The sequence below is a fragment of the Emys orbicularis genome, chromosome 2 (assembly GCF_028017835.1).
Source record: "Emys orbicularis isolate rEmyOrb1 chromosome 2, rEmyOrb1.hap1, whole genome shotgun sequence".
In the NCBI taxonomy this organism is placed as follows: domain Eukaryota; kingdom Metazoa; phylum Chordata; order Testudines; family Emydidae; genus Emys; species Emys orbicularis.
Window position 1 is genome coordinate 131,195,303 of NC_088684.1, and position 142,709 is coordinate 131,338,011.

Sequence of the window (142,709 nt, forward strand, 5' to 3'; positions counted from 1 at the left end):
TATTCTGCATTTATAAGGATGACGTAGTAAATATTAGAACATAATCTGAAATGCAAACTGCTATTAATCCACTAAACAAATTTACCAGCTAGTGTCCAAACAAATGGTTTAAAAAATAGAGGTAAGAAGAAAGTACCTTAGTTTAGCCACTAGAGGTCTCTTTATGTCTGTGTTTATTCTCTCAACTGGTAAAGACATGCCTGCGAAGGCCAGTTCTCCAGACATCTTAGATTAAAAAATATCGATCCATGTCTTACTCCTCTCCCCACAAAAATTCTTGAAGCATTATGTTGGTATAGGCCTTTTAATACTAAAGCTTTACATTAAAACCTTCTGTAGTAGAACAAATCTTGATGGAATAAAGAAGGAAGTGACTAAGCATTCTTCCTGTCTCACATAGAGGAAGGTGTTTTTGCTGGAAGAGATATTCTGCTGAATTAATGTACAATAGTTATTGTACAAAGTACAACAACAATATGATACTGAGACTGACTGAGCAGCCAAACATAAATAATCCTTCACTCTGAAGTGATCAGATAGGCGTCCCTTGTTCGCTACACCATCAGAATAGTGGATTTTAATCTGCTATACTAGCTCTGAAGGTTCAGAGAAGTGAAAACACCCATCATGCCTTTCATTGCACAGGGTTTTCAGTATGGAGTTGTGGGTGGATATGTGCATGAATTCCTTCATGATTTCACTACTCCTATCTAAGGACAAAGTCTGTCCTCAGACATGCATGTGTAGCTGAAATCAGTGGAAACTGGTCTTAAAAATCTGAGAGCCTGAACCAAAGCCCATTTAAATCAATGTGAATTTTCCATTTACTTAATGGGACTTCAGATCAGGCCCTGAAAGCAGAAATTTGCTCTGCTCTGTATGCTAAGATGCAGATATTGTTAGTTACAATTATCAGGTCGTTTAAAATATCTAAATACAGCCTTTGGATTGCAGGAGCACGTCTGTCCCAACAAACCCAGCAATATGGCTTTGCTTGCTTGGTCACCCAGCCGGTGGGCTGTAATTTTTAGGTCCTTGCAGTTCTTCAGGGATTGACTGGAAAGGAAAGCCCCTTTCAGTCCAGTATATGGAGCCACCACAAGAATAGAAAAGAATCAGCAATGCTAAGTAAGACTCTTACATTTGGATTGGTTGTGCCCATTTAAGGACTGACTAGAAAGAAATGTTCTGAGTTTCCAGCCTGTTGTTCAGAGTCCCCATAGCACTGAAAGATTCACAGCCTTGGCTGTGTCACTCCTTCCTGTAAGAACTAAAAGGTAACAAGAATCCCATGTGGGACAGGGACTGTTATTTGCTATAAATTTAGCCAGTGACTAGCACAGTGGCGCATCAAGCTTTATGCCTCTAGGCAATACTGTACAAATATTAAATAATCCTTACAATCCACTGTACTTCTATGAAGAATAAAGATGTGATGCTACAGCACCTTCATCAGTGGAGTTCAAGTATGTTACAACATTAAGTCTCACAGTTCCCCTGTGAGTTAGGCCTATATTATCTGCATTTTATAGAGAGGCAAAGTGATTTGCCCAAGAACCAATAGAAAGTCACTGGCAGAGAGAGTTACAGAAAGTAGGAATCCTATCTGCTAGTCACCTGTTCTAACCACTAGACAGTACTGCCTCACAACACAAACTACTCAGTAGACAATCTTGCCTATGGAGAAAAACAGGTACATTTCTGTAAGTGTGCTTACCTGGTCTGGATTTCAGTCCCTTGGTCTGTAAGCATTTTCCTGAACAACAAATGGTGTTAAAGGCCTTTGCTGGATTAATGCAAGCATATCAACAACAATAAGAAAACACTGTATTAGGAGATAGAGGAAAACAAGATTTCCTGTAAGTGTGCTGGTTAGTTGCCTAAAAAGCACTTACTACTAAATTAAAAAAAAAAAAAAAAAAAGAGTAAATTCTCATCCTTTTCACTGACTAATTCAGCTGTGAGTCCATCAACCTAGTGCTGCAGAATTTACAGAAGGGAAGGGGAGGAAGGAAGTCTTTTCTAGGTCAACTCCATTTTTGATGGCTGATTGTATTAGGTTGGAGGAGAATCATTTGTAAACGTGCCTTATTACTGTGTATTTTTTTCCAAAAGCCTAGACTTGAGAACTCATTTTTGTGGGCTGGAGCCTGCAGCCTTTGGGCAATAGGAAATGCAGTCAATTTTGAGACCATTACTCAGCCTTTGTTCAGTGACTCGTAAAACCCACATCACTTCAGTTTCCTCTTTCTTGTTAGATCATGTGTCTCTTTTTCCAGTTCATTCATCTTGCTTCACTGTCTGATTTTTCTGGTAACAGGCATTGCATTACCTTTCCATCTTGTATCTTTCTCATTCTCTCAGATGGTTTTCTTGCTTTCCATGCCCCCCCCCCTCCTTTTTTTTTTTTTTTTTTTTTTTTTGCGCCTGTGAGGTGAAACTTAAATTTGTTAGTTGCAGGACAGAGATTTATTATGAGTGGATCAGTTTTGTATTTTCTTTGAACAGAAGTCAGTTTGGATTTGTGGAGGAGGGGAATTAATTGCAAACATTTTAATGCATATATTTTCAGCGAAAATGAGACTAGAAACTACTGCATATGACAGCATTCTCGCTCTCTATTCATTTAACCTAGATGCCAAACCTCAGCAGCTAAAACTAGATTCCAAGGGAGAGACCCTGTAATCGCTCCAGCAGAATTTTCTTTTTCCCAGGCCTTATGCAATACATCAGTAATTAAATGCATCCAGCACATCTCAGCCAATGCTACGCTGGTTGCATAACAAACATGCAAATGAATTGCACAGCTTGGCCAATCTGAGCACCTAACAGTTGCCCCCCTCCCCATTCCAATAGAGTTGCATGTTCAAGATTGGCAACAAAATGCATCAATACCTATCAGTGTGTGCATGTGTGTGTGCCCTATACATTTCATTTAAGCCTTTTGCATTAAAAATGGCATTCTATTCAGTACCTAGCAGTGGGTGCTATCCTAAATATATAACCAGCATACATTTCCACTGCTTATTAAATACAAGACAGATCTGGACCATTAGTACCCACCATCTCCTCTGCCCATTGTAGCTTGTGTAGTTTCAAGCCTGATACATTGTATTTAAATCTTTTTGTATTAAAACGCAGCCAACACATCTCCTTGGACATCCGTCTAATTAGCTCCTTATACTGCACTGAAAACAATAGTATCAGAGCACCTCATGTTCCCAGACCTATGAATTAAATGTGAATTCCTTCAATTTGCAAAGCATTTAATTCCAATTGGATTAAATGTGTTAGCATATCTCAGTGTTTGCATGTCATGAGACCATGTGCATTTAATTTAAATCCATCTTTATATCTGAGGCATTTCTGTAATGCCCATTACTGTAGCATGGAAATACTCCTGTAGAATCATGCTTTGATGCACAGATTAACCACGCATCCGCCAGCTCTGTGTCTCTGTGTTGTCAGACCTTGAGTATTGCATCTACAATCGTTTAATCAAATATGTATTCAGCACCTTGCAGTGTTTGCATGCTCCAAGATCCAGTGAATTCCACTTAAATCCCTGTATCTAACATATATGGCATTTAGAACCCTATTAATAGGTCTTCAGTGAAAACCATAGGCATCCAATATCTCTCAAGATTTGTATGTTCCGAAGACACAGAAAGATTTAAATGCAATGCCTGGTTAGGCATTTTTATAGCACCCATTACTAGAGTAGTTTCAGAGTAGCAGCCATGTTAGTCTGTATCCGCAAAAAGAACAGGAGTACTTGTGGCACCTTAGAGACTAACAAATTTATTAGAGCATAAGCTTTCGTGGGCTACAGCCGAAGAAGTGGGCTGTAGCCCACGAAAGCTTATGCTCTAATAAATTTGTTAGTCTCTAAGGTGCCACAAGTACTCCTGTTCTTATTACTAGAGTATGCAAACATCGTGGTATTAAAAATGCTGGTTAAACATGTCCAGCATCCTCTGTGCATGTTTCCCGGCCTTGTGCAGCGTATCTAAAGCCTAGTGCATTACAGTTGCATCCAGGTCCCTCTGAGACCGTGTATGGTCGTAGGCTTTGTGCAGTGTATCTAGATCCCTGCCTCCGGCATGCCTGGCCTTCCAACCCCCTTGCATTAAACGTGCCCCAGCCGCGGCTCCCTCGAGGCCCGCGTCCGTTCAGAACTACAGTCCCCAGCATGCTTCGCGCCTGGCGCAGAGCCGGCAGCCAATGGGGGCGCGTCTCTTTTGGCGGTGGCTGCCGCGGCCTGTGGAGCCGAGTTTTGTGTGCGTGGGGAGGAGGGGGAGGGAGAGAGAGAGGGAGCGGGGCCGGCCCGAGACCGGGACACAGAGAGACCCAGCGCCCCCCTCCCCCGCCGCCAGCGGCCGCCCTCGCCGCCCCCCCTAGCGCCTCTCTCTGGTCTCCCCGCGGCGCTGCGGCTCCCCCAGTGCCCGGGGCACGGGCGGCTCCTGGAGCGGAGCCCGTGGAACTGGGACCCGGTGGCGCGGAAATCGAGGCCGGGGATCCAGCGCGGCCTGCTGCGGGGTCCTGTTTCTCCCCCCGCTCCGAGCCCGGCCCGGCTCCTGCTCTTTGTGTCTCTGCTGGGCTCGGTCGGACACGGCGGGGGGAGTTAGAATGGAACAGACTGACGGTGAGCGGGGGCGGGGGGCTGTGGGGCAGTGACGGGCTACGGGTGGGAGCGGGGGGATGAGGGGTGGGGGTTAGGAAAGTATGGGGGTGAGGGGGTGGGGTTTAGGGGACATGGGATGGGGGTGCCAGGGTCTAGGGGACTAGTGGTACAGAGGGCTGGAAGGTAAGGTGGACTGGGGTGGTATTTCTACATGGTGAATAATGGGTTGGGGGATCTGGGACGTGTGTGAGAAGCGCCGGGGTTGGGGTTATTGCATGGGGTTTCGGGTGGTTCTTGAGTATGGGAAATGGGGATGATGAATGAGTCTTTAGAGACATACGCTGATTTGTAGTGGGGAAGAGGCTGGTGTTTTTTTTGGGGGGGGAGGTATGGGAAATGGTGAGAGGGAACCTATTGTTTCTCTGTAGAATATGTCTGTATTCCATGCATTAGGACTGGAAGCTGGTTATTGCAGTGATATTCTCTTCTTGTTGGAGAGGGAGGTTGTCTTTATGTTGTGTAGGTGGGAAGTAGGGGCAATAAAGAGAGACATGGGGATAATTTGATGTTTTGGTGGTGGTAGAGATAGAGGAGGTCCGCTTGGATTTAAAGGGGCAGAGGCAGCCATGTTTGCTGCTAGACACTGCAGTGTAAATAAATTCCCCCCTCCAAAACCTGCTTTGGATCCCCTTCCTGGTGGCTCAGCCCCCCCATTCCTGGCGTTATACTCTCTTCCTTATCTTCTCTTCTTATCTCTCTGAAATCTACCCTAGCCAGCAAAGTGGGGAAAGCGACATTTTCCTTCCCTCCTCCTCCCGGTTGCAAACAGGACATGCCGGGGGACTGCGGTGCAGAAATTAACCCTTTTCAACTCAAATCTGCAGAGAGATTATACTGCCTGACATTTCCTCTAATGTTCTAGAAGAATTAAAAACAGAAATATGTGGAAAGTTGCATTTATTTTATAAACCGCAGATGTAACTGAAATATCTTTTGCCGTTTCTTGAAATAAACAAGGAAATTGCATTGGCCATTTTATTTGATCTAGGGCTGTTGGTAGAAGGCATTGTGGAATGCATTTAAAGGTATTTGATACTGTATCCATTGACTACATTTTAAATCTAGCAAATAGGGAGTATTTTTTGCTGTAAATGTGAAAAATGTGGATTGGAGGAGTGTGTTCTTAGACAAATAACTAGGCCTCCCCTTTTTTATCCACTTAAAATGTAGATACTTGCTTTTATGTATAGCAGACAACTCATTAGGTTATCCAGATTTGAGCCCAGGGATCAAATGAGTGTGAAGCAGGCATGTTTTGTATTTGTAATCTTATCAAAGCACCAAATATGAGTAAAGAGACTTTAGGTCACTGTGCTGTAATTAGGGGCTCTATCACAGTAATCTCAATTTAAGTAATCTTATTTTTATCCTTTTAAAAAAAATTGTAGGTTGAACCACATACTTGCCAATTTAGTTTAGACAGCAAGAGATCTTTACAAGGAGTTTTCAGGTACTGCACATTAGTAAATAGCTAGCCATTTTATGTAGGATTTATGGATATCTTTTAAAGTAACACATTACAGCCTTCCTCTTCTCATTCTGTAACTGGCTGTGGATTCAGTGTAACATCAATCTCTTTACTGGTGTTTTTCTCAACACATTTGACTGTTGCACAGTTTTAGGATCTTAAATTATGTCGGTTAGAATTTTATTATTGTTAGATTTTAAGAGTGAATAATTCCAGGGGACTAAAACTCTCACACCTTGCATGTTGGACCAAACAATGACATAGTAAGTGATATAACTTCCTAGTTATTGTTTACATCTTCAAATGGCTCATAGTGCAGATGTGCAATAAATGTTTCAATAATTAAATGTGGGTGTCTTTTGGACCACTTCAAAAGGTGATATTGGCTTCAAAGGAGAACAGACACCAAATGAAAATATGGACTGAGAGGAGGAGGGGTTGTGCATCTAAATGACAAGGTGCTTTTCATTAATATAGTATGGAATAATTTTGCACTCCTTTGTATGTTGAGTTACTTTTGAGCTCTGCTGCAGTGTGTGCTTTTAAAGTTCAAAGCAGTACTTTGTATAGTTTGTATGCATTAATGTTATCCAAGCATTTCCAACTCTTGCAGACTTATTGTGAGTCATATGATATCTGGTGTTTTATTAAAGCCCTAGCTCCTGGATTCATGTGATTATGTAAAAATCCCACTTTAAAAAAAAATCAAAGCCAAGAATTTTGCTCTTGTGGTTTCAGAGAAAAGCTTGAAAACGTGACCTAATGGAACCCTAAAGTCGCCAAAACTAGAGAGCAAATAAAGAGCACTCCAAATTTATTTTTTTTAACTAATCTCTTGATTTTTAAATCACTATCTTGATTTGTGGTGCCTCGCTCATGAGTTTTGAATGCTTGAGATTTTCAGTATTGTTATCCTAGAGATTACTTTCTGTAACAGTGGGAAACATCTTCCCCCTCGACAAAACAAAAAACAAACCTCAGCAGCCCATGAAAAGGTGCACAGGGAGGATAATCAAACTCACTAGGTATGTTAAAAGGATGAAAAGGAATCAAGTCACTAAGGCCCCATCCTACATCAGCTCCTTGCTATCAGAGACCCTTGCATTTGTGCATAGTCCCACTGCAGTCTGTGGGAGTCCTCACAGGAACAGAGGTCTGCTAGTGTATCCCAGTGCAGGATTGAAGACTGTTTTATCATTTCATTTATCAAGTGCATCTTTGTTCTGTTTTTATTACTTCGTTTACAATGACTAGTTTTGCTGTGAGCCAAAATGACTTGTTTTATATTATTTTAAAAGGATGTTTTATTATGTACACTGGCTTTATTCTTCCTTTCAAAATGTTAAAATTGCATTGAAAATTTGTTTGAAGTTAAATGAATTATTTTTTAGATAAAATTCAGTACATACATATGGTATTGACGCTTCTGTGAAAACTGTCAGTGTTTTTCTGACATGAAAATTGTAGACTATGGAGGTATGTCAGGAACCAGTTGAAAAAAATTGTCTGTTGGAATTTAGTATTCTTTTATGGAGTTGAGGCTATCTGCAGTTCAGATACAAACACCATAATTAATTTTTGTTACTGGATTCAGTATTCAGATTTAAAACACTCAGCTTTATGTTGTCTTGTTCTGGACATCCTAGCAGACTTTGTATAAAAATTAGTGATTATTTACATAAATTATTACACTGGCCAGTTGCTGTTGAATTGTTTGATGTTCACACTGGTGTGGCGCCCCTAAGAGTCTCTTCACACCTAGGAGAAGTGCCTGCAGTATAAATACAAAATCCGCTCTGCAGTGGTCAGAAGTTTCTTTGAAGTTCAAGGATTAGTGCATTAATTTCCTATTCACCATACCAAAGTAGTTGTACATTTTCAAACAATAGCAACCTAGTTACTGTGGTTTGGATGCTTTAAGATTTCTCTGGGTTGCAACAAATTGGCAAAATAGCCTGCCACAGCAATGCAATCTCTTTGTTTATAAAACACATACAACAAACAAACAAGAGTTGAAATTGGCAGCTTCATGGGTTAAGCTTTTGGATATGACCAGGACTGCCTAAATAAAGTGTTGTCATATGTAAGGAAAAAACAGATTGCTCCATGTTTTAGAAACAAATATGCACAAAAGATAAAAGTAAGTAATGAAGTCTTTGTGCATAACTTTGAAAGTTTTTTCAGGGTTTAGAAAATAAACAGAACCTTGAATCTCTGTGGGTTAGTGAAAACAACAAGGAGTCCGGTGGCACCTTAAAGACTAACAGATTTATTTGAGCATAAGCTTTTGTGGGTAAAAACCTCACTTCTTCAGATGTGGGTTAGTGCTGCAACTCCTGCTTGTGTTAATGGGGCCTGCTTAGCTAATGTGCTACCATTATTTTGAGGCTATATCCCAGAACTTTGGTTTTCCAGGCAATTGCTATAATTGGAAAGTCCAGCCTTGCCAAGCAGTGGCTGGCTCTGTTCACTAAACTCACGTTTAACTATAATTAATGTAAAAATTTGATTTCAATTAGTTTCTCGTTTCTCTCTTTACCTTTACTGATGAGCCAATAGTAAAGTATCAGTTCTTAAAGTAGTTTCTTTACATCTCTGTGGAATGCCCTACAGCCAACAGTGTGTGAACCTTCACAAACTGTATAACATACAATTTAGATAGTCCCACAGTAGTACGTTGCAACAGTGGACAGTAAAAATTATAAGTCAATCAAATGTATTATGGAAATTAATTTTAAACTTTTTGCTGCTAACACCTTCAACAAAAGTGGTGGTATTCTCAACTCAGGCACTGCATGGTGATAAAGTGTCAGGTGCAAATTAATGGGCTTATGCTTCATTCTCAGTCAGGAGCTCCTCTGACTGGTCATTATTGCCAGGGAAATGCACTGAGTCTCAGTCACTCTTGTTAACATTCTGAATTTGTATTTGAACAAATATTAAGTGTAACAGTTTTTTTGTGAACGTTGAGTTGGCTTCTGCAGTTTCCCTGTGGATAGGTAAACCCAATTTACTCATAATACCTGTAGCTGTGGAATTCCGGTTTCAGCATATCATGTTGATTGGTCCTTTCTGCTCAGATTTTGGGGACTTTACTCTGTACTCCTGTGATATGGTAAGTGTGTGATGGTGAGGGAAAGAGGAGGGGCACTACTGACATTGGGAGATCTCATCTAGAAAATGAGATCTTGTCTTCCCTAATGCTGCTGAATCTTTCCTGGCTGCTTGATAACTGCAGTCTTCCTAGGTCATACTTGGAGAGCTGTGAATGCTTGTTTGTATTTGTATATTTTTTTAATAAATATTCTGTTGGCATATTTATCTATTTCATGCACCAGTCTAGAGAAGCCAATCAAGTTGTAATGCAGATTCCTGACTTGGTTGTGGTTTCACTATATTCTATTTTTGTTTAGCTCAGTATTGTCAGAAATCCAGATAGCATTTACAGCAATATGGTTTACAATTATACACACTCAGATTAAAATGTTGTAAACACATTTTGTTGTTATTGTCACTGTAATGTACTAAAAGTGACATTTAAAAAAATCTGATTTACCTTTAATTAGTTGTTAACCATATATTTACCTTGAGCATTTCCCTTTCTAAACAATTTCATTTTTGGCTGTCTTATCTCAGCAGGATGCTGGAGTAATATGGGTTGCAGGAGAATGTTGTCGTCCCCCCCCCCCCCTTTAAAGCTAGTTTCAATAGAAAATTTGAACATTTAAAGCTACATGTTGTCTTATATTGTTAATTTTCAGCCCTTTGACCACTAGGTCACCTATTCTAATTCATCCTATATCACTAGTGTTCAAAAGTGAAAGCTTGAATATAACAATAAAAAGTCTCTACACTTCAGGGAAGCTGTATTTTACGGTCATCTATCAAAGATATCGTTAATGGATTTTTAGTATAGTGGAAGGTAAGAAGAGAATGTAACTTTGTGGTGGTGCTCAGATGCAGTGATTGTCATCTTCATATATGTCTGTAATAAATAATGCTGCTCTTTCTCAAGATATTTCAAAGCATGTTAGAATGTAATAAGGTACCCTTACTAACCTGGTCAATTCCCAGGTGAACATTCTTTTGAGACTAGCTAATATCCATGGTTTTAATGAGGCTACGTGGGATATTAGTAAATTATATAGCCCAAGCCTGACATTCTCAAAGAAGCCACAAAGGCTCTCCTTTTTGCAAAAGTCTTTCAGTAATTATCAAAGACAGGAAATTGGATCAGCAACATCCACTACTGAGTCTAGTGACATCTCTGTGGCGATCTTAGAGATACAATAATTATGTAGCTTATTATACTGCATGTCACTAGTATCTGAGCAACAAACAGGTATGTCGTAGTCTGAGACTTGTGATTTAGGTCCTAAAAATACCTTAGATAAATGTAATAGTGATTCAGTTAGAAAAGCTTTCTTCCCAAAAGATTCCAAAGCACTTTATAAACTTATCTATGTATGAATCACTTCACCCATTGCTGAAATTGCAGCCACTTCTTGCTGCCACAATAATACTATATAAGAGTTTAGGGTAGGAAGTTAAGCATATTTGCCATTAAATTAGGGTAACATTTCTCATGAGATCTAGCCTAATCCATTTTAGATTATACTGTTTTCCTAGTATATAGTTTTCATTTTCCAAAGGGGAAAAACTCATTTATTTTGTTTAAATACTGTTCCTATTTGGACATTATTGTAGTTTGAAAATTTTGTCTCTAGTTTCAGCATCACTGACAAGTTCTGTTTACATTGCCTTAGGCCCCAGAAAGGTAGTGCAGGGAAAAGACAGTGCAGAATATAGTACATAATTCTGGAGAACAATCTCTCCCCCTCCTCCCCCCCATAGGCAATGAAAAACTATAAACTATTCCTGTTGCAGTTTTGCAGATGTCACGATCTTTGTTCAAACTATTTTTTTTTCAATAGCGCCAAAAAGTCTTTCCTGTTAAGAAGTCTTAAATAATTTAGCTACATTCTTCTTGATCCTTTGGCTGAGATCCAGTGTAGTATCAGTTTACTGTTTATTACATCCTTTATCTGGATATTGAATCCTGTACTTGCAGGAGGTGGACTCTGAGTTAATACAACAGCAGCAGTTGGAGATCCAAGAGACCTATCTTGCATAAAATAAATACTTATAAGCTTCACTCAGACTGCTGAACATCCTCACTTCCAGCTCTTTTAGAGATTGTTCTTCTATTTGGGTGAGTTACGTCCAACCTCCTTTTTAGCCTTTCAGTGCCACTTCTGTGGCAGCCAGAGGGCTGCTGAGGAGAAATACGGTACTCTTTGCATCAGGGATGGAATCTAATCTCTCAAGAGTAATCCTATTTTAGGGTTTAAGATTTGAGATGGAGTCCTCCATTTATGGTCTCATATTATTCTAGCATTTGACTAGCCCCAGGGGTTATTATTTCAGTGTAATATAATCCAGATGCTACTTTATATTACTATATTCATTTTGAAAGCACCCACTAAAGTTTTGCAAAGGAGAGGGGATAGGAAAGTGTGTGGGTATTAACTATAGTGATGATGAATTCAAGGACTCTGGAGGAGGGAGCTACTGATGTGTAAGCTCTGTGGGAGGAGAAGAGTTGTTGGGCATAGAAGACCATTGCGTGTAGTCTTTCTGTTAAGCAAAAGTCCCTACTTCTGCACTCTGTACTGGAAGGTAATACACCAGATGAACAAGTTGTCCCAAATAGCCAGAGTGCATAATAAAATCAAGGTCTATTTCATGTAGATGAACCCACAAAAAGGGATTATTTGAAAGCTTTTGAAAAACTTAAGACTTCTACCAGTAGCTTCTAAATTAGCAGATGTAATTGTAGGTTAATGTATCCAAACAAAAAAACCCCAATACTCCACATCCTGTTATGCTGTCTTTAAAAAACACTTTTTCTTTGAAATTTAATTATTGTGAAATCTGCTCTGTTGGCTGCTCTGGGGACTGAATCCTGTTTAACCATGGAGCTGATACAGTAGTAAATCAAGTAGCAAGGTTTCCCCTGCCAAAGTGTATGAGCTCTGACTTGGAGGGGCCACGTGTGAGGATTCAGTATCCATTGTCCATGCTGTTCTTGGATTCTGCTGAGAGTGGTAACAGGACTCTAATTAATGCCAACTACTCACTAAATGATTTCATTTAAATCACTAAAAGCCATCAGTTTGTAATTTTCAAAATATGCTGATACTTGTATAGGCTGGTTTAAAATTGGTGACCTCATGATCAAAGAGACTTGTGCAATCTAAATGTACCATTGGCCTAATGAAATGAGTTTAATCAGTTGGACACAATCTGAATGGCATAATCTTGCAGTGTTCCCATAGATTAAATATTAGTTGGTTTTTCTGCTTTCTAGTACTAGAAAGATTATACTACTAAAATACTATGCAGAATATAGATGCCTTTAAATCCCAATTTCTAAACGTCAAATGTTCTTGTAAGAGAGAGATGAAAAATTGCCTGCCTCATGTTTTTTATTCATACAAGTATGTTGCAGTCTGTAGTGTAAACCTCTCTCCAGTGTTTTACATCCCTATTTCTGCTCTGATTTCCTAGCATTGAAAGTTAGTATAATGCTTTTTAAGGGAGAAAAGACCTTTTATTCATGTTAATGTAGTTCTTAGTGACTCCTGAACCAAGTGAGTTGACTGGTTGTGAATTATGTATAGTTATTTACTGATATGTCTTATACACGTGTCAAGCTGATGCTGTAGCTTAATTTTACTGAGATCCTTAGGTAGGATTAAAATGTGGCCAAAATGTCAGAGTGAGGCTCAAAATTCCTATTGGATGCTCCAGAGCAGGTATTTTCTTAGATCACTGTCTAGAGAATACTATGGCTAGCCAATCATGTAATTTACAAGACATTGTGTCATCAAAGAGAGATTTCAATCTCTATTCCTGACCGAAGTCTTCATCTAAAAATTCTTGGTCTTTATTACTATTAGAGGTAATTGAAGAAAAGTCTCTTTAAAAAGCCCGTTGCTTCACTAGAGGAAAATTAAGGGATGAACAGAAGCAAGGTAATTTTCTAAATATAAATCACCTTTAATGTGGTCATTGCTGATTTAAAGAGTAGAGATAATAGTCTTTGAGGGCTATAAATCAAAATGGGGTAGTATTAGCTGGATAAGTTTTCTTTGTTTTAGTAACAGTGGTATACACTTTGCTTCTTCCCTTGCAGTGTGAGTCACTTGCTCGTTACAGAAATTGTTCAGTATGGTGAAGAAAATGAGTAGCTGGCCTCCTTGCTTGACTGTAAAACATAAGATTTGGTAGCTGTTGGGATGGAGTCAACATTGCATGGCTGAACTTTTCTTCTTTGGCATAGAAACTTAAAAGAATATTTTGCACCTTTATGCCTTCAAGCTAAGGATCTCAAAACACTTTATGAACATCAGTGAATTACTGCAAGTCTCGCAGCACCCACTTTACAGATGGAGAAACTGAGGAACAGAGGTTAAATGATTTGCCCAATGTCAGTGAAGCCTTTAAAGAGCAGTTGGTGCCGCATAGAAAAATGTGGTAAGCATTTTTGTAAATTTCCATTGTGGTAATGCCTAAGGACCCAATCAGGGCTGAAGGTACCATTGTTCTAGGCACTGTATAAACAAAGAAATTATTTCGAAATTAGTTTGGATGAAAAAGCTGATGAACTTCAAACAAATATTCTGCGTTAAAGTTAATCGGCTTTTTCCTCACCCAAAGTTACACAGCTATTGGAATATAATAATTTCCACAGAAACCACTTGTGATGTTACAGAAGGGGAATCTAGGGACACACAGATACCTATTAGCTGGTGCATTTACATCTTTAGGGCAAAATCTACAGGGTGATGCTCCATCTCTGGAGGATGATAGGTTCATGGTTGCTAAAGATTTGTTACTGAATTTAATTATATCATCAGCCGCTCTTAAACCAGTTTCAGAGGTCCACACAAGGAGACTGCGCAATTTAGAAATAGGTTTAGTTAAATCAGTGCAATTTCTTTTGTGGCCTAGGTCTTAAATGCCTCTACCACGGTTAGCAATCTCTGCCTAGGACTAAATGAGCATGGCCTGCCAGCCTGACTCCTTTAGCAGTAAAAATCAAAAAGAAAACTAAGCATATTTTAATTTAGCTATCCTCAAATTTTTTCATAGTGTACATCATATTTGAATACAGTGTTTTATGGATCAGCTTTCCTTCCTAATCAATCATGTAATATCTATGTGATACTTTTCCATGTAAGCAATTGCTGAAGTTAATATTAATAAAGTATTTAACGTATTATTAGTTGACTTTTAATGCCATTTAGCTCTTGGAAATGAGGAGCCAGCATCTGCTTTAGTTGCTTGCTGCCGCTAGACCACACTAAGGCTATGGCTACACTATGCAGCTTTTAGCGACACGGCTGTGCCGCTGCAGCTGGGCCGTGTAGCTGCTGTTTGTCGGCAGGAGAGAGCTCTCCTGCCGACAAAAAACTTCCACCCCCCACGAGTGGCAGCGGCTTTCCTGCTGACAAAGCGCTGTTCACACCGGCGCTTTTCGTCTATAAAACTTTTGTTGTTTGTGTGTGTATGTGTTTTTAATATCCATGAAGGACAAAAGTTTTGCCGACGAAGTGCCAGTGTAGACATACCCTAAGAGGAAGTTGGTGAATCAGTGTCAGGTAAGGAAAAATGTTAATGAGTATGTTTTTAGCAGGTAGTTAATCTTTCTAGAACCCTAACTGGAAGCTACCCCAGAAGGTAATTTTTGTGAAAGTGGGTGTGAACATAGGCATGAAAGTGAGTGTGATTTTAGATGTATTAGGGACACAGGAATTACCACAGGTCCCAGCTAGTCTAGGAAAATAGAAATTCCTTAGTGGATGATTAAAGACCTGCCCATAAGGGAAGTTTCTTCCTAATCCTCATCAGTTAGTGATTGGCTCAAGCTTTGAACAAAAAGGGTGTATCATCTCTTATCTGTTGTAACTGCAACCCTTGTGAACTAAGATTATGCATGTGTACAAACGTCACAGGATAAACTAGCAACTCTCTCCACTCATCGCTAGAACATCTTCACAAACCCCAGTATAGGAACATTTGACTTAACTTTCCATAAGAATGTTAACCGAATTTGTATAGTGAACAGTTTCATAGATTCATAGACTATTCATAGACCTGCATAACACAGGCCATAGAAGTTCTCCCAGTTATTCCAGCATCACACCTATAATTTCTGGTTGAGCTAGAGCAGCATCTCCAAACTGTGCGTCGTGACCCTCAGATTGTGAGACGTGCGTGATGCACAGTGATAGATGGCTGTGCGCACCACCCCTGCCGGCCCCTGCTGCCTTGACATGCTGCATAGTGAGAGGCAGTTGAGTCATCAGCATGCTCATTTTTACTCCTGAGGGAATTCTGCACTAAAAAATGAAATATTCTGCGCACAATACTTTAAAATTTGCAAAATTCTGCATATTTGTCAAAATAACACAATATAATCACATTTTCAATTATTTGCTGACAAGTATTTTGAAATAAATTACCAAAATAATTGAAAATGGTGTGATTATATTGTTGTTGTGTTTCTGTGTTATTTTGACAATTAAAATATGCGGAATTTTTAATTTTTCGCGGCAGAATTCCCTCTGAATTTCTGGGTTCTGTGTGGCGCAATCTAGGTGTGCGGGTTCTGGGTGCGGGGCGGGGGGGGGGGGATCTGGGTGCACAGGGGCGCGGGTCGGGGTTCTGGGTGCAGGGGGAATGGGACTCTGCAAGGGGGGGGTGAGGTGATGGTAGTTAGGGCTCAGTGTTGAGGGGAAGTGGGGTTTGGTGGGGTGGAGGGTCAGGGTGCAGCTGTTTGGGACTCAGTGGTGTGGGGTTCTGGGCCCTGATTCGGATGGAGCTTGGAGGGGCGGTGTTCCAGGTGTGCAGATGGAGGGAGGGGTCACTGTACATGGAGCTGCTCCCCATGTCCTCCCAACCCCGTGCATCCGGATCCACCCTGCACCAACCCTCCCCCCCCCGCACCTTGAAAAACAAAACAAACCCCACACACGGTGCAGTTTCCTGCAGCCAGGGGATGTTTCTGGAGCTTGATCTGACCCAGACCCAGCTGCTCCATGCAGGGAAGAGGGAAGGGGAACTCTGTCTCTGTCCTCCTCTGCGCTCCCCCCCCCCCCCCCAGCTGGGACTAACGTCCCTGGGTGGCCAGGGCATCCCCAGCCCCCTCTCCCCCCCCCCCCCCAGTGATTTACCTCTTCCCCTGGCTGCCTGAAGAGATGCATCTGAGCTGTGGGGAGGGGTGAGTGAGCACTGGTGCAGCTTCTCTTTGCTTCCCCACGTAAACCATTTTCTGCAAGGAAGTCAGGGCTGGCTCCAGGCACCAGCGGAGGAAGCAAGTGCCTGGGGCGGCAGATGCTAAGGGGCGGCATTCCGTCCGTTCTTGGGGTGGCACAATCCGACTGTTTTTTTTTGTTTTTTGTTTTGTTTTGTTGCTTGAGGCGGCCAGAATGGTAGAGCTGGCCCTGAAGGAAGTCAAGAGATTCTGCGGGATGGATTTTTCTGATGCGCTGCAGTTGCGCACAGTTTCCCCAGGAATATCATGCTGCAGCACATGCAGGACAATTAGGTGGTGGCGGCTGGCAGGATTGGGACTTGCAGTCGCCATGCTGACCCCATGGGCAAGGGGTGGGGGAGCTGACCTGACCCTGAGGGGGTTGAATTGTCTTGAGACCTGAGTCTGACATGGAAAATATTGAATAAGATATCTGGATATGTTGCTTTGGTAGGATGAGAATGAAACTCAGGCAAGGAAATGGGCAGATCCTTATTGTGAAATGTATGTCATGGGATCTTTAATGTAACTACAGATCAGAAAAAAATCTTGTATGAAAGAGCATTCAGGACCTCCATCCTCACAACACAAAAATGCACATATTGTGATACTCCATTTATTTATCTTGAAAGGACTAAAATGACCTTACTGGGTAGCAAGCCAATATTTCAAACATGAGGTGTAACCCATTAAGCCATTCCCTCCAACTAAGCATTAAAATGGTTTAAATTTAAATTTCTTTTCTTAAATAGGTAAGAAGGCTAATTTGTGAGCATGTAATATTTCATTGAACTTGTTTCCCTCTGAGTTTGAAGTGGCTATAAAACTGTCTCAAGTCTTATGAGATACAGTAAAAAATTCCAGGACCTCAGATACTGTGGAGGTAAAGGTAGCATTATTACTACCATATGATGGACCTGGGCAGGTCGATGTAGGTACTCCAAAGGAAGCTCTTTGGTTTTCTCACCATCTGGAGTGGAATAATTAGTATCTATTTGCTATAATTGTGCTACTGTGTATTTAAAAAAAGCCAACAGCCAGGGCCTGGTAACTTCAAGGGATGTATCAGTGCTCATCTGTTTTCCCAGGCTTTGCTGGGGAGAGGGAAAGTTTGAATAAGGTTTTTAAGGAGAAGGAAGAGAAGAAACGTACATTGGTGGATTTGGGAGGTCTTTCTATGACTTATAATGGCTGTATGGTACCTGGAGCCTTGGATAGGCCCTTCTGCAAAGTTGAATAAGCATCACAGTTTCAGCCTTCTAATGATTTGTGTTCGCTTTTTCTGGTCTGATGCACTATTTAGAACTATTATTCTAACACTGAATTAGTTCAGACCCACAGTTTGACCTGTGTTTAAAACTCCTGCAGCTGACAATTTCTTCTGTTTCAAATATCTTGAGAAACGACCATTACTGAAAAGTACATGTAACTCTTGGAAAAAATTAGTCATTCTCCTCTGCTGGCTGAAGAGAAACAGTTAAGTCAAAAAGCCTGTGCACAGAAATGTGTGGACAGTGTCGTGGAAGTTGGTATACAAAGGACTGTTCTTATTTTAGTTCCACTACAAATGTTTGGTGAGAGATAATTTCCATTTTCAAACTTCTAGGTGGATATTACAAATAATGGGATTAAATTATTTATTTATTGTTTTACTGAAAATAGGTGTCTGAGGCTTGTTTGCAAAGTAGCTTTTCATCTTTGAAACCCTATCTGGGTATTATACATTATTGATCACCCTGATCATCTGTGTGCATGAGTTCTGAATTTGATTACAATTTGAATGTAAATAAATTGGGCAAACCCATACAAATCCCTAGTAGATTATTGTTAACATTAGAAAACTACCACATAATTTGGCACACTTTAGTCTTGATTTTCCCATGCAGAGAACAGAATGGTCAGGGTGTTACATAGCTGGTGAAGAGTCGGGTGCATTGGGGGTACTCTGTGTGTAGGGTAATGTTGACTGTATAAGAGGGTGTCTAGTGAAACTGGAGGTCTGAAAGTTGTTCATATTCTTGGTAGCTCTATTTCTTCTTAATTGTTTCAATTGTTTAATTCTTTTCCTTTGATTTACACTGATTACTTTTTTTTTCTCCCTTTACTTTTAGGCCCTATGAGAGAAAGGGAAAGCTAAGGATGCTGGAGCAGAACAATGGATTTCTCTTTCTCTTTCATGCAAGGGATCATGGGAAACACAATTCAGCAACCACCTCAGCTCATTGACTCAGCCAACATCCGCCAGGAGGATGCCTTTGATGCCAGCAGTGACATCGCTGAAGATGGTGGTCAGACACCATATGAAACTGCCCTGCAGCAAGGCTTTCAGTACCCTACTCCAACGACAGAGGATCTTCCACCGATCACTAATGGCTATCCACCAACAATCAATATGTATGAACCTCAAGCCAAATACCAGACATACAGTCAGTATCCCAATGGTTCAGCCAATGGCTTTGGTGCAGTTAGAAACTTTAGTCCCCCAGAGTATTACCAAATGGAAAACTCTAACGTGAGGCCGCATGAAGTTCTGGAAAAACCTTCCCCGCCACAACCCCCACCGCCACCACCTCCTTCAGTACCACAAACGGTGATTCCAAAGAAGACTGGTTCACCAGAAATCAAATTAAAAATAACCAAAACTATCCAGAATGGCAGGGAATTGTTCGAGTCCTCTCTGTGTGGGGACCTTTTGAATGAAGTACAGGCAAGTGAGTATGCTAAGATGAAACATGAAGGGAGAAAGGAGAAAAGGAAAAAAAGTAGCAAGCATGACTCTTCCCGATCAGAAGAACGCAAGTCATACAAAATTCCAAAACTAGAACCAGAGGAACAAAATGTAAGTGGAATAACAGTTTCATCTTTTTGTGATTATTAATAGGGAATTCCTTTTTTGCAGCTTTATATTTCTTATTAGTTGTTTATGTACTTAAAAGGCATTGTGAGGCTGTAGTTCACTGTCTGACGCACTATGCAGTGATCAGAATTGTTTAGCAAGTGTCCACTACAGCTCAGATGCAAAGCTTATGTATCAGAGAGGACTAGTGGAAAGAATTATGAGTAGTAGTATTTAGATTGCAGTAGTGCTCAAACTTGGGTGCTTTCCAAACACAGAGGAAGACACAGTCCCTGCCCATAAAGGTGTACTATCAAAAGATTCATGAATTCTCTTTTTTTCAAAATGTGATTTACTGGGGTTTTGTGGTATTTGAAGTATTCATCGTTAGCATTCATAGAAACTTAGTGGAAATGTTACTTATTTCTAAGAGGCACCTAAAAACATGTTATAACTATCTAAGTATACTGCTTTCTATACAACACTTAAACCACATGCTTTAACTGACAGTTGCCATTGAAATCAATTTTAATAAATATGGTGGATTGTCTGATACTAAATAAGTGAAGAGGTGGCTGTATCTTGTGCACGTACTAGCAAAAATTAGTGTACCAGTGTGGCATGCAAATTAGAAATGTCAGTTGACTGTCAGCCTACACTGATTGAGAGAATTCTGTATCAGTGTCCATAATGCTTTTTGCTAGGTGCAGGAGATGCCAAGATTTCATTTTGCAATATGTATGTGTACACTGCACAGAAATAATAGTATTGTAAGTTAACCCCTAGTACACTGAGGACAAGTGTGCTGGTTTTCAGTACCTGCAGCCTTTCTCTGCCTCCACGCTCAATAAAATGAGCCTCCCCACGAACACTTGGACTTCTACCTCCACCCTTAAGAGCACACAGTGTGCATGACAACATGACCACTTTCCAGCTAATTTTCCTGCCGGCCATGTGCTGCTGTTGTCCTTTTCTTATTTTTTCCTAGTTTGAGAGTAGCTGTCAGAAGAGAGAAGGTGAGACATGTCAGGAATATGGGAATTGTCAAACTGCAGGTTTTTTTTTTTTTTTTTTTTTTTTTTTTTTTTTTTGCACCTTCCTATGAAGCATCTGGTACTGGCAGCTGTTGAAGACAGGATACTATGCTATATGGTCAGTGCTCTGGTCTAGTATGGCAATTTCCATGTCCTTGACATGTCCCCTCCTCTCTTTCCATCATCGTAAGCAGGCTGGTTTGGCCCCATCATATCACGTTCATTTCTGTGTTTTATAATAGTTTTATGTAGCTGCAGGTTGCGTAGGATGGGGACTTCTGAAGAAGTGGAGTCAGAGGCAGTCAGGGCCTCTCAGCAGCCAGAAAGCCTTCCTTTTCAATACAGTCCCCCACAAGACTCCAGTCCTCAAGTAACTCCTGTATCTAGTCTAAAGGGCACTGTTTTAACACTTTCGGTTGTGTTTCAGTAGTGCATTTTCAGTGACTGTTTCCTTTCTACAACAGAAAAGATGGCTTTAGACCCTCGAATGTGGGCTTTTCCCAAAGACAGGTCTCCCATGCAGTGGTTCATAGGCTTAACCATCAACCCAGAGCCTTGAGTGTTACCTTATGTTTGCACTTCTGGCAAATGAGAACTGCAGTAGGTCCATTTTGACTAAATTTAAAAACAGTGTTTAGTCCTGTAAAGTCTTGTGTGTGAAATGTTTTTAGCTGCCAATGTAAACTATATTTCAAAGCTTATATTTATTTGTCTTTCTTTTCTTATTTGTTGTTGATTATATCTTCTGGAGGTTACTTATCAATTAAGGTTTTGAACTTCTGCCAGCTTTGATCCATGTAGTTGTCACTAATGAAGCTCAGTATGACTTTAATGAGTGACTAATGCTAGTGTGAACTTGGAACAAGCTGTCTAACAGAATACAGTTACTTGGATTGTTTGTGTGTGTTTCTCTTGCTTTTGGAGATCTGTTGTATTTAAGACAGTTTTGGTGCTGGTGGAAGGTGTCTGGCTGACAAACCATTAGCCAAAAAATAGCATGGGCAGCAGCAGTGCAAGTTCCCCCTACACATCATCCCTTGCCAGTGTGCCTCACACCTGCCCTCCCTGGCCCACGTGAAGGGGAAAAGTTAGTCTTCATGGCAGTTTCTTTAATCCTTGGTGCCTTTGCTGAAACTGCCAGTTTGGGTGGTTTCACACAGTTGCTGTACCGGCTCTGCCTCTGCATGCTGCTGTGCCTCAGTTTCCCTTCTTAGATCAAATGCTGCACAACTGTGTTTTAAATGAAATCAAACCACCTTTAATCTGGTTTGTTAATATAATTCAGCAAAGTATTCACCCTTGTATCTGGGCTTCCTTTCTTGCCCTTTCCTTAACATTGACAGTCACCTTCGCATCAGGCCTCAATCAATGTTGTATCCTAGGTTTGCCGTGCTTCCATAGCAGGGCCTCTCTTGAATCTTGCTTCTGTCCCAGTTTTCTCTGTGTGGGGAACTTTGTTGATCCAGGCCTGCTGCCTGGCAACCATGAAGAGCATCTTCCCAGGTATCCCCCAGACTGAACCAAAATCTTTGCCTTATATAATCCCACAGGCAGTCCCAGTTCGCAATCACTTGATCCTCCTTCAGTCATGTGCTCTATCTGGCAGCTAAAATTCACCAAACTCTTGGAGTCTGGTTTTAAAGGTGCTATATCCCTATAATGGGTATATGGGGTTGCACCTGCACTCAAAGGATTATTGACCTGCAAGAGGTGGTAACTAGTGTAGTATAGAACTTTGTCTACCAGGAACTGGAATTATTTTAAATTTGTCCCCTTTCTATCTTATGCTTCCTTTTCAAGGGCAGGGCCGGCTCCAGGCACCAGCTTGTCAAGCAGGTGCTTGAGGCGGCCACTCCGAAGAGGGGCGGCACGTGCGGCAATTCGGCGGACGGTCCCTCACTCTGGCTCGGAGCGAAGGACCTCCCGTCGAATTGCTGCCGCAGATCGCGATCGCGGCTTTTTTTTTTTTTTTTTTTTTTTTTTTTTTGCTGCTTGGGGCGGCCAAAACCCTGGAGCTGGCCCTGTTCAAGGGACACTGTCAAGCTAAAGTTTTTAAAAAGTTAATACCCGTGTTTCAAATAACACCTCCAAATACTGAAAATTTGAATTAATTTTTAAAAGTTTACTTTTTGCTTTTTATTCAGTATGGGCAGTGAAACAAGAGTGATTTGTAGTCATTTACTTCCTGCTTCTAATGTAGAAATCCATTGCAACCCAAACTCTTCAGGGGAATGTTTACGTTTAAAATAAAATTAATATGGAATTAAAACTTTATCAAAATGAAAACATTGAACTTTATGGTTTAAGTTTTGTTTAAAATCAAAAATTTTGAGTCTAAAGTCAATCAATTGGTTAGAATTTGCTTCTAGGAAATTAAGTGAGAAGTATGTAATCTTTTGTTCGGACTATCTTTTGTGTGACTAGCTCAATTGTTTGGGCAGAAATAATTTGTCAGCTCATTGTAGTAGAAATCACAGGCAGAAGATGTAGGTATATTTGCCATTAACAGGTTGGTGTAGCAAGGAAGAATTTGTAGATTATGGGTATTTATTTGGTTGAGGTTAGACAATCTGTAGAGAATAACACTTGTGTGCCACTTTAAAACTAAGTACCAACATTTCTATATATCTAAAGTAACACATGTTGAGAGCTCTAATTGGCGTGTACTAGATAGTGTGTTTTAAGTGAACATTTTTTAAACGTTTCAGTGTGAAGCACGCATTTATGATTATCATGGGGCTAATGTGTAATTTCAAGGGAACAGATCTTCATTTTAAGTGGACTAATTATAATCTAGCTGAATGGTACATTAGAGTTTCTGACTGAATGCTTTGTCACGCGCACCCTTCCCACGTATGTCCACTGCCTTTCCCTTTGAGTGTCTCCATTGACTGCTGCTTTTCCACCATATTAAACACAAGCTTCGGGTCCTTACACTTAGCAGCTAGGTTGTGAAGGGCCTTATCTACTTACCTGTTGTTACATCATGTGCCTTATCGTATCTACTCCTCTGGCAATGCTAGTTCCTATTGAACCTTTATCTCCTTTTCCCACAAGCACATAATACTTTCCTCCATGCTATTCCTTAAGCATGGAATGCCTGTCCTCCTCATATTAACCTGTAAAGCCACTACCCTGTTCTCTTTCAGATCCTTCCTACAAACCTGCCTATGCTATAATGTCTAAAGTGAACTGCCAACTAATGTCATTCATGTTTCTTGAGGTTTTTTAAACCAATAAATAACTCTAATACTGCAGTTTATTCATATAACCAATTCACAGTGTGTAACTGTATGTTGCTCTGTTTCCTTTCCTCCCTTCCTTATTTCCTCTGAGTTGTATCTCAGTTTAGATTGTAGGCTCTGTGGGACAATGACTTCTTTATTGTAAATTGTACAGCACCTGGCACAATGAGACCCTGATCTGGTTGGGTGCTGCTATAATGAAAATATATTAAGTAGTGTGGGAGAGATGAGTATTTTAAAACTGAACATAGGTCAGTCATAAGGAGTTTGTCATGTTTTCTGATTTTATGATGGTGTTTTTTTCCTCTCTGCTAATTATTTTCTCCTGCTCCTATTCTCTTTGGTGTGTTCTTCTGTTTTACCATCCCCCTTATCCTGTTTACTTTTATTTTCCTGTTCTCTCCTTATTGTTACCCTTTTCTTAGAGACCAAATGAGAGACTTAGTGTGCTATCAGAAAGACCAAGAGAAGATATACTGTTGGAGGAAACCCCGGTTAGTACTTATATAAATTAACAAATCTTGGACTCTTAGTATTATAGAAATTGTCTTGCTGTCTCATTACAGTATGAACATTGATTTATCTGATAATAAGCTATACAATCATTGTTATTGGAAATGGCTATATAATAATTATTGTGGCCAGTGCTCACCCTAGTTGTATATGATGACAGAATAAAGCAACACCAAAATGACATTTGTAATTGGTTTACTAAGTAGAAACTTTCTGTGGGGATATCTCCCCTTTAGAATGTCTTGATTATCATCATTGCTCATCCTCATTGAACCATGCAATTGGAGTCTGAGTGTCCCCTGTTGTCATGGTTGCATTTGACCATCAGTGCCAGCTGAAAGAAGAAAGAGAGGAAAAACTAAATTGATGAAGAAATAATTTTTAAAAAAAAATCCAAACCAAAACACCTTATGAATCATTGTGCATTAGTGAGTTGTATTCAATTGTTTTCTTCTGCAGCTGATATGACCGTTATCTTCTTTATAGGTCCAGCAGTTCTCACCTTCTCTTCCAATGCAAGTTACAACAGACGTCAAGTTTCAGGTTGGCGATCTAGTCTGGTCCAAGGTGGGAACTTATCCTTGGTGGCCTTGCATGGTTTCAAGTGATCCACAGCTTGAGGTTCATACCAAAATTAATACAAGAGGTAAAGAAGGAGAACCATTGAGCGGACATGTTAGATACTATATCAGTAATTGCTCCTTAATTAAAGATATTGCTATAAAATACAACTGACAACGTATGCCAATTGGGAGAGGGCTCCCAGAGTGAAGTTAGCAATGATGACCAAAAAACTAACTTTATTTAACTCTCTCAATGTGACACAAACAGATCACTTCTGTTGTGGTTCACCTAGTGCAATTAAGAAATGCAGAATTCTCTTGATTTTTGTTTATAAATATATTCAACTGTTCATTTAAAAAAAACCATCAGAGGAAAGTACGCAACTGAGTAAATGATTAATTTTGATTTATCTTTTATTCCTAATATTTGTGTTAGAACAAATATACATGTGCTCATATAAAAACAATAACCGATGAAGATATTTTGGAGTCAATTTAAAGAAAAACAAGTTGTCCACTAAGTGGCATTTTTTGGGGGTAATTGACATCTGGATATTTTGAGAATTAAATTTTGAATGATTAGAAAAAAAAAAAACAAGATTGCCATAGCTACTTCATTGATCTGGCTTAGCTTCCCCTGGTCCCATCTGGAAGATCTGGCCCTTATGGACTTCCAAATGGGGATAAGCATTCAGCCTGTTAAATAGGAAAACTTCAGTCGCACATAACATTGCATGATTCATAGGTTAGCAATATGAATAAACAAATGCATGTATGCTCTCAGACCGTGTGTGTTTACTTAGTTTAGAGAGAGATTCTGCCACTTTAACTCTTGTTGAGTTAGTATCCTTACAAGTAGTCCTACTGATATCAGTGATACTGCTCAGTGTGAGGACCAGGTGCTGCCACCCTTAGACTGTAATCTGAAGGCAGGGACAATGCCTCTTTACTTTCTAAAGTGTTCTGCAAAGTTGTTACAATACATAAATTTGCAACTTCAATTTCTCATAGAAAGTTAGTTTTGTTGAATGTTTCTATTTAACAGAGATGAGTTCCAAGCAAATTCAAAAACTAGATGGCTAGGATGTCAGAGTAGGCCCCCCACAAATGGACTTAGTAGCGCTTGTTTAGCTTCTAGTCTAACTGCATAATCTTATTTAGGCACTTTTATAAAACCATATCCGATGTATAAGAAATGGAGCTGCATGCATTTTACTTTCTAGCTTCTATAGAGCTAAGGAGAACTTTTGTCTGCAAGAATTGAATGAGTGGAGTGGAGTAAGAATGTTAGGCTAATATATCCAAGTAAACATATGAACTGACTTCTGTTGATAGTACTGCTTACTAGAGTGTGTTTTAATTTCAGGTGCCCGTGAATACCATGTTCAGTTTTTTAGCAACCAGCCTGAGAGGGCATGGGTGCATGAGAAGCGGGTTCGAGAGTATAAAGGACATAAACAGTATGAACAATTATTGGCAGAAGCTACTAAGCAAGCCAGCAATCACTCTGAGAAACAGAAGGTATGTTCAGCACTAAATTCAGAATATGTTATCCACAATGTCTATCGAAGTAAAACCTAAACTTACAAAGGGGACCCATCCTGAAACCTATTGTAGACTGGTGCATATTCGAATGTTGGAAAAATAAAGTACTGTGTGCGTTCCACCTGTGACTAAGTAATCATTCTTTACAAAGATAGTTAAATGTTTCCACATGTCCTTTTGTCCTCCTTATGGATAAGCTGTTATCTGAGCTTGTTTTATCCCCTTTCTCTCAGTAACTTTCATGGCTGTAGTGCTTTTCTGGACTGTGTGTGTGTGTGTGTGTGTGTGTAACTTCAGAATAAATATTAGATCACTAATTTTCAGTGTTTCCGTTATTAATATATTCCTTAGAAAGCAGTGCACATTTTAAATAGCAATGTTTATGTTCTCATCAGTATCCCATACATTTCTGATGTTATGTAGATTCTGCTTATTAGCAGTCCCTCAGTTGCCAGCAAAAAGTTGCTATTATCTGATAATTGCTAATAAGTGGAAGGCAGGTTTGCAAGGCAGCAGCCAGGGAAGGAAATGCTGGGAGGTGACTTCCCCGACTGCACCCGGCAAACCTGCCTGCAGGGAGAATAGCATCAGTGAAAGGGGCTGCAGCCCTGATGCTGGAGCTTTCTGCAGAGAGTGGGGGTGTTGGGGCCCAGGAAGCTGCACAGTACCTCTTCCTGTGCTCTTCCCTGGGTTGGGTCTCAGAACGTACCAGCGCAGCCCCCTGGCAGGGATCCTGGAGAAGGCAGGGAGAGGTACCGTGCAGCTCCGGCATCTGGGCTGCAGCCCCCTCGCTGCTATTGCCATGCCCACAGCCTCTCCTCTCTGTCTGCTGCCCCTTCCTATGTGGTCCTTGTGTGCATTCAGTTTTGCTGGGCTGCAGCCCCAGAAGGAAACACTGGGACATGCTGAGCACTGGCTGCAGGCAGGTTTGTGAGGAGGCATGTACTAGCACTTCCTCTCCCGGCTGCAGCCTCACAAACGTGCCAGCAGAGGGTGCTCCACACATCCTGGTGTTTCCTTGTAGGGGTGTAGCCTTACAAACATGCCTGCAGATGGTTCCTTTCTTCCAAAATTTTTTGCTAATAAGCGGCATGTTGTTGCTAATATCCAAATCCTATCAACATTGATGTTAATGAGATGGGATTTGGTTCCCAGCCATATGTTGCCATTAACCGGAAGTTGCCAATACCAGAATTGCCCTTAAGCAAAATCTACTGTATTTGTTTAATTGAGAAGGGAACTATTGGCCAGACCACCAGACTTATCACTGTATTTTGGTGGGCTTCTTAAGTAGATATTTAAGTTAATTAAAAGTAGTAATGAACAGGGAATGAGAGGTTTAGAGGAAGAAACAGGATTAAAATAAGTGGGTGAATTGGATTATTTTCTGGTTCACGTATCTACAGAATTGTGGATTAAACTTTGCCTTCCGTTGTCTTTAGTGGGGTTACTCAGAGCAGAATCTAATTCACAACTTTCATTGGTGAAGTATGGCCTAGTAAGAATCCAGTTTGACTGTCAATTCCAGTGTGAGTTTACAGGCCTGGTGGTGGTCCCCAGAATTATCTTGTAAACTGAAAAAACAGTCACCTTCAATCTGAGATAAATCAGATACTTTGGAATGGCTTACATAGGGTCATTTTGAAGAGCAGGACCACATTTTAAACTAGTTTATTTTAATTGAACGTTTATTTTAATGTAGCCAGGAACCTAAATAAATAAATGTAATAGAGTTCTCTTTTTGTCTTTGTTTTAAAGATTCGTAAGCCAAGGCCACAAAGAGAGCGTGCTCAGTGGGATATTGGTATTGCCCATGCCGAGAAAGCATTGAAAATGACTCGGGAAGAAAGGATAGAACAGTATACCTTCATTTATATAGACAAGGAGCCAGAGGAGGCTTTGTCCAAAGCCAAAAAGACTGCTGCCCCTAAATCAGAGGCTAAAAAGAACCGTCGGCCTAAGCCAGCATTGAACGCTCAGCCAGAACAGACCAATGTGGTATCGGCATCCCCCTCATTATCAAATACTGAGGTGCGAAGGCAAAGTCAAAGGAGGCAGTCAAGTGTGGAAGAAGAGGAGCCACCGCCTGTGAAAATAGCCTGGAAAACAGCTGCAGCCAGAAAATCCTTACCAGCTTCAATAACCATGCATAAAGGGAGTTTGGATCTTCAGAAATGTAACATGTCTCCAGTTGTTAAAATTGAACAAGTTTTTGCCCTACAGAATGCTGCTGGGGATGGAAAATTCATCGATCAGTTTGTTTACTCTACCAAGGTACACACTTATTTGTTACCAACTCCTTTGTCTGTAAATAACACACACCCACGATATTTAGTATGGGGCTCAAACTTAAGTGTCCACCAACTTTCAAAATGTGATGGTCCATGCAGGTGCTTTTATTGGATACTACATTAAATCTTTCAGGCCCTGCTTTCTATCAGCAGCCCCTATAAATAGAAACCTCTTAAAACTTTAGTAGCTACAAGGGCTAGTACAACCAACAGTCTGTGGTTTTTGTTGTTTGTTTTTCGTTGTTTTTAAGAAAGGGGGGATGGAGGGTTATTCTTTGGTTTTAGTGACAGAAGTTTCTACAAAACCATCAAGCTATTGCTGAGAACTTTTGAAATCAATAGCTACAACAAGCCACTTGTTTAATTCTAGTTTCCCACTTTAAATCAGAATTGAGCTGCTCAGCCCTTCTGGGTTAAATTGGATCTACAACTTTGGCGCCTGTTTGCAACAGGTGAGATTACAAGATGGTGCGTAAATAGTGAGTTAAAAGCAAAAAGATAAAAATCCTGTGTGGTAAAGACATTTTTAAAAATAGCTTTTACCTTTTTAGTCTCATGCAGATTATCAGCAACCCTTCAGTCAGTGTAAGTAGCAGTACTGGGGCTAATTGGCTGCCTTACTCTTTTGCCCTGTCTTCCTTGAGGATATTTATGTACTTTTAAATTTATATAATGGAGCCCTTATACATTAGGAATACCTACAACAACAAAAAACCCACTAGTGCTGTTTAGTGAGAGACTGGTGCATGTAGTATATTTATGTGAGGGGGAAAAATTGGAGACTGTCTTTGGCAGTTTCCTTCACTGTTTCTAAATTGCTCTCCCTCATGGTAATGCTCAACATTGTGGCTTGCATTCTTGAATTCCAAGTTGTAAGTGATTTCCTAATAGACTTTGTGGTTATTGAATTAATTTGCATGGTAGTCTGATCAGGTAATCACTAACTTTATTCGTGTTCTTTAAAAGGGAGTTGGTAACAAAACTGAAATAAGTGTCAAGGGACAAGACAAGCTTATTTCTACATCAAACCAGAAAAATGAGAGAGCCACTGCGCAAAATGCATCCTCACCTGAAACAACTTCTGGGTCAACAGGTAGGCAAAGGTTGGGACTCCTTGACTAAATCTTAACAAATGAGCATTTAAACAGGCTGCAAAAGTCAGGGTTCCCTCAGGAATTAGAAAATCATTATAAACATATTTCTCTTTACATAATTATTGCAGCGAGTGTGGCACATGTAATCCACAATGGGTGCAGTTACTTGGAGGGGTGATCTTTATGGCTGTAAGAATTTAAGTGATGGGTGAACTGCCCTTAGCTAAGCCAGTTAGAATCTTGGACTTGAGGGAAGGATGCTTGGCCAGTCTGAAACAAGTCAGTGTATCTATAGGATGGCTATGATGGAGAAAAGATAGGGAACAATGGGTAATGTAATAGTTCACTGAGTTGGGAGGCAGTAAAATGGTTCTGTGTTAGCAAACCATTACAATGGCTTTTGGCATCAAATTTCAAAAGTAGCAATTAGGACCAAAGCAAATGAGACCAAAATCAGCATAGTCTTGTAGTTAGAGCCAGGCTTTATGAATCAGGAGTAAATTCTATTCCCAACTTTACTGTTTTCTTGTGTGACCTTGTACAAGATAATTAATGTCTCAGTGCTTCAATTAATCCCCTTGGTAAAATGGGATAATGCTTACCTTTCTGAAGCACTTTGAGCACTATCTTATTAGGCACTGTGTACGTGTAAAGTATTGTGTCTTTAAGAGAGAAGAGTGTGAAGCAATCAAGAGTATCTAGAGGCTTAGAATAGGAAAGAGAAGGCCTAAGGCAAATTCTCTGAAGAAACTGAACTTAATAACATGCAGGGAGAGAAGAGTGAGAATTTAAATTGAATGAGTAAGTTTTACCTTGGAGAAGAAAAGCAATGATTATTGATGCTATGGGTTTGGCTCTTCTTTAAGTGGGGATAGGCTAATCCCAGCAGAAAGTTTCTGGGAGCAAATTGATAAGACATACTCTAGAAAGAGGTAGGGTGGAAGATGATGGGGGAGAGAAACAACTTCAGTCGTTCTAAACTGAACTCCATTTTTAAGTCCTTCCTCCTATCGTAGTGGTTTTAGTATTTCAGCCAAACGGTCTTTATCTTCGATGTGGAAAACACATCGGAGATATTATGTGTTTGGACATGTGTTTGTAATCATATTCTAGATATTGTAGACTGTGGAGAACACCTAGTTTAATAATGAATATGTAAAAAGTAAGTTTGGGGTGGGATCAGAGTGCATTCATTTTAATACTCAACAGAAGGATGAACAGTTGTCTTCAGTCTGGAACCAGAAAAGGGGGGTATTTGATTCAGCTTAGGTGCCATAAAACTGACCACTCTTTCTAATAGATTTTTTTTATCTTGTAACATTATTCAATGTCACCCTCGCTTTAGTTACGTAGCCGTGCAAAGGACCTGGTCCTAGTGTAGTTAGCTCTTTTTTCAAAACAAAAAAATAAAACTAAAGACATCAAAACAAAAAAAAACTCACATCATTCTGCATATATTGGAACACTCTCCCCAGCCCACACAGTTCAGCTCCTCGGCATATATAATTCTTGTTATGTAGTGTTACTTTAAATCTGCTATCCCCCCTGGGTTTTCACAGCAGACTGTGCCTGAGGACTTTCAAATGCAAGATGAGCACTTTGGATTTTTTTGACCCTGGTGTGAGCAAGATGGGGTTTCATCTGCTGTTGACGACAGAGTCATTGTCTCTCCAGTTTATAATTGCTATGATTCTGGCAGCTTTTTCCAAACTGTTGCTACTTTGTTAATTGCCCAACAACAGAGGAGGTGCTCTCTGTTTTGTTTCCCTCCCCTGGAAACGAAGGGCATCACCTCCACAATTCGCAGTGGCTCTTAGGGCATAGGGAGGGTGAGAATTCTGAGCCTCTTTTTTTTCGTTTTCTCAGGTTTTTTGGATACGTAAAACATCACCTGATAACACCCCATACAGTGCATGAGCATTACTTCAGTATACACTCCAAACAGTCACTTTCAAAGCCATTTCCAAAGTCCAGACAATTATTGGTCCCCTCTCATGGAACATAACTGGAAGTCCTTTTTTCAAATTTAAGGTCACCGGAACTTCAGAATACCTTTACGGTAAAGTATTTTACAGAATGACTCTGGGAGCCCTGATGGATAAGCCACAGTGAGATGTGCAGAATTCCATAATACTGGGGAAAATCTATTTCTGTAACCTGGAATCTGATAAGAGAACTACCTTGAGAATTCTGTTTAAAGGGGAGACTGGAGGTATAAATGGAAACAAAACTGACCCAATGACTTGGTAGCTAGTGAGGTGCACTGCTGGTTATAAACCAGCCTGAACCTAGCTCTTGTTCATAAATTGCACAGAAGTGGGATAAGAGTATTGTGGAGGTGATGCGCTGAACCTTTGGGGAATGGGGAACAAGGAGTGCATATTGCACTACTTGAGCATACCACTAGCATCCAATACGAAGTGGCATTGGTCTCCAACGGCACTATCTTCTCTGATACAGGTCTTCCATCACAACATAACTCCTTCTGCTGTGTTGAGCATAGAGAAGAAAGAAGAAAACTGATTAGTTGAACTTTCCTAGTCAGACTTGTCCAAAATTAGTGAACCCTTTCCATGGATAGTACAAGGCATGCCTGCTGAACATAGAGGTGACACAGGAGGGGCTGCAGATCAGGTGCCTTGGGCCAATCAGAGCAACTTTAATACACAGTAAAATTTGAGGTATACTCTTGCCTTCTAAATCCCTATATGGGAACATTCTCTAGGACCCAAAAGTTAAATTACTCCAAACCTGAGGGGCACGAAGATTCTCCACCAAAACATGTAACGTTCTAAAATGTGTCCCTTTAAAAATAAAATCTTTAAAATCATTTGTATTTGCCATTTGTTCCTATCAACTTCCATTGCACCAATTTAAATGCACAATTTTCTAAATAACGAGAAAGCAAGATTAACAATAGATAATCCTGAGTAATTGCACATCACATGAAACCTCACTAAATAAATATTATTCTAAGTGCATAAGGGAAAGGTGAAGTTCCATGCTTCTAGAGTCCTCTGGAACAATTTCCAGCCTTTGGTTACAGCCTACCTCTTTTTCTAGATATATACCATAATATCAATGGAAGCAACACACACTTATGGCCTCCAACATGAATCCTCTTAACAGAATACAAAAAATTCCAGATCGGCATTTTTTATTCTTCTAAATAATAATCATTTTTAAAAATTTTAAAAATATATTTAATTTCTATCCTGTTAGGTCGAAAACACCTGATGCTGAAGAACAAGACTGTAACTCATGCTAAAATAGAATTTTTGAACTTTGGACTTTTCTGTCAGTCTTACACCTTTAATTGTGTGCTTTGTTTCAAGAATTGCACATTGCACAAATTCTGTGCAGATGTTCCTCAACAGGAGCAGTGTTGTAACACAGAATATTCCTTTGCCCTTGCCATTTTTTTTTTTTAAGTAGCCTGTGTTCTGGTGTCTTCAAGTATCCTAATCACCCTTATTAATCTGAGCTTGCTTTCCAGGGCATAAATTTAAGAAACATATTCTTTAGTTTTTGTCTGCTAGAATAGCGTCCTGTCCATTGACCACCATTTGTTTTCAATTTTTTTCTCAGCATCCTGAAATCTTTATCTAAAGTTGTCAATTTTTTTATTTATTGCAATTATGGTAGCCTAGCTTTTGACTAAACTTGTACTAATATCTAGAGTTCTGATATTTGATAAATCAGTTTATCCACCTGGCCATAAAGTCAAAGGCCCCGAGAACCACGTTTTGGAGAGTGAAAGTTTGGAATCTAAGTTCTGAATCTGTGCAATACCAAGACATTTTAGGTAATGAGGTTTTCAGAGTTATGGATACCTTCCAAAAAAAGCGAAAGGCAAACTAGTTAATTAGAAGACGATCAGACCGGAGGCTCTGAAAGTAACATGCCATGACAAATTGTCACCCTATTCCAAACATGTGGATTCCAGCCTTTCCCTTCACCCTTTTATTGGTGTCTTTTCTGAACCCAGGCCTCTCTCCATTAGATGTATTGTCTGCAATCGGGGCTCCAGCTGGCAAAAAAACCCTTTGAACTGACTGTTTTTAAAAAGTCTGTTAAATGTCAAAAAAGCAAAAAAAGTTTTGCTTTCATTACTACAGCCATTGACTTGGTACTGAACATATCAGACTAAGCTGAAATAGAAGGAATCATGTAATAGAATCCTTTCCTTCCTCAGGTTCTGTAGAAAAGAAGCAACAGAGAAGATCGATTCGAACCCGCTCAGAGTCTGAGAAATCCACTGAAGTTGTGCCAAAGAAGAAGATCAAAAAGGAGCAGGTTGGCTTCCTCCATGTAGAGAGTTAAAATATATTTTGTATTCATAAATGTTGTGGCTTATATTGGTGCCTTTTTATTTTTCTCCATTTTGCCCATCGAGTTTCCTTTTTGGACTATCCTTCATGAAATCCCCCTGTCAGTACCATTATTGCTGTGACTCTGCTACTGGCATCTTCACAGTATCAGTTCAGGCTTTGGATAATGGGAACTCAATGATGCAAGACTCCTAATGAACCTGATATGTTAACTTTGAGATTTCTGTTGTGAGCAAAATGATTTTATGTTTTAATAATATCTATTTGATGGAATTGCCACCAGGTTCCTTCTTCTTACTCTTGGTTTAGCTGCTGGTTTGTATTGAGGTTTTGTTTTTCAAAGTTTCTGATTTATTTGATCACTTTTGAAAATGGACTCTTAAGAATGATCTATTTTAAAGATGAATAATCTGACTTTTATGTTGGCAGACATAAACAAAAAAACAGATCTTAGATTTTTTTTTCTCCCCCTTAAGTAGAACTAACATGTACAAGGGCACTCTTTTAATCTGAATGCCAGACAGACAAATGTTGTTGCTTTATTTTAAAAAAAAGTTCTGAGTGGAGATGAGTAGGCAAGTTGAGCAGGTGACATACTTAAATATTATTTAACTCAATACGCTTATTTAACAAGTTCGTCAGAGTTGTTGGTTCTTTTCCTTACTATCAAATTTTCCCTATTTAAACCCTAAGGGCACCCACCCTTGAAACCTGAGACTTTTGTATAACAAATGTTTAATATCAGTTTTTCCAATGGGCTTTTTTAAAAAGGGACACAGGTTAAAGTGTTTTTTTTTTTTTTTTTTTAATTCATTAGAGTAAAATGGATATTTTAAAAAACCCTAATTTATTCTTTGCCCGTTACACTTTATTTTATTTTATTGCACTTCAATCAGCTTAAAGGATGAAAATAGGCCTTGTCTATTTTATTTTTTTTAAGTTTCATATTTTGGTTCTGATGCACTAGTATGGCACTTCGGTTGCCAAAGCGACAGAAGAAATTTTAACTCTAAAAAATTTTGTCACTGAAACTTTTTTTTTAAAAGGCAACCTAAATGTTGGATGTAAAATAGCTGACACATAGGCCCTTTAACTTCTTGATGTGAGAAGTTGTGATTTCCCTATTTTTAAATAAATCCTTTTGCATTTACAAATTCTCCTTAATTTAACAAAGGTATAAGAACCAACAATAGGAACATTGTGGTTCCAGGTTAGCTTTGCTTGCTTATACTATGTAGCTAACTAAGGCAACATAGTACATTAAATTGCTTTTCTCAGGCAAAGTATGTGACTAAAACGTAATAAAATAATCAAAGATGCACTGTAATGCACAGAACTTTGAATGTATTAAATTATATTCAAAATAAGTCTTACTAACTTCTTACAATTATGCAACAATATTTGTTACCCAAAGTCAAGTTTTCTTGCGACTGATTCCCAAATTCAATCTGCGACCGCTTGGTTTAAATTTATAACTGGAATGAATACAAATGGGAAAAACAAAATGTTAATGCTACTGTTACAGTGAGAAATAGAGAAATACAAGTGATTGTTTAGATTTTATATTTGTATTACAAACTGTACCCTATATAAATCCTTCTATTGTATGTTTTTACCTATTGTACAACAAAATAAAATATTTTTTAAAAAAAATTAGATTAATCCTTAAATATTTACTAAATGTGTTTCTATATGCTTTGTTAACCACATTGCAAAGAAATAAAAGCCTGCAATTCTTAGCCTAAAACCAGGACCTTAGGAAACAACTTTCTTCCTTTAATTATGCTTTTTATCACCAAATTCTCACATGTATTACATGTATATTGGCAGAAAAATTTCTAATTTCATCCTTCTGATGTAGGACCAAGAACATGACGTGCTTTTGGAAGATCACAAACTTGTCTACTTAAGTTTGTACTGACATGAGTTTCCAGCTGTATAGAGCTCTGCAATGCTCTATATGGAGTCCTCATCCCCACCTTTATGGGCCTTGCAGCACTCTATACAGAGAGAGAAGGTCCATATCCCCAGAAGCTCAAGAGTGCATGCTTGATGGAAGTGCCTTAAAACGGCAATACATTAAGTGTCTCACTAACCTGAGTGTCAGACCTGTATAAGTACAAGTTTACCTTAACAGGTGTGGGGTTTTACAACAGCATCAGGATTGGCTACAGGAATGAACACCTCTCCTGCCTGCTGGACATGGATAAAGTTTTCCTGTTGTCTTCAAGTACAAAGGGAGTGATTGGAAAAGAACCTTGCTATTGAACATATGGCTGCCTTATCACCTGGTATTCAGCCTAGGCAGCTAGGATTAAATCCCAGCAGGACAGAAGGCTTACACTGAGAAGGCGACTGCCAGACTACATCTGAGTTCAGATATGCTAATCACTTAAACTTGGATGTTTTTTCTTTTTTATACTAGGGGAAAAAATTCCTCTGTTAACTATAGATTTTCCTGTCCAAACAGGTAGAAATGGTTCCACAGACAGCAGTGAAGACTGGATTACAGAAAGGTGAGTTTGGCTGAATAACAACAAACGTTCATTATAAGTACCCCATTTACAGGCCATTCATTGTATTTCACTGATGGCTTTCAGTCTGTGTGAACTGCAAGTAATTCCCAGATGTATGTTAGTGACTCCATTGTATTGATCTAGCTTTGTTCCTCTGAGTTATAGCCTTCTTTTTGTAATAATAGTTGGGAGAATAGAGTGTATGCTTGGTCTGCTTTAATGTTTTCACTGCATGATTCTTATAAAAATATATATGAGGGTGTCTGAACATAGGCATATTTATAAGATAAGTGATGTGGTGTTACCTGTTGGGGTTTATCCCTACCTAAAGCCTTGGCTACACTTGCGAGTTACAGCACAATAAAGGAGCCCCGGGTGCCCTAGCTCATTCCCTGTCCACACTGGCAAGGCACGTGGAGAGCTCTGACTCCGCAGCTACAGCGCTGCTGGTACTCCACCTCGGTGAGTGGAATAACGTTTGCTGCGCCCCCGCTGGAGCGCCACGGCACCAGTGTGAACGAGGTGTTGCGTTACTGCGCTCTGATCAACCTCCAGAAACGTCCCATAATCCGCTTAAGTCAAGTGGCCACTCTTGTCATTGTTGTGAAATCGGCTGCAGGAATGCGGAAATGCCCTTTCAAAGCTCCGTTTTGGAGAAGCTGGCTGCTTATCAGCTCCGAGAAAAAGCTGTTTGCTTTGAGTGAGTGAGAGAGAGGCGGGGGGAGGGGGGTCTGAACTTACAAGACAGCATGCTGACACACTCTCAGCACCCCAAAAACACACTCTCTCTACCCCCACATACACACAACACACTCCCTGTCACACTCCACCGCACCCCACCTCCACCCCATTTGAAAAGCATGTTGCAGTCACTTGCATGCTGAGATAGCTGTCCATAATGCACCGCTCCCAATGCCGCTGCAAGTGCTGCAAATGTGGCCAAGCCAGTGTGCTTGAAGCTGTCAATGTGGACAGACTGCAGTGCTTTCCCTACTGCGCTCTACGAAGGTGGGTTTAACTCACACCGCTCTACATCTGCAAATGTAGCCATGCCCTAAATGGTGATAGTTCAGTAGGTTGTGCCAATACATGAGCTATCCAGCAGTTTGACAAAAGGTTTGGTTTTGTTTAATGGCATTTGAATGCTATTGGCTGAATTACTTTTTACCCTGGAGCACTGAAATGTTTAGTGGCAAAGTTCTGAACTTAAAATTCTTAGAGTAAGTGAGATGCTTGTAAAGTCCTGCCTTGTGGCTTCATTTTTCATGTCTCTGTCATTTTTCTCCATGTGATTTAAAAAGAAAATGAAAACAATATTTTAGGATTAATGTCAGTGTCTTGTGTTAAGGTGCCAGCGAGATTTCAGATTCTTGTAAACCTCTAAAGAAAAGGAGTCGTGCCTCAACTGATGTAGAACTGACTAGTTCAGCATACAGAGACACATCTGACTCTGATTCAAGAGGACTTAATGATCTGCAGGTAAATGTGTGGTATTTGCGCACATTTATACGTTTCAGTATGTTTGACAGAAAAGTGGCATTATTGATGGCTGCAGTTTTGAATAAAGAGGAACTCAATAGTCAAATTCAATTAACTGAATTGTTTTGCTCTTTAAAAAGTCTGATAGAATGTTATGGCAATGGTGAGAAAAATATTTCAGTGTTCGGTTGTGGGGGACATAGGCATCTTGGTGTATATTTTCCCATGCTGGTCCAGTGCTGAAAAAGGATCTCTATTAAATGGGCAGTAAATTGTTTGTCACTATATATTGAGGTCCACAAGCTTTCAGATAACTTTCAAATGGACTTTTAATGTATATTAACTGTATTTTTCTTTTAATCAGTGCTGTTTTAATATTTTTCCATGCCATAGTTAGCCTTTTAAAGTCGCTTATTTAAAAATGGTTGTGGATTGATTTCTTTATAGGGTAGCTTTGGAAAACATTCAGACAGTCCATCAGCTACTGCAGATGCTGATGCTTCTGATGTACAATCAGTAGACTCTAGCTTATCAAGAAGAGGCACAGGAACAAATAAGAAGGATACTGTTTGTCAGGTAGGTGGAAAGTGCATGGTATTATTATAGACAAATATATGCTAAAGATGTGCTGCCTGCTTCTGATTTTAATCTGGAAACTCTTTTTAAATTACGCTATTGTATTTTGACCAAATCTCATAATTTGACATTGAACATCCTGAAAAATGATGGAATGACCCAGGCCTTGTAGGTTTAATGCTTCAGAGGTGATTTTTTTTTTTTCCCCACTACAAAAAAATGGAAATGGCATTCTGCAGGTTAATAAGCCTGAGTCCATAGGCAATACAATACAACCTGTACTGGGTAATATCACCAAGCAAGCAAGTTGCTCTGTTCTGCCCTATTTGAAGATTTCAGACGGTCTTTCAGAGTAAGACAAAATGAGAGTATTACAGTATGCTAGTCTACATAAGACATAGGCCTGGCTAACTGGCAAGGTCTGCATCAGAGGGAGAATGTTGCAATTGTCTTGCCAATTGCTTGAGATTATATATATGTTATAATCAGTTATGCATGCATGCAGCAGTGGCTAAGAGAAGCCTGAAAGCACCACAAAATAACCTTGCTAAGCTGATGCAAAAAGGATGGGTGCACCTTGTTAGAGGGAACACATTCAATGACTGCTGAAGGCTTCCAGTGGCCTTACTGTTGCTAGTTATGGCAGTGGCTTCCGCCAACTCTCCTGCCTTGTTCAGAAACCAGGAAGCTGTAGTGTCATAGTATGAAGAGATTTTCAACTGGTTAATTTCCCTTGCTTTGGTTCTGTTAGTCACTTGAATTTAAACATCCGTCAACAGCTTCGTTCTCTGACTAGCTGTTTGCTTGTTTAAGATCTGTGAAAGCTCTGGTGAGTCTCTGGTGTCATGCGAAGCAGAGTGCTGTAGAGTCTTCCATATGGAATGCCTGGGACTGAAATCAATACCTGATGGGAAGTTCATCTGCATGGAGTGTAAAAATGGTAAATGCATTACTGTGTTTGAGTGATCGGGAAAAATCTTGGTTTAGGAGCCTGATGGATTACAGTGATTGGAAGAAGCTTCAGTAATCATATGCTGGGCTGAACAAACTGAGGCAGAGATGTTCTATAGTAAATAAAGTTCAGTGCTAAGTTCCTTCCCTCTCCACTTAACAAGTACTTTTAAAAGGAAAATTAGTAATTCAGTGATAGGGCTATGTCTTCCTGTTTGTTCATCCTGCACCCAGCACAATGGGGCTCTCGTCCTGATCGGGGCCTTAATAAATGTGCAGTAGTAATAATCTGTTATTTTATAGTGAGGGGGGGATATTCTGCTTACACTGGTGGAATTGCATTAACTTCAGAGTTTTTCCTCCTCTGCCAAATTTTTCTCTCCGGAAATAACTGATAGCGTTCATGCTGAGGTTTGTTTTATTCCTTTTCTTAAAAGGACAGCACACATGCTTTTCCTGCAAGCTTCCTGGTAAAGATGTGAAGCGCTGTTCAGTCAATGCTTGTGGTAAATTTTATCATGAAGCCTGTGTTCGTAAGTTTGCCACTGCAGTCTTCGAGTCACGAGGATTCCGTTGCCCGCAGCATTGCTGTACTGCCTGCTCAATGGATAAGGATATCCACAAAGCAAGTAAAGGTGAGAGCACAACTGGATTTGGATAGTAGCAGGAAACTGTAAAATACCTGACATTGAGACATGTAGCAGAAAATGAAGATGATTGTGATACTTTACACTCATAATGTGATGCAGTATGGAAGGATGGGACATAAATTTATTATGAATGGATTCATTATCAGTTTGGTCATTAATACAGAGGGTTCGCTGTGAAACAGGTCAGTCTTGTTGGGGTAATGTGAAACAGCCAGCATCGTGAGAAGTAGTGCTAAGGCCACCTGGAATAGCTTCTGTGTCATTTGGACTTATTTGGCTGTTGGATTTCTGGAGTTTGCTGTAAGTTAAAGGTCAGATGTACAAAGCTGAAGTACTCTTTTAGACAGATAGCAATGGACTGTAGAACAGAAGTTCTGTTCCAAAGAGGTCCTTTCCTTTAGAAGTGAACTAAAATGGTCAAGCAAACCAAGCAGTTTTAGAGTAGTTAGAGCCAAACGGGTCTTGTCTTCACTTGGAAGCTCTGCATCCAACATTAGAGTTAACAGAGTGAAACAGCATGTTGCTTTTTTGAAGACGTTAATGTCTAATACCCTGGTTAGACTAAAACCAAACTTGTATCGCAGTCTGTGATGTCTTCTACCCTATCCTAATTCCACTGTGACATGGTGCATTTTTCTGCATTTATATTAAACAGGACGCATGGTGAGATGTTTGAGATGTCCAGTTGCCTATCACTCAGGAGATGGCTGTATTGCTGCAGGAAGCTTGTTTGTGTCATCTCACATTCTCATCTGTAGCAACCATTCCAAAAGGAATCACTCTTCATCAGCTGTAAATGTAGGCTTTTGTTTCGTTTGTGCAAGAGGTGAGCACTACTTTTTTCCCCCCTTCAGTTTATATGTCTTGTGTGGTCATTACTACAGTTACATGATAAACCTGGGATATTTTACACAATTATTTTTTTCTCTTGGGGCTCTCCATTGGCTTCAAAGCTTTCTCTTTGACTGCTGGGATAGTACACATGATATTCATTTATTTTTCATGCTAGAGTTTTTGAATACAATTTTGTTCGGGTGTGTTCGGTGTTCAGACACAATTTTGAAGCACTGAGAAGGCATACTGTGCTGCCAGTTGAGAAGAAAGTGGATGTTGAGTCCCCAGTTCCAGCAGTTTAAAGTTAAATCAGTAAACATTGATTCTCTGTCACTTCAGCAAGAGGAGTTGCTGTCACCCTCTATAAATTGAAAACAATGGAGCATCTTTTAGGTGGGTGGATGGCGTTTGCTCATAAGCTAGAAAATGCCTGTTTTGACATCCCACTCCCATTTGAGATTTTTTTTTTTTTTTTTTAAACTATTACAGGAATTACCACCTAAATCAGTTAAAATCTAATTACAGTAAAAATATAGTTTTCCATATGCTGCAGCTATTATTTTTCCCTGCCTTTATTTATTTATTTATTTATTTATTTATTTATTGGGAAGCCCCAGAAGTTTGTCAGTCACTTTATTTATTTTAACTTCTGCCAGAAGGTAGGACTAAATATTGCAGTGCTTTATTTTACTTTGGTCAAAAACCCCAGTGCAAAAATATCTCTACTATGTTCTTTTTGGGGTGTGAAATTTAGATGCATAGAGTTTTGTGTGTAATTTTGTGTGTGTGTGTGTGTGTGTATAAAAAATATGTAAAAACGTCATACGTAATACTTCAAAAAGTTCACACTGAATGCATCATGTCTTTCAACAGTTTGACAGTCAATAGTAAAGGAGTGTAAATACATGGTGAATCCTGAATCCGCTTGATTGTATTCAGCTTATGCAATTAGAGGACTAGTTTGTGTGGTAAAGATGGTTTTGTATGAGCAAGAGCAGATTACTAGATACAGGATCTAGAGAAAAGGAAAGAAAGAGGGGTCTCAGAGTTGGATTTTTTTCCTGGTTCTAATTACAGTACAGGAAATGGAGCTGTCACAGAGGTTCCAAGGTAAAACAAAGTTCTTTCCTTTTTAAATACATCTAATTTTTTCCAGAGAAATGGCGTCCGGAGGTTCAGAGGGAAACAGTAAGTCTTAGACTGCTGAGCCTGGGAGGGGCTCTCGAAGTGTGTGAAACAGTGTTTGCAACGTGGTTCAGTGCTTTTCCTTTAAGGAGCCTGTTTCAGTGCTTTGGGGCATTTCTAAAAGGAAATATGCAAAGTGAATCACGCTGGTGTTGCGTAACCATACACACATGCAGACAAACTTATGGATGTTGCATGTATCTTTATTCTTTTATTGCTGAGTTGTAGATATCTGTATAGGTGTTTTGTCCTACTTTAAGTTTTTTGTTTTGATTCTGACTTCATTATCATGTGTACAGGTGCACAATCTAAAAACAAAAATCCTATTTTCAGATCTCTGAATTATAACTAGCAAAACCCATTTGTATATGTGAATAGAACCACTCATATAGGTACTTTGTTTTAAACATTAGTTTGAACACCTATGTCAAACAAATCTCACTCATTTCATATTAATATTCTAGCTAACAATTATGTCCAGGTGCCTGGGGAAAATTGCTTGTCTTCTCTCTTTTCAGCATAGAATTAGTAAAGTTCTTGAATGGATTCTACTGTAAGCAGAGCAGAGATATGTAAAACCAAACTGTCCAGAGCTTCAGGATTTATGCTAGTTGTGTGGAAACACTTTGACTTTGGTCTCAGATGCAGGAGCATATACCCTACTCATGAAGAATCAGCTGAGAATTGGTGACTGAATCATTGTTGGTTGATGAGAGATCAGATTAGAAATCCCTCTTTAAAAGGGCCAGCAGTGGCCTCAGCCTGACGCTATAAAGACTTACATGAGGGATTCCATACTCTGGGACACTGCCTCTTCACCTACTGTTGTTGTGGCTTTTTCAATGATGGGACAGGTCATAGGGCTATATCCATTGTTTGGAACAAGTTTACTTACATGAGTGAGTTTAGATATTGATAGTCTCAGTTTATGAAAGGCTGTGGTTGTAATGAGAACTGAGTTTAATTCCATGATAGGCTTCTAGAATGGAGGAACGCTACAGCTAGAAATGTTAGTGTGTTTGTAATATTACAATATACCAAACAGCATTTTTAAGTTACAATATCAGGATAATTAGCTATCCAGTAGCATGCGGTATTTGTTTCTGTGAAGGACCACAACATATATGGAACTGGCTCCTGAAAGCTGAGTATCTCTCTGCTTTTGTGTTCTACACCTCCTCTCCCATCTCTTGATAAACCTGTAAAACTTTGTCAGAAATGTATTCATCTCTGTTTATGAAAATGAAGCTCTCCAGGATTATTTTTTAAGGTGCTGACCATGTGCTCAGCACTATACAAATACAAAATAAAGACAGTCACTGGGTCTATTAGGTAAGTCCCCTACAGGTGGGAAGTTTCATGCATGCATTTGGCATCCATCAAGAGTCAGTGGGAGACATGCACAGCTGAAAGCAGAATTTGGTGCTAGGCTTCCAAATCTGAATATTGATTGCCTAGTAGCATGAAAATGTGCTTCTTCTTACTCTTATTGTGATTGCACCAGAGAATGGAGTTGCAGATCTGGCATTTCTGTCACTATCTAAAGTAAGTTATGTAAGTTACAGACAAAGTATTTTTTTTTCTGTCACCAGTTTGTTTTGACAGTTACATGATTTATATATGTTTCACATCTAATTTATGATCTGAATTGAACTACTTACAAGCCCTGTGACTGGAACCTGAACTGTACATAAGGGTGCACCTCCTTATAGTAATAGAAATAATCTTTCAGCACCATGCAGATGGAAATTAAAATACATTGGCACTCCTGTGTACTCAGTATGTCTATTGAAAATTTAAAAAAATACAAAATAACTGGCCACTAAATGAAACCACTTTGTATTATGGTAGAGATATGGCAACTCTTGAAGAATATTTGATATAGATTTGTTTTTGTTCAGGATAGCTGACATTGGGAGGCATTGTGCTCTGCCAGTGGAAAGATTGAGGTGCAAGGCGCACCTTCATCAACCCATTCAGCAGTATTGCTGGCTCAAAATGGATTTCCCTCCAGTCACCTTTGATCAGGATGGTGGCAAGGAGTAGGAAGTGGTGAAATTCTCTGGGTGGTGGTGGGCGCACTGCGAGAATCCCTTGTGAGGAAGAAATCAGGAATTAAATGTCCTCCAAATGTTCTGTTACTTACTGCACGTGTAAACAGTGATACCTATCACTTAACATGCTAAATAGTATTAGGAAGAGAGAGTTGTGTATTTAGACCCAATGCAGTCATAAAAAGTGGGAAAATCAAAACACTAGCAGAATATATCAAAAACTTACCTAGTAGCTACATGTAGCCAGGGCCTGGTGTACTCCTCAACAGTGGGACCAAATGACACACCTGTATTAGTCTATTTTATCACCATGGAAATACCCTTCATTCCCAATCCCCTCTGCCCCACACAAGCACTTCTATGGCTCATAGTGGAAATACTCATTTAACTTGAAATTTGTTGATTATTTTTGAGAATGAGGGTTGTTCTTTTTTTGTGTTTTTTTTTTTTTTTTTTTGCTATGCTACCCCAGTAGCTCCATTCCCCTTGCATCAGCTCCTGCAATATTGTCTAGGCAGCCCAGTTCAGAATCTCCTCCCCCTGGCAGGGAGGAACTTGTAGCTGGCTTCAGCATTTCATCTTCCCAGGCCTTAACTGCTGTGCTGTTGGAGAGCAGGGGGCAAATGCAGGGAGACAGAAAACAAAATGTCAAGTGATTGATAGTGGCAAAATTCCATAGCCGTGGAAATGCAGAGTTCATGGAGCTTTTCTTGAGATAAGTAGGGCAAGCCACACCTCACAGCTATTGTTTCGGGTGCCCTGCAGACTCACTGTGTGTTGACTCACGTTTGGCACACATCTTTTGGGGTTTTCTCCGCAACTGTAAGGGCAAGAAACACAATGTAAACATTTTTAAAAATTAAAGGTGAGATCCTGGAGCCCAAGTCTGTGGCAAGCGGTGAGTTCCATGGCTGTGGAATTATTGAACATATGGGGACTTGCATATACCATCTGTATTTCTCCAATTGATAGCCCCTACTGCCAGTACTGTTTTTGATGCAGTGAAATAGTCGCACTATTTTGTAATTTGGCTGGCTGTTTTCTTTTGGGGGCAGAATGGCTCATAGGGAATTAGCAGCAGGTACTTTTCTGGTGCTTTTTTTAATTTAATTTTTAAGTGTGCAAGTTAAAACTACTGCACAAGTAAAATTTCATTTAGAAATGGTTTTTGTTTACTCTTCAGTTTTCCTTACACTCAGATTCAGTCTGTCTGACACATAACCTCTTCCTTTAGTAGATATAGAAACTTTTTCTGTCACACTTTTCTTTTTCTTCATATTATCTTTTCTTTCAAACTTATAACATATATATGCATAATAGATATTGATTTGATTTATTTTATTTTCTCCTTTATGGAATCATGGGTAGTTTCATTGCAACTCATCTCTTTCTGTTTGTTTCATATAGGGCTGGTAGTGCAGGATCATTCAGACCCCCTGTTCAGTTCATATGCCTATAAGTCCCACTACCTACTGAATGAATCAAATCGTGCTGAGTTGATGAAATTACCTATGATTCCTCCTCCTTCGTCAGCTTCCAAAAAGAAATGTGAGAAAGGTAACCAAATAGTTTCTTTCTCTTCAGTTTACTTTCGCTTTTCCTGTTTTTTCTTTTCTTTTTTAAATCAAACTAAAAAATGTTTGCTTGTTGAGCACCACCTGTTGCTTTTAGTAAATTTCACTCATTGATTATTGTGAGTGTGTGTTCATGTTGTTGGCAAAATATTTATTACAATAAAAGGGCTTAAAATAATTAATATCAATAAATTCTCCCTCTCCACAAAAGGTTAAATCATGTATCTGCCACTAGGTAGTCTCCATAAAATTGGAATAATCTACATAATAATAACACTAAGGGGGGGAGGTGAATAAAGTTTAGTATTGTTGTAGTTCAGTGCCAGCTCAATGACTATTAAAACTTCTTAAATTGCTTATCTGAGGAAGTCTATTTTGGAGCCTGCTTAGAGCCTGCAACAGTCAGAATAGAGAATTTATCCGTTTGAATGTTTGTTGGTATATTGGCATTCCAGAGGAAGACCAAAGACTTAGGAAGGCAGATGGCTTTTTGCCTGTGCGTTTTTGTTACAATCCAGAGGCCTTGTATTTCATTTCTGTTAGTGCAGGCCAACTGATGCTCCTTTCTCTCCTCATGTGACTGACTGCTCACTTCCTGGAACAATGCTTCTTATTGGAGTGGCAGAAGGTGCTGCATCTCGAGCAAACAGGGATTCTGCCCTGTCAAGAAAGGCAGGCAGGTGGGCAGTTACAATAGTATTAGGACAGAAACTTTTTCAGGCATAAAAATTGATTGCTTTACGCTGGTAATGCTATTGCTTTAAAAGGAATTTATGGAAACAGATCCAGCTGTATATGTCTGTAAGATTCAGAGGTCATACTCTCTCCCCACAAAAATTTGATTTCCCAAAGGGTGTTCAGAAATTGTTCCCAGTCAGTCATTTTAAAATTAGATCATTGCTAGATGTAGATAGCTTTTACTTTGTGTAACTTCTGACCACAAAAATTATTTTGAGCCCTCTGTATGCTTAGCTTGAGCAATATCTTACTAATGCATCCTAAGAGCAAAGTTTTCTTGCTTAGCTCTGAGAGTTTTGTTTTTGATTTTTGTTTGGTTTTCGCATCTCTTGGCATTTTACCGTGTTGGATATTGTTTCAGTAATTTATGCTGGGTCTGTATTTCCTCTGAAACAACACTTACAAAAATTCATTAAAAAATGAACACTTGATCATCGGGCGGGAGCTCAGGAAAGTCCAAATGCTTGGATTTTATTACATTTTTAGCAGAGGAAATATAGTAAGTGATTTTGTCACTGATTGTTTAAGGAATGCTTTTTGCAATATATTACAGTCAAATCAATGACCGTTTTGAAAGTCTATAGGTGGACAAGATTTTCTGATGAATATTTGAAAGTAAAAGTTCAAACTTCAGATATTATGATGATTGCTTAAAATGCTGTTTTAAATCTCTCCCAGTCTTTTTACCCTGGGACTAAAAAGTTCATTACATTTCTATCTAGATTGTAGCAAATGTGTTTATTGTATGAGCTTCTTTGTGTATTGCCAATGGTTTAGATGTGCCGTGAGTGCCCACAATAAACACATCTGCTAGAAAACAAGCCAACCAAAAAAGAACCTTTTTTGTCTAAATTTTTTTTTAAAAGTAATGTTTACCACATTCTTAGATCAGATTCCCTTTGTGTTCAAAGGGAACTCTGGGGGAGGAGGAAATCTTTCTGTAATATCTCATTCTGCATTATATAAGTAAATTTATAGTGCTCACACTGGTAAACCTTCATTTTGAAGAGTATGCACAGATTTATAATTACAATTCTAATGTTTTTTTCTCTTGTATCTTTGAAAGCAGAAAAACATTGATCAACCTATAGGCTGATTTTTATGCACACTAACTGATTGCTAAGGGATTTAGTCATGACAATGTTGGTTTAAAAAGTATTTTAAAAAAGTGCAAAATTTGTCTAATTGTCAAGAAAAGGTGTTGGCCACTGCCAGACTGTCTGGATTTAAAAAAAAAAAAAATGCCATACAGTTATCAAGACTGTTTCTCTTAGGGGGGATCTGATGTAATGCCAACTTGCCCGATTTAACCTAAATTTTTTAAATTTATTGGCTTTCTTGTTCCAATTTGTGATGCAGTCAGGAATTATGATTTCACATAAAGAGAAGAGACATATATAATACAAAAAATACTTACTTTTAATCCAGCATTGTAACTTTGACTTGATCACTTCCTTTTGCCATATGTTTGGTGTGAGGCAAATCCAAGTTTAATGCATTTAATTAAATAATATTAAAAAAAAAAAACAACCCTCTCACAAGCCTCAAACCCTTATTTCTGTAAAATGAGTGAGTTTTTGTTTCAAGGTGGGAAGTTATTGTGCTGCGAGTCCTGTCCAGCGTCCTTCCACCCTGAATGTCTCAACATAGAGATGCCAGAAGGATGTTGGAATTGCAATGACTGTAAAGCTGGCAAGAAACTACGTTACAAGCAGATCGTTTGGGTCAAGCTTGGAAATTACAGGCAAGTTCACTGACTACAACTGGAAACTATTTTAAGTTTTTGTTTTAGGTTAAGTTTTTACTATATCCTGTAGCTATGCAGGTAAACAACCAGAGCAGCCCATGGTGTCAGATGTTGTATAGCTTTTTAATTAAATTCTACTCATGCATTTTTAGGCATTAAGGTGAATACTTACTCACGTTCTATCTGTGGGTTCCCTAAATGTGCCCTGCAGATGGGGAAGATCAGGAAATACCTAGGGCATCAAAACTCCCTAGTTTGCTTTTATGTTTAGAGATCATTCATAAAAGGCCTCTGCAGGAATGCAGATGGTTGTTGATCCTCTCTCTTGCAAGTCCCCACCTGTGCCTCCGAATAAATGTGATCAATAAAATGCTGCAAGTCTAACAGATGGTGGTGGAGGTGATAAAAAGTCCTCTATTTCCCAAGACCAGGAAGGCTGGGAGGTTGCCAGGGGTTTTCATCTCAGATACACTTTTTGCTGCCTCTGTGGCTTTCTGCCTCTTATGTAGATCTGGCTATAGAACACCTCCAAAAAACAAGTATATCAGACAGCCTTTGGCACTGCAGTTTCAAGTTGTCCATGGAGGACTTTTTTAAAATCCCATTTTTTTATTGTAAGGGACAATCTTGCTTTTAATTTTTATTTCCAGACTTTCACTGTTACAAATCAGTGAAATGTGTCCAAGACTAACTACAGTATTGTACAGTCAATTAAAGGCCTGTCTCTTGTTACAGTTGCTCAGAGCATAGGGCTATCTTTCCAATAATAGTTGAATTTACGAACCCCCTTCCCTATCTGAGATCTTGTAGACATAGTGTCATATTCACCATTTGAATCTTCAGATCTCCAGTTCTGGCTCTTCCTAGAATCAACCCAAAAGGGGTCCAAGTTCCTCAGAAGTTGTAAATGTTGGAATATATGCTTCAGGTTGCTGACATACACATTAAATATCTGTGTATATAATTTATTTTTAAACAATGTGTGGAGTCTTATCTTTCCTAGTTACCTTTAAGTTCAACACATTAGTATTTTAGCCTAGGTTGGCTACACATGTTCAGCAGGATAAACTTAAAACTAGAAATGCATCCATGTCATTGGTTATTTAAATATGATCTTGTGATTAAACCTTGGCTTCAGTGGACAAATGGAGCATAAGAAAATGAGACTAAAAGTAGGTGGTCGTCCCGTCCCCCCCCCCCCCCCTGTGTTTATATTCTCTTCCAGGTTGAATTGCTGTGTGAAAATATTCAGAATTGGTCCCACTATTGGCCCATAGCTTCATCTTTGGTTCTAACTCCATTTACTTGAAATTGTCAAATGACACTACAAATGGTATTAGTTAATTGTCACCTAGGCAGTTCAGTGAACATAGCCAGAGACAATTATGCTTTTATTCGGTTCATGGTGTATATACAAAATGTTGGGGTCTAAATTAGCTGTTACCTCTCCAGAAAGAGATCTTGGAGTCACTATGGATAGTTCTCTGAAAACATCTGCTCAATGTGCAGCAGCAGTCAAAAAGCTAACAATGTTAGGAACCATTAGGGCAGAGGTAGATAACACAGAAAATATTATTATGCCACTATATCAGTCCATGGTATGCCTACATGTTGAATGCAGTGTGTAGCTTGGGTCACTCCATCTCAGAAAATATTTATTAGAATTGAAAAAAGTACAGAGAAGGACAACAAAAATAATTAGGGGTATGGAACAGATTCCGTATGAGGAGAGAGTAAGAAGACCAGGACTGTTCAGCTTAGAAAAGAGATGACTAAGGAGGGATATGATAGAGGTTGATAAAATCATGGTTGGTCTGAAGAATGAGAATAAGGAAGTATTATTTACCCCGTCGTGTAACACAAGAGCAAGGGGTCACCCAACAAAATTAATAGGCAGCAAGTTAAAAAACAGACATAAAGAAATACTTCTTCACCCAATGCACAGTCAACCTGTGGAACTCATTGCCAGGGGATGTTGTGAAGGCCAAAAGTATAACTGGGTTAAAAAAAGAATTAGAGAAGTTCATGAAGGATAGGTCCATTAATAGCTATTATCCAAGGTGGTCAGGGATGCAACCCCCTGCTCTGGGTGTCCCTAAACCTCTGACTGCCAGAAGCTGGGAGTGGATGACGGGATGGGTCACTCGATAATTGCCCTGTTCTGCACATTCTTTCTGAAGTATCTGGCACCAGCCATCGTCAGAAGACAGGACACTGGGCTAGATGGACCACTGGTCTGACCCAGTATGGCCGTTCTTATGTTATGTTCTGGAGTTTTCATGTTTGTCTAATTTTGAGTCTGTGAAAGGGAATGCCTGATATTTAAACGGAATTTTAAAAATCCAAATTACTCTTTCATCACTAGTGCTGTTTATTGCTTTCACTTGGGCAGTGAAATGATGCTGGCCAGTTTACTTTCTGGTTCTTATGCATTAGCAGAATGCTGCTGTTTGGATTTCCAGTACCGCAAGAGGATTAACTCTCTTCCCCCCCACCCCTTTAAAAAAAAGTTTCCATGGGGAAAAATTAAGTGACAATGTTTTTTCTTCTCATACCAGGATTTGTAAAACCTCATTTAAAAACAAGAAAACTTTAAACGTCTTTCATTAAACGGTGGATCTAAACAAGTTGAATATCTGGCAAACATTTAAATTTTGGTTTGATTGTAACTGTTCAAATTATATTTTTAAAATAGCCTTATCAATGATTTGTTTTTCAGTAAAAATATTGTAAAGTACAGCTGGACAGTTGTGTTAAAGATTCTCTCTTCAGATAGCTAGTCCCAAAATTCATATATTACACAAGGCCCAAAGCCATACCCCGGATTTGGGAGCATGAGAACTGTAAAGATGGATATCTTTTTGTGGAGCTTCCCAAGTAAAATCAAAGGCAGTTTTGCTTGTGTAAGGAGAATGGGATAGGACCCACTGCAGTCACATTTCTTAGGAACTAAATGTAGCTTCTACTACTTGAACTGGAATTCCCAGACTGAGAAGCCAAGCAATTTGCCTTTGTTTCATAGAGTTTGAGTTTTTACTCTTTTCTAATTTTCAGGTGGTGGCCAGCTGAGATCTGCAATCCCAGGTCTGTGCCTCTCAACATACAGGGCCTCAAACATGATATCGGGGACTTCCCAGTATTTTTCTTTGGTTCACATGACTACTATTGGGTACACCAGGGCAGAGTTTTCCCTTATGTTGAAGGAGATAAAAGCTTTGCTGAGGGGCAAACTAGTATTAACAAGACCTTCAAGAAAGGTAAAATTAAACAAAGTTTATAGTGGTTTATAACAAAACTTCCATATGTTTGTTTCTACATCATCACTTAACTTGCATGGGAATTATGTGGCTAGTTTTCTGTGTCTGTGTTAAGCTGCAAACTCTGTATAGTGCCATTGGATAGAGGTTAAAATATTATTAGCATCTAACTGCCTCCCTCTCTGTGCTGTTTGTAGGCAACCCCAATTCTTCCCCACTTAACTTGGAAAGAAGTTATGAGGTGGAACCTGGGCTCTGATGCAGATGGCCACCCCATAGTGTTTAAATATCTACTGAAAACTACTTGGTTTAAAACTCATTCATGCCATAGTGTAACATTTCATTGTTAGCTTGTTCTTTGTAGATTTCTAATTCCTAGCTTTTCAAAAATGTCTCTCAGCAGCAGCAGCCAATACTAATTCCTCCCCATTTTGGACTCCCTTGCACAGCACTTGAAGAAGCTGCAAAACGCTTCCAGGAACTGAAAGCACAAAGAGAAAGCAAAGAAGCACTAGAGATTGAAAGGAATTCAAGAAAACCCCCACCTTACAAACATATTAAAGTGAGTCCTCTCCTTTGTGTGAATGAGCTATAAATTTAAACAGGGAAGCAAATTGTGGCTTAGAAGAAAATTCAGATAATCAGTCTACCATTCTTCAAAGATCTCTTCTGGCCTGTCTCATTTAGTACCATAGGTCCTTTCATTGTTATAAGGAAGGTGTACGCATCAGTAAAAGGGACTTTGAGTTTGTCAGTTTTACTGAAGACAAAGGACTTTTGATAATTGCAAGTGGGTCCCACCCATCTCAAATGAATCTTGGGGCTTACTTACCATTAAGAAATTATATTAGCATTGAAAAATAATAAACTATTAGTGTGAGAACTTAATCTCCAAATCTGGATACTAAAAAGATGGTCTAGATTTTTTTTGCCAGCAACCTTGGGGGCACAGTACCTCATAGTACTTAACTATTTCATTGTACTTTATAATAGTTTAAATTCTTGGGACTTCAGCACGTTTTTGTATGCCTCAAAAGAGTTGTCATACTAATACACGTACTATATAGTCTGAAACAGTCCTGTCCCATGTTCTGTGCTACATACCTCATTGCTGGTTTCTCTGAACACCTGAGATGCTTGATTGTTAGTGGTGGAGCAGTGCCAGATGCAACCTCTGAAAGTCCTAGATTGCAGAGAAGTATTTTTGCCTTGTTGCCTTTTCTTAGTTGACACACTTCCTTTTAGAGAGGAATAGAAAAAATACAACTGCCTCTGATGTTAGTAGCTGTGTGTGTAATAGCTGTTATTTTTGCCTACATTTTGACATACCTTGACTGTCATGGGCCTTGATTTAAGTGGTTCTGATCTAAATTCTGTGTGTATGGCCCTAAATCCAAATTTATCCCTTGTCTCTTTTTTTTGTTTGTTTGTTTTGTTCCACAGTCCAACAAAGTAATAGGGAAAGTTCAGATTCAAGTTGCTGATTTGTCAGAAATCCCTCGCTGTAATTGCAAGCCATCTGATGAGAACCCCTGTGGCCTAGAGTCAGAGTGTCTGAACAGGATGCTACAGTATGAGTGTCATCCCCAAGTGTGCCCAGCAGGAGAGCGCTGTCAAAACCAGTGCTTCACCAAAAGACTCTATCCAGATGCTGAAATCATAAAAACCGATCGACGTGGCTGGGGTCTCAGGACAAAAAGGAACATTAAAAAGGTAGAATTTAGGACAAATACTGAGCTAGCCATTAAAGAGAGTATTTGAGGAGAGTGCTGCTACTCTTTTATTGTTTGTACCTTGAACAAAAAATGTATCAAAAAGTTAATACTTTCAAGTGAATTCATCCTACACACAATTGTTTCTTTAAATTTACAAGGCATGAAACTTCCTCAAATGGAAGAAATGATAATAAATCCAACTTCATGGAATATGAGACATCTGGCAGAGGTGTGTTTTTGCAGTTACAATGCTTTCTTATAGAGTAAGAGTCAGATTCAACTGATTATAAATTTCATTGGTGATAGACAGGAGATGAGGACTATCAGTACTTCTTCTAGAAGGTAGTGATGTACCTAAGTTCTCATATTGACTTCTGAGCATGGAGGGAGAGGGAAAAAATAGTTTTTTAGATGGCTTCAGATGCTCTTTTGACCAAGCCTGGCTTTTGAAGATGCTAAAGTCTTAGAGGGATGGGAATAAAAAATAAAACACACCTCCATTATTTTCTCTTTCCCTCAACCCCAGAGTTAACACAGCAAATGAAATTAATCACACTTCATGATATGAAATAACTCAAAGGATGGGAGATGGGGCAACCTAAGGTGGTGAGCCTCTTTCCGAGGGGTTACGTCAAGGTAGCTTTCTGTACTTTCTTTTGCCTTTTCTTTTAAGCTCTTACATGGTAAAATGATCACTGCAGTTCCCAATAGCAGATTGTCTGGATTGGGCGTGGGAGGGGATGCAACATTGCTCTTACAAACGTCTGGTCACCAGGGAGCTGACATAGCCTCCTTGACACTCAACTCTACAGACTGGATTTATTTCAGAAGAACTCGGAGGGGATTAATAAAAGGCTTGTGGTGATCAGGCTACATTGGACAACACGCTTAAGTTCTTGTTTAAAGTTCAAGAAGGCAGAGAAGAATAATGAAGATACAGAGATTTCTATTGATGGACATGGTGCAGTTGTTATAACTGAAAGCACCAAGAACTGATTAGCTTCAGGAAATATTGAGGATTAACATAAATGTTAGAATGATTGGAGTTCTTAGAGGAGTGGTAGCAGGTGGGGTAGCAGTGATGGGTGGGGTGGGGGATTAAAGTACCTTTCCTGACTGTGTGATAAAGATACTGGAAATGGATCATTTTGGTTTTCCTTTACACTGTATCGCTGCACACTGTATTCCTGGGGACACCAGTCTGGGATTATCCACTGGGATTCAGGTGGGATGTGCAACAGTTGATATGGAAAAACAAAATCTTACACTGGATTGCAGTCTTGCTCTACTTCGAGGCAAGCATGAGGATGATGGGCCTGGATTTCACGGCTGCTTTAACTTGCCAGGCAGAGGATTGGATTTGATGGACAGATGTATGTTTTGCTCTTACTCATGCAGGCTTCGTTGTTTCTGAACAAGGAGGAGGCTGAGCACACCTGAAGAATGGAAGATCCAGCTATGACTGCAGATGGAATGGACAATTAAGACTTCAGGACAAGTTGTTGTTTTTATCATTTGACCTGCATCCTCAGAGTTCACTCCAGAGCACTATTTTGCTTTCAATTGGCTTCATATTTTCTTCACTTTGAATTTGCACACATCTTGCTAAAGAAGGTATCCTGGAACTTCTCATAGCGAAGGCACATTCCACGGTTCTGGTGGACTTAAACTCTATGTAAGGTCTTCACTGCGATTCTCTGTTAAATGAAGCTGACTGCTGTCCAGACTGAGGATTCTGATGTGACGTTTTGGATTGTAGCTGGACGTGATTTGTGCGCTGTTGGATGATGATGTGTTTTGCTCCAAAATGTAATCTCAACAGTTAGACAAAAGCAAAGAGATTCTGAATTGTTTTTCATCCTTAAGTTATATGCTGCTTAAATATTACACGTAGATAGTAGAGGATTATCTACTAGTCTGAAGTGACCCTGCAGTACCCAGGCAAATGGGCTTGGGCAAAGGCATAGTAGCAACTTTTAACTGTGAATTCTTTGCTTTTGTCAATTCTAATTAGGGTCTCTACCTTGTATTTGTTTAGTAACTTAGTTTACTGTACATAGAAATATGGCATAGAGAAATGTTGTGCGGGGCCTAAATGGATATGTCAAGTATTCACTTACCTGTGGCAATATCAGAAGTGTGTGAACAAACCAGTTTCAAATCTGCGTTTCTAACCACTGCTTCAGCTGAAACTATAAACCTTTGATTGGACTTGGGACATTCTACTCATGGGTACTTAAATAACTTACTAACAAGTAACTAGAGGAAACCAGAGTAAATTGACAGAGAATACATTTTAACTCTCTTCAGTTTCTTTCTGCACCAAGTACACCTCTACCCCGATATAACACTGTCCTCGGGAGCCAAAAAATCTTACCGCGTTATAAGTGAAACCGCGTTATATCGAACTTGCTTTGATCCACCGGAGTGCGCAGCCCCTCCCCCCCCCCCCGACCGCTGCTTTACCACGTTATATCCAAATTCGTGTTATATCGGGTCACGTTATATCGGGGTAGAGGTGTACATGGTAAATGTTCATAGCATTTTTATGGTGGATTTTCTGTGAAGTTTCTTCACTTACTAAGTATGAAACAATGTATTTGTGTCCTGTAGGAGCTCTACTAAAAATTCTGTCAGTGGCTTCATTAGAAAAACCCTTCTAGGCACTTGATTAAACCATCTGTTCCAAAACACACAGGCTAAACTAAAAGGACTTTGGTGGGGAAAAGAGAGAGAGGCACTTTTGAAAATTTCATCCCAGAGATGACAGGTTTGTCCAAGTAACTTAGGAGCCTGTGTCCATTGGAATCTAAATCCCATTTCCAGGAATGACTTAAGTGCTTTTGAAAATGTTATCCTGATGATCTCCTCCTGCAGTACAGCCTTTTCCCTTTCAAAGCTCCAAAATGTGACAGACATGATTCTGGTCTCTCTGGAGCCATTCCCACAACCAGCTACCAGAGCAATTAGCGCTCATAGACTTTTGTCAGACTGTTGACACCACAAAGTCTGTAACACGTTGGTACTATTTTATTTAAAAAAACAAAACAAAAAAACCTTGAAATTGCTCAGACACTTGTTTGACACTTAAATTTGAGCATCTCAAAGAGCTACTTTTGGAAATGTTTAAGCATTAGAACTGTTGAGACTGTTACAATAAAATGACCCTCAATGTGCTAAGTGTTCACTCCCTTGTATCAAGGTATCATCATTTCCTAGCCATTTCAAAGTCCATCATGTGAAAGCTGGGAATACACAGTCAGCCTGAAGGCTCACTTTTAACTTGTTTTTAGTGGTTTAATTATTTAAGCCAGATTTGTAATATCTGTTCTACATTAAAACGTTATCACAAACTTTTCTTGTTTGTTATTGACTCTTAAAAGTCCCGTTAAAATGAATTGTTGAAATGCTATGCAGTGAAAATGTTTAGCAGTACAGTAAGTTGTGTTGTCATATCAGGTTGATATTCTGTGGGCATCTGTATGTTAGCCTGGAATTAAAAAAAGAAAAAGAAAGCATGTGACTTAAAATACTGCCAGTGAACCTCTAAATAATGTAGAATCTTGTAGCTGTGCTAGGGTGACCAGACAGCAAGTGTGAAAAATCGGGACAGGGGGTGGGGGATAACAGGTGCCTATATAAGATAAAGCCCCAAATATTGGGACTGTCCCTATAAAATCGGGACATTTGATCACCCTAAGCTGTGCTGCTATGACTAGGACCAGTGCATGGAGAAGCAGTCTTAATTCTGGCTTTGCTATTGCCTTATACTTAATGGTACAGAATGCCTAAGTGGTGTTTTCTCATGGGTGTTTGAATATATTGTTATAAATATGTGCTCATTTTCTATAGACTGACCATACAGATCTTTTTTTAAAAAGGACAGAAGTACAAGCAGAGCCTTGAACAGGCTATATGCAATTGACCAAGAAAGATACAACTCATTAATCAAATGTGTCCTTCAGAACGGCATAACTGTTTTTAATTGCTGCTTTATTAAAAGTTCTAGTTGTGATGCTTCCATTTTGAAGCACAGTTCTGTAACTTAATCTAAACTTGTGTGCATATGTATTTTTCTATACTGATCACTGTTGTGTAGTACTTTTATTTTAACCAGCTCTCAGTACTTTAAGTAGGGTGGCTCCTTAGGATAATTAGACCTTGCAATGGACAAAATTGATCTCCAAGGGCTTCCCATCCCATTTTTCTATGCTTCCTCCCTCTTTAACTATACAAATAGCAGGCAATAAGCATGGGTTTCTTTGGTTGACTTTGCAGGGTGAATTTGTAAATGAATATGTTGGTGAATTAATTGATGAAGAAGAATGCCGATTGCGGATCAAACGTGCCCATGAGAACAGCATAACCAATTTTTATATGTTAACTGTTACAAAGGTAAAGCACCATATCTCTACAATATAAAATATACTGCTGCTTAAGGGACTAGGCCTTAAGATCTGGGAGCGCAGGATCAGGATCCATGTTTAAAGCACAAGAATTACATTTTCTTTCACTTCTAGCTAAAATGTAATGCATTTAGTGCAGGTGAAAGGTCCCAGAGAGTGAAGTCCTCTTTTCATACAGCGGGTACTTCATGGACCATTGTGCTTCAGCCTTGACTTAGTGGGGCTTCTGTGGGGAGTGGGAAAATGAATTCCCATGGTCTGTTCAGTCCATAGTGTTTCTGCTGATACTGCCAACAAGACTGTCAGTCGGAGTGGAATGTGGGCACCTGTCTGATAGAATTGCATTGCAATTCCAACATATTTCTGATCAGTCACCAAACAGTTGTATTTGGAGGGTAATTCATTTAGGTCTCTATTGACCAAGATTGGGGTTGAACCAGAGATGGAAGGATCCAGAGCTTATTAACAGTACCATAAGCCATTCATTTCTCCCTGCATAAGCGCTGAGGAGCTTTAGGTAAAAGTTACTTCCAGGAAAAGCCAATATCCATTATAACTCATTTATCAAGTACATGTCTAAATATATTATCTGCAGTTGTCGTTACTTGACTTGTCAAAGGAAGACTTTTGTTTGTCTGATCCTAAATCTGTGTTTTTGTCTCTTTATTGAAGGACCGGATAATAGATGCTGGTCCAAAGGGGAATTATTCTCGTTTTATGAACCACAGTTGTAATCCGAACTGTGAAACACAGAAATGGACAGTGAACGGGGATGTTAGAGTTGGACTCTTTGCTCTCTCTGATATTCCTGCAGGTAAAAAGAAGCCTCCATCCTGCATGTGCCCTCCTCTCCTAAAATGGAAATCAGTTGCCAGCTCACCCACTTTTTCCCTTCTGAAGTTACTTGGTCACATTGGCATTTACAATTACTAACTTACCCATTGGGACAAAGAAAATGCACGATCAAGAAGTTCTAGCTCTTCATATGCATAGCCTCATTAGGAGCAATTTACGATGAAATGCAAAATATTAAAGATGAAACTTGCTTTATCACAAACACACAAGAAATATCAAGGGCTTCACCTAACACTTGAAAACACAGGGAAATTCAATGTTAACTCTTTTTCCATGTCTGCATAGACCTTTTCAGCTAGCATAGACCCCCAATTTCAGATCCGTTCCCTAATATCAGATCTGGAGCAGCCTCCAGATGCTAAACATTTTGTAACCAATCTACCACTTTAAGCTGAGATTAAAATGATAGACTAGCCAATGTTTCTGTATGATCTGTAGAAAAACAATGTGTAGTGCTCCTGTCTGGTCCAAAGCTATGCTGGCACTGTATAAACAAAGCAGAGGAAGGACGCTTTGTTCCTTTTCAGAAAAACTAAAAAGAACAGTAATCAGTGTTTATCCAAATGGGAAAATGGACACAATCAGTATAGGGGAAAAAACTATTTGAGGCTTCTATGTGAGTATATTTCACCTAGAAAAGAGTGATTTAAAAAGAAATTATTTCAATGCTAGGTTTGTAACCAGGCTCATAAGACTTATAGTTCCACAACCACAAAATTATTGGTTGTTGAATCATCATTTGGTTTTTAGAACAGAAAAAAACTGAGTTGTCGTCCTCAGAACATGGATTCTGGATCATTTGTTCTGCCTTGCTATTTACAACTTCTCTCGCTATTGCCTCATGAGTATGTTTTATCTCAGTATTTTTGATGTAGTTATAAATATTGTGATCTTGTAACTATGCCCTTTTAAAAACAGTGGTGTTAATATGAAGGGAGAAAATGCTAAAGCTGAATTGCCATCTTGTGTGTGAATAGTTTTTCTTTAAATTTCAGGGATGGAGTTAACATTTAATTATAATTTGGACTGTCTGGGCAATGGTAGGACTGAATGCCATTGTGGAGCAGAAAACTGCAGTGGCTTCCTAGGAGTACGTCCGAAGGTTAGTTGTACAGAAATAAAAATTGAACTCAATGCACTTGTATTGAAAGCTCTTTGTGAGGGAGGAGAGTGAATAGAGGTCTGTTTCATTTAATGTAATATCTTATATCGGTTTAGTACCTTGAAGGTTCCCCCAAAGGCTTTACAAGTTTGTACTTCTGTAAACGTACCCATCTCTAGGATGGAAGAGAGCAAGCAGCCAGTATGCTGTCCAGACGTGGCATGGAACAGTCCCATCATGTTTAGGGTGCCTGACTTTAAAAAAAAAAAAAAAAAAAAAAAAAAAAAATCTTCTTGTCACATGTTTTACTTCTGTATTTGCCCTTCCTATATGGAAAGCATTGTGAAATTCCCCTGCTTGTTTGAGGATCTGGAAACTTGTCTTGCAGATGTGCTTCATTCTGGTCCCAGCCCAGAGTGCTGACCTTAGTCAGCTTCTTATGAAGTAGCATCTCTGTAGGGGCAGAGAAGTGACTGAAGTCTCTGCTCACATAGCTATTACGCATAAGCTCTCTGAGGAATACAAATCCTACTGCAGTAGGGACCAATCCTCCTTGGGCCTTTGGATATTACCATCATATTACAGCTCACTAATAGTAATCAGGCAACATTCTAACTTGTTTCAAACGTGTGTGGCAGGGGAGATGGAGATGGGAGTCACTGGGTAATATAGACTTTGTTGAGCATGATTTGTAGAAATAATTACCCACAGTTGACTTTTGGGGTGCCATGTGGCTTTTTAAAGTGACTATTATTGACTAAAATTGTTACTGCTGTGACTTTTAATGGCCAGACGGCATTTGCAACAGCGAATGAAGAGAAGGCAAAGAATGCCAAGCTAAAGCAGAAGAAACGGAAAATAAAAACAGAGCAGAAGCAGATGCATGAGGACAACTGTTTCCAGTGTGGAGATGGAGGAGAACTAGTCATGTGTGACAAAAAGGACTGCCCCAAAGCATACCACCTCCTATGCCTTAACCTGACTCAACCACCATTTGGTAAGTGCTTTCCTATGGCCACCAGATTCTTTGCTTGCTTCATGGATATCATGCTGCATATAAAGTTGTAGCTTAATCCAAACTGTGATGTCCCCCTACTGTAAATGTGACAGGTTTGCTTTTGCAATGCTCTTCTGTATTGAGAAATCTCTTTGGGTAGCAATATTTCTAAAGAAAGATCTGTGCGGAGACATAGATCACCAGCAAACAGTTATAAAGCTATCATTTAATTGTAGAGCCTTTCTCCTGTTTGGATCACATTTGCTTATTTTATTTTGATTGAAATAATTAGTCAGTCTTGGTCTCATATGGCTCCCAAGTTCATATCACATGGTAATGCTTATGACAACAGCTATGCACAGCACATGGTAGTGCTTAAATTTTAACGGTGTCTCTAAATCTCTTATCTTCTAATCATGTGGGTTTTCTTTGGGTCTCTTATTTTTTGTCTTTTTCCTTATTAATTAAAAAGGCAGCTCTTTGTAGCCTAGGCTCAAATTATCCAGCGATAACCAACAATAGCAAATTGTATTTAAAAACAAAACAAAAACACTTTATCCTGGTTTTTAAACTATCTATTTCTAGAGGCCTTGATCAAATTAACTGGAGGCTCACATTAGTCCATGACTGAATTAAGTGGAAGATTTTGTGCTATGAATGGAGTTCAGTCTGAGATGTGCCTTTTCAGGACAGCAATATATGGAAGTACAGAAAGCTTCCCTCCAAATTTTCTTTACTAGCGACATAAATTATTACATTTGATCAGCAAGAAAACGCTGGTGAACGACTTCAAGAAGTAAAATTTGTTTTTTACCTGGCCTGGTGGAGGCAGACACAGTCATGCTAGAGATCTGGAGTCCTGTCTTGGTGCTGTTCTTACTCTCTGGGCTAAGAGTCTGGGCATGCTGTGGATGCAGTGCGTTATGTCCTGAAGAAGGAGAGTGCTTCCTGTTTTCTCTACAGCAATGCAGTTTAAAGGAATATAGCATGATTTCAGTGTGAGGGAAAGGAGAAGCTGTTAACTTTCCTTTTTGACATGCTCAGTCTAATTTTACAACCTGACAGTTGGGCATGTGGTTATGCTAATGCATGCCTGCATGTTTTTGTGGTGGTCTCTGTTTGCTTGTACACCTCTACCTCGATATAACGCGACCCGATATAACATGAATTCGGATATAACGCGGTAAAGCAGTGGCTCGGGGGGCGGGGTGGGAGAGCGGGGCTGCGCACTCCGGCGGATCAAAGCAAGTTCAATATAACGCGGTTTCACCTATAACGCAGTAAGATTTTTTCGCTCCCGAGGACAGCGTTATATCGAGGTAGAGGTGTACTTAAATATGGCATTGCCCTAGCCCACTCTTGTCTGAGCCTCCTTCTCATTTATGACTCGGAACTCAGCCATTCTGTGTTTTTAACAATATAGTGCAGTGTGATTCTGTTATAAAGATTGATTTAGGATACCCATTTCAGTCAGTGTATCCAAATTATTACTATGTTCAGATCCAGAAAACAGTGAATTTCACAAGTCAGACGTGCATAGAAGCCAATGCTCTATCTTGCAAGTACACAGGGTGTTCTGATGCCAAGGCAGGTGGATCTGGTTACATTTGGCTCTACAGTGCAGTAATGTTTTGCTTACAGTCAATCTGAGGCTCAAAAATGTAAATTTGTCAACGATAACTGCTTCCAATCCAATCCTTGTGAAAGACGGACGCAGGAACTTTAATAAAAACTGGCTTTTGGGAAGTTCCTTTTATGCATAGAGTTGAATGCCTCTGTGCTACATGGAATGACAAAGACAAATTCCAATATCTATCCCAGATAAAGACTAACTTCAGCTTCCTGTCTCTTTCTTTTCTCTCCCTCCCTTCTTTCATCTTCAGGAAAGTGGGAATGTCCGTGGCACCAGTGTGACATCTGTAGCAATCCTGCAATTTCATTCTGTGAGTTTTGCCCTCGTTCATTCTGTAAAGATCATGAGAAGGGAGCCCTAGTGGCATCGGCATTGGATGGCCGTCTCTGCTGCTCCGAACATAACCCCAAATCTCCTGTGGCACCAGAGTATTGGAGCAAGATCAAATGCAAATTGCAACCCCAGAACCCTGGAGAAGAAGCAAAGGAATAAATTTGTTCAAACAAACAACAAATGGCAAATAGATGATGAACTTGAAGAGACCGCTATGGCACATTCAGTCTTCTTCATCAGCGCCGCCTTGTTGGAACTGGGAAAGGGACCATCTAATCTTGGCAGGCGGAAGCAGTCAGTCGTGTCCGTTTTGGGGGGGGGGGGGGGTCTGTTCTTGTCCTTTTCTTACCTTACCCTTGAATGTGCTTCAGCAGCTCTTACTGTTGGAAAACAGAAATGTCTTGGCTTTCTTAAGGAAAAAAGATCAAAAAAAGCAAACCTGTTGACGTTGAAAAGAATATTGTGTTAAAATATGTTCTTTGAGTGTAGAAAGGAAAACATAGCATATTTATTTATTTAATTTTAAAGGATGTTGAGGATTCTGGTCCTGATCAGTCAGCGTGTCTAAAAAAAATAATTGAGTAGCAAAACCAATCTGGTATAACGTGTATGTCTAGTTATTAAAAAAGGGAGAGGACCAACCCTCTCCAATCTACAAACAGCTTTCACATAACACCATGAGGAGTGATGTGGGTTTCAGCGCAGTGGACAGTGAAATGCCTTCATTCCAGTTGGTCATCTTTAAAGGTCTTTTGAGAAGATGGATTTCATCTCATCATGCTTAACTTATTATGAATAATGTTGTAAAGATTTTCACATAGGAAATTAGGAGTATTATCCAGTTTTTTTTTTTTTTTTTCTTGAAGTGCTTTTTATTTCACTAGATATTTTAACAAAAAGGGGGAGGGAAGCAATTACAGTCCCTCATTGTTAAAATGAGCGGTGTTAGCTGACAAAGCAAGCATAGAAAGAGCTTAATTGTGCAATGGTCACTTTTCTGCCTCGCTTCATTTGGAGGGCAGTTTTGGGTGGAGAGGATTCATGGACAGCTTAGTCATCTGAACATTGCACTACATTTCCTTTCGTAGCGAAAGCCCTGATCCTGCTTTTGTTGGAGTCATTGCAAGCTTTGTCATTGACTTCAGTGGGTGCAGGATTAAGCCCTTTTCGATGTATTTATCAGATATTTAATCTGTGCTTGTTTCATGGTGATTCTCTTTGAGCCTGATCCTTTGTTACCTTCCTCCCAAACTCCCATTGGTTTCAAAGGGAGTTCTTGAGTGTTAAAGGAATAGGGGATCAGCCCCATGTGTGTATTATGTGTTTTTAAAAGAGTTTTGGGGAGCAGGGGTGTTTAGATTTGTGGGGGTGGGGATAAATCTCCCAATTGAATTTATCTTCTTTGGTTTTTATCCAATAGTGAAAAATCAGTTCTTAAAAGCACTTCCTGAATTAACAGGGTATATATTGGGCCTACACTAAGGCACTCAATCTTACAAAGTACTGTGTATATCCCAGTATAGTTAGCATAGTCAACAGTAATCCTTTAATTCGTAGGCAATGGCTGGTGTACTGATATTGCTAGCTACCTTTACACTAACTTTCTGACACTGGGTGTTCCGGAGCACCCCCACCTGGGAGGAATTAATACAAGGCATGGCTGGCAGATGGCAGAGAGATAATTCTTTATTCATTCTGAAGAACATTCAACATTGTCTCTGGGAAAATGTCTGCATAGACCTGCAGGTACATGGTGGCATCTCAGTTCGAGAAAGTGACTAATAAAGGAGTGGAAAATAATACCATGGGGCTTTGGAATATGGCTCGCCTTTGTACCAGGTTTCCTTTTGCATTTTCAAATTATTTCTAATCCGGGGAGGGGGTGTGTGTGTGTCAGATTTGTACTTTTTTTCTTTTTTTGTGCAATTGCAAAATTAACAAAATACACTACAGCCGTTGAAGCACCTGAAATGCCACTTCACTGACCTGGCAGCTATTCCTCTTGGAACAGTTTACAGATCCCTTTCCAGTAAACTCAGTTTGTTTGGGGTTTTTTGTTTTATTACATAGTATAGATCTCTCATGTGATCTTTGGGTCAGTTTATAGTTTAGAGTGCTGATGGAAAATGCAGATCACTTGTCCTGTTATGGCCAATACTGAAGTGAATGTCTAAAACACTAATCTTGCTTGTAAGCAGTGCTATATTTTGGTATTTTTAAAAAAAAAGAAATTAAACAAAATAGGATTTTATTTTTCTTAGCTTTTTTGTTTGTGATAAAAAAAAAGAAGCTCTTAATGGAGAAGGTTTTTACCCTTCTTTCTAAAATTCCAAACACAGCTCTTTCCTTGGTAGTGTCCATAAGACCTGATCCGTTTACATTGCATAATAAAATGTTAGGTTTTCTGTTGTTCAGATGATTTAGGATATGGTAAGCCAGAAAGTGCTGAACTTTTAAAATATTGTATGATGAAGTGTTCCCGTGTGCTTTCTTCTATAGTATGTCAACACTGTGTTGTCATTGACTGGGGAGGAATGGCTATGTCAAAATGCCTTAAGCATTTGAGATGTCAATGAGCTGACAGCAGTTTAAAAATATTAATGCCATGTGAAATTATCAAAATATATTCTATGACATATCAGCATGTTGGGCGTAACTAAGTATATGAAGGTACTCTGAAAGTTTAGCAAATCATATAATGCTGCAAGGGTCATGCAGTCAGTTGTCACTCCTCTGCCATGTCACTTTATATCTTCTGTTTCAAAGTTCTTGCTGATTGTCCTCTCTTATCTAATCCTTTACATAAGAAAACTATAACTGAAAGCAGCCAACAGCTGGGTTGAGACATGAGTGGTGTGAAGACAAGGATAGCTTTTAAATGTGTATAATTATGAATATAAAACTTGAATTGGTTTTCTAACTGCGACAGAGGGAGAATTTCCAAAGCATCAGAAAGCTTTTTAGTGTGAAATAAGAGACCATTGGGTTGAAATAAATTGGTGACAACTGGGGATTATCTTTATTTAGGTGATGGTTTTGTATGCAGAACACAGAATATGCTGAAAACAAATTTTAACCATGTTTTTGTAACATTATTTAAAGTGAATGGAGGAATAACGTAACTTTTGTAGTAAAGCAGAAATTTGTTGCTATAAATTTGTTACCGTAAATATTGACATTTTGATTTATCAGTATTTCTGTGTATTTTGGGCTGTTGAATTCAACTTTCAGTGTCTCTGAATTGAGCTGTAGGAAGAATGCTAGAGAGGCATTTTTTGTTTGTTTGTTTGGAAGTTTTAGTCCAGAGTCCTACAATTTGCTGCAAAGAAGAGAATGCTGTGGTTGGTTGTTACTTCCTGGCTGGAAAATAAAGTGCTCTAATTAACTGTATATAATAATCTGGCAGCCCTTTCTTAAGTGAAGGAGGTGCTAATCACATTGTTTTCCCCCCTCATTTGGATTTTTTTGTCTGTTAAGTTTTAAAATAGGGTCAAACTTTCAGCAAACACCTGACTCTAGATATTATTATTATTATGCTGGCTACACAGTAATGCAATACCTGAGCTGCCCTGCACAGATGTTTCTGGTTTACTTTACTGGACCCCTTTTATTATAGAGTATGCATCTTAGTTCAGATCAGAGGTTCTGTGGACCATGCCTTAATGGTGTAAGGATTAATTACTGCAGTTTTCCGATAGTCTGTAAAATTGGCTTGTCGTCATGTCAGTAGGACGTAAGAGTGGAAGGCGTTGGCAGCTCAGGACAACTAATTGTAAGGGCAACTTTTTCTGGATGAATTTATCTTCACTACATTTACCACCAGAGGCTTAGAGAGTCTAACATGGAGTGAGAGGGTTAGAATGTTTTGTTTGGCCTTTCCACTAAAAACTTGTTATATCTTAGTTTGCAGGTGGAATCAGACAGACACACTTACTAGACATAATAGAAAGTGAACGTCTAGACGTAAAATATGTATATACTGAACTTTACAAAAAAAAGTTATCTGGGTTGGGTTAGGGAGGTGGGGTAGGGGAATGAGAATGTCTGCCGCTGGTACGAAGTAGTCACTTTAACATTGAAACCTCTGCCTCATTGAATTCAGGGTTTAATGTACTTGAAGCTCTGCAGTTCATTATTTTTACAGCTATTTTATTTATACATAGATAACATTTTTGTATGCGACATCAAAAGTCTCTTTACCTCCCCCCTTAACTTGAATTAAAAATTACTTTCCACTCCCAGTGTACAGTGTATTCAAGGCAAAATGGAGAGATTTTTCAAAGCAGATGTCTCAGACTTATGTATGCTCTTAATGAGAAGTGTATTGCATGAGACACCAGCAACTTTTTGACTTTTTGATGTCCTTTACTTTATAATATTGTATCAACTCCCTCACCCCACACCACTTATTTTTGTATAGCAAAAGACATTTGCACTTATGATACACTCCTGAAATTCTGGATGTATTCAAGATGTCATTCAGAAAAAGAAAAAAATGCTTGTTTCTTATTCTATTCTACTCCTGAGTGGCAAACTCAGGTACTTTTACCCTAGTGAGGGTGGGAGGATTATAAAACTGAAACTGTCTGTACTTCGTATAGGACAATATAAAAACAAAAAGGGACAATAGATATGAATTTGCCAAAGCCATGCATTCACTGTTTGTCATGTGGTACTGATTGCATTTGTGCACAAGAGTGAGAGAGACACCATTTTTAATGATGTCTCTTCTAGCTTGAAAAGCAACTATGGCTATATGTTTGATCATCTCCCAAACATTTGTCCCATAGCCTAGCACTGGACGTTTTTAAGGAATTCTTGTTCACTTTTGATTTACAAACAGACTGGATGAAATACATTTGCTTCCTATTAATTAATATTGATCCGTATCTCATTTCTAGTGTCATATTTTTTCATTTATAAGCAAACTAATCGTTGCCACTGAAAACCAAGACGATACAATAACTATTACAACTGGCTAGTAATAATTGTCCTTTTTGTATAAGGGTATGTGCATATTTGGGGTTGCTATTAAAATTTAACCCATTTGTACCTACACAAGTGATATTGCACAACAAACACAGATACCTACAGATTCTGTTTTCATTTCCATGTAATCTTTATCTGTAACAATGACCTTTGTAGAGTCGTTATTTCTGTAGACTTTGTTTATCTGTAACAAACTTTGTAGATTCTGTGAAATGTTATTTTAACTAAATCACTTGAGTCTTTAATAGCAAAGCATCAATATTCACTAAAGTCAATATCTTAAGAGTTTCTAGAACTTGGCTAGAAGCTCTTGACACTAACAAAGTAGTGTTAATTTTCCCTGGGGATGTTCCACTGGGGCATTACTGTATTATGACTTGATGTTGCCGCATAGACTTTGAGATATACAATATTGGGGAGGGGGGTTGTTGTTTGGCCTATGTTCTCTTGCATAGTGTGAAACCTGTAAAGCTTGGTTAACCTGTATATAGATAGCTTATTGTCAACTAGTTATAGTGTATTTAGAATTGCCTGTAATATTTTAGCTTCTTACTGAATGTTGTGATGGTAGGATCATATAATTTTTGTACATTATATTTACTGAGATGTTGCCTTTTTTATTTTACAAATACTTTGGAATTCAGATGTGTTTTTGCTTCTGTGAGGATTAATTTGGAAAGGTTTTTAATGACATTCCACTGATTTAAAATTTTGCTTGAGGTTGACTTCAATAAATTGTTCTGAATGTTCCAATTAAGAATGTGAATTTTTTCATATTGTAACTTTCAATCTATGGACAGAGAACATAGATACCTCTGAACTATCTAGCTGCAACAAAAACACACAGCAAGCAAAGTGACCAATAAACAGATATAATGTAAAATATTTATTGACACTCGTGTGAATTCAACTGAGAATAAAAAAGTTACAAATGTGGTCTATTTGAAAATCTCTGTAGAGAGAGCCGCTATATATTTATAATAGAGCCTCTTTAACATGGATGATCACAGAGGGAAGGCCTGGAATCTATGGGAAGCATTCTGCAGCTCTGTTTTACAAAGCACATCAAAAGGAACTTTGTACAACCAGAAGAAACCGCTTTTACATTTATATTTCAAAGCCTCTAGAGTCAACAGAGTCAGTTGCTTTGAAAAATAAGTCAGGCCTGATTCTTTCATACTCGTTCTCTGGTGCTGTCATCCCAGTTGAACTGGAGCATTAATCTAGCATCTATTTCTTAGATCTTTAGTGTAATTTAATGTTTGTGCTTTTCTAAATTTATGTGCAACTGGGTTGTGAACTTACATATTGATTGTCCTTTATAAAATATTGTCAGTTGACATTTATACTAGTAACTGTGCTTCATATGGGATTGTAGAAGTAGCGGCGGACCGAAGAGACTAATGCAGTACCACTGTGAATTCTAGTGTTGCTCATTATTTGTAGCAGGTGCTTTTTCTGTATGTCTAAAAGAAGGACTGGTTCAGTAGGAAGGGGTTTTTGTTTGGTAATCTTTAACTTTGTAGCAAGTGGTTTAAATGTTTCCTGTTGGTCTTATTTATATAGCACCCAAAGTGTACTGGACATTTTACAGACACCTTAGAGGAGGCAGCTTAATCTCAGAGATTTCAGCACAAAAAGGTAACACAGCCCCGAGGCTGACGTTCAGAATATGCTTCCTTATTAAATCTTTTGTTTTTAAACCCTTGGTTTACTGCTTGCTCTATGATCTTTGCCAATTCCCCTTGGGTGTATCTTTAAATCTCGCTTCATTTGTAAAAGGGATTATTTGGTGAATTCCTTCTACTCCCACATGTTTAAAAAGTAAAACATGAATTCTCCCCCCTGTGATTTTATTTTGAAAGACATTCTAACTATCTAGTGCATAGGTGTTAGGAAAAGCTCCTAGGGGCAGAATGGCCAAGCGGTTGTGACAGTTCAGGTCCAACCTCTTTACTACCCCCTGGAAACGCATGGGCGTTACCTGCATTGCACCAGTGTTTTTCCCGGGGGGAGGAGGGGTTGCGGGTTAGCTGGGTGGCCGTAGTGGTTGGGTTGCTCGGTGATGGGGTTTGTGTAACGTTTGGCGGGTGTCCGGGTTTTCCCGTAGCGGGGCCGCAGCAGCCGACGGCTCACGGCAGAGGGCGGGCTCGGGGGGCTCCGGCTGCAGCCACGTGGCCGGGCCCGGGCGGGGAGGAGCCACCGGCCCCAGCGCGTCTAGCTGCAGGGAGCTGCCGGGCCGCGCTCCCCGCCTGGGCCATGGAGGGTCCGCGGCTGGTGGCCGAAGTGGGCGCGCGGGGCCTGCTCGTAGGGGCCTTCCTGTGAGTGGGGTCCGGCCGGGGGGGCACGTCGCGCAGGCGGGGGTTCCCCTTGGGAAGCACCCGCACCCGGTCTGGGATACGGCCGGGGAACCCCCCGGAGCAGGCGGGGATCGCCGGGGCGGCCCCCACCCCCATATAGCGCAACTGGGGATCCCCTGGGAAACACCCCCCCCGTTAGGGACAGGGCGGGGGAACCCCCCACCTTTAGCGCACATGGGGACCCCGGGGCAGCCCCCCCCCCACATATAGCGCACATGGGGATCCCCCTGGGAAACACCCCCGTTAGGGACAGGGTGGGGGAACCCCCCACCTTAGCACACATGGGGATCCCCCAGGACAGCCCCCCCCCCCATGGTTCTGTTGATGTGATCCTTCTGTGCCAGCTGGACACTGGACTGAGAGCCAACCCACTCATTGCACTTGGGCTACCGGCTGCCAAGTGGTAACTACTGTCACCGGTGGCTTGGGCTGCACTATGACTTCATGATGGGAAGCTCTGGAGTCAGACAGCCCTAGTGGTATCTGTGACACCCCAGAACCAGGGAACTGGATGGCAGCTTCAGAGAACCTGCTTTTATTTTTTAGAGGTTAGGTTAAACCTGTACTGGTGTGGAATGCCCCATTTCCTCCCCCAGTGTAGCCAGCCTGGAGGGATTCAGCACAGAGGTATGTGGCTGACTTGGCTGTGATGTTTCCTCTTTCAGGTCACTTCCAAAACAGAGGAGGTTCCCTTCATGGAGATAGAGGCCTTGACTGTGTAGGAAAGTTGCCCGTTTAACTTAAAGTGGTTCTTAAATTGATACTGTTAAACTGGTGCATGACACTTTAGTTTAAACCTGTTGAGTAAAGTAGAGATTGGAAGGTAACAAATGTGGCTATATTTAAGAATGGCTCTGGATCCTGGGAATTACAGACCGGTATGCCTTACATCTATACCTGATAAACTGACTGAAATGCTAATTGAGCTGTGGGACTCATTGCCATGGGATGTCACTGAGACCAAAAACTTTGCAAGAGTCAAAAAGGGACTGGATAGTTATATGGATAAAAAGAATATCCAGAGTAATAATTAATGCTAAACAGGATATTAAACCTCGTGCTTCAGGGTTTAAGCCAATCTCTAACTACGAGAGATCAAAAGGAGCCCTAAGGCTGACCGTGGAGTATCCCACATTTACCTACTTCAGAGTTCTTGGACCTTCCTCTGAGGCATCTGGTGATGGCCACTGTTACAGATATGGTACAGGACTAGAGGGACCTCACCCTTGGGTCTGATCCAGTCTGGCAATTCCTGTGAGATAAGCCACTCTTAAACCAGAATCAGTGTCCACACAGCTTTTTGCATTGGTTTAACTATATTGGTTTAAATTTATCCCTTGAACCAGTGTAGCTTTCTCATGTAGACAAGCCCAAGATGCAACCTGACTACTCATTAGGGAGTTAGGAAGATAGGATTGGACATATCTGAGAATACCAATGACCCATCTATTTCAGTACCCAGCCTCTGACTGTATCCTGTAACAGATGCGTCATGGACAATCATACAATAACCTGCTAATTGGGAAAGTTTTCTCCTAGCCCCAAGCAGTCAGTGGTTGGCTTGTGCCCTGAAGCATATGGTTTTATCTCATATATATTTTAATCGTAGCTAGTATATATGAGAATGGAATTCATATTAGTCATGTAAATAGCTAGTGCCTTTTTGAATTCGACCAACCTCTTGGATCCTCTGGTAATGAAACAGAATCAATGTGCTGGCAGGGTGATTTGAGTGTTTCTAACAATGCCTTGTGGCAATAGGTGCGTGCAAAGTGTTTCATCAGTTTCAGCCTTTGTTGCCTTTTAATTTCATTAGTGTCTCCTTGTTCTTGTATTGTGTGAGAGAGTAAGTAGGAGTCACTCAACTGACCATCTCCTTAGAACTACCCAAATCCCGGCACTAGCATGCATCTTTCCAAACTCTTGTTTTTTCTCTAGGATCATGGAACTTCTGCCTCCATTTCAACGTGTCATACAGCCTGAAGAGATGTGGCTTTATAAAAACCCATACATAGAAGCGGACCATGTACCCACCAAGCTCATGTTTGTAAGTATTCGCCCAGGTCACTACACTCTTTAGTTTTTTTCTTTAAATAATAGCTATCAGCTAAAAAATCATGGAAACAAACACTCTTCTTAATTTACAATACTAATGATATTTTAGATGATTAGAAATGAAAGAATTTTTAAAATCTGACTTACCGGTCCTTACTGATGCTCTGAGGTCACTTTTTGCATTTGAGCTTGGACACTGGAAATCAGTTTCATGTTCGTTCACCGTCACTTTTACTGTCAGGTTGTCAGTGCTACAGAGCTTTGCATTTCACACGCTGCCAGGGAATATTGCTTCAAATCCACTGTTTTCAGTGGAATTTTATTGTATTAAATGTGAAATTGTTTCTGTTGGTCTACGTTTTATAAGAAATTGATTTTAACAAAACCTCACCTTTTGGGCCAAATTTTTGGTGATTTAAAAGTTTTTATTGGATGTGAGGTAGGAGATATAACTATACAAGCAAGCCAAAGAAAAGGGAATGTAGCTCCCTAGAGAAAGAGGAGGCGGGGGAAAGATGAGATGGGAAGAGCGGGAGAAGTGATGATCGATTGGATGAGTGGTTACTGGGTGAGGTGCTGATCCAGCAAAGCACTTTAGCTTGTGATTAGAGTTAAGCACATGCTTAAGTGCTGTGATGACTCAGAACCTGAATGAAGCTCAAGAAGAATGGAAGTGTGACAGAGAGGATTATAGGGACGCCCTCAGAAAAAACCAGGCTCCTCTCTGAAAACTGTTTACCTACTACATCTGCAGGTAGCACTTACGATCATTATAACTGGAAGAGAGAATTTTAATTCGGTATCAGTTCCTATAGTTTTCAGAGTAGCAGCCGTGTTAGTCTGTATCCGCAAAAATAACAGGAGTACTTGTGGTTCCTATAGTGAAGCTGACTGCAGGTACAGTGCTGCCCAGACACAGCTCCCCCTGCTGTTTGTGTGGGGTTTCACATAGCAACGGGGGAGAAAAAACATTTAAAATAGGAAAATGTGATTATAAAACCGCAAAAACTGGACCCCAGTGCAGGGGTAGGACGTGAGATTAAACAAATGTGTTCAAAGTAAACTCACCAGCTTTCAGGTAGACAGTGTTTCGTTGATGGGCAGGGCCGGCTCTGGCTTTTTTGCCGCCCCAGGCAAAAAAGCCTCCGGCCGCGGGGGGGGGGGGCGGGGGGCGGAGCGCGGGGGGCGGCGAGCCCCGGCGGGGCCTCCGCTCTCCCGCCGAGGGCAGGGCGCGGGGGGGGGGGCAGGGCGGCGGGCCCCGCGCTCTCCCTCGGGCGGCCGGGGGCAGGGCGCCGGGGGGGAGGGCGGCGAGCCCCGGCGGGGGCTCGGCTCTCCCCCCCCCCCCGGCGGCCAGAGCGCCGGGGGCAGGGCGGCGAGCCCCGGCGGGGGCTCGGCTCTCCCCCCGGCGGCCAGAGCGCAGGGCGGCGAGCCCCGGTAGGGGCTCGCCGCTCTCCCCCCCGGCAGCCGGGGGGGAGGGCGGCCAGAGCGCCGGGGGGAGGGCGGCGAGCCCGGCTGTGGCCCCGCTCTCCCCGGCGGCCCGAGCGCCGCGCCGCCCCCCTCCAGGTGCCGCCCCAAGCACCAGCTTGGTTGCCTGGTGCCTGGAGCCGGCCCTGTTGATGGGCTGTGTCCCTTGGTTTGGGGAAGTGGCATTCCTGGCGAGATGCTGCAGTTCTTGGATTGGTTGTGGCTTCGGGGGCAAAGAACTACAGTTCCTTTTTGTTGAAGAGGCAGGTACAGCATGTAGGAAATGCTAAAGGAGAAAACTCTTGCATGGCATTTGGATTTGGTGAGTTGACCTTTAGGTCAAGTGCCATGTTAGACTCCCAAAGTGACCGCAAATGACAAGAGCATTCCCTGGATCACTGGGTGTTGTGACACAATCCCCAAGAGTCCCTTGTCCCTGAGATATCAGCAATAACAACTGCTGTCTCATGACAGCTGCTCTTGTTTTTCTCCCTAGCAAACAATTTGGATGCTACAGCTGATGGATTAATTAGTTAATATTTGCAAAGCGCCTAGAAAGTGAAACATGCTCAGGGGCCTTACTGTTCTCAGGAAGCAACGTCCGAATGAGCAGCAGCGAGGGAGCGCCACAGCGGAAGTGATGTATGAAAGCAAGCTGGGGCTGCAGGCTCCTATGTCAGTGGGATTATTTATACAGCTCCTACGAGGTGTTTGGCATTTTACAGACGTATATGAATATAAGCCCCCTTAAGAGCTCACCTAAACAGAAGCAGCAGCAGGGCAAGGATATTACACGGACTGGAGATGGACTTTTTAACAGGGAGAATTTTTGGCTGCTGTTCTTCTTTACCTTTGTTGTCCTTGTATCTGGAGAGCTCCCTATTGATGGACTTTGACCCCTGCAGGTTAGGGCATTAGTGAGAGCTGGATGGCAGACAACAGAGAGGAAGCCATGCTACTGGTACCTACGCTTATTCAGTATTAGCTACCGACACTAATAGCTGGGATCAGCTTTCGGTTTGTAAAGAGTGAAGGGGGGAGTACTCTTTGGTTTAGGGGTGAAGGTTTTTAGCCTCCTTTAACAGCTCATGCATTGATTTTTGGTTGGGAAGCCGAGGGAGCTCCAGGAACAAACGTGCAATGTTGTTACTGTGCTGTCTTGTGTTGTTGCAGTTAATTTCGTTTTTGTGTCCCTTGACGTTCATCCTTCTGGCAAAATTCCTCATGAAAGTTGACCGCAGAGACACGCAGGAGGCCTTTTTGGGTGAGCTTCCCTTCCCCCCCCCCCCACCTCCCATCCTGACAGTCACACCGACAACATTACGCTGAACTGAGGGCATCCTTAGGGCAAACAAGTTCTTCCTTGTAGCAGCAGTAATGGCCCAATGGGTAGATCAGCACCCAGCACGTGGGATACAGGGAGCATCATTGTACTCATGCAGTGGTTCTTTAGAGCTGTGGCTAATGTCACAGCCTAGGGTGGGAGCATCTCCTTGTTACAGCTCAGGAACCTCCGTGTGATGGAGAGTGGGCCTGAGGGGAGGAGGGGTCTCTTGAATCCATTGCTGGTCACACACAGCATGTTGGCCAGGGTGCAACATGGGAATTGGGAACTTCCTCCTGCTTGGGGCCTATTCGCTGGATTGTCTCCCACTGTGTGCCTTTCACTTACTGGGCAACATCCTGGCTCCACTGAAGTCAGTAGCAAAACTTTGGCTTCTATGGGGCCAGGATTTCACCCATTGTTCTTAAAAAAAAACTCTGTGGGCTTAACCCCTCCCAGACCATGGTCCCCTCTTGCCTGACTCAGAGTCCAGTCCTTCCCTTCAACCTTAAGGCAAACACCTGCAGGGAATGTTCAGTGTTGCTGGGCAAGGGACGTTCTTCCCTGCTGCCCGTGTGCCAGGTGTCATGTAAGATGAAAGTGCCACCTCTCAAGTCAACTCAGAGACCTAGGCCAGTGCAGCATCAGCACCAGCTGAAGCATCCCTCTGATAGAGGCTACTGATCAGGTGCTTGGCCGACTCCACCTGCAAAGTTTCTCCAACCACTGCTGCGGGTGTGGGCTGGTTAAATTTTAACGTGCATTTGGTGCTGACATGGGCTCTTTGCTCTCTTCCAGCTGCCAGCCTTGCTCTTGCCCTGAACGGGGTCTTCACAAATGCTGTGAAGCTAGTCGTGGGAAGGTAAGAAAGTCCATTCATCGCCAACCCCTGCGCCCGCAGACCCAGGCAGTCTTTTATGTGGCAGTCAGCAGTGCGCTGCCTGAGACGGGCTATATTTTCCCAGACCCTTTTGGGGGGAGTGCGGGGACAGGCAGGGGGCATTCTCTTAACCACCCACCCTCAGTGAATTTAGTGTGGGGACAGGCCCGATGGCCTTGGGGAATGGCAGTGTCTCTCCACAAAGCAGCAGTGGCAAGGTGAGCTTTCCCTGCATGCTCTCACCAGTGCACTAGCCTATTCTTGGAGGGTCTCTACCAGGCTCCGTGGGGAATTGAGTCACTGTAGCACATTCACTCCTCTGCCAGTTGAGGTGTGGCTACTGGTCAGTCTCAGGGCCTGGGATTGGGACCCCCACCAGCACCACCCAGGCTGCTGAGTAGCTGTTGGAGGGCAATGACCATCTGTTATAGTCAGGCGCTCTCGCTTCCAGAGCTGCCAGCCACCTGGGGGTGAAGGACTCCATACCCCATTCTCTACCCCAAGCCCCTTCCTTCCCCAGGACCCTTTTCAGAACTCTGTGTGGTTCCTGGAATGGACCCGTGGGTTTGGGTGCTGTGTGGACAGGGTGGGTGTTTTGAAGGCTCCTTAGAGGGCTGTGCTGTGCTGGGGGGATTCTGGAGCAGGTGGGCAAGGATGCCCTCTGATGCTTTAGCCTGAGCTGGGGAGCATCCAGTCAAACCATGCCAGCAGCTAAGTGTCTCCTCCTCTGCATGGTGCAGGGTCACATGCTTTGCTTCTCTGCCCATTAGGCCACGGCCAGATTTCTTCTACCGCTGCTTTCCAGATGGACGGGCAAACGCCAAGCTGGTGTGCACCGGTGACCTGGACGTGGTGACTGAGGGACGCAAGAGCTTCCCGAGTGGACATTCCTCTTGTAAGCGTTTGTTTCCTCTTTGCAGTGCATCATGGGAGAACCAAACAAGGGTGAGCAGGTGCCTGGGAGGTGGGATCAACTTCGCCACTGCCTTGCCACGTGGCCTGGGGCATGTTCATTGACTTCTTGCCAGGCCTCACTTTTCCCTCTGTAAAATGGCGATGCACGAAGCTCACTGCTGTTTGCAGAGCTCCCGAGTGCCAGGTATCAGTACTACCTCCCCAGCCCAGGCTCCCTGTCCCTGCTTTTTGCCTAGAGTCCTTTCAGGACAAGCTCAGAGGGGGCCTTTATACTCTTAAATCACTCCTGGCAACAGATGGCCCTTGAGCTGGGGTTTGTGTGTCTGCTGGGGCTTTGGTTCTTAAGTGACGTGAATTTCCCCCTTTTGCCCAGTTGCCTTTGCTGGTCTTGCCTTCTCTGCCTTCTACCTGGCAGGAAAGCTGCACTGCTTCACCCCTGGCGGGCGTGGAAAATCCTGGCGACTCTGTGCCTTCTTATCACCACTGCTCTGCGCTCTCCTCATCGCTCTGTCCCGCACCTGCGATTACAAGCACCACTGGCAAGGTGAGCATGCTGGCCCGGGGGAGAGGAGAGCAGGGGCTGTGTCCTGTGGGAACAGGGTTAAGTAATTGGAGCATGCTCAGTGACCATGGTGATGGGCACCATAGAAGACCCTGGATAGGTAGCATGGGGCACTGATGTTCAGGGCTCTAAGTGGGACAAGGGAATGTTGGTGAAAAAAAAAGTCATTTCCAGGGTCGTGATCTCTCATACTCTTTGGGCTGTAAGTAGTGGAGGCAGAGAGCTCATTGTGAAATGTGTGTTCTGCTCAGCACTAGAGCTGAAGATTAAGTGGCAGCTCTAACTGCAGCACCATGAGCAGGCTTGAGGAGGGCAGGCATCGTACTCACAGTGTGTAGTGCCTGGAGCTGTGCCATGGGACGGGTACTTATGAATGGGAAAGTGGCTTCGGGGATTGTTGCCTGGGCCCAGTAAGAGCTCTGAACAGCAGTGGATTTGCCAGGCCCCACGTTGCCTATTGTGGTGTCTGAGCATAGCTCCTTGGGGTTCAGTGAGACAGTGCAGCGAGCTGGGGGTGAATAACCCTTTTGTTTCCACCCCACAGATGTGTTGGTTGGCTCAGCGATTGGTTTCACATTTGCATACCTATGCTACAGGCAGCATTACCCTTCCCTGACTGACGCAGAGTGCCATAAACCATTGCAGTGTAAATCGAAACTACCACCAGCACGGGAGCAAAAGCTGGCCAGCTCCAGCTTCCACGTGGAAATATAATGATGGGATCCACTTTGCTGGGACTGGCCCCTGGTTAATCATTCCTTCCGCTCTTCAGCCCACAGGGTGGGGAAGGGTACAGGCTTTGGGACCATCGCTTACTGCCTACTTGGTGAAGTAACTGAGTAACCCAAAGGAGGATGGGGCTGATATATGAATAGGAATTGCTCCCCTGACCATGCAGTAAGTGGTCCTGCTCAGCAGGCCTGTGCTTGTACCATTCTCGTTTGCGAGACACTCCCCTCTTTCAGGCCAGCCCTGGAGGAAGCTGTGTAAGTGACTGTACGCCAGCCTGCAGGAGGGAGGGGAGCAGGCTGTTAATCACACCTAAAATAGTTCAGAGTACGCAAGGGCTCAGCCTTGTTGTGGTTTTGGGGGGAGGAAAAGCAGCATAATACCTGAATCATGTCATTTACTGGGTTTTTAAATGTCAAATAAAAAGCTGGTGTAAATTTAGTGAAACAAGTTCTATTACTTTTTGGCACTAAAGAACATCATCTGTCTTTACATAGCTGGCTCATTTTATATAAAGTAGGTCAGTTTTGTCTGTCCATTATTAGCAATTCTAGGCAAGGTTTGTTTCCTCCCTCCTCAGTGTACACTAATAACAATGAGAGATGACAGTCAGTAGCAAATGACATTTGTCTTCACAGTTGTTGAAAGGGGGACTGGTAAAGCAAGTGTATTCTGTCACAGGGTTTGGTTTGTTCTACTGTTGAGGGTTACAGCTCTCCCAAATCTAACCATAAAAGAAAGTAGCAGTAATTTCTTTAAGATAACCTTCAAAAGCACCTGTTTTGCTGGCTGGAGGTGAGCAGGCAGTGTTGAGGCTGTTTCATACAAAGCTGAAGGACAATAACAAGGTGAGCTCTGCCACTTTTAGAATTGGGCATTTCCTTTGTTTCATGTTCTCTTCTCCCAAGCACAGAAGCAAGATGCGAACAAGAGGCTGAATCATGGGCTTTGCTGAAAAACTCTTATTCTTACAGCAATACACTCATTTTATAAGCAGCTCTCCCTGCCTATGAACAAAGGTGCTTCTAGTTGGTGCTACTTCTGTTTTCTCCTGTAATGCTTGTCCACTGCAGTGGCCTTTTGTAAAATGCCAAGGGCTCCTCTTGGGAACTTTGACAACAGCTTTAGTTTGCCATGAAGTTAGATCCCAAAATAATAAGTTCTCACATTCCACTCCCTCCCCGCCTCCCCCCCCCAAACTCTCCCTCACACAAACACAACCACTGCAACCATAGATTTACTTTTGTATTGACTGGAAAAAGACATTAAATAATTTTAAATGCATTTAAATTTTTTACCCAAAGTGCATAACTTGAAGAGCTGGTCATGACTGTGTGTCCTGTTACAAACAGTTCCTTCTTACATACCTCCAGGAGATGTGATAGGAATCCAGGAGCTTAGCTGTGCAGAACATCACTGCCCACAGTCAGATGTGAATACAGCTTCTCTTAGTTCTTTTGGAGGGGGCAGGGTTGGGGAATACAAAATGCATTTAAATAGTGCAAATAATACACAGAAGAAAAACAAACAAGCTCATTGCACTGGGAAAAGGCCTATTGCACTGTACAGCAGGAGGGGGAACGTGGGAGTGGCCACTTCCAGACCCCAGCCCAGAGACACTATCACACACGCTCACAGCATTTGCTCTCCCTTGCTCAAGGGAATCCACACGCTAAGGGCTTAGTTTAGTCCGTTGTTTACCCTGTACATCTTTGGTTACAAGAGATTTATCATTTTAGTATCTCTGCCCCATAAGTTACCCTTACAGTGCTTCTAACAGCAATCGTTCAGCAGCTCCTGGTTAATACAGCATAAGCCATGGCTGTGTACAAAAGGTTGCTATAGGTTCACCGGTAGGGTCATGCACATTTTGTGAACGTGGATCTAGTGTCACAGCACCTGTTTACATAGTAGAGGTTGGTTGATGGTGCCAGATGCTCCCCTCAGTTGTACCAATGTAGCCACTTTGAACTCAGCAGTGTGGAATGGGTGTGGTGAAGGAGAGCGTTTGGCCCATGAATCGCACTGAAAGCCTCTACTACCACAGCTATTCATCCACGCTTGAGTGCAGCTATTTTTTCTCCTAATGAGGTCTTGACTGAATCCAGAGTGAATGCTTTGCTAAGGAACTGGACATGGAGTTGGTCTGTCCTCAGCCCCTTGCTGCAGTTATTGCACAGCTTCTCACACTACAGTTAGAGGGCTTAAGCCCCTCGTCCTTGGACAGATCCCACTCCTACGGCAGAGGGGTTTTGCCTGTGAAGGAGAATGGAATTAGAGCTAGAATCCAGGCTGGTTCAGGCTTCATCCCTTCATTGATGTGCCAGCCTCAAGTAGCCCAGGGCTCTGGGTCTGTGTTAGAAATATACTGCAATGGGCTAGGCAGCCTGAACTCTGACGTGAAGCCATACTTGGGTTTATTCCTAAGCCTTGAGTTAGTTCTGTTAATAGTAAATAAGCAGCAACCAGACATCTTCATGATCCGGTGCAAACACCTGTCATGACTTCAGCTGGTATAAAGCAAGGAGCTTAGGAGACCAATGCCCACCTGATTATATAGCAAACACTTTTTTCCCTAATACAGTGAGACCACGCTGTGGGTGGACACCAAGGGGAATGGTGTTGGAGTGAACGATCCCATGGGTGTGTCAATGGGTACAGGGACAAGTCCATAGTGGGTATTTTAGGAGAAGAGTGTTTTGCCTTGATTTCCCCCCAAAAAATGAGAAAAATCTCCCAGTGCACCAGGCAGCAGCAGGTACGTGGGAAGCAGCATGCAGGATACAGTAGCAGCAGAGGATAGGAAGGCAGAGGAAACTCCGGGCTTTCCAGGTGAGTAGTCACTTGGTGTGCATCTAGGGAAGCAACAGGAAAGGGCACACAGCTTACAAGGAAACAGGGTTTATGCAGTATTAAAGCCTCAATGCACAAGGGGATTTTCCATGCAGGTGAGATCACCCCCATGTAAGCCAGTAGCACACCTCAGGCCATTTCCTAATGCACACGAGTCTCATCACCCCAAGTGCCATTAGCTATGCCAGCCTAGTCAGGGTTCTAACACAGGATTTGTGTTTCCAGTAGTGTTCATCCAGTACTAAGTTCACTTAAACACCTTCCTGAGTAAATAATGAAGTTCTAGAGGCTGAGGAAAGAGCACGATTGGGCAGAGAAAAAGTCCAGATTCATTCTCTTAACACCTTGGGGTCTATTCCTAGGGAAATGATTTTCTCTCTGTATGGCACTGGTGAGACCATTACTGGATATTCTTTCTAGCCATGGTGTCCACACTTTAAAAAAAGATGTTGAAAAATTGGGAGTGTTCAGAGAAGAGCTCTACGAATGATTCAATGACTGGAAAACATCTTGCAATAAGAGCAGTCAATGTAGTTTAATCAAAGAAAAGGTTAAGAGGTAGACTGTGATCAAGTCACAAGTACCTTCCTGGGGAGGAGACAGTGGATACTAGAGGGCTCTTTAAGCTAGCAGAGTAAGCATAACCAGATCCATTGGCTGGGAGTAAAAGCTGGACAAATTCTAAACAGAAGGCCCATTTATTTATTTTTTTAAAGAGTGAGGGTTCATGGACTGGAACAGCTTCCCAAAGAAGGTGATAGAGCCTCCATCACTTGAAGTCTTTCAACCAAGCTTGTATCTTTTTATAAAGACATCCTCTAGCTTCGCCACAAGTTATGGGTCTTAATGCAGGAATCACTGAATGAAATGCTCTGAGCTGTGATTTGGAGGAGGTGGGACCTTCTGGCTTTAAGCTATGAAATTGACACTGACCAGACCCAGTGAGATTGAACACATGGGAGAATCCCTGGGCCTCTCAGCTGAATGACTCCATTAAAGCACAAGTTACTCAGCTTTCTCACTACCCAAGCACAGTGAAGAGCATGAATGCTAAGGAGTTAGATTTTAAAAGTTTCTTCAGTTTTAGTTGCAGCCCTTGGGAACATTCATAACCTGACAGACAGTACCATTGGACTTATCTAAGGCACAGTGCTATAAAATGGAATGCTCCTAGGTGAGACAGCTACGTCCTTAACACCCATTCCCAAATGAAGCAAGAAGTTATTTCACAGTAAGCATGTCAACAGCTGTCAGTTTCACCGTGAGGTGTCTCAGAAAGACATGGTAACTTACATCATGTCGCCAGAACAGTGCAGTTGGTCATCTGACTTCATTGTAGAGGCTGATCTAATGTAATGCCCTGTGTTTGGTAGATCTCTTTCAGAATCAAGAGAACGGTATCTTCGGACTCCCTGGAAGAGAAGAGTGTGTTAGAACTACACCGACACCCACAGGGTAATTAACATTCTTACAGAGAGCACACGGCAACCCCTTCATTGCGGAGGCATGGGCTACTATAGGCAAGAATCATACATAACCTGTTTGCCTTTTAAGTGACTGGAATCTACTTGCTTTCACCATGCCAGCTTTAAAGATGCACATTACAAGAGTATGAAGGTGCCAGGGACCAGAGGGAGAGTTTGAAAAGAGTAGGCTAAGGAGATGCTCACCAGTAGCAGAGATGGCCTTGTAGTGCAAATAAATATTCATTAAAACTCTCGATAGGCTTCTCTTGCAGCACGTAGTCAATCCGGTGCCCTCCATTTAGCATTCCCACATTAATAGGAGAGGCGTCTTCCTTCCCTGTGGCAGCAGGCTCTTCGGGCTTCACATCTGAATGAACTTAACCAAAATAACATGATTCAGCAACAGCACAGCCTCAGGACCCTTAGCAGCAAGAGCATGCCAAGCCTGTCCAATACTAGCAGCAGGAATGGAACTCCCACAACTCCAGGGCCTGCATTCTACCTTAAGAATGGGGGAAAAGGGGCTTGGGTTTAAGGCAGCTGCTGTGAGAAGCAAACACACAGTGGCACATGCTTGAGTTAGTGTAGACTGCACTTGGTCTCCCTCCCTGGTAATATAACCAACGCAGCAGGTTGCAGAATGACATTACAGGGAGGAGATTGTTGGCATTAAGATTCACACACTGGGATTCTGCGCCCCAAGCACAAGGCCTGCCTCTCCCACCCAGGCAGCAGCAGAAGGGAGTGCAAGCTCCTTGGGTAAAGGTCATCTATCATCAGGCACAGTGGGGTTGGTAGGCAGTGAGAATGGGAAGACCACGGCAATAAGGAGAACCCAGGAGTAGGTGTCCAGGTTGCTCTGGGACAATTCATTCGCATCCTCGTTTCCTTCCCACACCAGAACTAGCAGTACTGAGCTGTGGCTTGGTCCGGAAACCAATTTTTCCCTTCTCATTTTTTTTCACCTGTCTGTTTCTCCAAACTAGTTTCAGCTTCATTTTCAGTGGCTGCTGCCTCCACGGCCAGCAGTGGGGATCTGGTGAAAGACTGCCAGGCTATCCTCAGTGACCCCAGCAGGTTGTTCTTGAGATCCATACCCATGCGGGTCAGGCCCTCTTTCAGTTCTGAAAAACACAGGTGCCTGAGGTGAGGCATTTGTGCAGTAACATGCATTGCATAAAGCAACAGTGTGACAGACCTGCACCGAGCCATGACGAAGGCCTGCTGTGTGCTTTACCTAAATGCATTCTCTTCCTGCCCTTGTGATGAGGGAGCAGCATGGGCTCGAACTCCAGGTCTGGAATGATCATGGGCTCAATCCTGTATGCCACCGGGTCAAACTGCACAGAAGGAGAACAGCAGCACTGACTTCAGCTCTACACCCACCTAATCCCTGCCCCGTGTGGGAAACCAGGCGCCCCCAACAGGAGACCAAAATGGAAGCTACACGATTAAAGCCGATAGTTCTAATGCAGACTCGAGGCGCTCTCGTTTCCTAGCCCCTAAGCCTTGTACTGACAGCAAAATCATTGCTAGTTGCTATTCCACAGTACAGGATAGCAAAAGGGCCAGGGCCATGATGTGAGTGCTGCTCAGAGTGTGTAGGTTTAAGAGCCTGCTAGCTATAGCAGATCTAGCTTACGAGCATTATGTTGATTGATCATACATACAGGATGGAAGATATTGAAGAAGCCTTTGCAGGTAGGAAGGCTGTAAGTTGGATCGATCCTTTTCACACCTCGTACAGTGAGAAACATCCCAATGGGAGACCCAAAAGCAAAGAAGATGTCAGGTTTGTAGATTAGCTGAGGGTAATTTGCTGAGACCTAACAGAGTTAAGACACAACAGAAGTGTTTAGACTCCATGCTGATGTCCCTGCCACCGTCAGACAATACCAGAGATGGCCATGTGGGAAGTTCCCCCAGAGGATATTGTTTGTATCAAAGTAGCACCTAGGGGTTCCACCAGAGATTGGAGCCCCACTGTGCTATCCCCACCCTGAAGAGTCTGGGCACCGAGAGGGGCAGGGACTTGCCCAAGGTCACACAACAGGCCCACAGCAGAGCCAGGCTCTCCTGGTCACTACACCGAAGGCACATATCCTGGCCAATGTGTTCTTCCATCCTGTCTGAGCAAAAGGGTTAAAGCGGTCACACGCGACCAGCTCAGGAGTCTCAGCTGCATCTTTAGGGCAAACACATACAGAGAGGGGTGAATGTGGCAGGATTCTAAACCAGGGCCAGAAGAGATCTGCACCTCGGGAGGAGCCTGCTCCAGGCAGAGGGCCAGCGTGAGGCCTAGGAGCCACTTAAACAGGACTTCAGAGGCACCTGGTAATGGCACCCTGCATGGGGTGCACCTCAGCCTGGCTCCAGCATTGAGCTACTTACAAGAGTCTCCAACTGAGAGTCTACAGGCAGCTGAGGCCAATGCATTACCTGCAAGGCTGGGGGAGAGAAGGGGACAGTGGGCTGGGACCTGGCGACCACCATGACGGAAGCTCTGCCCTCAGAGACTGTCAGAAGCATGGTGAAGTGACCCTCAATTAGCAGCCATACCCCCCAGAGCTCTGTTGGCATTAAGTAAGTCCCCATTAGTCCGAGTTCTGCATATTACACATTCACTGGCTCTACCAGGCCACATCAACGAACGTGAGTTGTTACCTGTCCTAGCCCGACATCCAAATATTGACACTTCCCCCCACCATTCGTGCTGCTGCTCCGGGCGCCCAGATGCGGGGATGACCCTGACTCAGGTTTGGGGGCATCTTTGCTCTCGTCGTCATTCCCAGCAGGGACATGGGCCTGCTGCTGAGTATCCTGTACCAACAAGAATGGGAGAGACTGCAAGGGTTGTCCCCCGTGAGATTCCACACAGCAGCAAACTCATGCGGGTCCATGGCCATGGGGGAGCCAAGGAGACATCACCTGGGAACAAGCCTGAGCTAGTGCACTGACTGGCTCCCCAGTGCGGACATGCTGAGGTCATTGAGCATTTATTGGGAATGGCTCTGTTCATACAGCACAAGAGGGTGGGAGGCTCTGGTGTTCTGGACATGTCCACTCCGCCGAGCTGCAAAGCTTTGAACAGCTGCCACCCTGGCAGAAACACCCTCCAGAGAGAGACCAGCATGGCTGCAGGAGCTACCGCAGACCACTCCATACCTAAACCCCAAGTAATAGCCCCCCTTTCCCAGAGTTCCCACGGCAACAATTCTTAAGAGCCCAGATCTACAGCTTTGGGCTCTCAAGTGGCCAAAACCAGCTGTGTAGACCTTTGGGCTTGGGCTGGAGCTCAGGCTCTGAAACCTAGGGAGGAGGGTGCATTTCAGAGCCCAAGCATCTACACAGCTATTTTCTGCACTGTTGTGCAAGCCCCACAAGACTCAGTTTTTAGACCTGGGCTCTCAGACTGGCTACCGCAGGTTTCCGCTTGCCACGCAGATGCACCCCAGAGGCCACAATACAACTGACGCTGCAATGGTGTCTAGAAAATGCTAGCGTTCTCTTAGGTATGACCAGAGCAACAGTGCGTGCAGCTGCATCCGCCATGCCTTGTGCCAGTGCAACATACATAAGAATCTGCGCTGGCAACAATGGTTCAGACAACTGCTTCCCACTGACTCCAAACAAGCCGCTACTTGGGACTGGACCATCCCCCCTAGAAAAAAACAACAACATACCTGTGTTTCGTCTTTGGTTCTTACATAATGAAGGATCTTCGTTCTTGGTCCCAAGGGAATTCCCATGTCTTTAAGATCCTTCTCCGTACACAGAGCCTGGACAGTAAGTTACAACCCATTACTACTACAGTACAGGAAACTGTGCACTCAAAGGATATTCCATTCTCAGCATTACAGAAGCCAGGGATCCTGGGAGTGAATTGCTCTGATTTCAGTGTGCCCCTCTGGAAGGGAGGGAGCACAGATTGCATGGGAATCACTCTGCTCTGGAGAGAGGCAGCAATCTCTGAACTTAGCCTCAAGTGCAGAAATGCTTCCCACACACGCGTCTCATTTTCAGTCTCCAGTGTACAGTTCAGCATGCTGCCAGCCTATCCGCCACACACAGGAAACCAGGGCTGCTGCTAGCACGGGCAGAATCAAGAGCCTGCAGAGGTATTAATCACTCAGCCTTACCATCAAAAACCAGGGTACATTAGGCCACGTGGGCTTTACTCTAACCAGAGGGCATGACATATGCAAGAAATACCTGTGTGAACGTGCCCCAATACCACGGTGATGGGCACAGAGAAGAAAAATGTGAACTCTAATAGATCTGCAGGCAAGCAGTGAAACATACAAGAACAGTAGGCACTCTGCTGGGAGAGCTGTTTTACCAGTGCTTGCGTGTCCATTCTCTCCTTCTCAAAGGAACTGTAGTACTCAGACAGCTCAAGCTTCTTCAGGATTTCTTTCACTCCCCCAATGTCTCCCTGTTCATAGGCACCCATCTGGGATCCCTGCAAGTACAGCCACATGGGTCATATTTACAGAGCTGGTCTCCTTCTTCCTTTATGTTCTGGCTGCAGTATTGGTAGTAGGTGTGGGATTGTTTTGTTCTGTTTTGTTTAGATCGACACCTGGCAGGATAGCGTTGAGAATTCAAAGCTATTCTGCTACAGAAGCAGGAGACAACAGCAGTGTTCTGCATTGCAGCAGTTATGGAAATGCTGGAGTGTGGATGTAGCCTACAGATTCCATCCTGAATCAGTGAGATGCTTAACACGCACAAGCCGTGGGGAATTTACCTCTTTATTGCCATCTTGAGCCTCAGAGGAATCTTTCTGATTTGTTAGGAGATCAAACAATATCAGCGACCCTAAAAAAATAGCCACATACACAGTCTCTGAGCAGAACGTCAGATCTTATGCTAGAATAAATATACTTACATGCCCATATCCCTCTGTTTGGTAAGGGGGGGGGCGGCTTCCCTCCTCCTCTCTCACACTCAAGTGTCCCCTGGTATGGAAATGGGACTTCAGCACTAAACTGCAGTCCAAGGTTCTGTGCCATGTGCATACAGACATTCTATAGATTCTACAGTATTACACACAATACTGGGATACCCAAGACTAAATCCTTTACCTAAGCTATGGCCCGCGATGGAAACACCCCCTTTAAAGTCAGGGTTCCTCTGCAGGAAGAGCCGATACAGACGGTTCATTTCTGAAGCAACAGTATCCACTATGGTCTGGCAGTAGGTGGAGCTGTTGTAGAAGAAAACATCCAGTATGGTGTCGTTTATGAAGTGCCGCAGGCGGTTGATGCTCGGCAAGGTAATTCGCTCCAAATCGCTAAACATGGAACAAGGGATTGTTATAAGGGACAGAGATTTCACCCACGGCTTCGGTAGCTATTTCCTAGTAGGTTTCCAGGGTGAAATCCTGGCTCTCGAAGTCCATGGCAGTTATGCCATTGAGGATTTCACCTGAATTCTTAATTCATGTTAACAGAACATAGTAACAGAAAGGAGCTTCAAAACCACCTTTCCTCAGAAACAGAACAGGGTCCTTTGAAGTGTGGATGCAAAGAGCCAACCTTCCCTGCTCCAGGAGCATTTAAAATTGCTCCCCACTTGTGCAGCTGACATACTGTTCCCCTGTGCAGTGGGATGCCTCATTGACTCCCAGTGGGGGCTGGATACCCAAAGCCCCTGCTCTGTGTTCTTACAGCAACTGGAAACACCAGTCTGCACTTCTGGCTTTACATGCCAATAGACTACTTATGGTGCAATTTAAACTAGACATCAATCTGGCTTCATGAGAAAACTGGACAGCAGGGCTCAGATCCTCATATTAGGTGCTACAAACAGTTCCGGGTTCCCTTTTTTATGTTCACCTGTGTGTTTCCTGATGTAAAGTAGCAGCAGCAGAGACTGCGCTGAAAGCTCTTCTTTCATCTCTCACCCACTGCAGCAAAGGCAAGGCACTTTACAAAAGAGCAAGACACTCCTGGATTTCACTCACTCAGTCACGACAGTAGATTTACCTCTAAGGTGCTAGAATTTACTTACACGTCCACCCCCGTAGAATGCAAAGGGCTGTGCCAGTTCACAGGCAAGAACTCTACCCGGCCAATTTGTTGCTGCTCCTGGGCTTTCTTGAAGTGTGTTTGCAGCATGCTCAAGGAAACGTTACGGAAGTCGTTCACTGGAAAGAGAATATGAGCTCTGTATCAAGGCCTAGAAAAAACAAAGAGTTTGCTAGGAAAAGCCTATTGCGTTTACTATGCTGAACAAGCTGAGTTGAAGGGACATTGTCAGCTTAAGACAAAACAGCCCACCTCAGTCTGAAGTTTTTTAACCTACTGTTATTACAAGTAACACCGCAGATCACTAATTGAGGGATCAGACAAAAACACTCTACTTCTCAGCTGAAGCATAAACTGGATGTCACCGTTTGCTCTGTAGCAAGTCTGTTTCCCCTGATTGCTGGAGCTTTCACACAGCAACCAAGGAGAGAGAAACTTTTTAAAGAGCTATGAAACCTACTGTAAAAGTCTCACATATCGGTATGGAGACTTAGGGGTAGGGGCTGGGTTTTAAATTACTTCTCACTCATTTTAGTTCACTGACTGATTTCAAGTTGACAGTAACCTTTTAAAAAGTAGCTCCATTAGATGCATACTGTAAGACAGACTGCAGTATCAAAAGGCTTGACTGCATGAAAAAAAAAAAAAAGGGACACTTTGCCAGAATTAAAGACATTTGACCCCACAAATTGTTGAAGTATATAACAGCTTTGGTTTTATTATAGAAATTTACCTCATCTTAACTTTCCTGTTTATGGTACACACAGCTTATCAACAGATCTCCTCTCCAAGACTCAGGCAGTTACAATGACAATATAAGCACTCTCTGAAATTGTCACATTTCTAAAGACCCTTGGATGGGACATTAACTTGTGTTAGACTTTACTGGACAAGATTACCACCTACAATAGACTGAGTAGAGGACAGATTTATTCAGTTACTAGAAGAATCTGTATCTGATTTGGGAAGCTATTTGAAGGATTAGGACACAGTGATCATTCTGATAAAAATGATTGTCCAACTCTATCCAGATAACCAGCTTTCATTGTTCGTATATTCAAACTACGCATCTTCATTGCAGTCAGCAAGTTCTGTCTTACCGTTTGCCAAGATTAGTGTCAAATTCTTTCAATGTGTGATGACAGCACCTCATGTGTTTTCCCATCAGACCTGTATTTATTTGCGCTCTCTGAGGGGTGATGCATGTGAAACGGTATCATCTCCTGTGCACACCTACCACATTGGACGATGGACCGGAACCGGATATCACATGCTGGCCCAATTCCATGAACTACAAAAACCAAGTGATCTATTTGCAGAGGCTCCCCTAAGAGGAGGAAAGAGAGAACCATTTATTACAGCAGCTAATTGTTTACCTGACGCAATATTCCTTTGAGATCTCCACCTCTGAGGCAGATGTGTGAAACCCTCAAGGGGTCAGGTAAGGGATAATGCTAAGACAGTTCCAGGTCCGAGAATATTATAAAGTTTGGTCCCTGGTTTGTGTGTCAAGAGCAATAGTAGTGCTCAGTATAGTACTTCATATTTAAAGTACTACCTACACATCAGATAATTTCCACACACCCTCACCAATATACTTGCACATGGCGGGTGGTAAGTGACATTATCCCCATTTTACAGCTGAGTGAAATTGAGGAAGGTGAAGCGATTTGGGCACATGACCAGGATTAGAACTCCCAATGCTGCTGCACTGGTTCCTCCACACCAGACTGCCTTGTGAAACGTCACTGAGAGGCTATGCAGGTGAAGTGAAGCTTCTGCAGTCAAACCCAAAGCCTAGACATTCTCCCCTCCCAGTCGCCACAACCATTTCAGTGCGACAGGTTGGGTGTCAAGGATAATGTACTTCTGAGTTATAAAAAAAAAAAATCACCCTCAGCTTCTTAGAGATGTATTCATGTGGCTGTGCAGAGGTACAGACTTTACACCTAAGTACAATAACGTGTTGTTGTAGCCCTTGCCAATTAGATTAAGAGGCTATCTCAATATCATCAAGGTAGGAAGACATGTTCCCATCACTCAACCGTACTCCATGTTGCCCCACTGAGCCACCAATGAGGTATGTCTTTAATTAAAGATTTATGGCTCAGCAGCTTGGAGGAGCAGGCCTTTCTGCAGAGGCCTCTCTGACTAAAGCAGGCATCAGGCAATGTTTGATTTTCATTCTCTTCTCTCCCACCTCATTTAGTTTACATAAGATCTTTTTAGAAGAGCCTGTAGGTGGATAATGAAGGGTTTTGACAGACAGAAGAAAAGCTAGTGCTGACAAGTGGTTAGGTTGGTGGCAAAGCTCATTTGCTATTCAAAAGCATCAAATTTGGCCCACAGTTACGATTTACATTCTGTAAAGTGTACACGAGAGACAGCATGGATGTCTGTATGATATATACATACGCACATACCAAGACGTGGGTTTGGTTATGTTTTTAATAACAAAAGTATACCAGCCACGATTTTCAGAAGTGACTAGTGATTTGAAGGGCTCAATTATGGGACTATGCCTGATTTTCAGAGGGCAGGTGCTGAGCACTTCCTCTTTTGCCTTTCCTGTTTGTTCAGGCTGTGAGTGCTTTGGGGCAGGGACTATCTCTAGGTCTGTGCAGCGCCCAGCACAGTGGGGCCCTGGTCTCAGTTGCAGGCTGTAGAAACTACTGTAATATTTGAATTAGCACATAAGGAAATTTGTCAGCAAGATGAGATGACCCATCCATAAACCCATATTTAAGTCTCAAGCAAAAAAAATGTGTTTTAAATTCTCTGAAGCCATATCACAACAAGCAAGGCAGATAGAGTCTGAGAAAACGAGCTAGGAAACGTTTTCCTCAACTTCGATGGATGTGAAGAACATGAACTTACCGCAGGGGATGTCAGCGGAGATATTCTCCACTCCTCTCTTAACAGTTCTTGGTCGACCTTGTTCTGTAGGGGTTGCGCCCCAGTCATCAGAGGTTGTCACTGGATGGTAGTGCACCATCAGCTTAAAAACAGGAAGAGAAGCATGTTAGAACTCTGTGGTACATGCAACACATTTAAGCATCTCCTATTAAAGGGGGATAAGCAACTCATCGTACATCTGTCAGGAATTGATGGAGCACACCTATACCATTGCAAGGAGCAAAGAGCAAACCTGTCTAGACACTACACTAGTGAGGACACAGATGGACACTGACACTGGATTAGATGGAGTTCACTGTACTCTTTAAAATGTACTTGTATGTTCTGCTCCTCTGCAATCTCAGCACTTGAGCTACTTTATACACAGTTCAATGCATAATTCTGCACTGCATTTTCCTTGTTACAATAAACAACATCTGGGAAAGACAGGTGTACCTATTCCACACCCCACCTGTCTCTGGGTGCCAGTATTCCACTGTGCATCAGTTAGAAAACAGAATGGAATGATGTCTTCAGCCACTGAGCCAATTTAACTGTTTGGTTCGCAGCATGATTTTATACCTGAGGAAAGATGGGTCAGTGATTAGGGCGCTGGCCTGGGAAGTGAGAAACCCACCTTAAATTCCCTGCTTCACCACAGACTGGCTTGTATGACCATGGGCAAGTCACTCAGATACAATGCTAATGGCGGAACAGAAGTACCTAAGCTAGATTCTGATATAGTTCAAGTGGCACAACCCTCTGGCATGGCTGCAGTGATATCAGTATAAAGGTGCCTTACACCACAATACCTTATTCCCATAAATGTAGCTCTATAAGGACCTTTATACAGGTAGAACTGCATCCACACTACAAGAGCGTATCACTAAGTATATTGGTTTCTAAAAACTGAGTGTAGACCAGCACTGAAAGCAGAACTAAAGGGGAAAACACAAGTCTGTCTGTGCTACAAACAGTAAACCATCAGGTTTTACCTTTGGGTTATGCAATATAATGATTTCTCTAGTAGGGGACTCAAGTTTCTTTTTCCACTCGTCCAGAGTTATGGCAATCATGTAAGTTTCCTGGGGAGAAGAGAAATCGCTGCAAGTCAAACAAACATTTCCACAGGAACTCCACCAGTTGGAAGTTTGCCCCCTCCCCTCTTATTGTAGGGTAGCTCTTAAAAATATTGTTGATCAAAGGGAGGTAAATCAGACACGAGTCTGGATCGGTGACAGTCTTATCCCTGGGTTAAATGTTGTCTTACAAAGTGTTGGTTGGGGGCACCCTTTAGGCTACCAGTTTTAATAGAGGCAATATCTTCCACTTTAGACTCTACTAATATCAGATTAAAGTTTTATGGAAAATCATTTTCCATAGGAAGAGTCGCTGGCCATTAATACTAAATGTTCATAGGAAATCACAAATATGCCTGGCACTTCAGTTCACATAGCAGCTCTCTTTCTGTAATCTACTACTATGGACCTGATCCTGCAAGTTCACACACGAGTAATTTTAGTCACATAGATAGTTCCATTGGCTTCAGGGGCACTATTTATTTGCACTAGTGAAGTTACTCTCAAGTGAGAGCATTTGTGGGATCAGGGTCTAGATTAGAGAAACATGGACATTACAGCAGACAAGGACAGCGAAAAATAAGCGTGTCTGCAGCTTGAAAGAATCGACTACTGCCTATGAAAATAAGGTCAGGCACAAGAAGAGCTGCGGGTAGCACTGAAGCAGAGATTGGCTGTGGGAAGCAAGCCACAAGAAGTGGGCTTTAAGGAGGGATTTTATGCTTTATGAAGAGGGAGACAGAGGAGGGCCCAGGCATGGAAGCAGCATACGAAGAGGTAGGAGGAAAGAGGGAGTGAATAGCAAGGCAAGGAGATCTGGCAAAATGTAGGTCGCAAGGAGTGAAGCAGAGGCCAGGGCTGGGACTGCAAGCAGCATGCTGAAAATGAGGGCAGGCAGTTTAATTGTCTAGCAAGAGCCAGGAAGGAGGCAGAGCTGGGATGAGAGGATGGGGAAATTGCATTAGCGGCAGCATGTTGGAGAGAGACAATGGGCGAGGCTGCAGAGAAGAGAGGTGCAGTATTTCCAGTGGTGCTAATCAAACATGAAGTGTCACCCAAACGTCTCCCTCGAGTTCACGTCCTTGGACACAACTCAATGCCAAGACCCCTCATGGAATTCGGGACGTTACACAAGCAGAAGCCAGCAGGTCTCAAGAGCAGCCTGGAAGGGCTGAGCGTTATTAGGCGAGATATCAGTACCTCCAACTCTTCGCTGAAGCTCTCCGAGTAGGGAATATACTTGTTGTCCTTGTCTCCCTTGTAAAACCAGGTGCAGCGTCTCACTTCAGACACCTCTTCCTCCCAATACATGGCACAGCGCAGCCTCTTCTTCAAATGCACGTCATACCTGCCCCCTTCCGTTGGAACGACCAGCTGTTCATCGTCTTTCCCTGTGGAATGCAAGGACTGCCATGAAGTGTAAACAGATCAGAAGGGGACATTACCAAGAGGTTTTAGACTATGCAAATCATGGGGGTATCAGCCGCTTCTGCATGGAGCTTACCTAGAAAATCCATACAATGATCTGTGTAAACAAACACAGTCACCATTTAAAAAGGCCTCCTAGGACAATCATGCCAGAAAGTCAAAGCTTCCACACTGGGGTGGAGACATCAGAAAGGCCCTAGGCTACAAACAATTGCTAGTTTATTATTGTCTGTGTTGCGGTAGCCCCCACTGTGCTAGGTGCTGTACAGACACACAACAAAAGAGAGTCCCCTGCCCCAAAGAGCTTATGAGATCAGTAAGCTAAGGGGTTTACATCGATCCCACTGTGGCCTGGTCCACACTAACCCCCCACTTCGGACTAAGGTACGCAAATTCAGCTACGTTAATAACGTAGCTGAATTCGAAGTACCTTAGTCCGAACTTACCGCGGGTCCAGACGTGGTAGGCAGGCTCCCCCGTCGATGCCGCGTACTCCTCTCGCCGAGCTGGAATACCGGCGTCGACGGCGAGCACTTCCGGGATCGATCCCAGAAGATCGATTGCCTGCCGCCGAACCAGGAAGTAAGTGTAGACGTACCCTATGACTGAGAGCAGCAAGACCTTAAATGTTTATATTCATTCGTATTTCCCTAGCCCCTTTGAGACCAGATGATCCCAAAGCTCTTAAAACTGTATACAGACAGTACCACTGAGATGCAGCTCCCTTTGGGAAAGGGAATGGCAGCCAATCAGTGCACAGCATGCCCCACAACAGCAGAGAAAGAGTACTGGACAGGGGCCCCAGGCCACCCCTCTGCTCTTCAAAGAGATGCTGTGGGATCTTTAATTTCCAGGCAAGACATCAGATTTTCAGTCTCATTCATGTACTTGCATACAGTAAGCCCCCTGGAATTTGAGCTCCCTACACTGGAATGGTCAAGGCCTGAGTCTGAACTCATGGCACCAAAAAATCTTAGCATTTCCAAGTGGAGGCACAGGCCTCTAAGCAATCCCCTCCAGCACAGACTGAGAACTTCCAAGAGATTTCACCGCTTACTCAGAGCAAAAATGTCACCTAAATGCCCTGGCTCTACTATCTATAGGGTCTGATCCTATTAGTTGGATTACAGGTACACTGCGTTAGGCAGCACCTGTTACCTGCATGAGCCGCCAAAACATGGCACCTTGAATCAGGATCACCCCCTTCAGTCTAACCACTGGAATGGGGGTGGGGCTAGAGGACAAAAGACTCACAAAACCTTATTCCTCTCCCCCACCCTTTGCTGCTTCTCTTCTGCAGCTCTGCACTTATGCAGATCTGATTGCAGAAGCAGAGCCTTAGACTGTCTGCTCTTCAGGGCAAGGGGTATCACTTTATATGTATGGACAGCACCTAGCACACTGTGGGCACTATTATAATATAAATAAGTGTCTGAGCCATGCTGGACCTGGGAGCTCCATCCACACTCCGATCTGCATTGCTACTCTTTTCATACTAATAAATCCACAGAACAGTAAAATCTGCAGGAAAATCTCTCAGTGGTAGAATTTAGCCAGCGTTGCTTCCTAACCAATTCCTACTTACCATATACAAATGCTGTCTCATGCAAATAAAAAAAAAAATCTAGAGTACTCAGTGTAAGTGTCAAATTAATGAGGCCTGAACATTAAAGCCTTTTGGATGAAACTTTTTTTTTAAGCAACGTGAATAGGCACCCTTCTAGGGAAGAGGTATTTCCACAGAAATGGGGATAAATTTAAAATTCCAGAGAGGGAAGACACTTTCAAATCCCATAGCAAAAACTGCACAAGATGTTTAGAACACTTCCCTTAGTCGGAGCTTCTAGCCCCAAGACATCATCAGTACAATGCATCTCAAATTCTTAGCCTACTCAGTGCTCTTGCAGATTTCCCCATCTTGCAAAACCCATGATTCACTCTTGTTAATTCACCTCACCTCAGCAGATTTTAAGGTTTGCTCTATTACCACAAGGGTTATTTAAACTAGAGAATTAGAGATGTCGGAGTTGGAACCGTCCCATGAGGTCATCTAGTCTAGTGCAGGGTAGTTCAAGACCGTGTTTGCTACCACTTCATCCACTCTAATCTAGACGTGCGGGGGATTCTGCCAGCTTCCTTCTGACCCTATCCCGCAACCTAATGTACCTTTACCCCTAAGAAGCTTCTGACAAAAAAGCATTTTCAACTTACTTGAGTTGTGGGCCTCCTCTAACTTCTCCGAGTCTTGTCGACTGAAAGGGATCCACCTCTCTCTAGAATCTATTACCTTGCAGTAAAACCAGTGAGGAACAACTGCCTCATACTTATTTGCAGTATCTGCCTCCACTACTTCAAAGGAACTGGATGAATTGGATGATGGAGAAGGTTCTGCCTGTTGCTGTTCCACAGCTGACATTGCACCGTCTAAACGAACAAACAGAGGGAGACAGAATAAACACTGAATTTTTATTTTTAAAATGTCTTCAGTTATTTACTAACACTGGAAGGAGAAATACACATAAGCGTGGCCCTCCCAAGAACTGCATATTTCTGTGACAATAAGGCAGACTGAATAGCAAACTTCTACAAATGAGAGACCGCCAGCTGCAGAGATAACTTACTTGTTACAAACTTATTATTGTCGTAATCCAAAATGTATCTGTCAGACAGAGATGACAAGCCCCAGAACAGATAAGTCTGATACAATTTTGGCTCAACCGACTCCACCACGGAAAGTCTGAAAGATGAGGATTCCACAGTGGCTTTGGAATAAAATAGCTGCAGAAACAATAAGAGAACCTGTTAGAAAATAGCAAATGCAATCAAGAGTCTGATGAAAAACAACCAGGCAGCATACCTAGAACAACGCTCAGGAGTCATGCCTAGACAAAGACATTTTACAATGAGCTGGAGTTAATGCTTTAGGATTTGTCACTACGGTTCAGTTGTGCTTCACACATCCCTGATTTCTGATACTTGTGCTGCTTGAGTTTTCTATTTTAGAAAGATAGTGAAAGAAAACTCCACTAAACATTTCGGGATTTGACAGCATGCGAAATCCAAAGGGGAAAACTTGTCTGCTGCTATAGCAAAAGTCTCATATACCTGAAAATCCACCTACCCTTCCCAATTTTATTCTACTTGCACTTCCAAATACAATGAAACACCTATTTTGACTTAACAAAAAGCATGACTACAACAGTGGTAATTGAAGTAGAAAGAAATTAGTCAGGAAACTTATGTAACACTGGAGCACAGGAAACATAAGGATATTGATAGTGATAGGAAAGGGGCCCAGAACAAATGTCTGCCTGTACCCCAGAATTAACTGTTCTTATCTGATTGCTCATTTTATTTACTTCCAAAGTGTATTTCCTTTAACTTTCTATAACCTCTTCCACTTGAGAATCTCAAAGGCATTTACAAACAGTTGGCTTGTTCTTGCAGCATCCTAGAAGGTAATTAAATGCTAGGCACATTTTAAAGATGTGAAAACAGAGAGACAGAGGTTAAATGAGGTGTTCAAAACTACACAGCAAGTCAGTGACAGAGTTGGAGTTAGGATTCTGGTCTCCTGATGGATGTTCTCACGGACCTTAAGGCAAGAAGGGACCATTCATGATCATCTTCTAGTCTGACCTCCTACACATTGCAGGCCACAGAACCTCACCTACCCACTCCTGCAGTAGGCCCATAACCTCTGCCTGAATTACTGAAGTCCTTGAATTGTGATTTAAAGACTTCAAGTTACAGAGAATCCACCATTTACTCTAGTTCAAACCAGCAAGTGACCTCTGCCCCACGCTGCAGAGGAAGGCATAGTCCCTATCCCCCAAATCTCTGCCAATCTGACCCCAGGGGAAAATCCCTCCCTGACCCAAAATATGGTGATCAGTTAGACCCTGCACATGGGGGCAAGACCCATCAGCCAAACTCCCTAGGGCAACCACCTCACTCACCCCAATCTCTAACATCAGACCACAACAAGTCCCATATAAATCAGTTTCCCAAATTTCAACAACTCCAACTGTGCCCAGCAGAAAAGAGGGCCCATGTGAAAGGTCCCCGCTTCCTTCCCACACAGGTGTGGGTATGGGGGGGGGGAGGAGAGTGTAGAGGGAAACACCACACTCATACAAAGCAAATCTGTACAACAACGGAGAGCTGGCACCCAGAGCTGGGCAGGGATGGTGTCCCTAGCCTCTGTTTGCCAGAAGCGGGGAATGGGTGACAGGGGATGGATCACTCGATGATAACCTGTCTGTTCATTCCCTCTGGGGCACTTGGCATTGATCACTGTCAGAGGACAGGATACTGGGCTAGAGGAACCTTGGGTCTGGCCGTTCTTATTAAACTCCTCAGGCACCTGGGCAACTACTGCCCCCTTTTTCTCCATCTCTCTCTGCTGATGCTATCCATTTCCACCATACATCCCCCTTCCCCCCGGACCATGCTCCCCCCCCCTCCCTCCTCCAGGGCCCTTCCCCCCATCACCCCCCTGGGCCCCGCTCCCCCCCCCTCCAGGGCCCTTCCCCCCCATCACTCCCCATTGCCCTCCCGGGCCCTTCCCCCCCCCCTCCAGGGCCCTTCCCCCCATCATTCCCCATCGCCCCCCCCAGGGCCCCCATCACCCCCCTCTCTCCCCGGGCCCCACTCCCCCCCACACACGGCCCTCGCCCCCCTCCAGGGCCCTTCCCCTATCACTCCCCATCGCCGCCCCCGGGGCCTCGCTACCCCCCATCACCCCCCCCTCCAGGGCCCTTCCCTCCCATCACCCCCCCGGACCCCGCTCCCCCCCATGGCCCCTCGCCCCCAGGGCTCGTCCCCCATCACTCCCCGGGGCTCCGTTCCCCCTCTCAACTCAGGGCCCTTCCCCCTAATCACCCCCCAGGCTCCTCTGCCTCATCACTCCCCTCCCCGGACCCCGCTTCCCCTCCCTCTCAACCCAGGGCCCCTCCTCGCACTGACCCCGCAGCCGCAGCGTTTCTCCCTCCGGCCGGGCGGCTCCGTCTGGCTGTGCGCGGATGGCCCGAGCCGGGCCCACGAGCCCCCGGCGCAGCAGAGGTGGCGTGAGCCCGCCCTCCTGGGGCGGGGCCTGGCCTGGCTCCTCCTCGGGCGCGGGGAGGGGGGAGCAGGCCCAAGGGGGGGACTAGGCCCGACGGGGCGGGGCTGGGAGGCAGGCCCCCAAGGAGGGTCGGGGGGGGGGCAGGCCCCAAAAGAGAAGAGGGTGTTTAGAAGCTCCCAAGGCGGGGGGGATTAGAAGGGGTGCCCAGTGCCCCCGACACAGCCCTGGGGCCTGGCACTGTCTCTCTGCCCTTCGGCTGTGCTTGGGTTGGCCCCAAGGATGCATTTTTTCAGGGTGGGAGTTGCCCCTCACGGAGCCAGCTCTGCCCTCTAGTCTCCTTTAATATCCATGAGCAGGGGGGGCTGGCGAGGGGAAACAGGGGACAGCTGGGAAGGGGGTAGGGGGCTAGAGGGGTCAGGAGAGGAGAGATTAGAGAAGGGGGACTAGAGAGAAGCGGTGGGTACAGAGTAGGGACATGCAGGATCTGTTCTGCTGTCTAATCTACTGCTGTGATAGCACCAGGCTGCTGTTTGCAAGAGCTCATGGAGAAGGGTCCATAGAAAGCTGGAGGATGAGGAGGAAGGTCCTGGTCCCCAGCAGGATTTCATGTAAGTGTCACTCTTGATTAAACACAGCTGAGAGAGACATAAAGCCAGGAGGATGTGCCTGTGCGCGCACGAGTGAGTATACAGCACTGCTGGATCAGACTGAATGTTAATACAGCTGATGTCAGGGAGGATGATACAGATACTAGGAATACCTTGATTTAACTAGATAAAATATGTATTTCCTTTATTCCTATTTATAAACATTTTAAGTGCCTTTCCTATGCTTTGTGCACTCATCCCATAAAATAAAATATACAAGATAAAATATCAAGGATTGCATACATAAATAAATATCTACTCCACCAACCCTTGGCCAGCATCCCGCTCAAAACACCTGGGGAAAAAGAGAGTAAAATACACATTGCAGAATTTCTGGCCTGTGTATAGAAGACCATTATAAAAATTATAATATAAATGTATTTCCCAGCTGTTCCATTTCATATCAGCTGGCATGAAACTTCTATCTCAGCTATCCAATCGTTTAAACACAGTTTTGGGGAAAAAAGACTTTCTTGGGGCTGAGGTGGGAGAGTTTGTATATTTTCATTTTTACATATTGTAAAGCTGCCCTAGTTTTATTTGTAAATGCCAATGGTTAAACTGCTATGGCTAGTACATAGCAGCAAAACACACTCTTACTAAATGCAAATTCTAAACTAACAGCCAAACATCACAACATTCAAATACTGTGGTTTCCACATGAAATGTAATTTGTCCCTCTCTTGTACCACACATATCCAGTTAGAGGGAGCGGGCCAGTCTGAGAATACAAAAAGGTTGTTTACACATTGCCTGGCTGTAAGCACAACCTAGTGATCACATATTCAAATCAAGACACTCAAGGCCCTGAATAATCGACCCCACTGGGACACAATGCAAAGGAAAACAACCATTTTGTCTTGGAGGCTGCCAATTTATTATAAAATGAGGCTCTGCGCTGCTGCAGTTGAGCCAGAACAGTTAATCCTTCTTGCATCAGACAGTACTGTACCTTCAGCTGCTGATTCTGCTGGCTTGCTCAGCTGATTGTATTTCTCATTCCACCAATCCCTTTTGGGGGGGGGGGGGGAACACTCTGCTCTTTCTGGTTTGGTGCTGGGTCCCCTGTCCCCACCTCCTGCCTTTGTCTCTATTCACTCACTGTAACAATAGGAGAAAAGAGAAGCCATTCACTGCATACCAGCTGCTGTGTTGCAGCGTAGCTGTTACACAGAGGGCCACATGAAAGGGTTGTAGCCCTGTGTGCAGTATAGATCAGTGGGACATGTTAGGCACTCGCCAGGACCACGTGTGGCCCAGAGATGTGCTGTGGGCAGACTGGCTTTATAGCATGCTGCTTTTTACATTTGTGAGGAAACTTTGTGCTCATGAAAGTGAGTGATGAATAGCACTGGTTAGAGTCATGCACAGCAGCAGGAAGGTGCAGTGTAATGGTTCTACCACACAACTTTGCCAGTGCATATTAATCCTGATCCTCAGCACCTCCTCCTGTTCCAGTCTGGGGATCTGCACACATGCACACAGCTCTAGTGGGTACATGTAGCAGGTGGCATGGATTAATTCAAAAGGTGCCTGCCAGCCCAAGCTTTTGAAGCCAAAGCAATTTAGGAGATCATAGCAAAGCTTGATTTCGGGGTTTCAGCTAGTCACTTTGCTCATGGCATGGATTCTTTGTGTTCATACAACCAATCTGCATGGCAGCCTCACAGGGTACCATGCTCTATATGCCAACTGCCTGCAACCCCCAAAGCAAATGAGCACTTCAGAGAGTGATCTCCAATCAATGCCATGACACATTTCTTTAACTTTTATTTTTCAAAGTCTCTTGCATGCATTGTGGCTTATCAATACAACCTAGTGGCTTAACATGAATAGGATTGTGCATATTTCTAAACAAATGGTGCTTTTTGAAACAAAATAAATTGGAAGGGTTTTGTCTTTGTAGAGAGACTCAAAGTGCTTTTTACTTGAGCTTCTATTTCCAGGGGTGGATTTATGAGACAAGCTTGTTGTATGGGTGGCAAAGGCACCATCACTGTAGAGATTCATGTAGATTAGTAGCCCATTCTGGCCTTGCTGGCTGTGGTTTTAACAGCAGCACTCGACTGAGTGTTCCATTATTTGAATTCCTTGTGATAACGATTGTACATTTCCATACTGTCTTACATTTAGAAGGATCACAAAGTGCCTTACAAATACTGTTAGGGTTACCATACGTCCGGATTTTCCTGGACATGTCTGGCTTTTTGGTCCTCAAATCCCCGTCCGGGGGGAATTGCCAAAAAGCCGAACATGTCCAGGAAAATACTAGTCCCCTGCTTACCTTAGAGCGGCTCCTGCAGGCGGATTCCCCCACAGCGGCGGCTGCTGCTGCTCCCCCCAGACACCTCAGCTCTGTGCAGCTGAAGAGCCGAGCTGCCCGAGTGCTACCGGCTTCACGGTTTGCTGGGCAGCCCCCAGACCTCCAGACCCTGCGCTCCCGGCCGGGCGCTTCCCCAGCGCAGCCGGAGCCCGGGAGGGGAAGCGCCCGGCCGGGGGTGCAGGGTCTGGATATCCAAAAGCACCTTCTATTGTACCACCATTGCCAATTTGTTGTATTCCTCACAGGTCTCCTATCCAAGTGCTGACCCAGTTTGACCCCACTTAGTTTGTGAGAGTTGTGGAGGCTAGAAACTGCAGTAGGGATTTAGGCAGGCAGAATGTCATTATAACGATCGGAATTTTCTACAGGCCAGAAAACAGAAGGGCATGCTTTAATCTGCACCAGAGCTGTCAGTTGTCCACCTTCCACTATAACAAATGAAAGCTGCCATCTGTCCGATGGATAAAGGCATGCTGCTATTTGGCTAAGAGTGTAATCTACCAATAACGCCTTTCCACAGAGCTGTTCAGTAACTAAGCTTGCTGAAAGGATAAACTAACATTTCAGCCCTTTTTTTAAACAGGACATTTTCATTCCCCTTACCTGTGTTTCAGTATGAATACTACACTCCTCCTCCTCCAAACCTTTCCACTGAATTTTGTAAAGTCACACGCAGTGGGTTACAACCCTAGAAAAGGGCATCATCTTCTAAAAGGCTAGCTAATATCTATTCAGCCACATTCACACAGGCAATTACAACCAATATTGGTTTGCAGGCCACATTACCTATCATTTTTGTTGGTGGTTCAGCTTTTTAATTTAAAAAAGAAAAAGCCCCATCTCCTCCTCTGACTTTGACTCCCGAATACCAGGCACATTCTTGGACTGTTCCCTCGGAATGTATAGACCAGGAGTTGGCAACCTTTCAGAAGTGGTGTGCCAAGTCTTCATTTATTCACTCTAATTTAAGGTTTGGTGTGTCAGTAATACATTTTAAAGTTTTTAGAAGGTCTCTTTCTATACGTCTATATTATATAACTAAACTATTGTTGTATGTAAAGTAAATAAGGTTTTTAAAATGTTTAAGAAGCTTCATTTAAAATTAAATTAAAATGCAGAGCCCCCCGGACCGGTGGCCAGGACCCGGGCAGTGTGAGTGCCACTGAAAATCAGCTCGCGTGCCGCCTTTGGTACACATGCCATAGGTTGCCTACCCCGGTACAGACTGATGTCATTCTTGCCCCGTGTCAGCAGTAGTAAACCTTTGTCCCAGTCCATAGAGCACCGTGGATTATAAAGCAGTTGAATATGCATGTTGTTCTTCAGCACTGGCTCACCACATTGTTATGTTATCTATTAGCTGGTGAGGTAGTCCAGGATTGCTCTATGATCCTCTGTGTTATCAGAAATCTTCAGTTAAAGCTGACAGGTGACTAACAGTTGCATACCAAGTGAGAGAATTCTGGAAATCACTATTAAAGAAATTGGACTGTAGGAGGCACAGCAATTTTGTTCTTAATGTGGCTTTTAATAAAAGGAAACCAGAAGCTAAAGAGTAAGTTCAGTGAATCTCAAATTCTTATTGAATCTAATCACAGCTTCATCTCATCACTTACCTGTAAATAAGTAACTGCTATAGAGCTTACACTTAAAATACAGTATCCTCAGAGAAAAGCAGCACAAAGGCTGAGGTGCAGCTACAATTCTAAAACCATTTATCATAAAAAACTCTCTATGCCTATTCTTGAGAAACAATCCAGTCTTATTTCCATAACTGTGTATGCATTTCAGAGCTATAACTTCATGCACCAACTGCTTTCACTTGGATTCAGCCGAATAATGAGGGCCCTCCATTCGGCAAAGCAAGTCATCATATGCTTCAGTTCCATTGACTTTAATGAAACTTAAGCAGATGGTTTAAGCGTGCATTTAGGTCCATCCCTATTCAGTAAAGCACAAACATCTGCTTAAGTACTATACTGAATTGGGGCCTAATAAAAGCTGAGCTCGGAGGATACGCAAGGCTCTGAGATAGCGAGGCTTCCTCTCCCATCACTAAGCTTAACTACATTTAAAATAATCGTAACACATAAGAAATCCTCTGTCCATTTCTTGTTCACCCATCTTTATGTTCAAATCATTCTGAAAAAAGATAAGTGTTCTCCCCTCCTGATATGTTCTGTATCACTCCTCTTTCAGGCACTGTTCATAAAGTGAGCCTTTTTGCAGCACAGGCACAAGGGTACAGAGTGGCAGGAGAGGAGACTGAAAACATAGACTTTGCAAGTCTTTTGGATTTCCACTCCCTGACTTCTTGATGAGCTTAGTGTCCTGTTTCATGTTGTCATCATTATGATGTCATCACTTTGAAAAGCAGTTTCAAAGTGTTCGCTAGTACTAAGTAACTTAATGGGCACTTCTGTTTTCTAGCTAGTCATAAGCCAGAATGTTTTAAAGCCCAGCTTGTCTTCACAGTGCTTCTGCACTTGAGCAACTCAGAGACTAATATCTTTCCCCCAATTAAAAAAAACTAAACGCATGAAAAGGGAACGGTTAGAGCACAGTACTGGGGGTCGGGATTCTTTGGGATCTATTCAAATTGTGTCCCATCTCCCTAAGCCCTCTGCAAGCTTAAATAATGATAATATTCACCTTCCTCACATGGGGCACCTGTGAAGATTAATGTTGATAAGACATAAATGCCACACATTGTTAGTCTAAGCTGCATAACTCAATGAAGCAGGTAGTCTTATGTCCAATGGGGACTTTTATTTTGAAAATCATTTTTAGGGGACATTTCAGCAGGCATGCATAACCCTTTTTGTAAGGTGGGTGTTAACACACAGGACAGGGAGGGGTTCACTGCAAAGAAAACAATGTTGCGTTGAACAGCCCACATGGCGTAACTCCACAGCGTAGATGGCAGGTGCTCAGGAGAACATGGTCAAGCCCACAGTTAATTTAACAAAGTCAGAATGGTGCAAGATGCACAGGCAAAACCTCAGACCTAAGAAGAAGTAGAATGCCACCATCTTAAATCCTCATTAGTCACAAGGAGTTTGAGCTCAGCCTTAACTCTTCATTTCTTTTGAGTGGTTGATATAATTAGTGTTTAATTAGCTGATGGAAGAGAGCTTTTAAAGCCTATGGTCAGAGGGAACAAAAGTTATCGTTAGCGATTAGCTTTGAGAACTCATGGAGGACAGATGACGTCACATAGGGTGAAAGGGCAAACAGTACTATCTTTAAAAAAGGGAACACAAGAGGCCCTGGGGAATTCTAGGCCAGTCAGCTTAACTTTGATACCTGGAAAGATACTGGAACAAATTATTAAACAACCAATTTAATCAGCATGGATATGCCAAACAAAAGCATGCAACCCCTCCCCCCCCATCTAATTTCCTTCTTTAACAGGCTTACTGGCCTAATGGATAAGCAATATAGGTGATACCTTGATTTTAGTAAAGCTTTTGACACAGTCCCCCATGACATTCTCATAATGAAATTAGGGAAATGTGGTCTAGGTGAAATTACCATAAGGTGGGTATATAACTGGTTGAAAGTCCATACTCTAAGAGTAGTTATCAGAGGTTAAATACTGGAATAGGCTTCCGAGGGACACTGTGGAATCCCCGTCACTGGAGATTTTTAAGTACAGGTTAGGCAAACACCTCTCAGGTCTAGGTCTACTTCGTCTTGCCTCAGTACAGGGGCTGGACTTGATGACCTCTTGAGGTCCCTTCCATCCCTACATTTCTATGAAAAGTTGCTTGGCAAAGTTACATTAATTTACATAAGTCACTGGCCTGTTTTGACCATTTTACTTCTAGCGAGGAGGCTGCAGGTTCCTCAGCCTGTACAATGACTGCGCTACTCTAGGTCACCAGAGAATTTGAGGAAGAGGAGCTAAGCTATGCCGTTAATTTTGTAAGGTTACAGCAAATGGAGTATTTTTCTGGTACAATTTTTGTCTAGCTAACTTCATCTTAGCAAAGAAGCCTTTTCCTTCCTGGAACTTTTGTACCGATACTCATGTTCCCTTTCAAAAACAAAGTTTCTGCTAAATCTTAGATTTCTTCTGTGAGCCTGAAGCAGTAATTTCTGGGAAAATTTTAAGCACATTATAGAGATACAGCTAGGACCCAACAGCAATTGCACTAAGGATTTAACATTCCTAGCACCAGGGTATTTAAACTGTGCACTAAATTAAAGGAGCACAAATGCCCAGAACAAATAGGTGTTTCTCTCTCAGCTCCTCCAGGGAAAATAACTAACTGTGACAGCAATGGTAGTTACTTGGCAAACTTCTCACACATTATATAAAAAAAATATTCTGCCATGAAGCATGCAGGTGAGAGGAAGTGCTAGTGTAACCCACACACCTTCTGGGTGTGGTGTTCTGTCCTATCTAGTGGCATAGAGACCACTTAGAGAGAGATAAAATGAGTCTGCTCTACAGCCTTAGCTAACAGCCAGTTGGCTTTTAGCTCATGCTGTAGAGGCTCACGCACTAAGCTTCAGAGGTCCCAGATTCGATCCTGCCCACCGACTGGGGTCTGTCGGTGTTACACTAGGATAACATTAATTCTCAGAAGCACTGGTAGCATCAACCATTGTTTAATTCATTAATGATGTACCATTACTTCCTGCAGACGTTCAGTCCTTGTAACCAGATCTCCCCCCTTATATTAGCATAGAACTGGAGGCTGCTTACAATATAGTGACGAGCTAGAGCATAGCTTCTGCTCTTTGGAATCAGATTCAACTTTATATCCCAAACAGCGTTAGCTAGGCCTGGTTGGTCTCTGCCTGATAGGAGGCATTGATTGCTATTAAACACGGTCCTCCAATCCAAAACATTTATTGGCCGAGACTGATTATTCTGCTCTTCTGGATTAGCCCAGAGTACATTTTCTAGACTGCCAACCACATGCATGATTATGAGGATGGATCCGAACGCTTCGAGAGGTCAGTACCATCCAGCAGAATTCAGGTGCGCTAAGGATGTAGAATCTGCAGAATTCAGTGGAATCTTCCACTGCACTGACTAGCAGCATAGAGAATGCCAGGCTGGATGGCTTCAGGAAAATGGGGTCATTGTTCCAGGAGCAAAAGGCTAAAGAGTTCACAGAACTGGTCTGCTCCAAGCCATCTCAAAAGTAGGACCAACCCCCTTTCAACATCACGAATATCACCATTTCCATGCCACTTGGTGCCTTGTCTCATGAGGCTCTGCTGCAAGGACAGAATTCCAGGTATGGTGCTTTGGTTACAACAGGTTCCATTTATAGTTTCACACAAAAACTTTAAAGAAAGTCACTTCCAACTTCTTATCAGTACAAAATTATGTTTAAAACTTGCCAGAGTTTATTTTCTTATCATACCCAGTAATGACTACTTAATTTCAGAGGTGGTAGTCCCCCATCCCAGTTCAAGGCAGATGATTTACCTCTCCCCTCCACAGTGCACTGTACAGAACCACCAGTTAGGCAGATTATAGTGGAATACAAAACTGCATTATGTGAAAGGACATTACAATTAAAAAGTGGATTTTTACCCCAATTTGCCATGAAAAATCATTTTCAAATGTTTCATTTCCTAGGATCATGACGCCATCTCTCATTTGCACCACTGCCTTTTTAGAGGCAGAATTCAAAAGCTCCCAATTGTGTTCCTTATTACCGCTCCCCCACATAAAACATCACTGAATAGCTCTTCAATATATAGAAGAAAACAGTGTGAAGTTGCCATATTGACTGGTTGCTAATATGGTCTCTTCCACCAGTACTTCAAGACAGTACTACAGCGAGCACCAAAAAGACACAGAACAATACACATCAATCTCAATGACTAGAGTGATGAAGCTGTAAATAATACACAAGAATAGTTGTCCAAGAGCCTGAAATCTTGTTGTACTTGCTGTGTGTTGCAATGCCTTTGTAACTAACAGAAATTCCAGCTGTTTAAGAAGCCATGGGGCAGCAGGTGGCATCTACAGACACACATTTGGCCTAGTACAGAAAAGTCTGTTCCATGCAACGGTTTCCTCTCCTGCTGATGAAAAGCACGTAGACACCCACAGAGGCAAAAGCACTTTGTTTGGCAGTGTCAGAATTCCATAGTTGTCTGTACATTCGTTGGCCTGGAACAACAACCTGAAAATTCAGGACTGATGTTTCAATCCTCCCTTCATTCGTCCACAGCCAATTTATCATTTTTGGGTTTAAAAAAAAATTAAAGTATAGTCACAGACTTTATTGCTTTTCGTGGTCAACAGTAGTTAGAAGCAGGCTGAGAATTAAGCCTAACCAGAGCGCTTTGGGATGTCCATAGCAGGCCTTGAGTTGTTACCATCTGTCTTTCACAATCCCTTTTTTTCCAGTTTTTCCAGTATGGCCTGGATTCTATGAACAGCCTCCTTCCTAGCCTGTCGAACATTGTCCTGGCCACGAGTCTCTATGGAATCCAGTTCCAACAGCTCCTTGGTCAGCATTTCCTCCAGGAGCCGGTATGCTTTGTCTGTCTTTTTTCCTACAAATTCATCCACCTCTTGCTCCAACTGCTCAACCTCCTCCATAACTTGCATAACTCTTTGAATCCCTGGCTGCATTCCCAGGGATTTTGACAAAGGCTGGTCGCTGGGTTTAAAACCTGCATCCTGGTTCAAAGGTGGTTTCCTAGGTACATTATCATACATTTGGGGCTGTGCACTGTATTGCACTTTGGGATTGAAATGGGATGGTTTGGTGTTGAATTGAGTTGACTTATGATCATTCATAGTCCCAGAGGGCTGATGATTGACTTCTGGGAAGTAGTTGTTGTGGTTTGCTCCTTGGTCTGGTTTGTCATAAGTAGTATCCTAAATCAGAAACAAGCAGAGGTTTTAAAATGTGTTTCCTTCAATACCAGTTTTCTTATCCCACATCCTGCATCAAAGAGGGAATGCAAGCAGATCTCTGAGCAGCAGGGCCAGTCTGCCTCCCTGCTCATTTGGAAGATGTGCATGCCCAGGATGGCAGTGCAAAAAGGGTTCAGGCAATGGAAGTTACTAAGGATGAGGCCTGCACTTTGAGACTGTCATCCACCGGGATGTCATAATATGCTGTGACCTAATAATGTGAAACTCACATAACTTTCTTACATAAGCATTGCCGCCCATAAACAAGCCCAAAAAGGAATGCTCAGAGACAGCTAGTGCTCAAGTCTTTGACCTATTTAAGAACAAACTAGTTAGAGGAACCACATCTGGTTCACAAAACTCTGTGTCTGCAGAATGACAATGCGACAGCTGTGAAATAGCCCACAGTCGGGTCAGGATTATGCTTGCTACAGCTATGTTTAACCATGATATTTGCTAGCAGGATTCTAGCCCAATTCCTCTGGTAAGTATGGATGTATTTCAGAGGATCATGAGAGATACTCCATTTCCAGGGAGTGTATTACACAATTTTATAACTATTCCCAGATGACAAATTCATGGCCATGCTATTAATAATAAAAATAATAATTAATGGAGATATCCCATCTCCTAGAACTGGAAGGGACCTTGAAAGGTCATCAAGTCCAGCCCCCTACCTTCACTAGCAGGACCAAGTACTGATTTTGCCCCAGATCCCCAAGTGGCCCCCTCAAGGATTGAACTGACAACCCTGGGTTTAGCAGGCCAATGCTCAAACCACTGAGCTATCCCTCCACATTAGAACCCTGCTAGCAAGTACTTTGTCAACACAGTTGTACCTTCCAGAGATCTGATCCTGGTGTAGCCAGGGCCTCTAACTGTAAAGAGGAGAATGGTGAGACTAGGAAGGAACAGAATCTGTTATTCCCACAACATTCATTTTTAGCCAAGTCTCTAGTAAAGGATTCCTGTGCCCAGGAGTTCACTTGGACAGGAACACAGCCATTGTGTGTGGATCAGGACAGGTCCTTCTAGCCCAGTCTCCTGGCTCCCAGTGACCAGCACCAGATGCTTCAGAGGAAGATGCAAGAAAGCATGCAGATATGGGAGGATCTGCCCCCCATAAAGGTCTCATCCTAATCCCTACTAATGAGAGACTGTTTTAAGACCTGGAGCATGAGATCTGATATCCCCTCCAATACCTCCCTTTAGTTTTTGGCATTAAGTATAACTCTGGATATTATTTATGGATATCCAAGTTAATGGATCTAAAAGATGATTATGAGACTTCCTAGTTTTTATTAGTTTGTTTCTATGTAGTATGAACCCATTGCTTTAACAGAGGGGGGGAAAGGTGGAAGCACTTCAAAGAGATGAAAAATACATGTGTTTTTCAGGGAGGCAGTGTAGTCTAGTGGTCTGATCACAGACCTGCAGTCAGAGAGCTCACCCTGACTGACGGACTCACTCTACAATTATTTAGCATTGTACAGCGTTCGGAAGTTGTAAAAGCAGTACGTAAATACCAAACAGGATTGGATTTCCAAGCAAGATCTCTTCTTCCCTGCGCCAGCGGGAGCTAGAAGCACTGTAAAAGCAGCACACTTTGCACAGCAGTGCAAAAACCCCTTCACCAGAAGCTGTGGCCCACATGGCTGGGTTAAGATAGGCACCAGTAAGTGTCAAAGAATCTTGAAAGCATTAAATCTTTACCTTTGCATCATGAGCTGGAGGATGAGGAGAAGGAGCTCCATTGCCAGGCCAGGACGGAGAGGATTCTGAAACAAATGGACTTCCTTGGGGTGTCGAAGCAGCAGGCCAGGCGTAACGTGGCTGCATTCCATAGATGCCAGAGGAAGCCCACGATTCATCCTGGGGTCTTGGTTGTGGTGGTGGCCCTTGCTGTGGAATGCCAGGGTTGGTATCTCCTCCATATGGATAGTGTGGGACAGGCATACCTGGGGTCTGCAGGAAGAGGGAAATGAAGGTAGTACCTTCAAAGTCATGTTCACTCAGCCATTGAAAATACATGTTGACGTGCTTCTCCACTCCTACTAAACACTCCTTGTTAAGAGCCACAAAGACCAGCTACCTTGGCTCTGACATGTCAGCCTATTAATTCTGAGTCCTAGGCCAAGGTAGTGGTTACACATCTTTATAAGAGTGGGCATGGCTGGCTCTCTTGGCCATTTATGTAGTTTAGCTGCAGTCTAAGTCAGCACAGTGTCAGTCAAGATACTGGGCTGTGTTGCAAGAGATGAGCCTCAGGATAAACATTTCCCATGCTGGAGCCAGGAGCAGCAGCTAAGTAGTGCACTTCTAGGGCTCAGACCTGAATGGCTGATAGCTGGAGGGGCAGGCTGCCCTTAGGCAAGCATATGCCAACCTTTGCTCCAGAAGGGCTATATCCAATACTGAGCTGAGTTGTACTCACACCAGCCCCAAGCATATTCCCAAAGGAAGCATGTATTTCTTGTACTAGCTTCCTTACCGGTGGTGGGGAGTATCCTGGGGCCTGCCTCCTGAGAGAGGGGCCTTCCGGGGGGCAGTCTGGTGGGGGATAATGCCAATGCGAGGCTGCCGATGGCGGTCGGTACATGCTCGGAGACTCTGCCGGGTAGGAGGCCCGAGGGTGCCCAGAAGAATAGTAAGTGTTTGACTGTGACAGATTAGCATAGTGTGGAGCAGCCCCAGGGGCGCCATAGGCTCCATTTGTGTAGGGAGACTCCAGTCCCTGAAAAACAAGCAGAGAACATATTTGAGAGATGGACACAGATTGAATGTGGGAGGGGCTGCGAGCACTTTGGAGGACAGGATTAGAATACCAATTTGTCAAGATCACTTTGAAAACTGGTCTGAAATAAGTAAGATAAAATTCAATGTAGAGAAGTACAAAGGACTGCACCTAGGAAGGAAAAAAAATCAAATGCAGAAATACAAGACGGGGAATAACGGAGTAGGCTGCAATACTGCTGAAAAGGATCTGGGGGTTACAGTGGGTCACAAATGAGTCAACAATGTGATGCTGTTGTGAACAAGGCAAATGTCATTTTGGGATGTATTAACAGGAATGTTGGATGTAAGACATGGAAGGGAATTGTTCTGCTTTACTCAAAACTGGTCAGAAAACTCATCCAGAAAACTGTGTCCAGTTTTGGACTCCACACTTTAGGAAAGATGTGAACAAACTGGAGCAGTCCAGAGGGCAGCAATAAAAATGATAAAAAGTTTAGAAAACCTGATCTCTGAGGAAAGGTTGAAACAGTTGGGCATATTTCGTTTTGAGGAGGCTGAGGGAGGATATGCTAAGTCTTCAGATATGTGAAAGGTCGTTACGAAGAGGACAACACGCAATTGTTTTCCATGTCCATCAAGGGAAGGACAAGAAGTAATCGGCTTAATTTGCAGCAAGGGAGATATTAGGAAAAAATTTCTAACCAAGTATTACGTACTAGAATAGGTTGAAAGGGAGGTTGTGGAATCCCCATCATTGTCTAACCTGTCAAACTCCCAACCTGCTGTCTAGGTATACTTAAATCCTGCCCCAGAAAGACAGGAGGTTGGGGGGCTGGATTAGACAACTTCCTGAGGTCCCTTACAGTCCTCTATTTCTGTGATTCTATGAGTGGCCAAAGGCTCTAGGGTGTGGAATAGGAGCAGCAACAGAGCTGTGTAGGGGAAGAGTGGAATAGGTTTTAGGCAACTGTAAAATAGGGATTTTAGTCTCAAATCAGGAAATTCAGAGTTATGGTTTCCATAGCAACTGTGCACACACCAGTATGGAATATTAATATTGTTGCTGTGGGAACCATAACTCTTTCCTCACTTGAGTGATTAAAGTTTTACCATTAAAGTAGGAGAGGGGGTTTGCATTTGAAAATTTGTAGGTTGGGGGGAAAAAAAATCTAGGATAGAAATTTAATTGTCTTCCTCCTGGCATGTCTTATTATCAAGCATTACAGAGATTCCAATGAGAGGCTGACAAGAATGCTTTACAAACATTAAGCCTCTCCACCACCCCTGTAAGGCAGGTCAACATTATTTAACTGTCGGGTGTTGCTCAGCACACTACTTCTGGTCCCTACCTTGTGCCCCGGTATACTGATTAGCTCTCTATAAGCTTATCCACATAACTGTTTCTGGTACTCCATGGCCCTAGAATCCCTGGAAAAGATTGATTTCTATCACCCTGACAACCAAAGAGGTCAATCTCCTTTCCATTTCAACAGACCCTTGTGACAGAATACCCCTTAGCACCAACAGCCCTCTTCCCTCCGCAACCCCCTCTCTAGTTCTCACGTTCCCTGCCTTTATACAACACTTACAGTCAGTGAAGGATTTGCAAATACTACCCCACATCCTGATTCCCTGAACAACCCCCACCTCTCCACATATTTATCAGTTTCAAAAAAGCTCCACAGCCTTTCCAGTTCTTGCTTCCACTTCCTGGTTGAGCTGGCCATCAGCACTGATTGTCTATCTCAGAAGCATACTTGTTTGTCATGTTGTATTGTCATGTCAATCACAGAAGTACCATGATTACTGACTCCCCATATTTGACATTGATATTGGATTTGGAAAAGTAAGGAGATTCACATAAGAACCAAGATAAAGTTATACAATGTCATTGTGATACCCACAAGGTTATATTCTTCAGAAACTTGGCAACAGGAACCTTAACGCATTACATAAGAGATGCTTACAGAGAGTACTTGGTGTCCACTGGTGGGATAAAGTAACTAATGCTGATGTGTTACAAAGGACTGGCCAACAGACAGTAGGGACAATGATTTGAGAAATAAGGCTGAAGGTGTTTGGGTAAGTTGTACAGATGTGAAAAGACATGGGCTGTCAAGCGATGAAAAAAATTAATCGCAATTAATCGCACCATTAAACAATAATAGAATACCATTTATTTAAATATTTTTGGATGTTTTCTACATTTTCAAATATATTGATTTCAATTACAACACAGAATACAAAGTGTACAGTGCTCACTTTGTATTTATTTTTGATTACAAATGTTTGTACTATAAAAAAAAGAAATCAAATTTTTCAATTCACCTAATACAAGTACTGTAGTGCAATCTCTTTATCATGAAAGTTGAGCTTACAAATGTAGAATTATGTACCAAAAAACTGCATTCAAAAATAAAACAATGTAAAATTTTAGAGCCTGCAAGTCCACTCAGTCCTACTTCTTGTTCAGCCAATCGCTCAAACAAGTTTGAGATAATGCTGCCTGCTTCTTGTTTACGTCACCTGAAAGCGAGAACAGGAGTTCTCATGGCACTGTTGTAGGCAGCGTTTCAAGATATTTACATGCCAGATGCGCTAAAGCGTCACATGTCCCTTCATGCTTCAACCACTATTCCAGGGGACATGCATCCATACTGATGACAGGTTCTGCTCGATAACAATCCGAAGCAGTGCGGACCAACGCATGTTCATTTTCATCATCTGAGTCAGATGCCACCAGCAGAAGGTTGATTTTCTTTTTTGGTGGTTCAGGTTCTGTAGTTTCTATATCGGAGTGCTGCTCTTTTAAGACTTCTGAAAGCATGCTCCAGACCTCATCCCTCTTAGATTTTGGAAGGCACTTCCGATTCTTATACCTTGGGTTGAGTGATGTAGCTATCTTTAGAAATCTCACATTGGTACCTTCTTTGCGTTTTGTCAAATCTGCAGTGAAAGTGTTCTTAAAATGAACAACATGTGCTGGGTCATCATCTGAGACTGCTATAACATGAAATATATGGCAGAAAGTGGGTAAAACAGAGCAGGGAACATACAATTCTCCCCCAAGGAGTTCAGTCACAAATTTAATTAATGCATTATTTTTTTAACGAGCGTCATCAGCATGAATTCACGTCCTCTGGAATGGTGGCCGAAGCATGAAAGGTCATACAAATGTTTAGCATATCTGGCACGTAAATACCTTGCAATGCTGGCTGCAAAAGTGCAATGCAAATGCATGTTCTCGCTTTCTGGTGACACTGTAAAGAAGAAGAGGGCAGCATTATCTCCTGTAAATGTAAATAAATGTGTTTGTTTTAGCGATTGGCTGAACGAGAAGTAGGACTGAGTGGACTTGTAGGCTCTGAAGTTTTACATTGTTTTATTTTTGAGTGCAGTTATGTAACAACAACAAAAAATCTACATTTGTAAGTTGCACTTTCACAATAAAGAGATTGCACTATAGTATTAGTATGAGGTGAATTGAATTTTTACAGTGCAATTATTTGTAATCAAAAATATACACTTTGATTTCAATTACAACACAGAATACAATATATATAAAAATGTGGAAAAACATCCAAAATATTTAATAAATTTAAATTGGTATTCTATTAACAGTGCGATTAAAACTGCGATTAATCTTTTTAATCAAGATTAATTTTTTTGAATTAATCGTGTGAGTTAACTGTGATTGACAGCCCTAGAAAAAACATATTCCTAGATAAGCCCTTGACTGGACACCACTTGGTGGAAGATGGAAAAGAGGAGAACAGCAGATGACATATAAGAAAACTATTGACATAGATGTTGCTGTCATAGAACAAACTACAATGGAGCAAGAAATGTGGCAACCCTGGGTTGCCTCATGTGTCACAGGGATGAGAGCCAATCCCCACCCCTCCACCCACAGTGCAGCACATGCTCAGGGCTATGTGACCATGTGTGCAAGCTGCCCAGTTTCTCTTCAGAAAGTGCATTTGTGGTCCTTGAAGTCATAATCCCACTACCTGCTTTTCCAGCCCTACATTTCTCCCTCACAGGACATTCTGGAGGCCTTACCAGTTTTGAGCACTGAGCATGCTCCTTTATGGCCAGGAAGTACTCTGCCAAGGACACAGCCTTACTCCCAGTGTCTGGCCTGTTCCTCCTAACCCATGTCTGAACATCATGTGGGAGGATCTCCAGGAACTGCTCTATGATTAGCAGGTCAGCAATCCATGCTGCACTCTTGCTTTTGGGCTGGATCCACTTGTGGCACAGCTTGGATAATTGAGCGTAAACCTTCTGGGGTCCCTTTGTCTCCTGGAATCTGTACTCCCTAAACCTGTACCGACACATTTCTGCATAGTGCTCAGCCTCACTTACATCACTGCAATGAGTCTCTTGGACTTGTCTTGGGAGACACAGACTCATACGTAGGGGGCACTGGTCTTTCAGCCACCGATACACTCTCTGAATGTGTATCCAGAATGAGCACGATGACTCTATGTGGTCTGGAGAAGTTACATGAGGGGGGAGTGCTTCTCCAGGTCTGACCTGGGAGCTCAGAGCCAACTTGTTAGCTCTCTTTTCCAACTCCAGGAGAAATTGCTGAAATTTTGTTTCTGCCTCCTCCCGCCTTTTCTCTGCCTCCTTGCGCCTCCTCTCCCCTTCCAGAAGCTGGAGGAGGAGCCACTTCACCAGATCATCTCTTTCCTGAGAGCCTATATCCTGTTTTGAGTGTGGGCAAGCAGCTGCAACATCCTGGATCAGACTGTCTCCTCCAACATCTCTATCTAAATGCAGTGGAGAGGATTCAAAACCTTTCAGTGAGTCTTCTCCTTCCATCACCACCACCTCTTCTTCTGGCTGCGGAGCTGTAGCCATGTCCCTCTCCAGTGGATGATCTTATTCCATCATCACTACTTCCCCCTGCCGTGGACAGTCTCCCTGCTTTACCTCTTCCAGGTGCAGCAGGTGCTGTGCTGCAGCACCTTCCAACTTGCCTTTGCTCTTCAGCCCTGCATCCTCAAGTACATCTCTCTCAGCTAGCTTTTTGGGGAGGCACCTTCCCCCTCAATCTGGCATTTTTCCTATAGTAATTGTGTATTTTCTCTTGCCCAGAGAAAGGGGATGGTACACTCTGCCTTCAGCTGTTATATGCAAGTTTCTTTCAGCCCCCAAAATGGGCTGTCTTGGCTTCAGGTTTCTCTGACCCAAATTGGAGTTTTGGCAACTTGTAGCTGTCTTTGGAGTGCCCACAGTCAGTGGTCGCAGGGGCCTTTAAAATCATGAAGGCTCCCAGCAGCCTTGAAATCTCTCCCTGGTCTTACTACATACATCTTGGTCAGATGCAACATGCATATGTAATAATGGTGGTCAGTGACACACACCAAGGCTCTTAGCAATGACAGAGGGAATGGAATGCAGTGACATCCACATGACAGTTGGAGACAGTCGGAGACAGTCAGTTTTGTAAGCTGGTAGAAGAGTCTGGTGTAGGACTGAGACGTGGGAGGCTAAAGTTACGGTCTGTGGAAAAGCAGTGTTTATAACCTAACCCCTCTCTGTCTCTGTGCCTAAATCTGCTACACTGAAAAGGGCATTTGTTAGTTTGTCTCATCTTCACAGTATATTTCATCTTTAGAGGAAGAGAGGGCCACAGCGGTCACAGCAACAGAACTTTAACTAAGAAGGTGCTGACTTTATAATGGTTACATTCTCAAGAGAAATATTTGAATAAATTAGATAATTTTGGAGAGGAGAATAAACTAACAACCTTAACTGTGCATTAGCAAAATTTTGGTTGGAAACATACTAAAGATCTTAAAGCATGTGATCTGGTGAATTAATATTTACTGATGTGGCTAGAACACAATGGTGTCCTGGTCTGTGACTCAGGTTCCTTGGCACTACTATAATACCAATAATAAATAATACTAACAGCCCAAGAAGAGTGAGTCATGGGACCAGAGAGTAGAGAGAAAGTACTGTGCTCTGTCAGTTCCTTTTCTTCTGCAGGCAAGCGGGAGTACAATGAATAGTGCTTGCCCTCTACTGAGGATTAGACCATTCTTTTTAATTATTTAAAGCATCAGCCATTCTTACAGATTATCAGTCTCTCTCTGTTGGTAAATTTGCTGGGCAGGCATTTCTCTACCTACACAGGTGGGGCCTTTTATTTTGTTAATCTCTTTAAAAAGGAGGAAAGTCATAGGAGTCGTCCTCAAGTCCTAAATTCCCATCCTCTTCCCCTCCATTGGAGAATGCATTGAGTTCCTAGACTGCGCTGGCTGTAATGCAACTAGCAGCGGGGACCAGACTCTTTCCCTACATGCACATCACATGTGCATTCCCAAGCGTGAGGTTTGCTAAACACTTTCCATAATCTCATGCTTAATGCAAGTCCTGTCATTTATAATGACTACAGCTGGCTGACATTTTTCAAACAATTTATCCCAATTTTAAAAAAAGGCCTATTTGAAGAGGAAAGTTTTTGCAAAAAATTCTCTTAGCTGGAAGAAAAAATTAACTACTTTTCACTTTGTTTTTCCTATCCCCACCTTTTTCCATTTTGCCAATGAATAAGGAAGGCGGGAAGGAAATTGCTATCCATTTTTTGTGTAAAATGTTGAATAAATGAAGTTGCTCCTTTTCAAAAGCTGGGAATTGAAATGACAAATTTTCTGCAAAAATATTTGTCATCTTTTACTAGTGCTAATACTGACTTTGCCTATGAATAAGTGTTATTATTCCAATATTCTTCCTTAGAAATATGTCTTATTTGTAGTGCATTAGCATCACAGGGCCCATTGTGTGAGGCACTACACACCCACACTTGCCATTGCATTTATACTATTTCCAAATAGCAACCGTTTGACCTGTGCATATCCAAGTTGCTTTTCCTACATGGCTTGTGTTTTTACAGATTTTACTGTACATCCAAGTTCATCCAAGGAGCATGAATCACACCTTATCCATAGTCACCGGGGTGAGGGCGTTAGTCTTCCCAAAACAGAAAAAGCTCTTTCCTCAACGAAATAAAAAATGCACTAACACTGTCAGGTAAGAAACACGGTCACACTGGTTCTTAAAAAAAAAGTGTTAAGTCCTTAGAGAATGGCTGCTCCAAGCACAATCATGATGGGAAACCAAATTCATATTGTAACACGAACCCTAGCGCATCTCATCCTACAGGAGCGTAAGATGAGATTTTACTGTTATACTTTAAGCAGATGAGATGCAAGCAGGGCCAGCTTTAGGCCAATTCAACCAATTCCCCTGAATTGGGCCCCGCCCCTAAGAGGACCCCGCGCCCAAGCCCTGGTACCAGGGTGGCCCGGCTTCCCCAGGGGGCAATTTAGAGGGCCTGGGGCTCCCAGCAGGGGCTGGAGCCCCAGGCCCTTTAAATTGCCACCAGAGCCCCACTGCTGGAGCCCTGGGGTAGGGCTGCAGGGCTCTGGGGGCTATTTAAAAAGTCCGGGGCTTTCGTTGCTTCTACCGCCCCGGCCCTTTAAATAGCCACTGGAGCCCCACCACTTCCCCAGGGTTCCCGCGGCTATTTACAGGGCCGGGGCGGTGGAAGCAGGAGAGCCCCGGGCTCTTTAAATAGCCCCCGAGCTGCTGCTGCTACCCCGGTGGGGGAGGAAGGAGGAGGGGGCACTTACTGTACAGGGTGGGCTGTACCCGCACCCCTTGCCCTGCCTGCAGCCAGCCCCTGTCTCCAGCCAGCCCTGCACCCCCTGCCCTGCCTCCAGCCCCGTACCCCCTACCCTGCCCGCACCAGCTCCTGTCTCCAGCCAGCCCTACACCCCCTGCCCCGCCTGCAGCCAGCCCCGCACCCCCTGCCCGCAGCCAGCCCCTGCTGCCCCCCCGCCTGAAGCCAGCCAGTCCCGCACTCCTCTGTCTCCAGCCCTGCCAACCCATGCCGCACCCCCCTGCGGCCCTGCCTGAAGCCAGCCAGCCCACCCCACACCCCCTGTCTCCAGCCAGCCCCGCACCCCTTGCCCTGCCTGCAGCCAGACCCTACCTCCAGTCAGCCCCTGCCCTGCCTCCAGCCAGCCCCATGTCCACTGGTGCCCTGCAGTTCCCAGGGCAGTAACCCTGCACACCTGCTTCAATGAGGGGGGCAGGGAGCAGCTGGGACCCACACATGTGCACACCCTAGGGTGACCAGACAGCAAGTGTGAAAAATCAGGACGGGGGTGGGGGTAATAGGATCCTATATAAGAAAAAGACCCCAAAATCAGGACTGTCCCTATAAAATTGGGACATCTGGTCACCCTAGCACACCCCCAGGGAGTGGCGGGGACCCACACATGTGAAACGGAGCTCATTTCTAGTTCAGGCCCATCTTTTTAAAAAAGAACTTTAGGTAGGGTTAACATGCATCCGTATTTTCCCGGACATGTCAGGCTTTTTGGTTCTTAAATCGCCGTCCGGGAAAATACGGACGTATGTTAACCCTATTGGTACAAAAAATACATACTGTGGCACATCTCTTAAATCAGAACTTTTTATAGGGAACCGGTTGCTAAGAAATCAAAGGGGTTTTTTTTTACATTTTTTTTTTTTTTTTTAAGTCATCCCTGCCGGGGCTCCGCCGAAAATATTCGAATTGGGCCCCGCACTTCCTAAAGCCGGCCCTGGATGCCAGTACGAAACCCTAAAGCAGCATGTGCTTTGTAATTAGCTAAGTAACATTTTCCAATGAGAGGAGTGTTTAAAAAGAACATACCAGATTGCTATTGTACAGAGTAGGGCTTTTTAAACAGGGTCTCCAGCCTTACCAATGTTGTATCTGCTTTAGTGGTAAGATCAGAGCTAATTTCTTCAGCTGGCAGGATAAAGAAACCAGAAGAATTTTGCCCAGTACCGGGGGCAAGAATTTCAGACATGCATCACGGATGGGCAGGGAGAGAAGGGCAAGGAAGAATCTACTCTGCCCACAGCTTTCGGGAGTTTCTAGGGTGATCTAAAGGTTAGAGTGGGTTCTATTCCTACTTCCACCACTGACACACTGTGTGACTGCAGGCAAGTCACTTTATTTGTTTGTTCCTCAGTTTCCCTATTTATAAAACAGAATAGAAACCTGCCTACCACATGACTGTTTTAAGAGTCTGTAAAGCATTTTGGGATCTTTGACTGAAAGACACTAGAAGAGTCATTTGGGATTATTCATTTAGTTGGACCACTGATATAAAAATAATTACCCAAATTACTGTCAGTTCATTGGCAACAGGACACAGTGCATTTCATATCAAGCAGTTGGAAGTCACCAACACTGACAGCGAAGGAGATTAATACATTTGCACTGAGCTTCAACAATTAACTAAGGAGTTTCAGGCATGGATGCTAAAGTAGTTTAAAGTTTCAATTTCCAGTTTAAACCCAATTTAATATTTTCACATCAGTGTGTAGGATTTCCTGAGGCTAATGCAGTCAGGAGAAAAGGGCAAAGGAAACAAGTGCTTAGGAATATCGCCTATGTGGGATTCTTGGGTCCTTTCTTTTCAAGGGAAACCAGCCCTTTAGTACTGGGGTATTGGCTTGAACCTCACCCCAACAAAACAAACTTTTCAGTTTCAAAAGAAACAAGAGGAGAAAGAGTTGCCCTTCTACTATACCTGGCTTTGTAACTCAGGTCCAGCGGGGTACGGACTTGGGTAGGGAACTCTAGGCTGCACCGCAGAGTTCCAGTAGTTGGAACCATATCCAGGATAAGGAGGCTGCTCCTAAGAAGGAAAATAAAACAACTCATTTTTGGATAGCAATGGTCACAGTCCAAGGGCAACTGCACCTTTATTCCTCCTCCATGATCCAACAAGGGCACCTACTCTCAGACTTCTGGCTCCCCAGCCATCACTTCTCTTGAGCAGAGACACACGTCTCTCCCCCCTTACTGGAGTACTTCCAGGCTGCACAGATCCCTGCCTACACTGTGATTTCCCCAGCAAAGTCAGACTGCCTACGCAGGCCTGCTTTACTTTTCTCCTCAGAGGCTTTAAACAGTGTAATTGCCCACAATAAAGTTACCACACAGCTCTAAGCAAGCAGATTTTATTCTTGAGGTAAAAATCATTACAGAGAAAAGATATAAAAACAATAAAAGAACCTACACGCATGCTAATAAGCTTACCAGAGATGTCCCCCTAACTCCAACAAGGCTTCTGGCAGATAAACAGTCCTTCCAACCCCAACACAGGAGTTTTTCTGTGGCCACAAGTTCATAACAGCTTTTGCTCAAAAAAAGTGCGCACCCCTTCCCCCGCCTGCAAATCTGAGAGTCAGTCTTGTATCCAGTTTGGGATTCTGAGCTTGTCCTCATGTAACAGGCTATCAGTAGACAACGCACTTCTCCTCCTCCTCAGGGCACAGCTTCTAAAAATTGGGTGAGAAGGCACCTTCCCCTCCTCCTAAGTATTTCCTAGCAAGCCCACTTAATTTGGTTTGTCTAGCACACGGTTCCAAAGAGTCCTCTGAAGCTCATAGCACTTCCCAGGGTTTACATTAATCCTGTCCCCCCCATGAAAGAAGCTGCATATAATCCCACAATAATACTGTACATAAACATTAGCATTTTTTATACAATCACCTCCTAAGATACTTAAACTTCATTTAAGTGAGGTTTGCCCAGGAAATTGCCATATCGGTCACGGTAATGAATAGAAGTCTCCCCATTCAGGAAAGAAAGGGGAAAAGTTCTTTCCGGTGTATAACGAGGAACAGCAGCCCAAGCTCATTAAAGATACAGTGGCCACAAACAGCCACAAGAACTCATGCTGCCCATTTGCTATTAGTGATACACAGATGCAGTTAACTCCTCAGCACGAATGTGCTCCTCTTGGAATGTGTTCACTGACATTCATGCTAGGTACTGCTACAAACAACATTTTTACAGACACCCCTCTCCACTGCCGTCCTTGCCTTTGCTATATTCAAGCTTACGGGGTGCCTTTCATTGTGAGAGTTGGCTGCTGGCAGCCAGGATCAGCCTGATGTCAGGAATTGATGGGGAACACTGGCAAGCCTTGCTCTGAGCTGTACACAAAACAACACAGCCACTGCTGCAATCTTCATTTCCAGGAACCTGGTTGTGAATCAGACTGTTCACATCTTACTGTGACAACAAAGCTAGGAAATTGTTCTTATCTGACACCCTTTTCAGCACTGAACTGTAATCCACAGTCCTTCTCTAGCACCTTCCATCAGGGGATCCTAAATTGCCTTACTAAACAAATGAGCCTCACAGTTCCCCTGGGAAGAAGTTACTCCTCTAATCGTACAGGATGCAATGAGATCACCAACCTGCTTTGTTCCTCTGAGCACATATTGTGGGGGTCTGTACAGAGAAAGGAATTGAAAGAGACACAACCCCTTTCTAAAAGCATGTTTTAACATGTCTTCAAGCAAGCTCTGCTCTCAGCATACCTCTCACAGCTTACAGGAGGACAAGCTCCCAAGCTTGTGATCCCCAACTCTCAGACCAGGGCAGGGTGCTGGCAGCATGCAATTTACAGAAGTTGGATTCTCTGGGTAATTTCACTTTTGACCATGAATAAAACCCTGCGTGTTCTAGACTCTAAAGTAGATGAATTAACCTTTGGAGTCCAACAAGCAGTGTTGACTCTAAAAACCACCATTTGATCCACTGGTTCCATGTTGCTTAGGATAGGAAAATTCAGACCTCATTCTGTTTTTCTGATGTCTCTTTTCCTTCTACAGTTCTTCCTGTCCCAAGTCACATAAAGAGTGAGTTACCGAATCCCACTACCCGGGATAACTCCACTGCACCAGCCACACTTCATCACCCCTTTGCCTGCCTGAAGAATTATTCAAGTGGATTCTGAGATGATACGTACTTGGCTACCATCACAGTGATGTCTAGACCCACATACCTTAGGAGAGAGACTCCCTTTAGCCTGGTGACCCACCTGCTAAAAGGACCAAATTAAAATACACTCACAGTCTGTTACCTCTTTGCCTTGAACTGCATGAAAAATGGGTTGTTTGGGGGAGGAGGTTAGCGAGGGGAGGGGATGAGTGCAGACTTAGGAAAGAGCACATGATTTGCATTCATGCATACCCACTGCCCCATAGGGGTGAAAAGTGATAGCACTAGAACTAGCAGAAGATTGCATTTTTTTGATTAGACTAAAAATTGGCTAAAGAGAATTCATAGATATGTTGCAGTGCTGTGAATCATAGAATATCAGGGCTGGACCTCAGGAGGTCATCTAGTCCAACCCACTGCTCAAAGCAGGACCAATCACCAACTAAATCAGGGAAGGAAGAGCCTGTCTGAACAGTCTGCTGTTTGTGACTTTAACACACACTATAAGTGCCCGAAAACATTTTAAGATGGCACCTATTTTCAAATCCTCACACACAATGTAATTACAAGCCTTTCCAGGCTTCTTGTCTCTCCAGGCTAGCTGCCAAAAACCAGAGTTCCTCCCTCTCAGGGCTTTGAGGTGGCATTACACAAAGGCGCTTTCCAGTAGCTGTAGGCTCAAGCCTCTAACTTAGTGCACCAGCGTGACTGTGGCAAGTTGGCCTTAAGGGCGAGCCGATGCAGAGTCGGCTTGAGTACAGAAACAGCAAGAGAAATGCGTAACCAATTAGAGTAGTTCAAAGGATTCAGGAAAACAGCAACAATTTAGCTTAACTGCATCTTCAGAGCAGTCATCTCTTCCGCACCAGGCTAGTGACAGACCACCACGTGGGACATCTGCACCCCGGAACCCCAGGATCCTTCCCCAGCTCCCTTCAAGAGTGCTCATAAGGGACACCCACACCCCCGGTCTCTAGGGCAGGACCATGCCCAGGGATGCCCCCAGCCACGCTCCCCTCCCAGCCCCTAGGGGCCTTCTAGCCTCTGGGCAGCCCCCCCGGGGCAGGACCACCCTCCAGATCTCGCTCCAGCCCCCCCGCCCTCCGGCCCGGGGGCAGGACCACCCGCCACAGATCTCGCTCCAGCCCCTGCCCCCGGGGCAGAACCACCCCCCACAGATCTCACTCCACACCCCCGCCCCATGGGGCAGAACCACCCCCCGCAGATCTCGCTCCGGCCCCGGGGCAGAGCCACCCCCCGCAGATCTCGCTCCGGCCCCGGGGCAGAGCCACCCCCCGCAGATCTCGCTCCGGCCCCGGGGCAGAGCCACCCCCCGCAGATCTCGCTCCGGCCCCGGGGCAGAGCCACCCCCCGCAGATCTCGCTCCGGCCCCGGGGCAGAGCCACCCCCCGCAGATCTCGCTCCGGCCCCGGGGCAGAGCCACCCCCCGCAGATCTCGCTCCGGCCCCGGGGCAGAGCCACCCCCCGCAGATCTCGCTCCGGCCCCGGGGCAGAGCCACCCCCCGCAGATCTCGCTCCGGCCCCGGGGCAGAGCCACCCCCCGCAGATCTCGCTCCGGCCCCGGGGCAGAGCCACCCCCCGCAGATCTCGCTCCGGCCCCTTCCCCCCGGCCCTGGGGCAGAACCACCCCCCACAGATCTCACTCCACACCCCCACCCCACGGGGCAGGACCACCCCCCACAGGTCTCGCTCCAGCCCCCCAGGGGGTCCCAGTTACCTGGGGGCCGCCGCCCCGGCCGGGCCTGTCCCAGCCGCTCCCCCCCGCGGGGCAGTAGCTGCCCCCGGGCCAGGCCGGCCCCGGCCCGGCCGCGCGGTGCTGCGGGCACGCCCGGGGTTCCATGCCCCAGGGGCCCGGGGGCGGCTCCGGCTCCGGCCGAGCCCGCTCCGCCTCCGGGCCGTAGAGCAGCCGCCGCAGGGCAGACATTACCAGCGCCGCTACCGGCTCACTGCCACGCCACCGCGCCTGCGCGAGGCCCGCCCGCTGCAGCCAATCCCCACCAGGGATACAACCTTTACCCGCATCGTGACCAGCTCAGCCAATGGCCCTGAAGGTGCCATCTCAACGCTACAGCACCTGCAGCCTTAGCCAATCACTGAGATGGTACCGCCCATGCCGTGCATATCAGCCAATCAGCCCTAGCGTTCCGCATGTAATGACGCAAACTAAATTTTAGCCAATAAGCGTCAACTTTCCTTCCGTCACTGCCCGATCCACCAATCAGTGGAAACCCGGGGCGGTGCACAAGACACCCGTTTCTTAAAGAGACAGGCACACAATGTCCTCGTCGAGTTCCCTGCATTAACTAAGCACAGCTCCCCCGCTCGGCCTCACCCGGGGAGCGCTGGGCGGGGCTGTGGGTGAGGTGGGTGCCCCAGCCCCATCACCCCGGCCCCTCACGCAGCCTGTGGCCCTGCGCCCGGGGGAGCGGCGGGGGCCGGTGACCCCACGGGGCGGGGCTCCCCGCGGGCGGCACGTGGGGCGGGGCGAGGCGGGTCCATCCGGGGGCAGATGGCGGCGCTTCCGCTCCGTGTGGTGGGCGGTGGGAGCGGGGCGGGACCCGCCGGGCTGGGGCCGCAGGATGAACTACATGCCGGGCACCGCCAGCCTCATCCAGGACATCGACAGTGAGTGGCGCCCGGCCGGGGGTGTGCCTCCTTGGGCCGCGGACCCCTCCTCCCCTCGGGCCCCACACCCGGCCCGGCCCCGCTGCAGGCCCCGGGCCCCAGACCGTCCCCCTCCCCCGGCCGGGCCCCGCTGCAGGCCCCAGACCGTCCCCCTCCCCCGGCCGGGCCCCGCTGCAGGCCCCAGACCGTCCCCCTCGGGGCCCAGCCCCGCTATAGCCCCCGGGCCCTAGACCCCCCCCGGCCGGGCCCCGCTGCAGGCCCCAGACAGCCCCCAGAGCCGGTCCCGCTGCAGCTCCCGGATCTCCCCTCCCCCCACCGGCCGGGCCCCGCCCCGCTGCAGTTCCCGGGCCTCAGACCCCCCGGCCCAGCCCCAAACACCCCCCAGAGCCGGCCCCGCTGCAGCTCCCGGATCTCCCCTCCCGACCCGGGCTCTGTAGTTTCACGTCCTTTTTTGAAAGGCTCCAGGTTGCAAAGTTCTTGAGACTGAGGGAGACCCCTCGGCTCCTCCCTGGAGCGCTGCCCTCAGCCAGAGCGGGCTGGGGGTACAGGCTTCCCCGTCTCTCTCTCAGGGGTTGACTCCCCTTCCCCCATTGCTCTCACTATAACGGGGTTCTCCCATTAGCCCGGCTCTCCTGTCCGTTCAGGTTAATAATGATCATCTCAGCGCTGAGCAGGCTGAGTCTCCCTTTCTTTTGGGAAATCCCATATTTCTCCCTCTCTCCGCTGCCACGCTCCATCTCACCTTGGCTGCCTTTCCGTGGTGCTGTGTGTAGTTTGTGAAGGCCTTCAGCATCCTCCAGGGTGCCGCCGGGTGCTTCGTAAATGTACATTTTCAATCATCTCCTGGTGTTGGTGTTTCCAAATCTCTAGTGCTGTGACTTTGCAGAGGGTCTTGATATCTTCATTTCAAATCTGGGTGGCACTTACAAACGAATGGCCTATTTTTTCAGCAGTGTCTCACCTGCAGGCAGCTCCCCTTGATTTCAGTGGCAGCTGCATATGCCCAGCAGCTCAGAAAATCGGGCTAGAAAACTATTGTAAAGTTTTCAGAGCAGAGCCCTTATGTGTCTGTACAGCACGCAGCATGATGGGGCACAGGTCCGTGACAGGCTCCGAAGCACTACCACAATACGACTAATGCTATTTAACGCTGATTAAAACATTCTTGTTCAGCATTTTAGTTGCTCTCTTTTGATTTTGGCCTATGTATTAATTGTAACCATTGCTTGATATTTTCTGTAACCACTAATGCTGATTTAACATCTCTTCCAGAAAAACACTTGGTCCTCCTTCGAGATGGTAGAACACTGATAGGATATTTACGAAGCATCGATCAGTTTGGTATGTGATCACATGGCCTCGCTCTGAGCCCTCTCTGCCTCCTTCAGCAGGTTTTCCGTCCCATTATCTACATCTTTAATGATGGTATTTTTAAAATGTCTACTTTACCATAAATCCACTGTTTAAAATTCTCCAGTAGACAGTGCAGTAAGCTAGTATTCCATGTGTGATGCATGTGCGGCACAAGCCTTTGACCTGTGACAAATAGAAACATTCTTGGAAAAGTTACATTTGCCAAACCCAGTGCATGAGGTGTGGAGGGAGGTGAGGAATGCTCATTGTTAGTAATCAGCATTGGTTTTCATGGAGAAGCTTGCTGACTGATTTTAAAGCAGCTATTATTCTAAGTGCTGTAGAGGGAAAAGGGAGGAAATTTCACTGTGTGTGTTTGACTTTTAATTCTCCCTGTGTGCTCAGATATTTTCCAGCTCTATTTTGGTACGTGGCCACCCCTTCTCGATCGCAAAGACATGCATCTTGCATCAGAACTTGATAGCTCTGAAAATGCTTCTAGCTTTCAAGTTGTCCATTAAAATGTTTTATCGTTTCAAGACTTTCTTAGCTCACCGCTAGGGGGAGCCAGACACCTCCCAAACAGTGCTTTAAGAATGGAGAGGAGCCAAGTGGCACATAAATATTTATGATGCTGGTGAAAACTATCTACCCAATGATGCCGTTGGCAGGAAAGGGAATGCCTTGGATGGGGCTCTTGGTGTACATTTTGGAGGGGAAGAGGGCTTATAAAGATAGTAACTTGATAAGGATCGGAAATAATCCATGGGTTCCAGCATTGTGTAAATGTGTAGAAGATACAGTGGTGGTGAGTCTGGGCTGTATGTCCAGCTGATGTCAGAAATGTAGCTGTGCTGCGGCCTCTTTGGATACATCTACACTGCAATTTAAACTCAGGGTTAGTGGGACTCGAGCCAGCTGACCTGTGTTAGGGAACCCTGGGTTTGTGTCTACGTTGTATTTTAACCTCGTGTTAAGTCTTTTCTAACCCATGCTATGGCATCCACATGCAGACCCGAGTCAAAGTAACCATGTCCCAGAGTCCCTAGTGTCCCCTTTCTCCTCCCCCCCCCCCCCCAAAAAAATGTGTCTGCTCTAGCCCTAGGACCGTGGTGCACTGTGAGAAAAGTTTACTGCCCACCCTGCATGTACCAGGAAGGAGCTCGCTTTGCAAAAGGCTTGATCAATTCGCTCTCCGTTGCGAACCCCGGAGGCTCTCTGACAGCGTGTTTGCAGATCAGAGATTAGAAGAGAATGGGTTAACGCTGAGTCCTGAGCTGCTAGCATTTGCAAAGTGTAGGGGCTTTCCTTTTCAATAGAGTGAATTGCAGATTGTTGGGATAGAGGACTAAGGAAGTTGTCCCATGGAATTGTGGGATACTTCCAGCTGACTCCTGGGACCCACGTCAAGTGATGCTGCATCTACGCTGCAAAGCAATAGGACTCAGACCCTGGTGCTTTAAGCAAGGTAACTACTGTGTTACTTGAGCTTTCCAGTAATAGGAGCAGTATAACAGGATCTATGCTACCTTCCCATGTGTAGACAAAGCTGTATGACATGGCTGTGGCAGATTTTAATCCGTGTATAGACTGGAAAATACAGGCTGTTGCCATCTCTTAACTCAGGTAGATTCCTAGGCTAAAATATGGTTCTCTAGTACTATAACAGGCTCTTCGGTCACAGAGGCAAGGGCAAAGATGTGGTATAAAACGGTTCTGCCCCAACCCTCCCCACACCTGGTTATTTTTGCAGTGTGGACAGGGCCTTTAGCAATATTGGTTTAGAATGAGTTTAGAGCCGAGTGAGTGCTACAGCATGGGACATGAGGTGACTCCCGGGGAGCGGGTGGGGTGCACACTGCTGAGATGACATCTCGCACCGTGCCCATTCCTGCTTTGCCAGGCTTGTGAGTCAAGAGATTTTCAGGGTATTGCGCCTGATCTTTAAAGCCCTGAACGAGCTAGGTCCATGCTGTCCCCCACGTCCAGCCCTGGCAGAGAGAATTGACAGGTGTGCTGCAACTGGAGTGGCTCCCAAGGTGGAACTCTTTGGGGTAGGGGGCCGGGCAGTCTCTGTGGAAGGCTGCAGAGTTTTCTGCCAATGGAGATCAAGATGAGTCAGTCTCACTACTTTGAGGGTGCAGTGCAAGGTCTGTAGGTCTGCCCAGCAGTGGCAAAGCGCTGTGCAGACACAACAGCACTGTGCAGGTTAGCTGGGGAGGATCTTTATCCCCACTTCACTGAAGCACACAGGGGACGTGACTCACCCAAGGGCTTGGCTCCCACCCCTGCGTCGCTCTCCAAGCTGGGCTACTACAGATGGGACATAGAAGGCAACCAGCCAAGTTGACCCTGTTTGTGTGTTTGGCTGAAACGAGGGAGCGGTGGAGTGTTTGGGTTAAATTTTGGACAGAATTCAGTGCCAGGCTTGGTTACGTGTGCAGAGCCTGATCCTTCTGTTGACGTAAATGGAGCATGATCACCCGAATGGTGCTTAGATACAGTGATGGCCGTTAATGACACGTAGCAATCCATAATCATAAAGGTGGGCAGAGCGAGGGATTAGGAATGCATAGGTTTAGGGTGCTGAAATTACATTTTTATCACAAAAAGCAACCAGGAGACCATTTTACTGCAAGATCTCTGAGCAAAAGCAGTGAAACAGAAAATCTCCACTTCGGTTAAAGACAGTGACTTAATTGTGAACAGCAAGTTTGGATCTGATGAGTTTCCTGTTTCATTTGTTTCCTGTGTGATCTTGTTGGGTGTAATAGATGCATAATCTAGAATAATAGTGCTGATTTCTTGTCATGTGCCTGTCATAAACAGTATTGCACATTTCCTCAATTCCAAACAATCAAGGCTTAAAAGCACTGATGGGTATAAAGTGGTGTGACTTGAAGTCTGAATTTAAACCTTGTTTGTGTTATGGTTTTTAAATAACTGTGTGTGTGTACTTCTCATGGTTAAGAGCTGGCATTATAAACATTCTTATCTGCATAATCTTTCCCCTTGAATTTATACGCATGGTGGTGTCTGGTTTTCTTCAAGATAAGATAGTTTAAGGTTTAGTTTACCAGATTCTGGGTTTTATATATGCAGCATTTGGTTGGTAATAAAAAAAAAAAACAAAAAAAAAACCCCTTTAATAAACTATGGTTAATTTAAAAGAACATGTCAAGATGTTCTTACTTTCTATGGTTTGTTAAAGCCTCTTTTAAAAGCTGGCTAATTTATCGTCCCTTACTGATAGAGAGAGAGAGAGATTTTTGGCCTGCTTTTAATTGGCAAATGCTGACCTCTCTTCTCTTTCTGTGGATGTTGACTGAACAATTGTATTGAGTCTAGGACAACTGCAATTTAAATAGCCACTTAAGATGAAACATCTTGGTCTTTGCCCCAGAATCAACAATTGAGTCAGTACAGCTCCAGGGACTGTGTGACATTTAATTGCTGCTGCAGATGGAGCACAGTGTTTGTATTCTTATGGCTTGTACAAACACCAGTGTCTTCAACTTCACAGCGATCCATAGATCTACCAATTAAAATATTGAGACTTTGCAACGTTTTTCCCTTTCGGATTCTGACTGACTTCCGTCACATTTGACCCTGAAAATGTGGAACGTGAAGTTCAGTATTTCAGGAAAAGTAGGATTAGGATGGGAAACCTCTAACCAAGACACATGTCATAGCTTCAGGAAGTGGAGCCAGTGACTAGCTTCCCTCGTGACTAGTGCCTTGCGTGGTGCTGTACTGCTCGTGGTGCAGTGCTCTTGGGTGGGACTTCGGTACGTGAGACTTGTGCTCATTAAAGAGCTGTGGTGCTTCTTGTAAGAGTAGGTCTTGAGCCCAGAGCCCTTGCAGCCTATTTTGGTTCCCTTGCAAAGGGGGTCTGGTGCCTAACCTAAGGGACTGGATGTCAGGTGACCTGCATTCTGTTCTGTTTCTGCCACTGACACTTCCCCTCCCTGTGCCTGTTTCTCCTCCCAGCCCTTGTCTTGTCTATCAAGGTCTCATGCACACGTGAAAGTAAATTCAGATTAAGGTAGGGTGTGAATTTAAAGCAGATTAACTATTCCTGATTAACTCTGTGTGGACACTCTTATTCTGGAGTGTGAATAGCTAATTCTGATAGTGTGTCCTTTACTGGAGTTAATCAAGAAGAAATCCCCTTATAGATAAGACTTAGTCTGTAAGCTTTTCAGGGCAGGGACAACCTCCCATTCTGTCTGGACAGTACCTAGCCCAACGGAGCTCCAATCTCAGGTGGGGCCTCTAGGTGCTATGCAGTACTGCAAATGGATGCAGTATTGTGTTAAATCGGTTCCACCCCAGCAGCAACTGCACTGAAGTGGTGGGTGAAACTCAACTGCCCTTTGCTAATATGCTCAGAGATCCTGGGTGCTACTGAAGCATGAGCATTAGGGCGGCTTTGCAGTGCATTTGCAGCCTCTCTGCTTTGGGTTGGGACCACGACACTGTAGCCTCATTCAGACAAAGTCACAAAGGAGTCTGTTTTCTTCCTCCCTTGAAAACTGCAGCGAACTTGGTGTTACACCAGACGGTGGAGCGCATTCACGTGGGCAAAAAATATGGCGACATCCCTCGAGGCATCTTTGTCGTGCGAGGCGAGAACGTTGTCCTGCTGGGGGAAATAGTAAGTAAACCTCTCGTCTGTCGCTGTGCTGGAGCGCGGGCTCCCTTGCTGCCCGAGAGTGTAATCTCAGTTACTCTGAGCAGCATTGCCAACAAACCTGACACTGGAGCCAGGTCTCGTCAACAATTGGCAGCGTGCGGGTCCCTTCCGTGTCAGTGATGATATATGTGTGCTGTGAAATGGTCACAGTGCCAGAGAAGCAAGCACAGCGGGAATTATGTAACCTTTTACCCTGGCTCATGGAATGTGCCGTTACGTAGGCAAAAGGGCCGACCCTGCGATCGAGGGTCCTGAGGTTTTATTGTCCCTTCAGTACTGTAAGGAGCAACATGGTGCCTTCCTCTAGCTGCTCCTGGGGGTGGGGTGATGCAAAGATTTTGGTGCAGGTTAGTTCATCAGTGCCAAGTGGGAAAGTGGTCACCCACAGAAGCTTTGAGACGTTTCCCACCAACTCCAAGGGTAATGTGAGCCTGCAGCACAGGATATGTTTGGAGGAATCTGTAGTGGTCTCAGCCTGAAGGCAGTATTCCAGGTGCAGCATGGTCAGTGCCATGCAGAGCAGCTGTCATCTCCCTCCCCCTCCCCCCCAAAAAAACCCAACAAAATTGCCTTTTTCCAGGTCAGATTTCCTTTTTCAATTTCCCACATGCATCCTTGTCTTTATGGGTGTTTGCAACACCTCCGAGCTCTGCATTGCCTGTGATTTCAGGCTGGGGTCTTCAAGGAAACGTAAGGAGTAGGCGCCCAAATCCCATTGTGATTCATACGTACTCTTTACGCTTTGTGGCTTTCTCGAGTGAAACTTGGGCATTTAAGAATCAGCATCCCAGAGCTGGGATGAAACATTGAGCTGGCTCCCATCTGCCCTCGGCATGGGGGGAGTTGGGTGTATCCTGGGAGACAGATCCTGCCCATGGCTCAGCTTCTCTGATAGAGCAGGCCAATGAACCTATCAATGGGCAATGCTAGGTTATCCCAGCCAGAAATATCTAGCAGCTCCTCTGGGGTCTGTGAGCATAAAGCCCTCTTTAGAGATGCCTGGGCATATGCTATGGACTCTGAAGTGCAAGTGTGTAAGATTTCTGTTCGTACCCTTATGACTCTGATTGCAGACACATCTTCCCAAAAACCTCTCTGGTGTGGGTCTGCCCTGACCATTCAGAGCATCGACAAATCGTACATCTGATCCTTACCAGCTAGTGGCAGCTTTGAACAGTGTTGCTCCAACAATTTGCAGTCTGCAAAGGTGGAGCATGGATTGTTTGTTTTCCTCCTTTCCTGTGCTCCATTCTAAGGAGACAGTGTCAGCTGCAGCATTTCCCCCCTCCTTGGGAAATGTTAACCCCAGTACTAGGCACATAGTGGGTCCTGCATCAAATGCCTCAAATTGAGAAGAGGAGAGGGGTGAGTACTTGAGACATCCAGCAAGCCCAGTGGGATTCTTGGAGTGTGAGCAGATCCCGAGCGCTGTGACCTCAGCTATGACACTTTTCTGGTTTTGTTATGAGAGCAGAACGTAATAGATTAATTGTGAAGCTGCTAAGGACCAATTAAAACGAAACCTCAGTGATGTACCACATTGAGTGCACTGGGTTCATGCCCTCCAGCACAATGTTCGTACTGAGTGAAAGTAGAGCGCTCCTGCTTCTCATAAACTGAATCCCTCCATCCCCTTTGGGATCACCTCTCCTCTCTGACCTGAGGTGATTGTGTAAGCTAGGGAGCTGGGGCCGCATGGACGTGCTGGCTGCCGCTTCCCGCAACTCTGGGCTGTGCCTGCGGATGGTCAACGTAAACAAACGTCTCGCAGCCTGCCAGCACATTACCCTGATGAGCCACATGCCGAAGGTTGCTGACCCCTGCTCTAGGGCAGTGCTGGAAATCCTGGGACTCATATCCTGTCCCGTGCATCTGCATTGTGAAGTGCTGCTCAACGGAGGGGCTGCCTGGGGACACATGGATTCTTGACCAGGGTTGTTAATGTGCTGCTTGTGGTCCAGGCAGTGCTGTGTTAAGCGCTTTCAGTAATGTCACCGGTGATCAGGGTAAGCAGAGCCTCAGATCTCACTGCTAGCTCCCTCCTGGCAACCCTGAATGGTGCTTCTTTTGCAGGACCTGGAGAAGGAGAGTGATACGCCTTTGCAGCAGGTGTCGATCGAGGAGATCCTGGAGGAACAGCGAGTGGAACAGCAAGCCAAGCAGGAATCGGAGAAGCTGAAAGTGCAGGCACTTAAGGAGCGGGGCCTTTCAATCCCGCGGGCAGACACTCTAGATGAGTATTAGGTGTTCTGCCCATCGGACAATTCGCTCTGTCCGAGCAAGCAGAGCGCTTTGCGTTTAGACCACACTTGGCCAGAGGCTGTGTAGGTCTGTTTGGAAAGGCTGTTTTTTGTTGTTTTGTTTTAATTTTGGCTTATCTGTTTTCCATGGCACAGATACACTATTAAAATCATGTCATTGTTTTCACAAAATCATTGTTTATGAAGAATGAAGGTGTCTGACTAGCCTTTAACATACCCACATGCGATGGCGCAGTTTAAAGCATGTGTGCATGGAGAGAAATTTTTTTTTCCTTTCTCCCCCCCCCCCTCCCCCAAGTGATTTTGGGGAAAACTGCTCCTCAACATGTAAATAAAACCTGGATCCTGACAATGTAATCAATAGTGACCTGTACTGGAATCTGCTTTTTCTGGGCTGTATCTATATGGAACAAACAGAACGTGGTACTGATCACAAATGGGATCTTACGCCCCCACTGCTCCCTTCTAACCTAGAGGGTTTCTCGTATCAAAGTCCAGGGCGGGCTGAGGAACCAATGCAAATTGGAGCATGTTTCCTTCTGGAGGGGGTGGGAGTGGGGCACTTCCTGGTTAGCAGCAGAAAGCCGGAGCCTGTTGCTTTGTGTATTTCTAGAGGGAAGAGCAGGAGTCTGCTTTCACTGCAGTCAGGCGAATGGCTGGTGGTAGCATAAATGTGTCTGATCCTACGGTATTAGTGGACAAGTGACTCCAGTGGGAGTGGTTGTCCAGCTAACCCTCCTTGTCTCTGACTGTGCCCTTGCAAGTATGAACCATCCCTTCGTCATTAAATCAGGCTCTGTAACAGACAAGACAAAGAATCCACTAGCTCTCTCCATTACCTCCCTCTAACCTGGTTCTGCTGGGTCTACCCTACTTCTTTCCTCTTAACAAGAAACTGGAATAGGTTTTGCTACACATGATGCATACCTGCCCAGAGCAGGCACTAGAATTAGCTTGCAATGGCAGAGAGGACACTTGTCTTGATGCTGAATTGGCCAGAATGCTCTTAGATATCTCAGGTTGTATCACTCAGCATGTCAGTGATGTTACAAGACCTCATCCACCCTGCAGCAAATGATAACTTGACAGCAAGAATAAGCTGGGGGCAGCTTGTAAGGCTCTTCACTGTGATCTCACAAAGGTAAAACCAGCTTCTGGTGCAGTGAAATGATCAGTTCTTGCCTCCCCCTTGAGCTGCTTCTCAGAGGCTTATGTGCTCTTCCTCTGGAGGGGCATTAGAGCTGGAAGACTTATTTTATTCATGGAGGTAAATGTGTGATGCAAACTGATTCTCATCCCCTTCACTGGGAACTGTGTAGGCACTGTGCACAGAGCTTCCCGTGAGAGGACTTCATGGTATCGTGTTAAAATCAGTCTGGTCGTGAGAGTTACTGTAGTTGCCGCTCTGCCCCTCTCCCAGTGCTTGTGCTAGAACAATCCAGCAGCATCAGATGTTCAGCCAAGTGACCTTATCAACCTGTATAGATGACACCTGAACCACTCTCTGTGGCTACTGTCCAACCTCTGAAAATGCTCTAGGGAAAATAATAGGTATGGGAGATATTAAAAGTATAAATTAAAGGTATAAATTACTTAAGCAAATGCAAGTATCAGAGGGGTAGCTGTGTTAGTCTGGATCTATAAAAAGTGACGAGTCCTGTGGCACCTTATAGACCAACAGATGTATTGGAGCATAAGCTTTCATGGGTGAATACCCACTTCGTCAGACGCATGCAAATGCAGGGGTTTTTTTTTTTTTTAAATAAACATTTTCTTTATCTACATCTCAGAGCTTGGGCAGCACTACTGAGGCTGCCCTGTACCATAAGCTATGCACCATACACAAACTCAACAGGGACTGCATCAATTCTAAACCATGCTTAACCAGTGGGAAAAAGTTCTTCCAGCTTTGGAGACTTTCAGTGAATTCTGCAGCCTGTGAAGTACAATTCTACAAAGAAAATAGCCTATTTTTCCCCTCCAGTAGGGCCTAACCATTACTTTCTGTGAGCATAACAGCTCCTGCTTTGGAGAGCGCTAAGGATCGTTTTCCTCCTGTTTTGTAGATGCTCAATTATTCTGTGGCACTCCAGGCCTTCGCGCACTGAGGCGGAAGAAAATTTAAGAAAGGATGAGGCAAATTATAGCATTTGATACTATATCTTTACTTGTGTTACTTATCTACCTGCATGGTGAACAGTGAGAATTCAAAAAATCACATGGTTGTCACACCCGCCAGGGGTTATTTTATTGCAATTCTGTCATCTTGGCAAAGGAAAAATCCATGAAGTAGGTTTTATTTGCATGTTTCATAGTGCTGCTGGGCTTAGGTCTCAAACACTGCAGGGAAATGTTTTCAAATAAATAGCTGTTTTGTTTGGAATATATTGTGGAAACATTTCTGTCCATTTATGCTTCATCTCCATGGATTATATGGGTATAACACCCCACTTACTGTGGTAGAAGAGTGGCTTTTTCTGTGTAGATTAAACCTGTTCTCAAACAAGATAAGCTAAACTGAAAATAGGCACTCTTATTTCAAAATTAGGAGTGTCCAGACTGGTACAACTATATTGGTTTAGATTCACAACTGATGTTATACCCAAAACACTTCCCTAAATGCACAAAGCTTTAGATGATGTATCTTTTTAAGGTGCAAGTGTTCTTTCCAGTTCCATGGGAACAGATTAACAATGTGCTTAAAGTAAATTTGGTTCTCATTGGATACACTTTACATATAATTTGTTTATGGCAGATATCACCTGTCAGGAGACTCTAGAGTTCAGGTGCACTTTGGGAATAAAATAAATATAGCTCTATAATTGTGGCTAACACCATCCTTCTGAGGTCCAAAGAATTGCTATTACAATTTGGCTATGATGCTAGGATTTAACACCTCGAGTCCTGTGAAAAATGCCATAGCCTCTTTAATAGACAGGTTTTGAAATGAGCTCCTATGAGCATATCAAACCCCTTTCTGCACTGTGTGCCATATGCTAAATCTTGTGTGTGAGATTCCTGGGGTCATAGGCAATGAAGGTGGAGACGACCAAGTAAATCATGTATCCCAGGCACCTTTGTGTTCACTGCTGCCTTTATTTCTTCATGGCACTCTATATATTTCACCCGTACTAAAGCTTCCTATTCAGCATTAATTCTCTTCCCTTCCCCTTGTCAGCCCTGTTTACATCCTCTTGTGCCATCCTAAGCAATCCTGTCTCAGTGGTCCTGGTTTGGCTATTGTGTCTTCAGAGGACAAGCAAAGACCTTAGAGCTGCCTGTGGAGTTGAACAGTGTGTCACGGGTAGTGTGTGCAGCCTTTTCCATGGCTCCTAAACTCCCTCACTTAGGAGGAGCCAGTTTGGGGATGGTAGGCAGTACCAGCTGGGTTAGGCTGAGAGCTAGGGAACATGGCAAAGCCACTAGGTCTGTCTGTGTGTCCAGCTGCCTTCATTAAAACAAATAGAAACTTCACCATAGTATTGATTACAGGGGAGTGCTGTCTGTTCTCTTGCTGTGAGGGGATGCCATACGCTGACCCTGTTAGTACATATCAGAATTCCTGGCCCCGCACAGCACACAGCCTAAAGCACCCTTTCAAAATGGTCTGCCTTAGACATGAGGAACTGATCTGGCAGTTGGGCATTTCTTTCCCCGCTGCCCTGGGAAGGCTGGGTGAGAAGATTTTGGGCCTGCCCGGGTACGTTGTCAGGTGACATGGTCTGGGTGTGCACTACACAGCCCCCACCCACACTCCAGTACTGTGTCCAGTACAGCTGGGACCTCCCCTCACCTGCCACACTGGGACAGCCAGTCCTGGCTGGAATGGGGTAATCCTGTATGCAAACCACAGACAAATGTAGGTGAGGGGAAAAGCCATTCCCAGCCTGGGGTGGTTAGCTACGAAGAGCCAGCCTGTGCAGGCTGTGGGGGGGGAGAGGTTTCTGCCTTATCCCCATAATAAATCACAGCACTGGGGATGCAAAAGTGCAAATAAGGGGGGGGAGGTAGTTGAACTACGTTACCCAGGGTGCATTTGTGATTCCAGGCTTTATATTTCTGGGGGGAGGGGGGAGTTACATAAATCCTTGTGCGTTGGTCATCTGGCCCCGCCCTATGGAACGTCAGCGGTGCTAAGCCCAGCCCCCATGGAACGTTTTGTAGCCAGTCAGTTTCAGATTGCTATAGTCTGTTCTATTCCATGCTATTTCCTGCTGCTGGGGGATAAAGGATCCCAGTCTTCTCCTTCCCCTTCGTGGGGAGCTGGATTTACACTGGGGGGTGGGGGAAATCCTGAGCCCCTAACCTGCCCTGGACTCAAGGGACTGGACCCCAGCATCCTCCCCTGGGGGTGCGGGGTGTTTTTTCCCCAGCGTTGATGACCCCCGTGCCCCCAAACTCCGTTCAGGGGGCTGTTCTCACGAGCCGGAGATCCCGTTCCCGGGGTGCGGGGGGGCTGGGGAGGAGGTGGAGGGGAAGGAGCCGCGGGGAGTCCTGTATCCTGGATTGCAATCGTTCTAGGAAGGATCCTTTCCTCTTTTGGGGTTTGTGCTGCTGCCTCTTTACCACCAAAGACTCCGGATCCTGGCCTCTGTGACTCTGAGTGACTCCTCTACAAGAAGACAGGAGGGTTTTGATTGTTTGTTTGTTTTTTGGGGTGTGTGTTTGCTACATTCATTTTTTTTGGGGGGGGGTTAGCCACCTCGTAGACTGCTCTCGAGGACACAGCTGCTCCTTCCTTTTTCCATCTCTTTCCTCTTCTTCCCCCTGCAACATATTCAAATCTGGATCACTATGGAGCTGGAGAATATTGTGGCCAACACAGTCCTGCTGAAAGCCAGAGAAGGTAAGAGAATAACTTGGGACTTGGGTCATTTTGGGTGTATGATTTGGGTGTCTCTGAACATGCCTTGACACCGTGACTAACAGAAGGAAATTGGGAACAGGGAGTGAAGCATCTGCTGCTTTATTGCTGTTCGCTTGATTTTACCGAGTGAAAGCAAACTGTGCCCTGGGAGGGGGGAGGGGGTGTGTGAGAACAGGATATTTTGTAACCTGAAATGCAGCTGTAGGAAACGGACCTGGAAGCTGGGATTTAGTGGGTTTCCTCAGTAGTTCCCCAAGATGCTTTATAATTGCAATATTTAGCATTTATAGCTTCATTTACAAAACATCCTCTGGTGTTTTCACCTGCTATATACATTTGAAAACATTTGTTTTTTGTTTAAAGTTTTCTCTGTAATGACTACGGCCTGGGGATGGACATTTTACATATCCCCTGCACCTCAGAACTGCGATGTGATTTACATGTGTGAACTAAGCTTTGGACTCTGGCTCTGTCTTTGAACAGGAAGCACAAAATGCATGTTTGCTGCTCTGTCTGGATGCAAAACTCTGACAAGCAAACAAGATAAAATATAGAAAGCACATTGTGACTTTTGATTACTACAGAAAGCTAAAGCTGTGTTGCAGGAGAATCCCAAGATTACGTGTTATACCTGACCTTTCATTGATATTCTATGGATGGACTGTTTCATGAGATTTGATCTAATTTATTATGCTAGAGAAAAGTGGTCATGCTGCTGACCTGGTGTAGTGTGGTATATTTTGTGTGACTGTGCTGTAGACATCACAACAGAAATTCTGGTTGTGGTACATTTTAACCAGGTGTGGTGTACTGGGAGATGGCATCTCTTTATTTTCACCCATTGCACCACAAAGATGGTTTTACCTTCCTTATCTTTAAACCCTTAATGTAAAGTGGCCACTGATTGTTTGAGTGTGGTAAATATGCCGGAATTGCAGAGGGATACCAGTAATGCTAAACTCTTATGTACTTTTTTTTTATGTTGGAGGTGAAATTTTCAAAGGCATCAAAGTCCCATTTCCAGAAGGCAAACAGGGAGTTAGTAGTCGGTCCTGTTGCCTTTCATTGAGACTTAGGCCAGTTCTACACTTTGAAGGCTTTGCTGGTGTAGCTACCTAGGCTATACTGGCAGAGTGCTGCTAGTGAGGACATGGTTATACCAATGACATTTCGCGCTTTGCTAGCATAGCTTATTTCAGACTCCTTGAGCGAAATACACTGTTCTAGCAAAATTGCACTTTTGCTAATGTAACTACATCTGTGCTGGAAAATGCCCCTAGTTCAGGTATGTCAGTCACAAATCACACCTCATCACACCCATAATCAATGTAGCTATGCCAGCAACAGTCTGTAGTTTAGAACTGGCCACAGGCTCCTAAGTGCCTACATCACTTTTAAAAATGGGACTTATGTTCCTAAATCACTTGACAATTTTACTCTGTGTTCCTAAACTTTCATAACTGAAAAGCAAACAGCAGCGTAGAGTGACGTGAAATAAGGAAATCCCTTAAAGTGACCGTGGGGAAATATCTTGCTTCAAGGATGATCCCACAGCAAGCCAGCATTTATTGGAAGGCACGTTCTTCTGAAGGGCCCCCTCTCTTATCAGTGAACGCAGTGTGGGAGAACAGTGTCCCATGGACACTACTTGCCACACACTCCTAAACACCTCTACCCTGATACAACACTGTCCTCAGGAGCCAAAAAATCTTACCGCGTTATAGGTGAAACCGCGTTATATCGAACTTGCTTTGATTCGCCGGAGTGCGCAGCCCCGCCCCCACCCCCCGAGCACTGCTTTACCGCGTTCTATCCGAATTCGTGTTATATCGGGTTGTGTTATCTCAGGGTAGAGGTGTATTTGTACATGCCAAGTGGCGGGGAAGCTTTCTTGCTAATTGTGCCTCAGCCTGTAGCTTGGGAGAACCATCTCTACAAAAGAGAGTTCAGACTCTGTGGCTCATTTAGCCCTTTGCCTTCCAGCCAAGACCCGCATTCATAGTGGTGTGTGCTTTGTGAGCTGCCTTGCTACTCGTATAGTATTTGTTTGTTTAGTTTGGAAAAGAGAAGACTGAGAGGAGGGGACATGATAGCAATTTTCAGGTATCTAAAAGGGTGTCATAAGGAGGAGGGAGAAAACTTGTTCACCTTAGCCTCTAAGGATAGAACAAGAAGCAATGGGCTTAAACTGCAGCAAGGGAGGTCTAGGTTGGACATTAGGAAAAAGTTCCTAACTGTCAGGGTGGTTAAACACTGGAATAAATTGCCTAGGGAGGTTGTGGAATCTCCATCTCTGGAGATATTTAAGAGTAGGTTAGATAGATGTCTATCAGGGATGGTCTAGACAGTATTTGGTCCTGCCATGCGGGCAGGGGACTGGACTCGATGACCTCTCAAGGTCCCTTCCAGTCCTAGAATCTATGAATCTATGGGCACCTGTCTCCTGAACTAAGCTCCTCAGCTCTTTTCACTGAAGCCATCGGATGTCAAATGAAAGATCCTTTTGGCCCAAGTCAAAGTTGAGCTGGCGTGAGTTGGCTTCACCAGAGCACTGTAGCGCAAACCCTCTGCTTAGTTCTTTCTTCCAAGGAAGCTCATTGTTAGGCAGGCGAAACACCAGGCAGGAATACATCGCTTGTAAATTACTGGTATCAGAAACAGAGACAGTTTTAATAGGAGGAAGAGCAACTATAAAAGCTCAGACAGAAATAGTGTGTTCATTTCAGCACAAGATGACCACAAGCTGCTCTCTGATGGAGGCAGGAAAGTAACTCAACGGCCGGTCCTGCTATTCAAGTGCAGTGAGGCGTTTTCCTTTCAGGCTTGATAACGGTTCCTTTCTCTGACTTGTCATCCTGGATGGGGTGGGTGGGAGGTCCCCTCGTGCATTCTGACCTTGGACAAATCCAGAGTCTACTTTTTCCAATTCCCAGTCTTCCAAGGCTGGAAACCTGAGCTACTGGAATCCTTCAGGAATGATTTGCACAAATGAGCTGCTGCTGCTGCACCTCAGAGCAGCAAACAGTTCGTGCCACTAAGGAGCAGCACCAATGTACAGTAGCTAGCTCGTGGCAAAAGTGTCTCAAGTGCCAAGGAGATCAGGGCCATTGTAATGTTCAAATCCCCTGCACACCCTAGGTCATGATCTATTCCAATGGGCTTATTGTGGATAAAAGTATTTGGACTCGGTCTTTCAAAGATGCCTAGGGGATTCAGATGCCAAGTTCCCATTTAATTTAAACAGGCGCTGGGGGTCCAAATGCAGCTCTGAAAGTCTTCAGAGGTGGATCCGAGCTCAAGTCTGGCATCCGAGGCATGAAAAGGATCGCGCGGGGGGTGTGTGTGTATTTTTCTCGGGCATTGTTCTGCTACCATCAAACGACACGATGATTCTAATCGTTGTTCCTTGGGCAGCTGGATTCTCTCTTCTCTGGTCACTTGGGTACATCCTTTTGTGTGTTTGGTCATGAAGTGGGGTGTCTGAAATGCTCCTGGAGAGGGTGGGCTGTCTCAACACCCAACGTAACCCGAATACCTGCTTGTGACTCCTGTGCATTTGAGGTTGGGGTGAGCTGGGGTGAATAACTGGTCCTACAGCTATGGGCTAGTGTAAGCTTGGCAGAGATGGCTTAGGGCTCTGACTTCGCCTGTCCCTTCTGCATGCTGGCCAGCATGACATCTGGAAATACTTGATCCAAATGTCATTGTAGAAATATCCCTGCCTCCATAAAATGCACTAGAGTTTAACCCTACAGTACTGAAATACGTGCCTGTGTTTCTGGAATCCTGAGTCTCCTTTAAGTGCTGTGACTTGATCAGTATCCCATGGAAAAGGCCTGGCAGC

The 142,709-nt window shown here is 43.5% G+C and overlaps 5 protein-coding genes across 5 annotated transcripts; 3 read left to right on the forward strand and 2 right to left on the reverse strand.

Annotated features, from left to right (window-relative positions):
* The first annotated feature begins 13,604 nt into the window (after positions 1 to 13,604).
* Positions 13,605 to 62,686, forward strand: NSD3 (nuclear receptor binding SET domain protein 3). Its single transcript, XM_065399950.1, has 24 exons — positions 13,605 to 13,691; positions 18,585 to 19,312; positions 24,014 to 24,082; positions 24,588 to 24,747; positions 26,031 to 26,185; positions 27,968 to 28,483; positions 29,467 to 29,593; positions 33,790 to 33,890; positions 36,396 to 36,441; positions 37,790 to 37,920; positions 38,368 to 38,496; positions 39,310 to 39,436; positions 39,885 to 40,082; positions 40,753 to 40,923; positions 45,578 to 45,727; positions 48,070 to 48,226; positions 51,284 to 51,486; positions 51,936 to 52,048; positions 52,930 to 53,199; positions 57,480 to 57,596; positions 58,280 to 58,421; positions 59,458 to 59,564; positions 60,357 to 60,561; positions 62,445 to 62,686. Exons 2-24 carry the CDS (start codon positions 18,629 to 18,631, stop codon positions 62,684 to 62,686), a joined length of 4,320 nt encoding a protein of 1,439 aa, XP_065256022.1. The 5' UTR covers positions 13,605 to 13,691; positions 18,585 to 18,628.
* Positions 44,717 to 96,220, reverse strand: DDHD2 (DDHD domain containing 2). The gene is made up of 18 exons (XM_065399951.1): positions 96,180 to 96,220; positions 95,770 to 95,982; positions 93,331 to 93,521; positions 92,047 to 92,136; positions 91,034 to 91,154; positions 89,394 to 89,483; positions 88,140 to 88,275; positions 87,212 to 87,420; positions 86,875 to 86,945; positions 86,464 to 86,586; positions 85,808 to 85,903; positions 84,789 to 84,944; positions 83,795 to 83,950; positions 83,362 to 83,464; positions 83,090 to 83,248; positions 82,329 to 82,500; positions 81,952 to 82,070; positions 44,717 to 44,990 (listed from the first exon to the last, which is right to left on the reverse strand). The coding sequence occupies exons 2-17, from the start codon at positions 95,972 to 95,974 to the stop codon at positions 81,989 to 81,991; spliced, it is 2,160 nt and encodes a 719-aa protein (XP_065256023.1). The 5' UTR covers positions 95,975 to 95,982; positions 96,180 to 96,220; the 3' UTR covers positions 44,717 to 44,990; positions 81,952 to 81,988.
* PLPP5 (phospholipid phosphatase 5) lies at positions 71,827 to 78,308 on the forward strand. The gene is made up of 6 exons (XM_065399089.1): positions 71,827 to 71,923; positions 74,569 to 74,659; positions 75,518 to 75,581; positions 76,370 to 76,494; positions 76,888 to 77,058; positions 77,621 to 78,308. Exons 1-6 carry the CDS (start codon positions 71,864 to 71,866, stop codon positions 77,788 to 77,790), a joined length of 681 nt encoding a protein of 226 aa, XP_065255161.1. The 5' UTR covers positions 71,827 to 71,863; the 3' UTR covers positions 77,791 to 78,308.
* A 10,558-nt stretch (positions 96,221 to 106,778) lies between the features above and the next one.
* On the reverse strand, positions 106,779 to 124,987 carry BAG4 (BAG cochaperone 4). Its single transcript, XM_065398339.1, has 5 exons — positions 124,781 to 124,987; positions 120,836 to 120,943; positions 110,983 to 111,225; positions 110,205 to 110,456; positions 106,779 to 108,452 (listed from the first exon to the last, which is right to left on the reverse strand). Exons 1-5 carry the CDS (start codon positions 124,985 to 124,987, stop codon positions 107,955 to 107,957), a joined length of 1,308 nt encoding a protein of 435 aa, XP_065254411.1. The 3' UTR covers positions 106,779 to 107,954.
* Positions 124,988 to 125,560: 573 nt separating this feature from the next.
* On the forward strand, positions 125,561 to 134,355 carry LSM1 (LSM1 homolog, mRNA degradation associated). Its single transcript, XM_065400168.1, has 4 exons — positions 125,561 to 125,688; positions 126,961 to 127,029; positions 131,583 to 131,698; positions 133,811 to 134,355. The coding sequence occupies exons 1-4, from the start codon at positions 125,643 to 125,645 to the stop codon at positions 133,979 to 133,981; spliced, it is 402 nt and encodes a 133-aa protein (XP_065256240.1). The 5' UTR covers positions 125,561 to 125,642; the 3' UTR covers positions 133,982 to 134,355.
* The last annotated feature ends 8,354 nt before the right edge of the window (positions 134,356 to 142,709 follow it).

What these genes read in the sequence shown, in the direction of transcription:
- NSD3 (XM_065399950.1), top strand. Translation starts at nt 18,629, where the DNA reads ATGGATTTCTCTTTCTCTTTCATGCAAGGGATCATGGGAAACACAATT. An exon ending in TATCCACAAAGCAAGTAAAG is followed by an intron (nt 40,083 to 40,752) that starts GTGAGAGCACAA and finishes TATATTAAACAG; the next exon opens with GACGCATGGTGAGATGTTTG. An exon ending in CAAAAAGAAATGTGAGAAAG is followed by an intron (nt 45,728 to 48,069) that starts GTAACCAAATAG and finishes TTTTGTTTCAAG; the next exon opens with GTGGGAAGTTATTGTGCTGC.
- PLPP5 (XM_065399089.1), top strand. Translation starts at nt 71,864, where the DNA reads ATGTGGCTTTATAAAAACCCATACATAGAAGCGGACCATGTACCCACC. An exon ending in GTGAAGCTAGTCGTGGGAAG is followed by an intron (nt 75,582 to 76,369) that starts GTAAGAAAGTCC and finishes TCTGCCCATTAG; the next exon opens with GCCACGGCCAGATTTCTTCT. An exon ending in CCCGAGTGGACATTCCTCTT is followed by an intron (nt 76,495 to 76,887) that starts GTAAGCGTTTGT and finishes CCTTTTGCCCAG; the next exon opens with TTGCCTTTGCTGGTCTTGCC.
- DDHD2 (XM_065399951.1), bottom strand. Translation starts at nt 95,974, where the DNA reads ATGTCAGCTGTGGAACAGCAACAGGCAGAACCTTCTCCATCATCCAAT. An exon ending in CTCCGCTGACATCCCCTGCG is followed by an intron (nt 89,484 to 91,033) that starts GTAAGTTCATGT and finishes TCCTCCTCTTAG; the next exon opens with GGGAGCCTCTGCAAATAGAT. An exon ending in CCGGTCCATCGTCCAATGTG is followed by an intron (nt 88,276 to 89,393) that starts GTAGGTGTGCAC and finishes TTCTCTTTCCAG; the next exon opens with TGAACGACTTCCGTAACGTT.
- BAG4 (XM_065398339.1), bottom strand. Translation starts at nt 124,987, where the DNA reads ATGTCTGCCCTGCGGCGGCTGCTCTACGGCCCGGAGGCGGAGCGGGCT. An exon ending in GCCGGGGCGGCGGCCCCCAG is followed by an intron (nt 120,944 to 124,780) that starts GTAACTGGGACC and finishes TTTCCTTCTTAG; the next exon opens with GAGCAGCCTCCTTATCCTGG. An exon ending in GACCTGAGTTACAAAGCCAG is followed by an intron (nt 111,226 to 120,835) that starts GTATAGTAGAAG and finishes CTTGTTTTTCAG; the next exon opens with GGACTGGAGTCTCCCTACAC.
- LSM1 (XM_065400168.1), top strand. Translation starts at nt 125,643, where the DNA reads ATGAACTACATGCCGGGCACCGCCAGCCTCATCCAGGACATCGACA. An exon ending in ACGAAGCATCGATCAGTTTG is followed by an intron (nt 127,030 to 131,582) that starts GTATGTGATCAC and finishes TGAAAACTGCAG; the next exon opens with CGAACTTGGTGTTACACCAG. An exon ending in TTGTCCTGCTGGGGGAAATA is followed by an intron (nt 131,699 to 133,810) that starts GTAAGTAAACCT and finishes CTTCTTTTGCAG; the next exon opens with GACCTGGAGAAGGAGAGTGA.